General features: G+C 44.7%; 1 protein-coding gene and 2 long non-coding RNA genes across 5 annotated transcripts; 2 read left to right on the forward strand and 1 right to left on the reverse strand.

The window, feature by feature from the left end:
* Window positions 1-18,720: 18,720 nt before the first annotated feature.
* TRIB2 (tribbles pseudokinase 2) lies at window positions 18,721-48,013 on the reverse strand. 2 transcript variants are annotated; one of them, XM_043469332.1, is made up of 3 exons: window positions 46,319-48,013; window positions 41,268-41,560; window positions 18,721-21,223 (listed from the first exon to the last, which is right to left on the reverse strand). In XM_043469332.1, exons 1-3 carry the CDS (start codon window positions 46,586-46,588, stop codon window positions 20,755-20,757), a joined length of 1,032 nt encoding a protein of 343 aa, XP_043325267.1. In that variant the 5' UTR covers window positions 46,589-48,013; the 3' UTR covers window positions 18,721-20,754. The 2 variants fall into 2 exon arrangements, with proteins under 2 accessions (XP_043325267.1, XP_043325266.1); XM_043469331.1 differs by lacking the exon at window positions 18,721-21,223 and adding an exon at window positions 25,243-27,288 and having other exon boundaries at window positions 46,319-47,978.
* A 23-nt stretch (window positions 48,014-48,036) lies between these two features.
* Window positions 48,037-90,870, forward strand: LOC122442058. 2 transcript variants are annotated; one of them, XR_006269534.1, is made up of 6 exons: window positions 48,037-48,253; window positions 62,614-62,740; window positions 81,935-82,035; window positions 82,247-82,823; window positions 89,035-89,345; window positions 90,345-90,870. It is a non-coding gene; the product is annotated as an uncharacterized LOC122442058 (long non-coding RNA). The 2 variants fall into 2 exon arrangements; XR_006269535.1 differs by having other exon boundaries at window positions 89,055-89,345.
* Window positions 90,871-99,983: 9,113 nt separating this feature from the next.
* Window positions 99,984-116,716, forward strand: LOC122442059. The gene is made up of 4 exons (XR_006269536.1): window positions 99,984-100,117; window positions 105,531-105,721; window positions 115,685-115,738; window positions 116,122-116,716. It is a non-coding gene; the product is annotated as an uncharacterized LOC122442059 (long non-coding RNA).
* Window positions 116,717-144,179: the final 27,463 nt, after the last annotated feature.

The raw sequence follows: 144,179 nt of genomic DNA on the forward strand, positions 1-144,179 counted from the left end.
CTTTTCTCCTTCTCCTCCTTTTTCCTGTACAATGTGTTTCTCTTTTCTAATGAAGTTTCCCTCCTGATATTAGCTGTTCGGAGCCCAAGAATACAACACTTGGAATGAGATTCTGTGAATCCATGCTGGGAAATGTGGGCCCCGTGTCAAGAATGAGTGCCTCCAGCTCAGTCTAGACTATAGAGCGAGGCTCCAAGGGGAAGCGGTGGTAGAGATGCTGCCTGACTCATTAAGCTCTTGGGCCGGGACCCAGGCTTGGAGCAGGCAGCCTGCATGTTGTCGGCAGTGATCTCCAGCTGGCGGGACCCTGAGCCGGATGACTTGACCGAGGCCGGCTTCTGTCTCTCTTTTCTTTGAATTTTTTATTTGTGTGGCATCATAGGGAGCTCTGTTTTTCTCAGCGTGGCTCCCCTGGAAGACTTAGACAAAAGAGGGGAAGCCCTATTCTTGCCAGATTCTTCATCTCACCTGCCTAGTCTTTAAGTTCTGAGCACACACCTCCCATCTCCCTGCTAGAAGTCTGGTATCTGCTAGAGTTCACAGAACTCATCCTGGCTTCCTTGTGTGTCTTGGGGAGAAAGTCTGTGCAATTTCTTTTTGACATGAGGGTAGTAGAAGGTCAGGAAGACAGTTCTAATTACCATGTCTGCCACCTTAGGCTAAAGACCAGACTTCCCCGAGGAAATACATAATAATGTTGCATTTAATTGAATCCAAGATGCCATTATGTAAGCCCTTCTAAGAAAGAAAGAAAAAAAATGCTGCGAATTAGACTGACTCGCTGTTGACAATGAACTACATTCTGGATTCAGAGATGTTAAAGTGTTGGGGCGGGGTGGTGGGGCGGGCGGGGAGGGGGTCGGGGAGTGGGGTGTCCTAGAACAAACAAAATGTAGCACCTATCTCAAAAGAGTTTCTGCAAAGATTAATTAAGGTCATGCAACTGAAAGTGTTTTGGAAACTGTTAAGTGCCATAGATATGCTATTCAACCCAGAGGTCAGTCCACTGGCTCAAACTCCCGTGATACCATGTCCTGGCTGTTTAACCACGGACAACTTCTCTTACCCTGGTGGGTCTCAGTTTTCTTCTCTGTAGAATGGACATAGTGATTCCGATTCTGCTTCTCCTGCAAAGGTAACATCCTAAGTATATACAGGGCATGTTTATACTCAATTTTTTTTATTTATCTGAAATTCAGATGTAACTGGGTATCGTATATTTTTATTTGCTAAATCTGGTGACCTTAAGGAAGACAATAGGGATCAACAGATGTCAGATGGAGGGCATTCTGAGTCATAGGAGTAAGACCTGGGAATATTCAGAAGGTCACATTAAAGGTGAATGGATGGTGATCTGAAAATAGAGATTCTGTCAAGTTTCCCATGGGGGCGGTGGGTGGGTCTGAGAGGTAATATATGCGTGATGGGTGAGGGGCTTCTGGGAGACAGCAGAGACAAATAGACACTGAAGGCTGAAAGCTGGGGTGGCAAGAACATACAGACGGTGCTCAGATGGTGTCTTATGAAAAGCCAAGAGCAAGTCACCAAATACATGTCTTTCTTAAAAAAAAAAGCAAAGAAGTGAAGATGACTAAGTGAGTAATAGCCGCAGGAAGAGAACCCAAGTTGCACTGAGTTAAGAACATGTTCCAATGTTTTTCAATAAATGGAGGAAAAGCTGCAAATTATTCATTTGTTATTTTTGTAAGATTTTCAAATCTGTGATTTTTTTTTTTCCTGTTTTGTCTCCAGTTTTTGTATCCACAAAAATATTTCTCCTCCTTCGTAAGTAACTTATTTTTGCAAATGCAGTCTCGAACCACACCAAAATTGCAAATGTAAAGCTTGTTTCTCTCCTCTCAGGTCCCCGCTGGATAGAATCCCAGGTCAGCTCTGGGCTTAATACTACCCCCTTGTTCCAAGGAGAAGGCAGCACTTGTGTGCTGTTTGGTTTTTTGGACTTTAGAAGCTGCTAAATTTGGGTCTTTGATATTTGACCGTGTTTCTGAGCTATTGAAATAGACTTGGGTTGTCGTCAGTAAAAACTGAATGGTATTCATGTTTTCTCAGAACACTCAGACTGGTGAATGAGGTAGACGGGTTATGGTTCCTGGTTTACCAGTGGGGAGACTGAGTCCCAGGCCTGTGAGCAGCAGCCCACACCCTTGCCCTGGGTGGATGAGAGCTGAATGCAGGCGCTGGTCCCCTCCTTCCCCACCAGCTGTCTTGTCACTTTAGTTAAAAACCATATGGGCCTCCATTGCTTCATTGAGGAAACACGATGAATATATACTTTATGCAAGATTATTCATGAGGATCATATGAAATAATATGTATGAAAGGGTATTGTAAACTGGAAAACGGTATATAAATATTAGCAGTTCTTACATACTTAGCTTATTGGCAGAACCAGAAGAATTTCAGTCATCTTAGGTGGAATCTTCTTTCCTATTTTCTAAATAATGTACCCTCATTTAGGGAAGAACCAATTTTCCAATGTTAAGTCTCATTCTCACGATAGAAATCTCCAGCCTTTTCTCCAGGGGCAGGAAAAGCCAACCTTGAATTTGGGATGTCCTCTTACAAGGTGGGGTCAGGGAAACAAGTCTCTTTGGTCACTGATAGAAGCTGGTGTATGTCATACAGGGAAGCAACGAGAAAAAAAGCTTCAGGAAAACTTAGGATCTTTCATTGCTTTCTGTGTATTGTGGAGGAGGATTGTTCATAAAAAGAAAACTGCTAAGAGCAAGAAATTATTCAAAATCTTTCTCAGCAAAATGTAAGTTTTGTTCAGAAAAGCAAGGTTGTTCTGGCAATATGAGAGTTTACTACCAATTAATAGGACCAATTTCCAAAAGCTACAGGTGGAAAACAAAATTGTCACTTAATTTCAAACAGGCATAGTTTTCTAGAATCTGTATTTTTAAAAATATGATCTATATAAGGACATTTAGAGCCAGAAGAAATCTTGGTATTCACATAAACCCATTCTTGTACTTTGCAGATTTTGAAAAGGAAATCTAAGAAGGGATTTTGATGGGGCCATGGAGCAAATACAGACAGAGCCAGAAACAGAACTTAGATTGCCTGCCTCTCAGGATCATTAATTTTCAGGTGTACCAAACTCTTTTTGCCTTTTTGTGGAATTTGCATGCAATCTCCTGCCTGGAAAATAGACTGCTTATTTGCATCACTTGTTCATATGACAATAATGTAGTAACAGTGCACCTAGCATCACCACTGTTGACGTCAAAATTTCCAAAACTGATTTCTTTCTCAATGAAACTGACCTAATTTACATTGGCTCTTATGGTTCCCATCTTCTTACTGAGATCAGAAGGAAATAGTTCCCTCTGAAGAGAAGATGATGACAGCTGGTCCTTTCTGTAGCTGAGAAGCATCATTTTGCCCTGAGCATGTCCTTCTTCCTCAGCCCTCTCTAGCTCTCTTAGCAGCATGATGCCATCATTTGAATGACATCTTCAAAAGATGCTGACTGCTTGTGTTTTCCACAACAGGCTTAAAAAAAGAACCATCAGGATTGTAGAGATTTGGTAGGAGGATTATTTGCTAGCTCGAAAAACAATTTTTTTAATTGTTTAAACTACACGAATGCCTTACAGACAAAAGTGTCTATAACACAAACTAAACCCAGATTTCAGTAGTAGAGGAAAGTTTGTTACCCCTTGGCAACTAGATTCTCATATTAGACAATGAGACCCATGCACCCATTCTTCCTTTTTTTTTTTTTCTTTGCCTAGAGCTCTAGAAACTTAAAGCTAACATTTTATTCTTAATTGTGGATGTCTTCTCCCAGCTAAGGCATCCAGAAATAGTGTTACAATCAGCCCCCTTTTGCCTTTTATCTTGAGTTCAAGGGTTTGAGTTTCATCTTTCTTATATATATACTTTGAGTTGCCTAGAATCATCTTTTTGCAATTAGTCAATATGAAAAAGAAAATATAATTAGCAGGAGAAAGTGATAGGTCAACAAAGAATTGATCTGGATCAACTTACAGAGAAAGGAAGGCTATAATAGACTCCGCTCCCTTTGCCTTGGTCTCTCCACCTGCACATTCTCCTTCTTCCTCTCTGGACTATTCCGCTTTTCTCTCTGATGCTGGCGGAACTGTCAGTCGTAGTTCCAACCCTCTCCTCAGCGTCAGCACCTGAGTATCCATGAACAATCACGAGTACCCTTATGCCCGGGCCCCACTGATTGGTTGAACCTAGACAGATCCAAACATATGCTTCCCAGGGATGGCTTTGTGGATGGATAGAGAGGACATATTTCCTCCCTATAGAGCAAGAGCTTCCAAAGGCCATATTATCTGCTATTTATGGAGGTAGCTTATGACTAATGAAGCCAAACAGAGGGACTTCCCTAGTGGTCCAGTGGTTAAGACTTTGCCTTTCAAGGAAGAGGGAGTGGGTTCAATGACTGGTCAGGGAGCTAAGATCTCACATGCTTTGAGGCCAAAAAAACAGAACATAAACAGCAGAAGCAATAGCAAATTCAACAAAGAGTTTAAGAAAAACTTTTTAAAAGGCCAAGCAGAGATAAGCTGTGTGGAAAGATAAGGAAAGAGAGGAAGAGAGAGCAAACTCTGATGTTCTTACTCAAGTTCTTGGATCTGAACTGATCTGAAGCCAAACAGAGAAGGGCTCGCCCTGCCAATATTTTGAGTTACCCGACCAGCTGAACCTCAAACTTGATGTCCAAAGAGTTCCAATACATTCTATTGTTTCTGTTCTTGAGATAATTTCAATTGAGCTTTTGCACTTACAGCTGAAGATTTTTGAATAAGAGAAGGAGGCAGCATGAATCAACTTAGTGGAAGAATCAAAAGAATCCTGTCTTCAAGTGAAATCTTACCAGAAGCCCCAGTGTAGAAAGAGAGGACGTGGCTTGTAGAGACATCTCTGTAGCTGATGAGGGGATGGGGAAGAGAAGAGATGTGACTTTAGCAGGACCCTCCATGCAGCCTCAAGGAAACCTTGAGCCATCTCTGTGACATCTGAACACACTAAGTAACCAATTGTAAAACTACCTGTGTAGCTTAGACCCCAGAGCTCACAAGATTATAAACTCAGTGACCACAGGGATGGTATTTGTCTTATTCTCCTCCATATGTCTAATACAGTGACTGGGGAATCAGTACACAAATATTTTCTTTGTAGAATATTTTTTTTTTATGTAGAATGAACGATGTAGTTATTTTCTATTTGTGTCTCCTCAACTAACTGCTATAATCCTCTTCTTCTGTACAAATTTCTTCCAGAGCTGCTGAGAGGTTCAATTGGAACACAATATGAAGAGTATCTAACAAGATTCCTTCTTCCACTGATTCCCTCCAAAACTCTCTGAACGTCTGTTGCATTTAGTAGAAGACACACCAGACTTGGAATCAGGAGCCCTGTATTTTAGGTCTATTACGGTACGGTTGCATGCAAGCCCCTCTCCTCTTGGAGCCTTCTGCCAAGTGAGGGGCTGAGTTAGCTGAGCCCTCAGCTCCCATTCAAGTCTCCCATTCCACAGCCGAGTGTGGAGCAGGATATTGATGACTCACTTAGCTGGATAAACAAGCTCTCGCAATGTGCAGTCTGCTAAAGTAATGAGCAATGTGCGGAACTCTTTCTAAACCGAAAAAAATTTTCACACCAGACAGAGTCCAAAACCTCCGAGGGTTAAATGAGGGGAACTATAATACTAAGCAGATGAATCCTCTAAACTAAGATTGCAACACCTCCTGGCGCTCCCATCCGTGTTTCCATAGGGTCTCTCCTGAGTGATTTAGCTGCGGAGCCTGGGGACACCTGAGGTCACCTCCAGCCTGGCCCCACCCCACCCAGCCCAGCACACCCTTTGCACTGAGCCGCAGAAAGGAGCACACAGACTCCCTTCCAAGGCCTCCCAGGGAGTCCATGGGTGGACTCATTCACTGCCAGGTGGTCATCACACTTCCTTTCTCTCTCCTCTAAGCAAATGTTGATCCCCGAGGTTCCTAGGGTTCATAGGAAGAGAATTAAGATAGGGAGACCCAAACTGGCCATCTGATGATAAGAAGAAGCCACACTGCATCTTTTGCATGTACTACCCCTGTGGCGATCACCGTAGAGGTATGAAGTAGGTAATATCAGCCTCCAGTTACAGATGAAGAAACTGTAACGCAGAGTAAGTAACTCACCTGCTATCAGTGCTTCAAAGGGGTGAAACCAGATTCGAGCGCAAAGCTTCTTACTACACTTCTGTGTTTTTAACTCCTATTATGTCTATAGGCACGTGAAATTGTTTTCCTTTAGTAAATGTGAGCAAGTAAGCTTTTTGAAAACCAAGATGAAACTGTTTTCTCCAACTGGTATAGTACCGAGTGTGGAAACTATGAGTCTTGGTGAAAGCAGGTTATTCATGGGGTGAGACCTGGGAGCCAGAAGGAAAAAGGGCCCCATTGCATGAAGTTCTGTTTCACTCTCTGAGCAGATGGTGTGGGATGGGACCTGCTGTAGACACTCCTGAGCTGATTCAACCCAATCAGGGCTGTCCTTCTGGGTTCTTCTGCAACAGGAACCTTGTAAAACTAGAGGTGGAGGCCCGGCTTTCTGCAAATCCAATAGCAAGAGTCATTCATAACCCCATCTGGCAGAAGTTTTAATCCTAGGAAATCAATCAAAGCTCACATCTAAAGGCTTCTTTTTTTTTTTTTTTTTTGGTGAATCTTCTTAGCTGGCCTCAGCCTTGTGGAAATCCCTTCATTGTAAGTTATGCCACCTTGTCAGTGCCCAGTACACGCTCCATGGAACTTTTAGAGGCTTGAAATGGAACTGGGCAAAAATCTGTATCTATGTCTGTGACAAAATTGATCCGAAAAAATATTGCTTACATCACTGTATGCTCTTTATAACATATGAGGGAAAAAATTATCTTCAGAGCTTGATAGCAGGAAAAAGTGTGTTTTTGCTGATTAATGAATAGGCTTCCTGGGTTGGCACTAGTGATAAAGAACCTGCCTGCCAATGCAGGAGAGGTAAGAGATACAGGTTCAGTCCCTGGGTTGGGAAGATCCCCTGGGGAAGGAAATGGCAACCCATTCCAGTATTCTTGTCTGGAGAATTCCATGGACAGAGGAGCCTGGTGGACTATGATCCACGGGGTCACAAACAGTTGGATACAACTGAGCTACTGAGCACACACACATGAATACATATTATTTACCCAGACATGATGCATTTTATAATCAATTGTGTTTAACTTTGGACAGTAGCAGTCAGAAATATACCACAGGATATTTCTACATGTGTAGATATAATTGTTGGTGTTGTTTAGTCGCTAAGTCATGTCTGACTCTTTTGCCATCCCATGGACTGTAGCCTGCCAGGCTCCTCTGTCCCTGGGATTTTCCAGGCAAGAATACTTTAGTGAGTTGTCATTTCCTCCTCCAGGGGATCTTCCTGACCCAGGGATCGAACCTGAGTCTCCTGCACTGGCAGGCGGGTTCTTTACCACTGAGCTCCCAGGGAAGTCAGTATACATAGTATACATGCATGTATATGGGGACTCCCAGGTGGCTGCGCAATAAAGAACATGCCTAGCAATGCAGGAGGCATGGGTTTGACCACTGGGCCAGGAAGATCCCTTGGAGAGGGAAATGACAACCCACTCTAATATTCTTGCCTGGGAGGTCTCATGGACAGAGGAGCCTGATGGGCTATAGTCCATGGGGTCGCAAAGAGTTGGACACGACTGAGCACGCATGCACAGTAGCAGGTTAGTGGCATATGTATGGTGTATACTGATGGGCCTTCTGGTGACTCTGCCTAAAAACTCTCATCTAGCTTTTTTGCCTCACATATTCTCTGTCATTCTACAGGACTCTGATGGGCCATATTCTTTCCCAGTGAGTCCTTCTTCACCTCCCCTGAGGCTGGATTAGCTGGCCTTATAACTCCTCAGTTTACCTCCATCCCAACAGCGCTCACTGGGCATTGCAATGGCCCAGTCTTATCAGCTTCCCTGTCATGCGTTGAGTTCCTTATGGGAGAGAATAATCTGTTCTTCAAGTCTGTGTTTCCTGGACAAAGCAGAATGCAGACAAAGTTATCAGGAATATTTGCTGATTTAACACCTGACTGAATAAATACACAAAGGAAGGAAGGAAGAGAGAAGGAAAAAGAGAGATGGGAAAAGTGAAGATAAAAGGACAGATTAAATTCATGTTTGATCCTAAAGATGATCATGTTAGATTTTTTACTTAGAAAAGTTAAAGTTATTCACTTGTTACTCCTTTATCCTTTTGTTCTTTGGTTTCTACCCTTAAAGCTGTATATAATTACTTCCTCAAGGAAGAAGTAGAGTAGCATAAGTAAATTTATAAATATAATAAGCATATAAATATAAATTTGCAAGTATAAGATCTTTGTGGAAGGACTGAGCTGTAATAATACCGATACAACGGACAACTTTGCAAACCCTGGGACTTTCCACAGCACTGGACTCACATAGATGTGAGTTGTTGGCCCATCTGTGTGGTGGGAGGCAAGCGGGCCACAAGGAAACTGAGTCAATAACCTTCTTGGAGCTGAACCGACTAAACTCTTTCTTACATGAGAGATGTAACTTCTAGGCTCTTCTTCCTGAGAAAGGCATTTGTAAGCCAGTGGGAATGCTGCTGCCTTTAAGAGGTCCCATATTTATATGTAATAAGCTTCCCAGGTGGCTCAGTGGTAAAGAATCTACCTGCCAATGCAGGAGACACCGGAAGCTCAGATTCGATTCTTGGGTCAGCAAGAACTTCTGGAGGAGGAAATGGCAATCCACTCCAGTATTCTTGCCTGGGAAATCCCACGGATAGAGGGGCCTGGCAGGTGACAGTCCCTGGGGTCACACAGTGGGACACAACTGAGTGACTGAACACCAGCCCAACATGTAATAAAGCAGCAGTGCTGCTCAAGAAGCCTTGTGTTCTAGATTTCAATCCCTTCAATGGTACGGTGGCGGTGGTGGTTTAGATGCTAAGCCATGTCCAACTCACGTGAACCCCGGGAACTATACCCTGCCAAGCTCCTCTGTCCATGGGATTCTTCAGGCAAGAATACTGGAGTGGGTTGCCCTTTCCTTCTCCATTCACTGGTGTAAAGAGTTTAAATATTCAGTCAGATCAGGGATGTAGGACTTTGCCTTCTAGCCCAGCAGCCAGCTGGATTCAGTATATCACAAAGCCTCCCATGTAATAAAGAAAATGGTAATTTTTAGAAAGGATGCTTTCTCGAGCTCGCCGGTTATTTCTTGCTGTCCTCTTCCCTTATTATCCTCCCCTCCTGGGCGTAATCATCTCGCCTGTGAGATTCACATTAGACTCCTGTACTCTGAACCTGAGACACGTCTCTCTAGTTTGGCCCCGAGAGCATCTCTGACCTGTCTTCTTTCATTCAACGCACATGTGGTGACTACTGACTGTTCTTGGACCCAGGTGGGCCACTGGGAATAAAGAGACACATTAGAAGGAACCCTACCCTCCCAGAGACCACAGTCCAGAGTGGAGCAGGGCCCCTGGGCAGGGTGGGCGCTCAAGCACTGCTCTCTGAAAGAGGTGACCCCAGGGCTGTGTCTTGAAGGATGATGTCGTGAGAACAGCTAGAATATCTCAGTCCTTCCTTGACCTTCAGTGTCCTTCCTCCCCCATACAAATGGGGAACCAAACTGGATGATTCTTAAGTTTCTTTGCCCACCAAGTAGCAATATGTAAAGATAGAACCTGTACAGTGGGAGGCATATAAAAGAAAAGTGTTCATGTTAATAATTAATAAGGAACTTATATTGTAAGTATGCCTTTAAAGATATTACATTTTCAGAGCTAAGAGGCTTCCCAGTTCTCTGATCATTCCTCACTAAGAAGAAATAAATTCTGACTTCCAAGTGAAGTGCACATCCTCCCTGGAACATTCCACCCAGAGTATGGAGAAACAGAGGACTAGATCCTTAGGCCAGCTTCTCCTCCTCTGGGAAGGAGACAGCAATCTATGGGGCCAGACAGGCTCTGAAGCTCTGGATTCCCTTCCACCCTGGCTGTGGAGGCAGAGGCTTGGGGCTCTAGAGGAATCTGGAAAGGCAGACTGGGAGGACTTCTGCGGTCGGGGGACCTGAAAGAAGTACCTGAGGAGGAGCACCCCCACACACACACCTCAGGAGCACTGTTGATACTCATCTTTTGCTCCCAGCACTCCTGTTCCCAGGATGCCCTGGGAAGCTGACATGGGGGATGAGGTCAGTTCTGGGACGCTGATTAGCATCCTTGTGTAGGAAGGACAGTGGGATGGCACTGTAATTCAGAGGGACAATGGAAAGTTGAGGGTAGTTAACAAACAATTTAAAACTGAGTGTGAAGACCAGAGGGCCTCTTTGGTAGCTTACAAAGAAAGTCCTGTTTTCAGTGGGAAAATAGGAAAGGCTCAAAACTCAGGATGTAATACTTAGTGTAGAGCTTCAGACAATTGAATATATGGCCAAGACAGCTCTGTTAAACCAAAGTCAAGGTCTTGGTTGGGAAAATCTGGATCCCCTTATACATCTTGGTGAATCCCCCCAAAGATTTTGGCTCCCCAGAAATCTGATGCCTCAGAGTCTGAAAGCACTCACTCCTATTAAGAGCTAATACCTCTCCTGTGTGGGAAGACACTGCAAGACAACAGAGTCCACTTTCGGATCCCAAGTCAATAATTTGAGTTAAGTATTTGCATGACCCGTAACCCATATAAGTATATACTACAACGATTTCCTAAACATTTCAAAGATCTTTGATCACATGATAAAATTAACACAGAAATCCAGAAACTCAAAGTGCAGGCTCCATATAGCACCTGATAAGAAAGAAATGGACCTACATTCCAAAACAGCTCCAATAATCAGCCAGAAAGTCTTGGTGGGAATAGGTATTTGCAGTCCTGAATTTTAAAGATTCTTGATCAGGGGATTAGAACACAAAATTACATAAGGAAGACTTTATTGACTTGGGGACACTCTCCTTGGTTAAAGGGTTTACTATCTGTTGTGGGCAGAATAGTGGTCCCCACCCCCAAGATGTCCAAGTCCTAATCCTTAGAATTCGGTGAACTTGTCAGTTCACAAGGCAAAAGGGAATTAAGGTTGCAGATGGAATTAGAATTGCTAATCAGCTGACCTTGAAATATGGTGATTATCCTGGATTATCCAAGTGGGTTCAGTGTAATTATGAAGGTCCTTAAAAGTAGAAGTTGCGGGAGGCAGAAAAAGGTCAGAGAAAGGGATGCGATGATGGGGGCAGAGAGACTTTGTGATCCTGGGGGAGGGGAGCTATCAGCTGAGGCTCTAAAAGCTGGAAAAGGCAATGAAGTGGATTCTCCCAAAGCCTCCAGAAAGTAAAGGAGCACTCCATCACTTTGGTTTTAACCTAGTGAGGCCTGTGTTTGACAGCTAATCCACAGAACTATGAGATAGAGGATACATTTGTATTGTTTTAAACCTCTAAGCTTATGATAATTTCTTACAGCCGATGGAGAACTCTGACACCACTACAAGAAGGATCCTGGGGATGATATCCATATGCCTTTAGGAGATTTCCCAGAAAACTGGAGAAAGCAACTGCCAACACTGAGACAGACTAAATGCCTGAATTAGTGAGGAAACAGCAGAGAAAGGGATTAAAATCGCAGGGAAGACAACATGCTGGAACAGATGTGTTATGTGAGGCCAGGAGACCCACCCGAGGATTATGTTTCGTGGTGGCTTAAAGGTCACCAAGGCCATCAGGAATGTACTGGGGAGAGACAGCACTAAGAAGTTCAGTGCTGGCTCTTGGCAGAGGCCACAGCTAAGGAAGAGGGGTTGCTATGGAGACGGCTTGCAGGTAGCAATGGGATGATGAGGCCCTGAGGCAGTAAAGGTAAACTGTTAACCAAATTGCCAAAATCAAAAGGCCAGAATTACCGTAGAGTACTCAGTGCATTAGGAAGGAAGTTAAGAATGATCAGGAGACTAACCGTAATAAAATGACTAAAATAAAGTGTCATATGCTTTGTCCAGTTTCAGATAAGGTAAGGAAACTGGAAGGAAGTTTTCAGACTCAGGGTTTTTGGCAATTAAGAGAGCTGATTTCTCAGGAGAAAGGACCCTGCGGCAGCAAAACAAGTGTATATTATAGAGGCAAACTTCATTTTTTTGTGCTTTGTGTTATTATGCTTCACAAATATTGCACCTTTTTTATCAACTGAAGCTTTGCAGTGGCCCTGAGCCAAGCGAGTCTGTCAGAGCATTTGCCCCCTTCTTGTCTCTGTGTCTCATTTTGGTAATTCTCACAATATTTCAAACTTTTAAAAATTATTGTTCTATTTCTTGTTGGACTTCCCTGGTGGCTCAGACACTAAGGAATCTGCCTACAATGCAGGAAACCTGGGTTCGATCCCTGAGTTGGGAGGATCCCCTGGAGGAGGACATGGCAACCAACTCCAGTATTCTTGCCTGGAGAATCTCATAGACAGAGGAGCCTGGTGGGCGACAGTCCACGGGGTCGCAAAGAGTCAGACATGACTGAACGACTAAGCACAGCACATATTTGTTGCAGTGATCTGTGATCAGTGATCTTTGATGTTGTTACTATAGCTTGCTGAAGGCTCAGATGATACTTAGCATAGTTTAGCAATAAAGTCTTTTTAAATTAAGGTACCATATATATTTTTTGACATAACACTATTGCATACTTAATAGACTGCAGTAGAGTATAAATATACTTCCCTGGTAGCTCAGATGGTAAAGAACCCACCTGCCAATGCAGGAGACCTGGGTTCGATCCCTGGGTTGGGAATGGCACCCTACTCCAATACTCTTGCCTAGAGAATGCAGAGAGGAGCCTGGCGGGCTACAGCCCGTGAGGTCGCAAAGAGTGGGACATGATACTCTTCATAGTAAATAATGTAAACATAACTGTTACATGCACTGGAAAACCAAAAAATGTGAGTGACTCAATTTATTGTGCCATTTACTTAATTATGGTGATCTGGAACAGAACACATACTATCTCCAAGAAATGTCTATAATGATTCCCCAGGACTTTCCTAAAGGGGCCTGCAGTCACTTACTTGGGTGGCTGTTGCTGAGGAAACAGGAATTCCTGGCCATTTCAAAGACCTTTGAAAACAAGGTAGGATTGATACTGAGACCCAGAAACCCAGAAGATCATGATGGCTCCACATTAGACTGGAGACGTGGGGGTCACATAATGAATGGAGTCCTTGCCCACTTCATGTTGGGTCCACGGGGTCTGCAGGCATACCTGGCCATCATATTCCCATCCCCCAAAGGTATAACTGAGTTTGACATACCAAGCACATATAATAACTCCCACACTGGGTCTCGACGTATGAGATAAGAACCAGCAGGCAGGAATCAAAGGGGTCTTCTGAAACTGGTTTCCCACATATCCCACTCCTGTCTGGAGAATAAAATAACAAACAGTGTCACAATCCTCAGGCAGAGGGGGTAATTAGTGCCACCGAACAGAATCCGATGGTCCCACTCATATTTCCATTTAGTATGGCAGTCTGCTTCCTACAGAACCAGAGGGACCCTGGGGAATGCCTGCAGACCACCACTGCTGCTGCTGCTAAGTCACTTCAGTTGTGTCCGACTCTGTGCAACCCCCGAGACAGCAGCCCACCAGGCTCCCCCGTCCCTGGGATTCTCCAGGCAAGAACACTGGAGTGGGTTGCCATTTCCTTCTCCAATGCATGAAAGTGAAAAGTGAAAGTGAAGTCACTCAGTCATATCTGACTCTTAGCGACCCCATGGACTACAGCCCACCAGGCTCCTCTGTCCATGGGATTTTCCAGGCAAGAGTACTGGAGTGGGGTGCCATTGCCTTCTCCACAGACCACCACAAGCTCAACCAATCATGAGCCTCAATCAAAGATGCTTTACCGGTTGTCACATCTCTGCAAGAGCAGATTCAAATGGCCTTGAATACATACTACATGGCCATTGATTTGATAAATGCAATCTTTTTTATCCAAATCATGAAATACAGAAAAAACAGTTGGTCCTGAGGTGAAATGGACAAGAATACATAATCACAGTTGACCCAGAGTCATATTAAAGCTACTGCCTTCTTTCAGAACATAGTCTGAGGAGAGCAGGGCCATCTGGACCTCCCACAGGGCATCTTGTTCATCCATTACCTAGATAACATTATGATCAGGAAGGATGAGCAAGGGTTGGCTAGCCTTATAAAGGTGCTTGTAATTTTAAAGAGTGGGACATAAACCTTATGAAGATTCAGGGCCCTGTCACGTCACCAAAGCTTTCAAAGATCCAATGGTTAGGAACGTCATCTTCAAAGAAAAATTACCAATGGGTCCATCATTCATCCTGTACTTAGGAGAAGAAAGCATAATGTCTTCTAGGTCTCCATGTAGAGGTAAGGTGTTGACAACTCATCATGGGATGAATTAAGAAGAGCTCTGATGATGTCTTGGAGGATCTTGCAGGCATGGTCTGGGCTAAGGGTGTATGAAATTAAGGCCTTAAGAATATAATCAAGGAGTCTTAGCCTGCTGGTTCAGCCTTCTTTCTTCTTTCTCCCTCAATCTCTACCTGCTTCTCGGCTTCAGCTGAGGTCTCAGAACACAGGTTCCTGGATCAAGAGCTATGAGAGAGCCTCTGAGGAGTCACCTTATTGATAGAGCAGCTGTGCCTTGGGTGGGGAACCCCAGGGGCCACCCTTCACTGCTGCTGACTCACCTAGTTGAATCCTATTTGCCTTCACCCTTAAAGCCACCTTAGAATGTTAATTTTAGTACCTACAAGATGGAGCATTGCTCAGGCCACCTGTCCTTATAAAAGCACGTGTAGACTACTTTACAGCTTACACAGCGAGGAAACTAATGAGAGATTAGTTATCTTCACAATAATCGTTTGTTCCTACTTCACATATGAAAAGACTGAGATTCAACAAGTGACTTGTCATAGATCACGCAGGAGACAAGGGACAGATTTTGTGAACCAAAACCTTCTAATTCCAAACTCTGTTGTTTTTTCATTACATCTGTGCATGCTAAGTCACTTCAGTCCTGTCTGACTCTAGGCAATCCTATGGCCCGTAGAAGTGTTGTAACAACAGATAAAGGCCAGGTAACTCCCAGGTAAATGATTCTCAGACAGCAAAGATCTGCCTGTAATGCAGGAGACCTAGGTTTAATCCCTGGGATTAAAGATCAGGAAGATCCTCTGGAGAAGGGAATGGCTACCCACTCCAGTATTCTTGCCTGGAGAATTCCATGGACGGAGGAGCCTGGTGGGCTATAGTCTATTGGGTCGCAAAGAGTCTGGCAAAACTGAAGCGACTGAGCATACACACACACATACAACTCAACGTTGGCGATGGAGTCCCTTGCTAAGCCCATGGATGATCCCTGTTGGATCTGTTGTTTCCGTGACCTTGAGTCCTTGGGTGTGTATGTCTATATCTGTTAATCCATACCTATACTATCACTACCAGAAACCAAACTTTGAAACAAGTTAGAGACAAAAGGAAGGAGGAAATAGGAACCCACACCACCTATTCAGTCTATTGATAAGCCTTTCAAGATAGGCAGCAGGTTTTACAAATGAATAAAGTGAGCCTCTAAGAGATTAATTGAATGATGCCATCCAGTTAATGTCAAATCTTCTGTTTGAACCTGGTTTCACTGTCTCCAAAGCCACTCCATGCTGTCAGAGGAAACCTTGATAACTTTAAGTTCAGAGACCTGAATATTAAAGCCTGGGAGTTGTGACCAGAGCCCCCCTCTCCTCTCCCACCCACTGGAGAATGTTTCTGGCAGCTCTCAGAGGTAAGGGACTAGAGAAGGGTTGAGAGTATCACTGAGGCTAAATGAAGTTTTCACCTTTCCTGAACTTAATCACAGTTCAACCAGATGTGGACAGAAAACTTACGAGGGAATATCTTTCATTTCTAAAAGAGAAACTTCTAGGGGGAGGGACGAGGGATAAATTAGGAGTTTGGGATTAACAGAAACACACTACTATGTATAGTACTATGCGTAAAATAGGTAGGAACATGGAACAACAAGGAGCTATAGCACAGGGAGCTATTTATTAATTACTTTGTCATAACCTATAATGAGGGGCTTGCCACGTGGCACTAGTGGTAAAGAACCCTGTTACAACACTGGAGAATTACCTGACTTGTAAACATGGAAGTATCTAACAGCAGAGATGATGAGTAACAAAACTTTGGCTTAGACATTTGATATCTTGATATACATATAATTCACAATTATTTCAGAGGATCATCTGAAACCCGTTAAATAATGGTCACTAGGTTAGCCACAGAGGAGAATGGACTGAGTTAGGTGAAAAGGCCACTGCGAAGGACCTACGATCAAAGTGAGAGGAGCTGGGTGAATAATAAGCCCCCTGAAGTTTATAAGGGATGACCCACAGACCCAGCTCATTCATACCTTGGTCCTCCAGTTCAGAGTCCATTACCCACTCTCAGTGTGGGCTCTGGGAATGCCTTTGACTTCTTGGTTGCTTTATCAAAGCTGTGTTGGCCACTCTTCATCAAGAGCTAGACTTGACAGTAATTCTTAAGTGCATCTGGCAGTTGAAATTTCATCCTCCCCCCTCTACGTCTATGTGAGAACTAGACACGTATAAGACTCTGAAAGCTGAAGCTGCCTCGGTTGTGGCAGGGGAGGGGTCTCAGAGGGTCCCTGTCTCCTCTTTTTGATGGCACTTGGTAAACTCTTGACTCCAGGGCCATCCCGGGTTGTAAGAACTCCACACCATCCCCGGTAGTAAGAACTCCACCTCATTACGCCCTTGGCTGCTATTACCACAGTCTCCGGGTCAGCCTGGCTCAGGACTTAGCCTCTGACCTGCCTCACCTCATCTCAGTTAATCCTCACAACACCCTTGGTCCTTATGTACTTAGGAGAAGATTTGCCCGGTCACAGAGCGAGGTTCACTACCTCCCCAGCTCCCACCTTCACTCCCAGTGGCCTGGGCCCTGGCCCTGCCCCAGGACTGGGTTAAGTAGCAAAGGCATGAAGCATCTATCCCCAAAGGCAAGCTCAAATAAAGATTTCTGCTGGCTAAGGCTTGAAAATGTTAAGGAAAAGGAAGCTTGCTGATTCTGGGTCCCTACCACGGTGGACGCTTTCATCTAGAGGCTGGAAGTGTGTGTGCCAACAACTCTCTCCCCCCAGCAACCACGCATGGGAAGGTTTGACAGAACGCAATTCAAACAGGCACTCATTAGGCAGCAGGCCCACTGCTGCTTAATCACAGGCAGTGAAAGAGCAAAGAATTTGGATCAGCCTTTCTGGGTCCTAGCAAAAGCCACTCCTGGTGGGTTCCAGTCCTTACAAAGGTTGTTTTCTAATAATGTGCCCCTTAGAAGGGCTGGAAGGAAATTTAGCAGCATTTAGAGCCCCTCAGCATGGGCTTCCCAGGTGGCGCTAGTGGTAAGGAATCCACCTGCCAATGCAGGAGACACAAGAGATGCCAGTTCGATCCCTGGCTCAGGAAGATCAAATTAAACATCAATGAACCGTTGTTTACTGAACACTCACCATGTGCCAGGTACAGGGCCAGGTGCTGCTGGGGATATGGAGGTGATGTCACTGGATGATAAGCACTTTGTGAATTTAGAAGATGGGTCCAGCCAACTAGAAAGCCTCTTCGGCCATATGCCCTTCCAAATGCCACAAAACCACACTTTTGCAAGGACTTTGATGAACTCCATCCACAGCTTTGGCACTGAGGACTAGATTCTTCTCTTGCACAGTTCCCTCTGCTCAGAGTAGTGCTGTTTCTCTTCCTTCAATACCCAAAGCCATGTCCTTCTGGACTGATTCAGCGGCCACCCCTTCTAGGACACAGACAGCCTTAGGTGGGGGCGCCCAACCTGTGGGCTGCCATGAACCTGTTCACCCACCACTCAATGCTGCCTACTGTCTTTGTCTGTTTCCATGTCTGTTTCCCCAGCCTGCACTGAAATGACAGAGGTGGCACCTACTAAATGCTTCAGGATTGAATTGACCCTCTCTGGGCTGGGGTACATCTCCTAAATCAGGTCTACAGTGCATAGGATTGCTGAGAGAGCCCACCTAGCTCTGATAACCCTAACACACAGATCTTTGACCTAGAGAAAGGCTGCTGGCAGGACATTCACTTCTGGGTGCCTGGTGGTCTCCTCCTTGATGATTTCATCAGGTTTGCAGGGGAAGCTGTTTTTCTTGGGGAATCATGTGGAATCCTGCATTATTTGAGACCGAGGTAAGCCTTACTCCTCCAGTTACTTTTATAGTTGCCCTGAGAACCTCTGGGCTTTAAAATCTTAGAAAGCATAGCCAGCTCGGGGTTCACTGGACTTAGAGTTCACTCCTCAGTCACCTAAAGATGGTTTCACGTCGGGTTATAAACTGTCTGGGCTGATTTCCTCACCTGTAATAGGAACATAATTCACACCTCTGAAGTGTGAATTCAGTGAGATATTCCATCTAAATCAGCCAGCACATGCCCACACCATGTATACTGCTTTGTATACATAGTGATTGTGATTCACTCACGAAGGAGTGTTGACCTAAGAGAATGGGTGAGTTCCTGGCTGGTGGGAGGTTTGAGTTTGAGGCTGGTGGGCCTCAAACCCCAGATGGCAGGAAAAATCATCATTTGCCAGACCCCACGAGTTTAGTTAAATACGCACAATTTTATTGATTGAAGAGATTAGGACAAAAACATTAACCGAATACAGGACAAAGCACCAGAGGCCATAGATTCCCACCATGCATGTCACCAATCTTTCCTCCAACAAGGTACTTAAAAAATAAGGGAGAGGGAAGAAAAACAGGTCCTTCTTAACTCAGCCCCATCTTCAGAATGTAAAAAACCCTCTCTCCTTGTTTATCTCCTGTTATCAAAATAGAATCCAGAGCAAATCCATGGCCTCCTTGTCTCCTGACGATGAATGGTTAAGCCGCCCTCCTGGGAACGTGAGGCCGGGCTCCTGCTAAGTAGAAATAGAGCATCCAAGGTCTGCACATACATGCCACATACTATAATGAAGCACAGATTCAAGTAACATTTACATACTAGAGTCCACGTGTCACCTACCCAAAAACATGACCATTTCACAAAACATATACAGGCAGTAAAATCCGAACAACTGAGGTACTGGAAACACAAGTATTGATGCCAAAAGAGTTCTGTATCATACACCAATATAGAAAAGCCATAACAGATAAAAAAAAAAAAAAAAGAAAAACATTTGCCACTCGAAATCAAATAAAGCTATCTAGAAAAGCCAAATAAAAGGTTATTTCAGGGACAGAAATACTCAAACAAAGAAAAAAATATATATATAAATGTTAACTACAGCATGTAACATGTTACCCAAGTTAACCCGTAATTGAAGTACTGGCTTAATACATCACAATGTGACATTTTCCTTAATAAATAGAAGAGTTCTTGAAAAATACAAAGGTGCGTATGGGGATAGAGAGCTGTTTTTTTTTTGTTTTTTTTTGTTTGTTTGTTTTTTAATATCATCCTAGCTTTCAGCTTATTTTCCTTCCTGCTTGTCTCAACTGAGGGTTTTTGTCCAAACCAGAGGGCCTCCCAAGCTACAATGATCATATTCCATAAAGAAAATGCAATAGCTGCCCTGTATTTCATACATGTGGGACAACCTGCTTCATTTCATGAGTTGCCAATAAAGCAAAGACAAAATGTTTAGTTGAGATCAGAGTGTTACAAGAGCTTCAGACTCCAACAGCATCTGGAATCTCACTCCATCACTAACATCTCAGCAAAAAGGCATGCCTGTGATGCAGCCCTCGTCATTCACCAAAAAAAAAAAATAATAATAATAATAATAATAATAAAAATAAAATTAAAGAGCTGAATTTCTCTTTTCCTTTCATTTTTCTTTCTTTAAGCTATGATAGCAATGATACATCTGGAAGTTTGACTTCTAAGAGCTTCCTGCCACAAATCAATTGACACAGAACAGAATACTGGGTTACAGGACAGGTCTGTTTTTTTCCCACTTCAGGGAGCAAAGCACTGAATGTGTTATTTCCTGACCAGGATATTCAATAGTTTAGTTAGAAGAAATGAGTTGAAGAGTGCAATTAGGAGACACAAACTGGACTTTTATTTTCTTTTAGTTTTAGCACCCAGGTTTCACATCAGTCTGTGTGCACCGAATTTTTTTTTAAATGAACCCCGTGAATTATCAGATAGGTGGCTGGCTTGTTTAAAAAGAAAATAAAAAACAAAAAACCCTTGGCCAATGGTACCTTCCCTGAATCATGACAAGAAGTTAAACGCTAACAGTGCGATGCCAAGATGTGTGTTTGAGGCAGAGTTTTGATTCTATCAAGATTTGCAACTATTTGGAACAAAATGGAAAGGGGGATAGGCGGAAGCAGCCCAGCAGATAGGGGTGGTCTCCCGGGGGGCTCCGTCAGGCGAGAGAAGCTCCAGGGGGGCTCCTGCCCACCCGACAGGACCCTGGAGCCCGCCTCCATCCCACGTCTCTGGCCCCCATGCTACATGTTCAGTCAGCTCCTTGACAGTTTTCCTTCTTTGAACCAAGAAGCCTGTGAGTGTCCGTGTCCCTCTTGCTACCAAGCCAGGCGATACGTGTTCCCTGGAAGAACTCCTCTCCGCTGCCCTCTCTCTCGCTTCTGGTACCTGCTAAGTCCCCGTGGGGTGTGAGCTCAGTTAAAGAAAGGGTCCAAGGTCTCCTCCATGTTGACATCCGGCACCAGCTGATCAGACACTTCCTTAGCACCATATCCTGAATTCGAGACGCTAAAATCTGTAGAAAACCAAGGATGGTCCAGAATCTCCTGGGAGGTCAGCCGTTCCGAGGGCTCCCGCCGCAGGATGCTCCGGATGAGGCACTTGGCCTTGGGCGACAGAGTCTCTGGAATGTTGAACTGGCCACGCCGGATCTTGCTGAAGAGGGAACTGGGCTCAATGTCATGGAAAGGGTACCGCCCGACCAGCATGGTGTAGAGCATCACTCCCAGGCTCCACACGTCAGCTGCTTTGCCCGAGTAGCTGCCATTGGTGTTCAAGATCTCCGGGCTGACGTATGCTGGACAGCCGTGCTTGTCGGAGAGCGAGTCGTCATCTCCCCGCAGAATATAGGCATCTTCCAGGCTTTCCAGCTTGACCCGAGTCCTGCAAGAAAAGGAGCAAAACATGAGCTTGTTAAGGATGCTCTGAGTCCCAGGAATCCCACCATTATGTCGCAGCTTCCATTTGAACCTTTCCAAAGACCCTTATTCATTTATTGGACCAGTCAAACACTATTTACTGGGCACCTTCTAGGTGGCGAGACCCTGTTCCAGGGCTGGAGAGCCAGGAGGCAAAGAATTTGCCTGAAACTTTCAATCCACTGGTGGACTGAAACCATCAGCAGGTAGATAAATCACAAATAGATTATTACCTCCTCAACTTAGTCAGGAAGGAACAAGAGATTAAAAGTCACACAGGGTAATGATGGGAGTCACAAGATTTGAACTCAGATCCACCCAGCTGGGAAACTCACACAATCTCTGTCCATAGCTTCTGGCAAACTTGTGACTAACATGATACAACACAGGAGCCAGGATCTTTCATTCAACAGTTTTGCTTCATTTCAACACTCCTTTACTTAGATGTAGAGGATTTTCCTAACCCATTTTACAGAGAAGAACATGGATGCTCAGAGAATTTAAGTAACTTACCCAAAGCCATCTGGTAGGGAAACAGAGAAAACTTGACCTCACATCTTCCTAAGTCAACCTGGTGCTCTCTCCACACCAAAATGCCTCTCTTAGGACACAGGCAGAGCCAGGAAATGTTCACTAGAAATGCATTCCATCACTGTGGCATTCCAAAGCCAACATTCTCATCTCCTTTCCAAGCCCACTCTCTTCCCAAGATTTCCTGTTGAAGCTCTGTCCTGTCCCACCCATCACACTCCTAGGGTCTGGTCCTGGACCTGGTATGCATGCGACTTGGGTTACCTAGATTCTCCACTTGGGTCACACATATGTGATTCTGCCTCACATGGGTACATGAGTGTGTGTGTGTGAATCTTCTCCCCATCGGTTAAGGATCACTGATGAATGCAGGACCCTCCTGGGTACGATGGGGAAGAACAGAGGTATAGAAATCCCACATTAAACTCTGAGTCTCCAGAGCCTACACTCAGGGCTACACAAAAGGGCTTGGTATCACCATTAAGTACCAAATAAATATATGCTCAGTACCCCCAAGCTCCTAGCTTTGCATTCCTTCCTTAGCCCAGCGACCTCTGAAGAATCCCTGTGCCCCTGCCTGTTGCTCTCTGAGTGCAAAGTTAGGTGTTATTACCTTTCAGTGCCTAAAACCAACACCCTCCTCCATTCTCCTGGCCAGAATGCCACCACTGCAAAGTTCTCGAAGTTCTCAGGCTCCATCAACTCAGTTAATCCCATTCCATCACACAGATGATGCCATGAATGGAACTTGAGGCAGGGAGGAGGGGCTGGAGTTAGGGGTTGGGACCACACGGACCGTGCTAATGAGCACCTAGGAGGTCAGTGGCATTCCTATCAGCTGTTTCTTTCATCTCTAAAGTGCCCACCAAAGCATCGCCCCTGTTGCCCTGAGGTGTCATGAGGCACAAATGAGGAGAGAACAGGAGAATTGGAGAAGCCACAATAAGGCTTCAGTCCTAATCAGAGTTTATGACCAGGTCCATCCACTACTGTTTCTCTTTCTTTCTCCAACTGTAGGTCTTAGCCTTGCAGGACCATCACTGCAGCTCCTCAGAGAGCCACAGAAGGGAGGTGAGGCTCAAATTAATCCAAGGAGAACTGCTGGGAGCTGCGTAGAGCAAAAGGTCAGCTAAAACCCTGCATGGATCCTCAGACGCCATATTTGAAGTCCAGGAGTTTCCAAGACCAAAGGGTGACTGACTTCTTCTCTGTTCTCATTTCCATCAACAAGGAAAACATAGTTGCAGTCACTGGAAAAGGTACTAGACTAGAAGCTAGAGGAGCAGAGTCCAGGCCAGACTACATCTCTTACCTGCTGTGTGTCTGTGAGTGAGTCACTAAACTTCTGTGTTCTCAACCTTAAAGCAGAGTGTTGAACGGGGCAGTCTTTTTTTTTATTATTATTTTAATTTTTTAAATTGTGGTATAATGTATGTAATAAAGAAAACTGAGTGCCAAAGAATTGATGCTTTTGAACTGTGGTGTTGGAGAAGACTCTTGAGAGTCCCTTGGACAGCAAGCAGACCCAACCAGTCCATCCTGGAGGAAATGAGTCCTGAATATTCACTGGGAGGACTGATGCTGAAGCTGAAACTCCAATACTTTGGCCACCTGATTGGAAGAACTGACTAACTAGAAAAGACCCTGATGCTGGGAAAGAGTGAAGGCAGGAGGAGAAGGGGATGACAGAGGATGAAATGGTTGGATGGCATCACTGACTCATCACTAAGTTTGAGCAAGCTCTGGGAGTTGGTGATGGACAGGGAGGCCTGGTGTGCTGCAGTCCATGGGGTTGCAATGGACTGAGTGACTGAATGACTGAACTGAACTGACTGAATATAATATGTAAGATACAATTTACTATTTTAACCATTTTAAGTTTACAGTTCAGTAGCATTAAGTATTGATATATGCACACAGTTGTGTATCCATCTGGACAAGACAGTCTTAAAGTCTCTGCCAGTTTTAACATTCTGGGCTTCTGTGTAGTACATTGCAACACATCTTCTTTATCTGCTTGCCCATATTCTATTTATAACCTGTAGTGTATGTGCCCTTCTCTTCCCCCTTTAGTCGATCTGTAAAAATAGGAAGGGTCTGGATGTGTTGATCTGGAATTGAGTGGATTAAAAGCAAATCTCTTCTTCCTTTTGCTTCCTCTAATCTAAGGTGGCAGGTGGCGCTGACTCACACCAGCCTCACTAGATGGCTGGAGACTGGAGGTGAGCTGGTAAACCCTTGGGGTGGAGAGGACCGGGCACAAACCACAGGCCCAGGGGGGTTCTCACCACAGGTTCCCCTGCCCACCCTCACCAGCAGCTGCTCCTGCCGAGCCCTGGGACCCACCAGGCTCTCCACCTCCAAGTTCACAGCCTGAGTGGCAGAGGAGCTGTGGGGATGATCATCCCAGTGGAGAAAATAATAATAAGCCCTCGCATCTGTATGACAAGGGGTGATGGTCTAGTGGAATGAGACTTAGAATCAGATTTGGGTTTGGAGCTGGGTTTCTCTGCCAAAACCCACCAATGCCATCTCAGCTCATTCAACTGGGTGACCATCTTTGCCAAGGCTTCAGCCGAGTGGCCCCTCTCCCTTCCAGCCCCTGCACTGTTCTTCACATATACCAACCAACCACAATCTTTCCTGGGGCCTCTGCACACACCCCCCATCTCCAGCCCCCTGCCCAGAATGGTCTTCTGCAAAACTCAGTTTTTGCAGGTCTTTGCTCAAATGCACTGTATTAAAGAGACCTTGCCTGACCCTCCTGTTCCAATGGAGCACCCCCACACCACAATGCCACATCCCCTTCATTACCGCCTGTAACTGTAGGTATTTACAGGTATTTCCATGTCTACAGTTTTGCGTGTATACTCTATGTGTTATGATGCCAGTAGTCATTTCAGGGTCATTACCTCATCCCCCACCTCCAGGGGCCCTTGGGCAGGTGGCTGAGGTCACTTTGAGTATTAAAAAACACCACCTGTTCTTCTTGAGGTACCTCCAGCCCCTAGACTTTTTTTTGTACCCAGCACCCAACAGACACTCCGTCCCTCAATCCAAGAATGAAAGAGACCGTCAAGCTGTAGACCCCAGGAGTATCTGTGTGCTGCCTTTAAAGGAACAATGGCCCCTGCTCTGGGTAAAGGAGGAAAACTTTCCTAGGAGTAAGTGGAGGAAAAGTGAAGACTATATGGAGGGTCGGCTTTATAAATTATTGTTACAATATCTCAGGTGCCTTTTCAGTAAGGCTGGGAGGGAGTTGTGGCTTCTTTCAGAAGACAAACTTAACTACCTCAAGCAGTTCATGCTAAGCCAACCCTAAAGCCCTTTTCATTCTCACTCCTTCCCGGGTCACAACCCTAGATTCTGACTTTCTCCTTCACCACATCATCCCCCCACCCCCTCCCACGGGCAGCAGTGACCCCACTTTAATCCTCATCCCTCTTCTAGAACCTTCCTCCACATCAGAGATAAGAGCCATGCCTAAGGTCTCCATCTTGTCAATTAACCCCTTTCCCAGAGTTCACGTCTCTCCTCCCCCGACTCAAAAAGAGGGCTTGGAAGCCATGCAAACACCTTATGAATTTGAGTGCTATTAATATATAAATAAAAAGGCACCCACGTACTGCTGATTCCCGCTGCCCCTAAGCTGATCCACGGGCCACTTCATCCCCCTGCCTTCAGAGGCTGAGCCTCTGGCCGGGAAGGTCTGGAGCTGTGGTCACATCCGGTTCAGTGTGGCCTGTGGTGACGCACCAACAAAGAAGCCAGACCAGGGTCTTAAAGCCAGAGACCGGGGTTCGAATTCTGGCTTAGGCAAAAATACTAAGTACCAAATACCAAACACCGTCTATGCATCGAAGCGTGCGTGGGTATCTACATATATTTTCTCTTCAAAATGTGTAAAGTCAATTGCCAAGGCAAGAATTATTCTTCCTTTGCGTGGACACTGAACCTAATGCTCAGAGAGGGTAGGTCAGCTCCTCCGGTGGGAATGCTAGCTAAAGGCCGAGTGCTCGCCTCTCGCTGGGCTGGGAGCTCGGGTCAGCCGCCATCACCTGAGCACCGGGCGGAGGAAACCACCCGAGGTTGGCTGGGTCAGTGAGGGACCCTCAAGGCGGGCAGCACGCATGCGCCCCAGGGTCAGGAAGCCTGCTGCTTCTGCGCAAGCGTGCAGGAATCCCCCAGGGGTAGGAAGAAGCCTAGGAAAGGATGGGGAGGAAATGCAGCAGTCCAGGCATTCTTCTGACCTTGCCTGCCTCTGGGAACATCCTGAACTTGTTTACATCACTCCCAGGCAAGGGTCGAGGCAAGAAATCTGGATTACGTCTGTAAACAAGGACCTTCCGGGGTGCCCCCAGGTCGCGGGCCCGAGCTGGGCTAGAATTCCAACTCTGGTCCCTACCGATGCACGACACAACTACAGGGCCCTTCGGAAGGTCTCTGGGGCTCGGCTTCCCCACCCCTGGGCATGGGGGCGGGGGGGGGGGGCTCACCCTCTCCTCTCAGGAATGTTGCCAGAAGGCCTGGCCGAGCAACGGCACCTGTCAGAGTGGGAGGAAGTGAATGAAAAACAGTCATTCAGCTTCTGAGGTCCCTTAATCAATCTGGGCTCTAGGAATTTCCAGGCAGAGAAATCGATTTTCATGAAACTCAACAGTAACATCGGGGGCGGTCTGGGTTATTCAAATGAAACTACACACTGGAGATTCAGACAAAATCACACCCATAGTCTCAGTTTTTGTGAAGATTGTAAACGAAACAATGCAAGTACAGTATTTATCAAAGAGCCTAGCACAGTAAATCTACAAAAAAATGGTGGAAACTCTAACTGACCTTCTTATAAGCCCTCCCCCTTCCCCTTCAGCCCCAAAGCCTAGAGGGAAGATAGATGAATAAGCCACAGGCAGAATGAAATGGATGTGAATTCTGTGCCCCATTCCTTCCTGGGCCCTTTGCACTCCCCCCCCCGCCCCCCCTTGCATAGAATGTTCTTCCCACAAATATGTGCCCAGCTCACTCCTGTTCACATTATTCAGTACAAAGGTGATCAGGATGGGCTTCATGGAGGTGGTTAAGACTAGAGACGGCACACGGAGAATACAGATTGCTGAAAGCAACAAGGGAGAATGGTAGAGATCTGTGTGACCAAAGAGCTGCAAATGACAGTGGTTATCTCCTGCAGCTTCTTGGAGGAGAGAGCCCTGAGTCACGGGCCCCAGAGAGGGTTGATCTGGCCGACAAGCTGCCATCTCTGTGTGCATTCGGCAACCTGTCCCTGGCATAGGCAGGAAAAGCCTGCTTTGCCTGCAACCTCTGAATGAACAAGGCTTACAGGGAGGCAGCCTCTGTTGGAGGAGCAGGCCCAGCCCAGCGCCAGGGCTCCAGTCCTCAGATGCTGAGCCAGGTGAGGAAGCCAGAAGCAGCAGGGTGCACGGGGTTCCACGCCCCACCCCCACGGAGCAGCGGCCCCAGCCTTGAAAGCTCTGACCCGATGTCCTACACTCCCCGGAGGCTTGAGTGGCTCTCTCTGGGTCACTAAATCGACCTCGGCTTCAGTTTCTCTTCTATAAAGTGAGAACCAGTCGTGTGTGTGTGTGTGTGTGTGTGTGTGTGTGTGTGTGTGTGTGTCTCTGTGTGCGCTCAGTCGTGTCTCACTGTCTTGTGACCCCATGGACTGCATCCCACCAGGCTCCTCCATTGATGGGAGTGGGTTGCCACTTCCTCCTCCAGGGGATCTTCCCAACCCAGGGATCAAACCTGTGTCTCCTGAAGTGGCAGGTGAGTTCCTTATCACTGAGAAGCCCGAGAACCCATCGTACATGGCCTGCAAAGGGCTCTTCTGGCTTCAAATTTCCTGATTTTATACCTTTCCTTTAACTCTTAAGCTATAGGGACTGCAACTCTTCCTATCTAACATCCTGACATTAATATAATATTTATATACTAGTAACAACAATAGCAACCACGAATTAAACAGCTACAGAACACTGGGATTATTTTTGGTCTACCAGTCTATTTTTCATAACAAAACTAAAAAGCAAATATTATGATATGTGCCAATTTCCTAAAGAGTAAGGAAACCGAGGCACAGAGAATGAAATGTTTTAGATCCAACCAGTCAATCCTAAAGGAAATCAATCCTGAATATTCACTGGAAGGACTGATGCTGAAGCTGAAGCTCCAATACTTTGGCCACCTGATGGGAAGAGCTGACTTACTGGAAAAGACTCTCATGCTGGGAAAGAGTGAAGGCAGGAGGAGAAGGGGACGACACAGGAAGAGATGGCTGGATGGCATCGCCGACTCAATGGACACGAGTTTGAGCAAGCTCCAGGGGATCGTAAAGGACAGGGAAACTGCATGCTGAAGTCCATGGGGTCACAGAGAGTCAGACTGAACAACAAAAGACAAAGCAATTTTTAAAGGGAGACCCTGGGTTTATGGAGACAGATATGGCCCCAGGTTTATTTAGCACTGGATCACATACAAAACCATTACAATACACGATCTAAGTGCCATAGCTCATGAAGTGGATGGTGGTGGCGGGACCTGCCCGTTTACTAGATGAAAAGCTGAGGTACAGACAGCAGATGTGACTTGCCCAAGACCACCTGGCTAGTGAGTGGCTAAGCAGGGGATTTAAACCCAGGTTTTCAACCTCCATGTTCAGTGCTTCATCCAAAATATGAAGAAAAGGCGTACACAAGCCAATCAGGCTTTGCTTTTAAACCCTGAACCCCACCCTGGGCTCCCAACAGGAAGAGATCAGGACAGGGTGGGCCAGGGTGGGGTCAGGCTGGGAGTTCAGCCAGACCAAGTGGGCTTGGCCCGGACGGGAAGTCCGGGGGCCTGAAGTCAGTGGAATCCAGAAGTCACCAAAGGCCATTCTGTGGGGTGGGTCCAAACAGGAGAAGGATCAAGGGCGAAAGGTTAGCTGCAGCCAGGTCTGACCTTGCTCTGGCCGCTACTGCAAAGCTACCCTAGGCTGCCAGTGCAGGTGTCAGGCCAGGGTCCCAGCTGGAATTACTGCTGGGAGGCCAGAGGAATGCCCCACCCACCCACCCACCCCAGCAACATGGGCTGCATTGTGCTAGCCTGGCAGGCACCACGGGGGCTCCACAGGCCACTAAACTGCCCAATAAATCATCACTGCTCAGAGCCTCTGCTTCCTGTGTGTATGGATCTTTCCAGCAGTCACCTCTGAGCGCCACTGATGCCCCAGATCCCATTGACTCAGGGAACAGACCCAGAACTTTAGGTTAAGCTGCTCACAAATTAGCCAGAGAACAGCAGGCAAACAGTAAGGGAGCCGCTCAGGGTGGAGTAAGAGAAGTCGAAGGGGAAGGGGACCCAAGGGAGGTCTGGTAAGTTCCAGAAGGCAGTATATCCTCCAATTGCCTTACAACACCATCCCACACTCTGCACTGGTTATACAGAGAAATGTGCAGTTGGAAAGATATAAAGCCACCTGCTGAGAAACAGCACAGTTGGGAGGAGGAACCCAAGCCGACTCTAGCAGGCAGGTGTTTCCACGGCACCGGCTGCCCAGCCAGGATGCAAAAGCCCTTGAAACCTACATGCAGGTGCATGTCTGTGCCCGACTCATCAGGGCCATGGTGCAAACGGGGAAGCCATTCCACCTCCAAGACCTTCCCGCAGCCCCAGCCCCACCCTGCAGGAGGACCCCACACCCAGGCAGCCTGCCTGCTATTGCCATAAGAACAGCCAGGAACTCCAAGGGAGGTGGTGCAGCTGGGACTCCTCATCAAAACTCCATCCACCTCTCACTGCTCTGCGCTGAGACCTGGATCCCCGAGGTTCCCTCGACCCCAAGTCAATCAACTGAGCTTCTCAGGAAAGCTTCCCAGGAGGTCATCTCACTCCATGCTGGACCGCACTGCCCCGTTTGCTCACCCAGCCCAGATCCTTCCAGGGAGAGCCAGGCACCCCTAGGTGCTGCTCCTGCCTTTTTTGCCCAGGATGATTCAGGGCCCAGAACATTCCTCTCCATGCCTCATTGGTGGGGAGGGGGCAAGGCTCAGGCCAGTCCCTCCAACCCCTCCACCCCCACCCCCAGCAGCGCTGTGAACCTGTCCCAGCTGGTTCACACACTGGGCCACCCGAGTCGGGGGTTTCACTTGTGGCTTCCCCACATGGTCTAGGCAGAGACTGAACAAATTCGGGGAGTCGAAAGTCTGAGTTCTGCTCTTGGTTGTGTCACTTACACCTTATAGAACTTTGGGGAAGGGCCTTTCCTTCCTGATTTCTTTATCTGTAAAGGTAAGAGGGCTGGATTTAAATCCCCTCTTAGCCCTCCCTCTCAATCCCACAGCCTGGGTTGTGATTCAGCTTCAGCATCCTGAAGTCCATGTCCGTCCCTAGTCTGTCCTTCACACGCACGTGTAGAATCACAACCTGACCTGTCCCTGCCCTGTCTAGAGAAAACCTTAAAAAGCTCCTGCTGAGTTTCAGATCAAGTTCAAGGTCCCAGGCTGTCTGTGTGAGCTTATATCCACCTCTTTGCGAACCCATGAACTGTAGCCCACCAGGCTCCTCCGTCCATGGAATTCTCCAGCAAAAATACTAGAGTGGGTTGTCATTTCCTTCTCCAGGGGATCTTCCTGACCCAGCAATCGAACCCAAGTCTCCTGCATTGGCAGGCGGATTCTCCACCACTGTGCCACCTGGAAAGCCCTCGAGGTCCCAGATATGAGGCCAAGGCCCTAGCCTCTCTTCACCTTCATTTCCGGCCCCACCTCACAATACCCTCCCAGGGCAGTCCCTCCTTACTCATTGCTGGCACTTTCAGGGCCCTTCCCCTTCCCACCTGCATCTCTCAGAACTACTCTGTGAGAAGCCCAGCTCCTCCCTGACATAGTCCTTCTCTACAGCCCACTCCATTGTTGGAATATCCTCTTCCTGCTCCCAGATATCTCTCTAATGCACACCCTTCCTCTCTGATTCGGTGTTAAAAATAACCACTGCACTGTGCCTTGCATCAGGTGAGGACTCTCTGATATTGACTCTTACATCCCCAATACTGAGCACTGCAAGTAGCACCACGACAGGTGCTTAATAAACGTTTGCAAGATAGTGTGATCCCCATGTGTCCAACGGCCCCAGCTCCAACATGTTATCTAGAGCGCAGGGCATCTAGGCATGACTCTGCTTAACAACTGCAATGTCTAGAATCAAGAGAAATTTCAGAGAGACTGGATTCTGTCCACGGTTTAGAGAAATTCCCAAGAGGACTGGCTAAGGGATGTTTGAAATGTGTTTCCATCCACTGTCTTCTACCATCAGTGTATTTATTTTTTTTTTGGGGGGGGGGGTTCTTACAATATTTATGACTGCAGGATATATGGGGCTAGTCATATCCCCACGGAGTCAACTGTCACACATTCACTAAGTATGTATAATGCTAAGTCCTGGGCTAGGTATGAGGGACGAAAAGATAAATGGACCTCAGCTTTGAGTCCTGCAGAAGAACCTAAACCCACTCCATAAAGTGGAAGAGCAGGATATACAAGGACTGCCTGTGAGGTTTGCTTAATTGATGGCAGAGTCTACCTCTGCCAGGACTGCTCTGAGAAAACCGAGGACTGAGCTTCACTTAGACTCCAGTCAGCCAAGTCCTTGTGGGTTCACTTGTTGCCTAACTGCATAAGAAAATTCCTTCTGTGGGTCCAGCACAAGGGTGGCACTTTACCTGGCATTCAGTTTCTGTAGCTAACGTGGCATTTGAGAACTTAAGCTTGGGAGCCAGGTCTCCTGGGTACCACCTCCAGATATGCACTCATTGGCTGTACAACCCCAGGCCACAATTTCCTCATCTGTACAATGGGGATAAACATAGCGGGACCTCAAATCAAATAGCTTGACTTAAATCAAATAACTTGATTTAAATACAGTAATTCTACCCCTCTAGGTCATCACAGGGGACCAGAATGGGCTTCCTGTGATATACAGCAACTTCCTGTTAGTTATCTATTTTATAAGGATAGTGCCTATATATCAATGTTACTATCTTAATTTGTTCTACCCTCTCCTTCCCCCAGAGGGAGGGAGGCTCTGCAAGGAGTGGGTATATATATATATACATATATATATATAAATTATGACTCATTTGAGTTGATGTATGGTAGACACCACCACGGCATTGTAAAGCAGTTATCTTCCAATAAAAAAAGTAAATAAATAATTATAGTAGTCAATTCGGATAAAATTCATTCATTTAAGTGTTTTGGTTAGAACAGGGCCTGGGACATGGTGGATCCTAGATATTACTTCACTAAAATGTAAGTCCTGTGAGAGCAGGGCTTCTGTTTCATCAAGTATTTCAGTATCTCCAGCACCTAGACTAGTGCCAGGCACATATAATACTCTGCACTCCATAAATATTTGTTGAACAAATAAACAAATCTCCAGGTTGTTGGAATGAGGCTAAAAGCTATAGAGGATTATGGAGAGCAGTAATGACAGGTATCTTAAGTCCCTGAAGTATATCTGTGCTGGATACTCTAAGTTCATTATCCCCAACCCATGTCAGAGAAGGCAGGCCAAGGGCAAAAGGCCAAAAGGAGGAATCAAAAAATCTCACCACTGTGCTCTCCGCTCCACTTGCCCGTGGTTCCCAGTCTAGCCCATCAACTAATTTATTAAGCCCCAGTAGTAAATACCCCAGCCAGAAACCCTGCTGAAGAATACCTACTATTTAGTCTCTCTAAGCACAGAACCTTGACGAAGCCTTCCCCTCTAAATCGTGACCTGAAGCCCTTCATAAATAAAAAGACACCCACCACAGACATAAATAATGGTGTCTTAAGTAAATGTCACTTTTGCATAAATCATTAAATCAAAATAGGAATGATGGGTTTATCTGTTACTTGACGTGGACCCTTGAAAACAGTTCTCTTTAAAAGGTGTCTACGATGATGAAAGAAAAACTGTTAGTCGCTAAGTCCTGTCCAACTCTTTGTGACCATGGACTGTAGCCACGGTCCAGTCCATGGTAGCTTGCCAGGCTCCTCCATCCATGGGATTCTGCAGGCAAGAATACTGGGGTGGATAGCCATTCCCTTCTCCAGGAGATCTTCCTGACCCAGGGATGGAACCGGGTCTCCTACAATGCAGGCATATTCTTTACCATCTTAGCTACCAGGGAAGCCCGTCTACAATGATACAACATTATAATTCAACTGTACTTCAGTAAAAATAAAGTTTTTAAAAAAGGTATCTACAAGGGAGATTCATGAGTCTCGGTCTTTTTGGGCTCCCATCTGGGCAATGACTGACATGATCATTAAATGAATACATTCCCTGCCTCTCTCGCTCTGACGTGAGAATCCAATCTGAGCTGCTCCCGGTCCATAAAAGGAATTCTCATTCACTCAATGCCCACCAGGCTCCGGGAACAGTGCACAAGAGACAGCCTCCGACCTCAATGAGCTCCCAGGCCAGGAGGAGATGAGGACAGTCTGGAGATGCTCACAGATAGTAAGAGGAGAGCAGGAAACACGTTGTAACAGATCCAAGCATGAGCACTCCTGACACGTCCTGAGAAGAGTGGAGGGGGAGGAGCTTTCCCAAAGGATGGACAGTGCCTGATTACATCCAAGGGGTCAATATGAACACGAGAACTCCAGGAGCTCCGTCATCTTCAAAGCAGAAAGGCAATTTTCCTAAAATTCAACAAACCTACAACTCAATGGATGCGTGGGAGTGCAAGCTCAGTCGTGTCCAACTCTTTTGCAACCCCATGGACTGTATCCCTCCAGGCTCCTCTATCCGTGGAATTCTCCAGGCAAGAATACTGGAGTGGGCTGCCATTTCCTCCTCCAGGGGATCTTCCTGACCCAGGGATCAAACCTGAGTCTCCTGCATTGCATGCGGATTCATCCCATGAGTCATCAGGGAAGCCCACAACTTAATAAACATTGCTATTAATGAAAGAAAGCAGAGTCTGGTCTCCAAGACTCCAATGCCTTGCCCTCTGTACTTTATTAGATATGGGAGCATCTCTGGAGGCAAGAAAAACCTTAAAGATCTAAACAGAAAACTAATACACATACTAACATCTGCCTCGGGAAGGGAGCACTGACCTCGTCTGGTGTGGCAGGGAAGAGGAGGCCTTCCCCCTGCAGGGAGGTGCAAGTCCCCCTGTGCCGCTGAAGAGGGCTTTTGTTCCAGGGAAACACCGCCACGCGCCGCCCCCCCTCCCCCCATGGGTTCTTAAACAGGGTCCCAGTTCCCCTCTGGCAGAAGCAGGCACTGATCGGCTTCCGCAAAGCAGAGGAAATGAGACCTGTGACGTCAAGAGATAAAGATCTTCGAATCAAAGAAGAAACATGTTCAGAAGCCGTCTTCTCGTTCACATGGGGGTATTTCTGGGCAAAGAAACGTCAACACCGAATTGTGGTTGGGGGCAGGGAGCTGGGGTTGGGTGGCAAGGAGCCCTGTCCCAAGGGACAGGCAAGATTCAGCTGGCAAATGGGGACTGTTGTAGGCACCGTGTTTCCCCACCTCCCTAAGTGTTTCAGGGGGCCCCCTTGCAGCCACAGCTTGCAGCAGCTTAAAGTGCTCTTCAAGTTCTAGGTCAGCAGACTGGCCCGCTGTCACCCAGAGGCCCAGACATGAATCAAGTCCAGGAGAGGTTAAGAACAGCTGATGGCCGACTGTGCGCCAAGCAACAGGTTCACTTTCGTTAATTCATTTAATTTCCTGAGCAAAGCCTTCCCATTATGATGAACCAATGGGGCAGAAGAGGTTAGGTAACTTGTCAACTTTAAGCTGATGAAGAAGTGCAAGAGAAACAGACTGGAATCCGGAGAGGGATGGACTCCAGGGGAGCAACCAGCCTTGTCCCTTAGAGGCTGGGATTGAAATCCGGGGCCCTCAAGGAGCAGACCTGACCAGGAGACCCGTTTAATCCCAGAGCAGGGCAAGAGGGGCTGGAGAACACGGGTGCAGCCTCTGGGAGTTCAGACACTGCCCTTTCTCAGATTAGAGGCCTCAATCCTACTCAGATTTTACTGCATCACATTTACTACATTTTACTACACACAGACCATCTCAGATTTTACTACAGGAACTGGGGATGCAAAGGGTGTGTCCAGAGAGAGTTCAGTTAGGGTAGGGCTTTAACTTCCTCAAAACACAAACAGTGTGGCTGAGGCTCAGCCGTAAAGAAACATCCCAGCCCAGAGGAGAGGCAGCAACACAGGGGTGGGAGCACCGTGGCCGGTCCAGGCATGGAGGGGTGGAATCCGCCCTTCTCTCCCAGCCCACCAGTGCTCTTGTCCACCTTCCCTTTCCTACTGCTTGTGAACCGCCTAGCCCTTCTGCACAGCAGTTTCCATACCATGTGGACTTGACCTGTCAGTTGCCCTCCTAATATGCATCCAGTGATTATAATTAAACAAAGGAGAGGGGAGGATGTGGCTTAAATCTAACCTTTCTATCCCAAGGGCTCAACCTTCAAGGACAAGGTTGCTACATTCTCCATTCTCTGAGAACTGCTCTCCCATTAAGTGAGTGAAAGTCGCTCAGTCGTGTCCAACTCTTTGCGACCCCCTGGACAATACAGTCCATGTAATCCTCCAGGCCAGAACACTGGTGTGGGTAGCCATTCTCTTCTCCGGGGGAATCTTCCCAACCCAGGGGATCGAACCCAGGTCTCCTGCATTGCAGGCAGATTCTTTACCAGCTGAGCCACCAAGGAAACCCAAGAACACTGGAGTGGGTAGCCTATCCCTTCTCTATCGGATCTTCCCAAGCCAAGAATTGAACTGGGGTCTCCTGTATTGCAGGCGGATTCTTTACCAACTAACCTACCAGAGAAGCTCTCCCATAAGGGTATCACTTTATCAATGACTCTAAGTAGTTGGTGTGCTCAATCATGTCTGACTTTTTGTGACCCCATGGACTGTAGCCCTCCAGGCTCCTCTGTCCATGGAATCTTCCAGGCAAGAATACTGGAGCAGGCTGCCATTTCCTTCTCCAGGGGATCTTCCCAACCCAGGGATTGAACCGACATCTCTTACATCTCCTGCATTGGTAGGCAGGTTCTTTACCACTAGCGCCACCTGGGAAGCCCCATGGATGTCTCTAGGACCAGCTACTGGCTGTGAGCGCCTGCCCTGCCTGTGAGTCACAACATCATCTAACTCTCAAAACCACCCTCTAGGGATGCAACTATTATTTCTGCTTTGAGGAAAATGCAGCACAGAAGTATGAAATGACTTAGGTAGTTAACAAGTGGTAGAGTCAGAATTTGAATCTAGTTCAAATAAACAGAATAAATAGGACTTCCCTGGTGGTACAGTGTATAAAAACCTGCCTGCCAACACCGAGGACATGGGTTCGATCCCTGGTTTGGGAATATCCCACATGCCGAGGAGCAACCAAGTTCAGCACCCCAACTACCGAACCTGCATGCTCGAGTTACTGTAGCCGTGAGCCTAGAGGCCATGCTCTGCAACAAGAGAAGCCACTGCAGTGAGAAGCCTGTGCACTGCAAAAACAAACAGACAAAAGAGCAGCCCAGCAGCAACAAAGACCCAGGGCAGCCAATAAGTAAATAAAGTAACAGTAAACAAACAAAACAGGAGCAGAAGAATCTGAGGTGCTGCAGATTCAACACAGAGGCAGAAGGCACCCTAGCATTAAATCTTCATAGAATACCGGGTGTCATCTGCGTATAATGTGTGCCAAGCCACTTGTAGGAAGCTGGGCTTATGGGTGATGACATTTCTCTTAAGCACGTTTCCATGGATGGCCACGGGCTTCAGAGTTACAGATGGTCTAGAATGGAAAATCTGTGCATAAGAAGTCAACCCAGAGTCAGGTCTCTCTCTGAACCACCTGTTGTTCAGTCACTAAGTCGTTTCCGATTCTTTGCGACCCCATGGACTGCAGCACTCGGCTGCAGACCCTAACCCTGTCCTTCACTCTCTCCTGGAGTTTGCTCAAACTTGTGTTCATTGAGTCAGTGATGCCATTCAACCTCTCATCCTCTGTCATCCCCCTCTTCTCCTTCCCTCAATCTTTCCCAGCATCAGGGTCTTTTCCAATGAATCGGCTCTTTGCATCAGTCAATTTTACTATGTAATGCTTTCCCCTTTGATCACTTTCAAGATCATCAAAGAACAAGAAGCACATCCTTGAGAGAGAGAGAGACTGATGCAGACGAGAGCAAAAGAGATGTCTGGTGGCTTGAAGCTTAATAAAGCAGTGCTTCCTAAGGTCTTTTCTATGCAACCCCCAGCCCGGGCCTCATAGAACCAATGCCTTAATAATCAGAAAACAGACCCAGATTCCACTGTTTCAACTTTTCAAAAGTCTTCCAAATCCAACTCATCGTTTCTCATGCTTCCACGTTGTTATGAGAGGAGGAAGTTTTCATCCTATCGAAATACCTATTCATTAGGTCCTATTGACTGGGACCAAAAGTGAAGGCTGCAAGCAGCAAGGCCCAGAAGAGATCCCAGAGCCCCTGGGTCCTGTCCCTCTTGGAAATACAGGAGTGGTCGCCATACAGCCACCGTGCAGGCCAACGAAGAGACTCTACCATGAAACTCAGTGGCCCCTGGGAACTAGAATATCCTGAGTGACAAAACCAGCCTTACAGTCCAAAATGGAGAGGATAAAGCCCAAACAAGATGAAAGAAGGCTGCTAAGCATTATTCATCTTTTACCAAAAGTTGATGGTTGGGTGATAATGAGAAAGGTCCTATTGCCTACTGATGAAAACGTATAGGATGTCCTTGAAAAGGAAAGAAACCTTCTCAGAGCAAATCCACTGGGGCCTCCCCGGGGTTTGGGGCAGAGAAAGAGCTCTGGAAGGAAATGATAGGATTTCTAGGCTGCCTCCATCATCACACTGACTGTGTGACCTTGAGCAAGGTCACTTATTGCTGTGTGGTCCATTGTCTTGCCTATGGCCTGGGGCAAGGGGTCCCCCTTCCCCTATAGCCCCTTGGGGGCCAGGGCTGCTCTGACTCAGGTTCTCAGATATGGTGACAACAAACGATGGCCAGCTTCCTACCTGCCACTTACACTGTCTTTTTCAGAAGGCAAATGCTCTTCAAAGTTAAAAAGGATTGAGCTTTTTTTAAAATTAATTTTTGTTGGAGTAGATTTGCTTTACAATGTTGTGTTCATTTCTGCGATACAGCAAAGTGAATCAGCTATACACATACCCATATCCCCTTTGGATTTCCTTTCCATTCAGAGTTCCATGTGCTATACAATGGTTCACATCAGTTATCTATTTTATACATAGTACCAACAGTGTATATACATATCAATCCCAATGGCTCAATTCACACCCCCGACCCCACCTCAGGACTGAACGTTGACACCACCTTTGAGCGTGACACCACCTGCTTCTGTGGTGTCCTAGCTTCACATTCACACCAGATACTTCTCTCTAGTTCTTTCTAGAAAGGGTCACGCTCTTCTGCATAAGCCAAACGTAACTCCAGACCAAGCATCCGAGCCCTGCAGGGCTCATGTTACAAGTTTCTTATGTGTGACCATTTCTTCCTCGGCCCCTGTGACATCAAGGACTCTGGCTTTTTATCTTACACATTGCCCCATAAAGGACAAGCAGTCCTGGGGGAGAAGTTCGCACCATCAAACGTGAGGTCAGTGGAAGTGAAAGTCGCTGAGTCGTGTCCGACTCATTGCAACCCCATGGACTATACAGTCCATGGAATTCTCCAGGCCAGAAGACTGAAGTGGGTCCTTTCCCTTCTCCAGGGGATCTTCCCAAGAGACTCAGCCCATATTTGCTTCCAGAATAGCTGTGGGCTCTTGGACAAGCACCCTCACCTCTGGGGCTCTGCTTGCTGATGGCAAAATGAACAGGTTGAAGCATGGAATCTCTAACGCTGACTTCTGCTCCTAAAACCTGTGACCCAGGAACATCTGTCTACTCGGACCCATTTGAACCATCTATATCTACGACGGCTGTGCTAGGACCTGACGGGCTACCACCCCACATCCTCGCCAATATGCCTGCAATTCCTCTCTAAAGAGACACAATCAAAGATGATGCTTAAAAATGCAGATTCCCATGAGAGAGGGCATTGATTGTCCTGACTCCCTGTGGTGGCCAAATGAATTTCTTAAGAGTTGACTTAACAGAGAATGGGTCTTCTGCTCTTTTGTGTCTGTAACTTTGAGACTTCTCCAGCTACACTTCGGAGCCCTCATCTATCCAATGACACGCTAATACTCACCTCTCCAACTTGCAGAGAGAATTAAGTGTTGAAAGATAACCTTACAGAGTCTCTTCCGTGTGTATGTGTTCAGTCGCTCAGTGGTATCCAACTCTTTGTGACCCAATGGATGTAGCCTGCCAGGTTCCTTTGTCCATGGGATTTCCCAGGCACGAATACTGGAGTGGGTTGCCATTTCCTCCTCCAGGGGATCTTCTTGACCCACGGATCAAACCTGTGTCTCCCATGTCTCCTGCATTGCAGGTGGATTCTTTACCACTGAGCCACCATGGAAGGTTCTTAAATAGGTCACTAAATAATACCTCTTCTTTTTTTAGTTAGTTATTAGATCTTCAAGGAAGACAGAACACTGGAGGGCAAAAAGGATATCTCTGTCAGTATCTTGTTGGAGTCAGGTGTATATCTTTCAGTCAGGTGTATATGAGAATATTCAAAATGGCACACACTTGAGTGTCTGAGCTCAAGAAGACCTTAGAGCCAGTGCAACAAAGTCAGGACAAGAAAAGGATGAGGAACTTGAGGCCAAGGGGAAGGGACCAATATAAGGTCACAGAGAGGAGTAAGGGCAAAAACAGGATGAGGACCTGGGTCTCCAGGATCCAAGGACAGATGGAGGTAAGCAGAAAGAGAAAGATAACCATCACTCCCACACTCTAGATCTTCAAATAGTGCCCCCACCTTCTTTAGCTTGTTAATGAAGGTAAAAGCCATCCACTGTCAGAGACCAGGATATTAACTACCACAGAGGCCCATGGTACTCCTTTATGGGTAAAAATATGGAACAATAACCAACTTCCGTGGGTCTGGGAAATTCAGTGGCCCTCTGCACTTTGTCTACTCTGCTGGATTATAAATGCTCATGAAATTATTCCATTTGGACTAAGTAACCACAGGCCCTTTGAATTTTGCCAATCCCCAAATGTTTCCCAGACGTTTACTGCCAGGTTAGCTCAGACCACAAAGATGGAAAAACCAAAGCACACATCACTAGATCTCTCTCATTTGGATGCCGTCTGGCTTCCATAGGCAATCACCTAAAACCATCACAGGCCACTGGGATAGATCGGCTAACTAACTGGAATATGGAAAGGTTTGACAGCAAATCTGTACCAGACACATAAAAGGTACTCACAGAATGTTTGCTGAGCGAGTGAATGAATGATGCACACTAGCCTTGTATTCAGATGATCCTGAATAGGACTGTGACAATGGAACCTTCACTTCACTAAACACTTTGCTAATAGGAGACAGGAAAGCCCAAGGCAGTCACAAGAATTCTATGACATCACGTATGTAGAGCCCCTGCAGTAATTCTTGGAATAGTCAGCAATGAATATACATCAGTTGCTTCCACTCCTCCAAAAAAGCACATTACTAAAAAGGAAAAAAAAAAGGAACTTGAAAGAGTTTTTACAATCAAAGTCAGCTGGAGCAGAAAGCAGGGCCCCAGTGGGGGTCTGCTAAATATGATGTAATGAGTTAATGGAAGGACCATGAATGAAGCCCAGATGCCCAGCCTCCTGTCCAGCTGTCTCTTAAAACAACCAAGACTTTCACATAGCCAGGCACGTGCCCAGGCAGGCTCCTCACCTGGAATGCCGGTCCTTCCTACATCGCCTACAACACATTCACCTTGGCTCCAAATTCACCTCTCCTATAAAAACTTTCCTGACTCTTCAAGTCCTCGTTAGAACTGACACCCCAGCTCCCAGTTCCCATCTGACCCAGCACATACCTGTGTGTGGGCTAGTAACACTTCCTTTACTAGGTCATTGACTAGCTAATGCATCTTGATATTCACAGTCCTGAGACTTGTGATTCAAACTTAGGAACAGACTTAGGGAGTATCTCTTAAATGAATGAATGATAAACGACTGATGCCAGGCATGGAGACTACCGAAGGCAGAATTTTCAAAAGTTTCCCTTATTCATGCTGAAAATGCCACAGAGGCTGGCAGCCACCATCAGAGTTCATGACGCCAAAACAAAATTAATTACGGGATCACAGAATATCCTGGCACTTGTGAGCCTCTGATAATCATCTCTTAGAGGAGCAGCAAACCACTTCTCAGGGGCACTTAAAACACTGCAATATTTCTCCCTTTGTCCTTCCACAGTCCCTCCTCCTCACCTGGACAACAGGCAGCCCAAGAATGTCCATTCCAACCTCTCCGGCAAGCTGCTCTGAGCAGCCTGGCATAGCACACGGGCCTGGACAGGAAGGAGACTCACCTTTCTTCGTCCTTAAAGATGAATTTCCGCAGCTTGAGGTCCCGGAGCACCAGCCCCCCGTCGTGGCAGTGGGCCACGGCCGAGGCGATCTGGTAGAAGAGCCTGGCCGCCTCCTCCTCCCTCAGCTTCTTGCAGGTGCGGACGAAGGAATGCATGTCCCCATAGCTCCGCTCAAAGAACACATAGGCTTTGGTCTCCCCCAGGATAATTTCGGTGATTTGGTTGATGTTGCTGTGGGCAGACAGGCAAAAACAGGGGGCCAGGGACTCCTGGTAGCAGCTGATATCAAACACCTAGGGCAGGATGAACAATACCAAGAGTCAGAGGTGCCTCCTATACAACCAGATCACAGAATGTGGATGCCTCCCATAGACACGGGTTGAGCTTGGACCCCCGATCACACTGGCCCTGCCTCCCAGCTGCGCAGCACTGAATAAGTCGCTTGACCTCTCTGAGCCTCCAAATCCTCATGTGCAAAAGGGCAAGTGATTGACTCACAGTGTTGGGAGGATTATATGAAAAAATGAAGGTCAGAATGCTTAGCAAGATGTAACGCAATACCCAAATGGTAAGTTTAATTATGTTTTTCTCTCTATCCTAATCGCCTCTGTTTATAGAAAAATTATGGCAAAATTTGAGACATCCCAAGCTGCACAGATAACACCTTATTTACCTTCAAAGAAAAAAAAGCACCCATACACCAACACTACACAGCTCTAACAACCATATACAACATATGTTTTGCTACATAATTGGATTGTATAGCAGTATATAACATAATAGCAATTAATAGATTAAATGTGTAGACTGAAGGTTACGTAATTCAGTACCTTCATCTCACAGATGTGGAAATCGAGGCTCGGATAACAAGTCAAATCAAGCCCCCAGCGGCAGAGCTAAGAAAGGACACAGTCCTTCTGATTAAGAAAGCAGCCACGCTCCTTTCTCTCTTCCCTCCACACACATCTAGCTCAATGAATCAGTTATGCAATGATTTTCTATGAATCAAAATGAGCCTGTGAAATGCCACCTCATTGTGGGGTTATTTCGAAAGCAAATCCACCCGCAATACCTTTTGGGAGCAAATCTAATAGGAATTAACACTGCAGAGATTTTCTCAGGTTAAAAAAAAAAAAAAAAAACGGTTTCATTCATTTCAAGACCTCCACTAAATCAGGGATACAAATCTCTGGGTTTGGAATGTGGCTTTCCTATCTGCCCCGGGAATGTGGCTATGATGAGTCTATTCCGTGTCTGCAAGAGTGAGGGGCGGGCATGGGTGTTTCTTGCTGGGGAGCATGGAGAGCCAACATTGCTCCAACAATACGCTGAATGTTAACAGTTCACTACCATTTAGCTTCTTCAGTCTCTTTTGCATTAGTTAGAACACACTCTCCTTGATCATCATTTTGCGGTGTGTGTGGGGGAATGAAAAACGCTGGCCTAGAAACCATCTAATTTGAGAATCTAATCCTGGCTTGGCCACCGATAATCTGGAGGAGGTGGATAAAGCATTCAGGATCACTCAGCCGCCCTCCTTTTCATAAACTGAAGACGCTGATTGGAAACACTGTTGACCTTTATGGGTCCGGACCCTACCTGAGAATCTGATGAAAGCTCTGGCCCCTCTTAGCTGACAATGCCCATTCTCAAAAGCACGTACAATAATAACAGATTTGTCTTAAGGGGACTTACAGGCTTTCCATAACCCAGCCAGGGACATAGGCTGCTATTTAAGAATCCCTGAGTGAAGCCTCTCTTCATTTCAAAAAACAAAACCCCCAAATCTGTGAGTCAAACGGCCCTGTAAAAACCTCGGGAGTGCTGGTGCGAACGCGGGTGAGGAAGCAAAGTAACGTTGTGAATGAACCATAATGAGGCATCTCAGGAAAGCGGCACAGCTGCTGCCACTATAACCTAGAATTTAAGAATGAATACTTCCGTGTCCCCAGAGACCACAAATCACACCCTGATACTGTCAAATGATGACCTGCCAGCAATGACCTCAGAGGTCCATTCAATTAGGCATCTGAAATGCTTGAGTCAACTTTAACACCCAGGCTGCAGAAACCCAGGAAAGCCTCAGAAATTTCCCAGAGTAATAAAGGCTTTGCAATGACTAATGTAAACACTGCGTTATAGAAGGAGGACGCTGGCATCTGAGGCACCAGGCTGCAGGCTCTGTGGCCAGTGCTCATGGGGTCATGATTATTTATAACGTATTTCCTGCTTTGAGTTGCAATTTAAAAAAATAAAAGGTGATTTTTTTTTTTTTTTTGCTCAGTACCCTTAGTCTATTATCCTGTCCCACTGTAAAACCAAATCAACATTAAAAGTCAAACATATTCATGGCACCTTCAAAATGTAGCCATACCCTTTGTAGAAGAGACCAAATTCCAAGATGGTGGACACAGTATGCAAAATAAAGCAAGTACTTATGTTTTCCCAAATGGGTAGGAACCGAACTTTTATTACTAGCTGTAACAGGTATTTATGAGTTTGGATTGGTATTTAAACCATCACCTTCAAGTGCAAAATCAAGCCACAAGCCTCAGTGCCAGCCTCTTTTAAATGTTTAATTTAGGTCCTTAGTTATATAATGTGACAGATCAGATAAGGCAGTGAGATTAGACCATCATTCATAGTATTTGTAAAAAAAAAAAAAAGTGCCCATTTTGCCAAGATAGTAATTATGTCAATCTACACAGTAACTACAAGCATTTCCATGAAAACGATAAGCTAAGGACACCCTAAAGTCCCCTTCCTTCATCTGCCTAGCTTAACACAGACACAGGAAGACAATAAACAGGCATGATTATTTTGGTTAAATGATACTCCAGTCTCTCTCTCACAAAATAATGTCCTATAGAATTCTATAGGGTTTCTGTGAGTGGCATCTTTGCACTGGATCTGTTGTTACAAAGACTTTTTTCTTGGGTCAACACAGAGCCAGGAGACAGGAACTCTATATTCTAAGAAGTCAAAAGGAACTGGATTCAATGTGTAGATTTCACTGAGCCTGCAGTAAGCCAAGAGTCCACAGTGTATCTATGAGGGTAGTTCATAGAAGCAGCCTTATAAAAAGCACTTGGAGCTTTCAAGGATATATACAACTATACAACTACGCTTGCATAAGAAGTCACCCACATCACCTCTGGTGAAAAGGCAGGCAAACAGAGCTGCTGTGTCTTAAAGGGATGACCTCTGTCAAGCAGAACAATGATACTGCACTTAAATCCACTTGCAGCGGCACAGTAATTGGTAAGGGGCTGATTCAATCTTTGCAATAACTAAACAAGCAGATTAAGTACAGTTTCAGGCCAGAGAGCAAGTCTACGAATGACACTGTAAGGTCAGCCTAAAGTGAAATATGTCTTGAAAAAAATCTGAAGGGAGAAAGAAACAGAGTCACCTCTGCCTTTAAACAAAGAAATAACAGGGCAAGATGTTCCTGCAGAATTTGGCGGCAGACTCCTTTTACTTAAAAGCATCTCCAGCCTTTGAAAAATATGAAAATGCTCTACTGAAGTTGAGCAAAAGGAGTGAAAACACACTGCTGGGTGATTGTGCATATTTCATATGAAAGTGGCAGCTCTGTGGAATTCATTCATTTCAGAGGATGACTACCCTATTGTACAAGGTTGCAGGTCTTCTGAGAATTCAACCCAGCTCTGAATAGCCTACTGAATTTTGGTTAACTGGGAAAGCTGCTCTGAGTCTCAATAACTTGGAGAAGGTGCAAAATACCAAATGTTCAGTCCAAGCAGAGAGCAGTATTTAAAGAGTCTCTGATTTCCCCCTGAGGTCGCAACTAAACAACTGCACAACAGACTGGAGACCCTCCACAAAACCCATTTTTCACAATGAAATACTCCAGTCCCCTGTGAAAGAAAGCAAGTTCACAAAGCAGCCTATGGTTGATGGTAAAAGTGTGATGCATTATTTGTAGCACAGTTATGCAGAGTGCCCATTTCAAAGGGAGGGGGGTGTCCCCACTCCTAACTATCTCCTTAACCCCTTCCCAAACAAAACCAACACCGAGCTAAGCTAAAATTCAATGACAATGAATTCTTCATCTATGTTCCATTCCCGGGTAGCCTGCTCTACCGTCTTCATTTTTTGTTGTTGTTGTTGCAACTATTCCCCTGCTCATCTCCTTGTCTTGGAGCGCTGTGAACGCACACAAAGACAGAGACACAAACCAGTTCAGGGTCAAAGACGAAAAGGAAACTGAAGTACCCATCTCTGTATTAGCACTGTGGATCCCCAAGGCTCCAAATGCTGGCCTCTAAACCCTACAGGCGAATGTGTGTTGGGGGGGTTGGGGAGTGTTTAGTGGGGGCAAATGGGGGGGGGGGGTTCAGGCATGGAAAGCTGGAGATGAGAAGAAGAGAAAAAGACCCAAAGGATTCACAATTTCCAACACCCAGAGGTGCGCTGGTGGCTTTGATTTCCGCCCCCAACCTTCCTTTCAAGGCTCCAGGCAGAAGGAGGCTCTTTGTAAACTCCTTCCCCGCGCTGGGCCCCTGGGCTCAGCCAGAGGGGACACCTTTGTGCGTCTCTTTTAAAGGGCACCTACGGAACAAAGGTTCCACACCTGCACGCTGCCGAGAACAATGGCTGCGAAAGGAACCGAGGCATCAGCGCCTAGAAATTAGCAGGGGGATTCCCTCCTCGGTGTTGGAAGGGGAGGGGGCTGGACCCAAGGAGAAATCCCCGGACCGCGGGACTCAGCGTAACGCAGAGGGGCTCCATGAGCCGAAAGGACCACGCGTGGCCGTGGCCCCCGCTCAGTCCCGCCGCCTTCCCCGCGGCGGGCTCTCCCCAGAACGCCCCCGCCGCAGCCCGCCCCATTGTCTGCAACGCTCTAAAAACTTCGCGACTAGTCGAACGGTAACAAATAAATTCAGAACCCCATTTAACAAGCCCACGGATAATTAATCCGGCGAATCGCCCTCACCCGGAACGCAGGGCTCGGCAACCTCCCGCCCCCTCCCAAAGGCATCTTTTCAAAAGACAAAACAGCCAAAAGCAAACCCCGGGCTCTTTACCTTGCACACCAGCTCCTCTCCACTGTGCAGATGCACGGCCCGAAAAACGTGGTCTCCCTCCAGGGGTTCCAACAATAAGTATTTCCCAATGCAAGAAACGCAATGCGACAAGTTCGGAGTCTCAGGCGGGCTCGGGGAGCCGAGGTTCGGGCTGAAACTCTGGCTGGGTTCGGCGGACCTTATAGACGACAACTCCTCGAAATCCTGGGTTTTGTTCCGCGATCTCCCATATCTTGCTATTGTGATGGGGGTAGACCTGTGTATGTTCATGAGTGTGGGGATCGCACTCGACAAACAAAAAAAAACCGCTGGAGAGATGAGTCGCTGGCGAGTGCGGCTGCAGGCGCCTCGGAGCCACGGATGTTAAAAGCGATCGAGAGGGGAGGGACGGGAAGGGGGCTACGTGGAAAAAGAGTTAGAAGCCCCCCAAAACGGGCGCCGCCGGGCACCTCGTCTGCTCCGAGCCCGACTCCCGGGGGGTCCTCGGTCGGCAGCAACTCGGGTCCTTTTGTTACTTCCAAAGCCGCCAGCGATTTGCAGGATCTTCGCACTTTTAGTTTCTCTCTCTCGCTCGCTCCTTTTCCAACGTGGATATGGACTTGTAACCGGATTGCTAAGGTGGGGAGCTGCAGCCCTGGGGCTCCCGAAGCAGTCCCCACGCAGGCTCCCGAAGCAGACCGGGCGGAGGAGCCTCGCTGTAGTTTGTGCAGTCTTCGGGAAGCGCACACGGCCGCCGCTTGGTCTCGGCGCGTTAGAAACCAAACAAAAAGAAAAAGGAAAGAAGCCCGGGTACCGGCTCGCGCCGCACCGCAGACTGAATCCGCGCTGCACCCCCTTTTTTGGTGGAAAGGGTGGGGGGCGTGGAAGGCGGGGGGCGGGGGGGTGCCGGAGAGGGTCCGGAGAGGGTAATTACCTACGTTTTAACTGTAGATGGCGTCTGAGGCTTTTCCAAGATCGCTAGAGCTCTCCAAAATTTAAACAAACAGACAAAAAGAAAAAAAAAAAAAATAGCAAGGGAGCATTTAACTTAGAGCGGTCAGCGCTGCCAACAAAAGATTGCAAAAGCCGGGCACGGAGTTGCGGGCCGGGCGCAGGTACCGCGACAAAGCCCAGGGCTTGGCCCGCCGGGCGGAGGTCAGCACCGGCTCATGCCGTCGCCGCTCCCTCGCGCTCTGGATCGGCCTCCGGAGAAAGCGAGAAGTGCGCGCAGGGAGGACGAGGGTAGATCAATGGTCTCCGGTGTCCCCGGCACGAGCTTCCGGGGGTCCTCCCGGCGCAGGAAAGGGATGCACCCCCAGCCCAGTCAACCCACGCCGTCTCCTCTCTCCCTCTTTTCACTGGATCTCGCCTTGGAATAATTTGCCACCGCTCCGTCACCCCCTACCCTCAACCCAAACTGCCTGGCGGGGTTGTTTTGGAGAAAATTGACGCTTCTCTTCTTTGATTTTTGTTCTTCCCCCAACCCGGAGGTAAGAGAAATGTGTATTGGAAATGGAAGGGGACGGCCGACGGTGCCCGAGGCCAATCCCCGAGCTCAGCACGCCCGCATCTCTCGGCGAGGCGGTATTAATAGTTACTTACGTGGCCGGGGATCTCTGCGCGAGCGGGGCTGTATGTGTGCGCGCGCGCGCCTCGCTCGCGCTCGGTCTCCCCATTCAATGTCACCGATACATTTCCACTGAGCCTCCGCCCCCCTCCCCCCCACCACCACCCGGCGGCCCCGGCGACTGGCTGAGCGCAGCGTCGGCCCCGCCCCGGCCCCGCCCGGGGCCCCCCCTTATTGAGCCGGAGGCCCATCAATCAGCCTCGCCGCTGCCAGTCCTCGGGCGGCTCCCCGCGCCCGCAGGCGGCTGCCACTGCCATTGCAGCTCCCGGCTCCGGACGCGGACGGTTGCCTCTCCCTCTGCCCCCCCAGGATGGCCCAGCCCGGGTGAGGTAAACAAAGTGCTTTATCCAACCGGGGCGCGGAGCCGAGGAGGTAGCGCAACCGACCAGGGAGGGACGGTCCCGGCGCCGCCACCGGCTGATTGCGCGCCCTGCTGCAGGCGGCGGGGCGACTCGTGCCCCGCCGCCAAGTCCCCAAGAAGCTCCATCAGTGACGAGTGGACTTCCTAACTCGTTCGTATTCCCGGGAGCTCCTCCCCAGCAAGCTGGGCATCCTCTGAGCGTACGGACACCGCTGCTCACATAACTCTTCTTGGAAAATGTGCTTGCCATCCGGGGTGCCGCACCGAGTTTCAAAAATCAGTTTCATTATCTTTTTCCAACACTCTCCTCCCCATATAAAAAGAAACGGAATGCTTGCTTTTAGTTGGTGTCCCCCTCCACTCCCACCTCCCATCAAGGCTTTTAGTATTTTTCTGCCTGCCTAATACCAGCTCAAAGACATCTTTTTACTCAGACCGCAGGTAATCACTAATTCTTCCTCTCCCAAGACGTGCCCAGAGGGCTTTGGCCCAGGGAAACAATGCTTGCGCACACCTTCTGCGAAGCTTGGGGCCCCTTCAGTCCGAGTCCCTTTCTCTTGTTCTCTTTGTACTCCCTCCCCCAACACACACGTGGACCACCGAGCACTTGGCACTGGGAATCAGGTGAGGGCTGCGGGTTCAGTCCAGTTATTCCCAATTTCCGCAAGAGGTGCCAGTCCTCTGATTTAGGCTAGAACTTGGACAGAGGCCTGGACTGCCAGGCCTTAACCTAATGTATCCTGGTAAACCAAGCAATCTGATTGGGGACCAAAAAAAAAAAAACCCAAGGGGCTGAGAAAGGGGAGTTTAGAATACTCTTAGAGCCCTCTGAACTTTTATATCCATATATGCATATTTTCAGGCTTCCCAGTGGGCACTAGTGGTAAAGAACCTGCCTGCCATTGCAGGTTAGACTTAAGAGGCTTGGGTTCCATCCCTGGGCTGGGGAGATCCCCTGGAGGAGGACATGGCAACCCACTCCAGTATTCTTGCCTGGACAATCCCATGGACAGAGAAGTCTGGTGGGTTGCAGTCCATAGGGTCGCACAGAGTTGGACAGAACTGAACATGCACATGCACATTTTCTAGTCTGGGAGGAAAAGCAGACTATATCATGTGTCACCCATGGTAGGACACTTTTTTAAAAATTGTCCGGTCTTAGTTGTGGCACCATGTGGGATCTCAGTCCTCCCCACCCACCCAACGAGGGATCAATTCCCCCCACCCATCCCCTGCATTGGAAGGTGGATTCTTAACCACTGGACCACCAGCGAAGTCCTTGGAAGGACACTTTTGAGTCAAAAAAAGAAAGCTCTGTACAATTATGCCCACTGGAGCATATTTGCAATTTATGATTATGCACAAACTCCAGAAATAAGGCCTTCCTGGGAGGCTGGCAGAAGAGAATACAGACTGTATGACAGTCCACCACAGGGCCACTGGGTTTGAAAAAAGGGTCAAGAAAGTGCTCCCCTGTCTCCTGACTCCCTCTTGCCGAATGTCTCCTGGCAGACATTCCTAGCAGTCAGTCCCTGACCCTAGGGCGACTCGTGCGCTCCCCCAGGCCATCACCAAGAGTGGTGAGCAGGATCCATTCATGCATTTCCCCCCAACGAGTCTCCTCTGCTGCTGCTCATCTTGGGAACAGACCTCTGTTCCTCTGCTGAGGGGTCGGAAAGAAAGGCACCAGCCTCCATAGTCAGTGGCCACCAACAGTGCTTTATAACTAGGAGTTTAGGAGACCCTGTTCCAGCCCTGTCTGGGCCTCTGATTTCCAATGGAAATTGAGTCAAGACATTTTTTTTCCTCCTCCCTGGCTACCCCTTTTTTCAGCTGTAAAATGAGAAGCCTAATACCCGTCCAGCTCAGCTCACGTGACTGCTTTAGAATTATATTTTTCAATTCCAGGAAATCTATGGTGGTTTACTATAAGCCCGGCCTAGGATGGGTGTTAAGGATCCAAATATAAGTAAGATTTGGTCTCTGCCACCCAGGAGCTTGGAGTCCAGCTTCAGAGAAACACTTGGAAATACATCATTTCATTGTATAACGGTGTGGCAATTAGATATCAATGCATCCACTTTTCCTGGGCTTCGGAGTTTTCCAGAAAAAGTGATTTTTTTCACCTTGAATTTATCCAAAGCAAATATTTAATTGAAACCTGCTATGTACCAGATACTGAGTTTCGAGTTTTAAAGAATTTATTTCCTATCCTCATGGATCTTGAAAAAGTTCTATGAGTCATACAATAAGATAAATAAGAGATTGTCATTGGCATTTCTGGCGGAGAGAAAGAATGTACAGAAGCAAAGGAGTGGGATGTTCTGAAATTTCTAGTAACTCTCCATGGCTCTGGTACTGGTAGTTTAGGAGCAGCAGCCAGGCATGTGGCAAACAAAGTGAACTGGGAGTAGAATGAGAAGGGACAGACAGACCAGCCAAAGCGGAAGAGATGTGGAGTGAAAGCTGCCATTAAGTGGGGAAGTGACTTGATTGATTGGGGTTCCAGAAAGATCATACTGGAGGTCATATGAAATAAATATCAGTGGGCTTCCAAGGAAAGAGAAAGCCCTGTCACCTGGAGAGACTGAGAAAATGGTCAAACATATTGGTACAAAACAGATGCTGTGAGCTTCCCTGGTAGCTCAGCTGATAAAGAATTCGCCTGCTATTCAGCAGACCCTTGTTGGATTCCTGGGTCTGGAAGATGAACTAGAGAGGGGAGAGGCCACCCACTCCAGTGTTCCTGCCTGGAGAATCCCGTGGACAGAGGAGCCTAGCAAGCTACAGTCCATGGGGTCACAGAGAGTCAGACATGACTGAGTGACTTCAGCACTGCACATCAATGGATACTGTGCATGATTGATGGTACATTCATGACTTGTGATGAAATTATATGGTGGCCACAGTCCGGCCCATTCTTAAAGGCCAAATTCATGATCTTCAGAAACTACTGTAGTGCAGGATAAATTACATAGTTTATACCTAGTGCCTTAAACCTTTTTATCCGAATTCACAGTAATTCTTCTTAGATTGAAAAAAAAAAAAAAAAAACCATGTAATAGGAAGATCTTTGTGGGAATCTTCATTCATTCACTTTTTAGCTATATGACCTTAGATGAATTTGAAATACTTTAATTATAAAATGGGCTTCCCCGGTGGCTCAGTGGTGAAGAATCCACCTGCAGTTCAGGAGATGGAAATTTGATCCCTGGGTGGGGAAGATCTCTTGGAGAAGGAAATGGCAACCCACTCCAGTATTCTTGTCCATGGGAAACCCCATGGACAGAGAAACCTGGCAGGCTGCGGTCCTTGGGGTTGCAAAGAGTCACATCTTAGCGACTGAACAGCAGCACATAAAGCAGCTAGCATAATGTCTTGCGTATAATATAAATATCACTATTGTCATTATTTGAATATGTCCACAGAAAGCAATTCAACAGGCACGGATAATGATAATAATAATAGACAAAATGCCTAAAATATCAATAAAATGTATAGGAGTTGTTAAAATAACAGTTGTAGGTATGGTTAAATACAAATTATGTAGCTATGATAAAAGATGATATGGCAATTAAACTAGGGATTATATTATTACAGAGGAATAGTAACCAGTCCCTGGGCTTCCCATGTGGCTCAGTAGTAAAGAATCTGCCTGCCAGTGCAGGAGATACAAGTTCAATCCCTGGGTCAGGAAGATCCCCTAGAGGAGTAAATGGCAACCCACTCCAGTATTCTTCTTGCCTGGCAGGCTACAGTCCAAGGGGTTGCAAAGAGCTGGACATGACTGAGCATAGCACACATTAACCAGCCCACTCTGTAGAACAGTCAGATCCAGCTACCATAGGTTGCTAATCTACTGTGCATGTTTTCCAGAATGTCCTGTCTCTTGAAATGCGTGTAACTGCTCCTTAATTCACTTCATTTCTCATTAGTTCATTCATCTAGTAAATGTACAGTAGGTACCTGCTAAGTGTAAAACCCTAAGCTAAGTGATGTGTTTGTTGATCAGATAACACTCTTGAGACTACTGTGTCATTTGAAGGCTTATGTATACCATGGGTAATGATAGTCTTCTTTCTTAACTCTCACATCAAGCCATACCTAGGCTCAAAAATCTGTGACAAGCTTCCAGGACAAATTGTAGACATGGCTACCATATGCAGAAGTGCACAAATGCAGAACATTCCATTCCCCTCTGAGGTCTTTGTGAGTGTCACCCTTGGAGTTGTGCAAAACATGATCTTCTTGGCCATACCTGTAAACCTGGGCATAGATACAGGGAGTTGGAATTTAAGAAATTCCCAGCAGCTTCGTCTCCCACTCCTCTCGGTTACATGCCCACCAGCCGCTCACACCACTCTGTGGACTCTGCCTCTATGTCTATGACTTGACACAGGTGTCTATGAGGACCTGCTTGATGACTAGGATCTCTGTATTTCCCTGAAGTTACTCCTTTCCAAGGTGTTCCTTCTAGCTTGTTCATATCATGTTCCCTACTTCCCTTATCTGGTTTTATGGCTGCCTCAGGTTTTACACATGGTATGTTAAGGTGGCGTGCATGTGGTTGGCCAAGAATGAGGAGGTTTGTGGTGTAAAGACATGAATTGCAATCTAGATATTCCTGATGACAGTATCTGCAGATCACCTAGCATCAGAGTCAGTATCAGTCGTCAGGAAGGTAAATGCCCCTAATTACTCCTCCAAGTTAACTCTAGAAAGAGATTCCATCATTCCTTTGTGCAAGGAGGAAGTGAGAGATCCAGGGGAGAGGGTAAATAGCTTCACTGCTGCAGTCCTCAGAGATGCATTTGGCCAAGTTCACTGTGACCCTGGGGTTTGGATATAGTCAGGATGGAGAGATGCTTTTCCAGTGGTATGAAGCCTGTGGCTTGCTTCCAAGCTTCATGTCATAAATTGCCCCATTACTTTGAGAGTCTTCTCTTTTACTAACTTTAATAATAATTATACTTCAATTATGCCTTCTGAGCACTAGCCCAGCCACTTTCTTTCTCTCTGCTTCTTATATAATCCATCAAAATAGATATTATTACCCCCACTTTTCAGATGAAGGAACCACGACCAGGACCCAGAGAAACTCATTAACATTTCCCATGGTGGCCCATTACTCAATGGCTGTGCTGCTCACGTGTGTGTGTGTGTGTGTGTACGTGTGTGTGTGAGGGAAGAAGGGGGCAGGGGAATGAATAAGGTTCATGCACATCACGTTGCCTGTCATCAGGCTATTTTAGATGTCCAAACCTTTGGCTTGAATGGCTCACTTGTGATCCTTCCATAATAGTGATTCTTTTCTCAATTTGTCCTAAACAGTTTGTCTTTGAAAAAATGGTTGTTTATGTGCAAGGTGATTCCTAGCAGTACCTACTAAAAAGTGACTTTGTATTTGTTTGTTTTACCATGGCAAGGTAAAGGGTCTGTTTTTCTCTTTGGATAAATGGTCTACTAGCAGGAGTCCAGTGTATAAATACAAAAGAAATTGGCGTGTTGGAACAATCTTTTCTTCCCCCATGCCCTGGTTTTGTTGTTTTTCTTCCCGTCCAAGGAAATAGTTGTTGAGTGCTTACAAGTGAAATGAATATAGGAGAATGTTGTTGCTGTTATTGCTTTTAAATTAAATTAGAGGAGGATGGGAAACCTAGTATATGGGAATTTTGTGAATATTGCAAATTGTCTGCCATCCTGTTATATATTGCAGAGCAGCTAATAAAACAAAGTGAAAACTGGTAAAATAATCCAGCTAGTCCAGCAAGTGCTACAAATTTACATTTATCTACAGAGCTAGGTTACTGTAAAAATAGATTCAGTTTGAAGGGTGTTCTGGTAAGTCAGTGTGTTTCCATACCTGGCACACAGACAAATGTTGAGGGAGACGATTTCCCACCCTCTGCCACCCCCCGCACCCCATTCCGTTTCTGAATTTTAGGCCTTTGAATGACACTTCAATCCCCTACCATTCGTGGAGTGGAGGTAACTGATACCCTCCTTACAAAGGGAATAGGCTGAACTGAATGATCATCTACATCCCTCTTCAGCTTTTAAAAGCCCACCTTCAGTTTGGGAAAAACAGGCTGGTCACCAGCAGACCAGGGTCTGAACAAGGACACATTGAGCTTTTATCCCATTTGGGCCCCAACTTGGCCAGTTAGTCACATGACCTTGGACAGCCCTGACTGCTCAGATTAAGGTCTATTAAGAATTAATATGTGCCATAGCCTCACCAATTTGCAAAGCATTCTTACGTATTTTGTGCCATTTAATCCTCACGATAGCTCCATAAAGGAGGTTTCATTACACACCTCAGAGGAAGAAACTGAATCTCAAGGAAATTAGCTCATGAGCACAAACCCAGTACTGTTTATTTGTCTGTGTCCGTCAGGTCTTTTAGTTGTGGCACACAATATCTTCGTTGCAGGATTGTTCACTGTGGTGCAGAGTCTCTAGTTGTGGCATGTGCGGTCAGAAGTTGAGGCATGCAGGCTTAGTTGCTCCACAGCATGTGGGATCTTAGTTCCCAGACCAGGGATCGAACCCGTGTCCTCTACATTGCAAAGCAGGTGTTCTTCACCACTGGTCCATCAGTGAAATTCCAGAAACCCAGTACTTCTGATATTTTACCACAACTCTCCTTTCTGCCACCACCTTCTCCTCTGCCTTGTCCTTGCATCCTTTCCTTTCCTCTCGCCTCTGTTTCCTTCTGGGTCCAAATATTGTTTTAAATTTCAAACAATTTGAGGGTCCTTACCTAGAATTTTGTTTGATGGTTTCATTGAATAGTTGCAAACCAGGAAAGTGCATTTAAAGGCAGTACCTATATGATAGTGGTTTCCACCTTGTGAGCCTTGGATCCTCAGGTGGGCTTGGAGCAGAGGGTGTGCAGTGTGGAAACTCAGTGCTATGTGGACAACCTGTTCAGTGAGCTATAGATGGAATGAATGATATGTCCCATCCATATCTGTGTAATTCACATTCAAATATATAAGAGTGCTTTGAGTGTTAAAACTGTGAACAAATAACTGATTTCATAGTATATTTCCCATATATCTAATTTGTATCCCTTGGGAGAACATGAAATTTTATATCATTTACATTTTGTCCCAGAACTCAGAAAGATTGAGACTTGTTCTTCACTGGATAGGTAACTCCTAGCCATGACCCAACACTTTAGAAAATGGGTTCATCTGTACGTGTTGACCTGAGGGATGGTGTATGATCCTGGGTGGGGTGTAAACTGGAGGAGGGTTGAAGAAATTCAGTCCCTTGTTCTAAATATGGGGTAAGCATCAAGTCTCAGGCTTCATTATCTTCATTTGCATAATAAAAGAATCTGCTAGCAAATATGACTTTAGAGTATTTTGCTACAGGGAAGTAAGCCGCTTTCTAAACCTCACAGTTGTTCAGTGACAACAGCCCTTGGCCCATGACAGACTCTGGAACTGCATCTAGAAAAGAGTGAGATACAAAAGTCAACCAATCATCATCCAAGAGATCAGGAAAGTGTATATAGTGCATTCTTTCTGAAGTTCAGTAGTTCTGTGACCTTTAGTCAATTCTGGAATATCCCTAAACTTCACTTTCTGCTTCCTTAAAATGGCACCATCATAGTACAAATCTTGTAGGGTGTGATGAGAACTGTGGACAGGTGAATGAAGCTCTGTGTAGGGCCTGGAGGTAGTGAGGACTAGCCCTGACCACAGTACAGTTAGCCCTCCATATCCACAGGTTCCACATGCATGGATTCAATCACCTGTGGATCAAAAATAATTGAGAAAAAAATACAGAAAGTTCCAATATGCAAAATTTGAATTTGCCTGCATCATCAACTATTTCCATAGCATTTGCATTGTATTAGGTATTTAAAGTAATCTAAAGATGATTTAAAGTATACTGGAAGATGTTCATAGGTTATATGCAAATTAAAAAAAGAACTATATATATATAGTCTGTGGATTTTGGTATCTGAGGGGCAGTTGGGGAGGTGTCTTGGAACCAATCCCCTATGGATACAGAGGACAACTGGGAGACAAGGTCACTGTCAGACAGTGGGGGAATGTGATTGCTGAGCTAAATGCTAGGACTTCATGCCACTGACCAGATGTTGCCCTAGCCTTAAGATAAAAGATCCTCATTAGCCAGAAATCACATGGTGTAATAGGAAGAGCGCTAGATCAGGAGCTGAGTTAGTTATGTTATCTTCTTCTTTTATATACTTGTATTAGCTAACCATTGCTGCATAACAAATTGCCCCCCAAAGCTTCCAAGGTCGCTCCTTTAGGTATTGATAGGATTCAAGTCCTTGAATGCTGTTGGGCTGAGGGTCTCATTTCCTCCCTGGACGTTGACTGGAAACCACCCTCTAATCTGAATCACATGAGCTTCTCTAAAGGGCAGCTGACAGCATGGCATCTTGCTTGATTAGAACAAACACTGGAGAAGACCCAGAGAGAGGACAAGCCAGACAAACGTCCAAGTCTTTTGTAGCCTAATCCTGGAAGTGACATCATCTTGCCATAGTCTCCTTGTTAAGAGCAAGTCGCCAAGGCCATCCCACAGAACAAGAGAGGATTCCACCAGGTGTGAAGACCAGGAATTATTAGGAGCCTTTTTAGAAGCTGTCTGCCTTTCTGTTCTCTAGGGTAGGATGCCAGATTCTTGGGGTAAAGATGATTCTGTTTAGCAGGAAGGGGTGGAAGCTAGCAGCTGCTGGCCTACACTGAGAAAATATGTACAACTTTTGGTGTTCTTCAAGAATTCTTCCCTCTGGCATGGTGGCTCCAGGGCTGGACAATGGCAATCTCAGCTTCTCTGCCCCCTGCCATCTTGATCTACCCTGAGATGCCCAGGCATTCCCCTGGAATCTAGGGATGGGCAGAGAATGCTTCCATTTGGAGACTTGGAGGCCCTGGAGATATAGCCCCATGTTTTAATTTCTCTCTATAACCACAGTTACTATGCTAAAGCCTTTGACTGTGTGGATTAAAACAAACGGTGGAAAATTCTTAAAGAGATGGGAATACCAGACCACCTGACCTGCCTCCTGAGAAATTTGCATGCAGGTCAAGAAGCATCAGTTAGAACTGGACATGGAACAACAGACTGGTTCCAAATCTGGAAAGGAGTACATCAAGGCTGTATGTTGTCACCCTGCTTATTTAATTTATATGCAGAGTATATCACGAGAAATGCCAGGCTGGATAAAGCACAAGCTGAAATCAAGATTGCTGGGAGAAATATCAATAACCTCAGACATGCAGATGATACCTCTCTTACAGCAGAAAGTGAAGAAGAACTAAAGAGCCTCTTGATGAAACTGAAAAAGGAGAGTGGAAAAAATTGGCTTAAAACTCAACATTCAGAAAACTAAGATTGTGGCATCCAGTCTCATCACTTCATGGCAAATAGATGGGGAAACAATGGAAACAGTGAGAGATTTTATTTTCTTGGGCTCCAAAATCACTGCAGATGGTAACTGCAGCCATGAATTTAAAATACACTTCCTCCTTGGAAGAAAAGCTATGATCAACCTCTACAGCATATTAAAAAGCAGAGATATTACTTTGGTCCATCCAGTCAAAGCTATGGTTTTTCCATTAGTCATGTACGGATGTGAGAGTTAGACTATAAAGAAAGGTAAGCCCTGAAGAATTGATGCTTTTGAACTATGGTGTTGGAGAAGACACTTGAGAGTCCCTTGGACTGCAAGGAGATCCAACCAATCCATCCTAAAGGAAATCAGTCCTGAATATTCATTGGAAGGACTGATGCTGAAGCTGAAACTCCAATACTTTGGCCACCTGATGCAAAGAACTGACTCATTGGAAAAGACCCTAATGCTGGGAAAGATTGAAGGCAGGAGAAGGGGACAACAGAGGATGAGATGGTTGGATGACGTCACCAACTCGATGGACACGGGTTTGAGTAAGCTCCTTGAGTTGGTGATGGACAGGGAGGCCTGGCGTGCTGCAGTCCATGGGGTTGCAAAGAGTCACACAGGACTGAGTGACTGAACTGAACTGAACTATAACCACAGTGCTAGGACAGTGATGGGTGCACGGTGGGTGTTACCACTGTTTTCTGGATTAGTCTCTTAGAAGCCTGGTGTAATGGACCTTTGGAGTCAGGCAGGGGAGACCTGAGAGTGTCCCACATCTGCCTGGACTTCTGTGCCCACCCTTGACCCTCAGTCTGTGTTTGAATGGAAGAGGCTACATCTTGTCATCCAGTCTTCAAATGCTTCTTGGATGTTTCTAAATGATTCCTTTTTAAGTCCACATTTCACAACTAGAATTATCCCATTGTGTTCTGCAAAATCTCCTTAATTGAATATTCTCTTTGTCAACCCAATAAACTGCTAGTTTTGCAATAAGATTCCCCTGGCACCTTTCCTGGAAGGTTCAGTGTGAGAAAGTCACTCACATAACTAGAAATGTAGTAAAAAATAATTGCCTGTCAGTTAGCTAAGTTCTGTTGATGGATCACTTTCCATGTTTCTAGCACCATACTAGGTCCAGAGCAGAGCATAGTTGATCATATAGGAACTCATAGTATAAATGACAGATGTCTCTCATACACAGCCTTCTTTCCTCATCTGAGGTTGCTTTTCTTTTCCTAGCTCATGTTTACTTGGGCCATAAATCACCAAGATTGTATTACACACATGAAGTGACCTCAGTGAGGGGTAAATGTACCAAACTAAAGATAGACACAGGGTCTTGTAGAGGGGACTTCCCTGGTAGCTCAGACAGTAAAGAATCTGCCTGTAATGCAGGAGACCCAGGTTCAATCCTTGGGTTGGGAAGATTCCCCTGGAGAAGGGAATGGCAACCCACTCCAGTATTCTTGCCTGGAGAATTCCACGGACAGAGGAACCTGGCGGTCTACAGTCCATGAGGTCACAAAGTGTTGGACACGACTGAGATACTAATACTACTACTGCTACAGAGTCTTGACACTCCTCCCAATAGGAGGTGGGTTCCAGTACCCTGCCGATGAATATAAACTTGTGTGAAATTGTTTGGATCAATAAAGAATTGTGGACATGATGCAGACTCAGTTTTAGGTTTTGCCTTTGAGAAGACTGGAAGCTTCTTTTCTTAGTCTCTTGGAGGTCTGAGCTGCCGTACAATAAATCCAATCAACTACCCTCCTGGAGAAAACCCACAGAGAGGCTTGCACGATGACATGGAAATGGAGAGGGGCTCAGTGTAGCCAAACCTTAACAAAGCTCCAGGCGGGAGAGTGAAAGCCATCTTGATCCCTCCAGACCAGACCAGTAGCCAACAGAATACCACTGAATGAGCACAGTTATGCCAGCTGCCCAAATTACTGCCACACAAAATCATAATGTAATAATGTGGTGGTTGTTTTCCACCATTAAGTATCAGGTCAATTTTTTGCTCAGTAACATAATAGAAAACTGGAACGAGGTAGTATAGTCATCTTTCTGGGTCAGCTAGGCACCACCTCTAGGAAGTCTTTCCCAGAGGAGTAAAATAATTCTTACTGTCAGACTATACACAGGTTGAATGACTCCCAAGCCCTCCTTCTTCTGATCCATCTGGCTAAGGGAATATCCTCTTTCCTGATGAGCTTGGAAACATGGGATGATGATTGTACAATGAATTCAGATTAATCTGCCATAATTATATGAGGTGAGCATGACCTTTCTCGATAGATCTGGAGCTCTCCAAGGGGTAGGGCCACACCTTCTCCTTTCTCCTCTGTTCTGTTCTTGTCACAGCGCTGGATGCCTGATGAGAAAATGCAATTCCATTCAGAAAACAATGGGTTAGGATGGTTCCTTTCCTTTAATTCTAAGATCAGCACTTTACTGCAAACTACTTCCCTTGAAGATGAGCCCAGGTATCACCATGGATGTGAGGGAAGGCACCACCACTTGAGGGCTCTCCCAGAAATTACTCTCTTGATTTTCAAAAACCACCAGTGCTTGTGGGCTTCCCAGGTGGCACAGTGGTAAAGAGCCCACCTGCCAATGGAGGAGACTCGGGAAACATGGGTTCAATCCCTGGGTCAGGAAGATACCCTGGAAGAGTAAATGGCAACCCACTCCAGTATTCTAGCCTGGACAATCCCATAGACAGGGACATCCATGGGGGTCTCAAAGAGTTGGACAGGACTGAGTGACTGAGCACCCACACACCAGTGCTTGTAGTAAAATTATAACAAATATTTCTTCATAGTTATCAATTGAGCTTTATTTCCAGCAATTCTGTGTGATGCATTCTATTCTCCAGTAATTACGACTCAGGCTCTTGACTATCTGGAATCCCTTTCTCATCTCCATAAATCTTGGCAAGATTCATCTTGGGCACCAGCTTTTTCAGGAATTCTCAGATTGAGCTGACTCTCCACTGTGCAAAGCTCTATCTTAGCTGAGCTATATTTCATTAAAATAATCCCTGCATATTCATGTTTTCAACTGGTTAGTTCATTGAAATAATGGATTGTATCTGACTCCTTTGCTGCTGTTTCTGATTACATTTTTTAATTGAAGTATAGTTGATTTACAATATTGTGTTAGTTTCAGATGTACAGCAAAGTGATTCAGTTTTTTATTTATAGTCTTTTCTGGTTCTTTCTCCTTATAAGTTATTACAAAATATTGAATATTGTTCTTTGTGCTATACAATGGGTCCCTGTTGGTTATCTATTTTAGCACCTAGAAGGCTCCAACAGTGCTTGCATATTATAAATGGCTGAGGTAGCCTTTGCCTACTGTTTTCCAGTTTATCAAAAAGGTTTGTCAAAGGTTCTTTATTATCCCTGTGTAACTATGTCTCAGAAAGAAAAGTGATTTTCAGACTCACAGACATAGAGAATTGCTGGGGGGAAAGTTGGGGGGAAGGGATGGTTAGGGAATTTGGCATGGATATGTACACACTGCTGTATTTAAAATGGATAACCAACAAAGACCTACTGTGTAGCATATGGAACTCGGCTAAATGTTATGTGGCAGCCTGGATGGCAGGGGCCTCTGGGGGAGAATGGATAATGTATATGTATGGCCGAGTCCCTTCTCTGTTCACCGGAAACTGTCATAACATTGTTAATCGGTTCTACCCGGATGTCTCAGCCTGTAAAGAATCTGCCAGCAATACAGGACACAACCAGGAGACGTGGGTTCAATCTCTGGTTCAGGAAGATCCCATGGAGGAAGAAATGGCAACCCACTCCAGTATTATTTCCTGAAAAATCTCATGGACAGAGAAGCCTGACAGGCTATATAGTCCATAACGGTAGCACTGAGCGACTAAGCAAAAGCAATAAAAAATAAACTTTAAAAAAAGAAAGTGACTTTCTTAAGATCACCTAACCACAAAATAAAAAATTTAAAAAAAGAAAGTGACTTTCTTCAGATCACCTAACCACATCACAAGCCGTCCCACCCCTGCCCCCCGCCCCTCCCCCCACCCACCCCCCTCCACACACAGAGGTTTGCTAAGATTCCTCCCCAAATCCTGAGACTGTGACTTCTCCCCGATGGTAGGGAAAGGCTCCAGCCTAAACCTCCCCATGGATACACATCCTTTGTTTTCTGCGTCTGGGAAATGCCCCAGGATTCCCTGCTGTGTTACCCCAGGAGACTGTTGCTCAATCCCAGCAGCTGCTCTGAAGGAAAAGAAAAAGCAGACATGCTGAATGTATCATACACACAACACAATATGGAATTGAAGATCACTAATGAGCAGGAACGCTTTGATGGTACAGTCTCCCTCCAGTGAGGCCTAGTTCTTCATTTCCAGTGGGTGTTGCAGGAAGTCCTCTTGTAAAAAAAAAAAAAAAAAGAAGAAAACATATATATTACTAATGCCGTGGCTATATGAAACAATATTTGGCCAAGATGGCTAAGATATGATTCATTCTTTGTTCATCGAGTTGCTAAGTATTATTCAGAGAGTGGAGTCACCATATGGTAGAACTGAGTTTCTTTGGGAAGCTGGGTGAAATATGGTGTTGGCTATAGAATGTGGAAATGTGCGTGTCTCTGGTGGTTAGAGTCTGGATCAAGCTGCAGACGGCTAATTCCATTAACTCCACTACACACGGCAATTGGAAAAGGCATAGCCCAGCACAGGTCACTCTATGAGGCTGGATTCTCTCTGAAACTGATGAAGAGTGGGCAAGCCACATAGCTAGACCCAGATGCGATCTTGAAAGAAAAATGTGTGTGGGCAAGTGCAGTACCGGCTGGGAAAGTCTAAGTGGCTGAAACCTATGACTCAGAAATCTTAAATTGCCTTGAAATTAATGAAGCTCTGTGGAGATGACTCAGTTCATTCATGTCCTTAGCTTGCAGGATTCAACATTGGCAGAAGGGAACACAGTCCAAAACTTGGAAGATCAGACCCTACAGAGGAAACAAGGCCAGGAGGTGGTCTGGGGTGCGTTGTCACAGGAGCCAGGACTGGATAGGCAGGTGAGCTGGTTTTATTCTTCCTGTGGGCAAGCTCATTCAAGTGCCATGCTGTCTGGACCTGATTTCTGTCCCTGTGAAACGGAAAGGAGAGATTAGATGATTCCTAAAATGTGGTCAGCTTTGATATTCTGATTAGCTAGGGTCCCAGTAAGAAACAGCATTTACCCCAGATGTTTCAAATGAGGAAATGTTAACATAGGGACTCTTTACAGTTGTCTGTGCCAGGTTAAGAGAATAAATAAGAAAGAATAAGGTACCCAGAGACCCCTAAAGGCAGGAAGCCATTGTCACTCCCACGGCCAAAAGGATGCAAAGGAAAAACAGTATTACTGGAGTCTGTTAAGAGTTGGAACCCTGGAGGAACCCACCCAGGGGTCTGGGGGAGGTCACCCCATGGAAGCCATAGTCCCCAGGGGACACAGTCCCTCCCACACACACAGTGGTGACTCAGAGGGAACAGAAAAGAAATAACTTATGCTGTGTCTTCTCCCCTCCCCGCTGCAGTTTCCCACTGGTGAGTCTTATTGGCCAAACCCAACTGGGTGCCATCAGGCAAAGGAATTCAGATACAACAGGCCACAGGGGTTGGAACAGCGCAAAGAAGGCTGAAGAATGCAGCTGGAGTGGGTGAAAACAGAAATATCAGCACATATTCTATGACTTTATACATGTGATTATGCTCTCACATTAGGGAAAAGGGCAGAACACACATTTTTAATTTTTATTTTTTCCTGGAGTGATTAAAGAATGATTCTCAAGTCACAGAATTCCTGAGGGCAGGGACCAGGTTTTGTTGATTTTTTTTTTTTTAACCTATCAGAATCTATCACATCTGGCACATAGTAGAAAATCATGAAATACTTGATGAATTAAAGGCTGATCACAGATCCACATTTATAAACATCTATAAATGTCCAGGGCATGCTCTGTTAATATCTGTTGAATGAGTAATGAATGTGTAGGTTCAAAACAAATTACGTAATCTTTTGGATAAAAGGTTCTGCAGAGCTCAGGCAAACCCTTGGTATTTTTTGTTCTCATAGTTGTTTTGAGTATGATTGATGGTTATCATTGCACAAGCTGTGTAAATATCCTGAACTAGGAAGATGGACCCCACAATGTGAGACGCCGTGATATAAAAAGTGAATGAGGAAGTGCATGTGTGCACTCAGTTGCTCAGTTGTGTCCAACTCTGTGACCCATGAATTGTAGCTGACCAGGCTCCTCTGTCTGTGGAACTATGGAACCTGCATCTCCCGAGGCTCCTGCATTGGCAGGCGAATTCTTTACCACTGAGCCATCTGGGAAGAGGGGGCTTTAAGGATATCTCTCCTGCTTTCCTCAGTGCTGAGATTCCCAGCAGGAGTGCTTGCAAAAGAAGAATGTCTAGCATATTTAAATACGTGCGGAATCACCTCCTGACAGGTGGATGTTCTTACAGAGGGATGCTCTTTAACGAGCCATGGATGGACACCCAGCTCTACCATCTCTCAGCTCTCTGACTTGAGACAAAACTTGACCCGGTGAGCCTCAGTTCCGGTCTAATGCTGCTTCATAGGGTCAGTGTGAGAAATGAATGAGATGCTGTGTGTCATGTTCCTGGTAAAGAGCCCAGCACGTAATCGATGTTCACTTGCTCTCAGCGCCATCTTTCTAGTGGAGGCATTGATTTCCTCCAAGTTGACATAGGTGGAAGACCAGTGATGAGAAAAGATGCTTTCTGCATTGCTATCTATATCCCCTTTAACAGAAAGTCACTTCTTTTATTATGAGACCAATCCTGTGCCTAAGAGAAGCATAAGACATAGTATAAGTTACAGAACACATCTAAATGATTATCCCTTACTGTTCATATTTGGGAACTGATGTACACATGTGTCTTATTGGGATATAGAGGGTCTCATGGGTACGTGTTGGCAATTCTCTTTAGAATTCACCTAACACACTTCTTCTATGATGGTCAAATCCAATTCCCTCTAAAGAGACTGAAATGCCAGATGCTTTTTTTTCTCAAGCCTTAATTGTAGCTAAGCAGGGTCATGTGATACGTCATGCCTAATGGAATGAAGGGTATTTTTTGTTAGAACGTTTTCTTTGGTTCCCAGTTGCTGAAACTGCATAATAGCTGTGAAATGGATGTCTTTTGTCACATATAGCAAGCCCCCTTCACATACCTGGTTATGATAATGAGGTGACTTTTGGAAAGCCTCTAAGGATGGGGACTGGTGCCAGGGGAACCAACCTTGACTAGAGGATTGGGAATTTCAGCCACATCCTCTGATCCCCAGGGAAAGGAGAGGGGCTGGAGATTGAGTTCAGTCATCACTGGCCAGTGACTTCATCGATTATGTCTATGTAATGAAGCTACCTAATAAAACCCCAAAAGGACATTTCAGAGAGCTTCCAGGTTAAACCGGAAAGCAGTCTTGTATTTGGAGAATGATGTACCCTGGGGTTTCGTGAGGACAGAAACTCCTGTGCTCAGGACTGTTCTGGTCCCCACCCTATGTGTGTCTTCTCCCAGCTGTTTATTAGTAGCTTTTAGTATCATTTGCTATAAAATGGTAATCTAGTAAGTTGAAGCTCTAATATTTTGGCCACCTGATGCAAACAGCTGACTCATTGGAAAAGACCCTGATGCTCAGAAAGATTGAGCAAAGCAAAAGGAGAAGAGGGTGGCAGAGGATGAGATGGTTGGATAGCATCACTGACTCAGTGGACATGAACTTGGGCAAACTCCAGGAGATAGTGAGGGACAGAGAGGCTTGGTGGGCTGCAGTCCGTGGGGTTGCAAAGAGTCAGACATGACTTAGAGACTGAACAACAACAAATCTAGTGAGTAGACTGGTTTCCTGAATTCTGTGAGCCACACTAACAAGTTAATCAATCCTTGAGAGGGGCTTGTGGGAACCTCTAATTTCTAGAGTATTGATCAGAAGCACAGATAACAACGTGGCCTTGTAATTGGTGTCTGAAGTGTGTGTGTGTGTGTGTGTGTGTATGTGGTAGGAGGAGTGCAATCTCTTGGAATGGATCCCTTGACACTACCTTCAGGAGCTCCAGGTAAAAAATGTCAGGTTTTAATACTGGTGTCACAGAATTGCTTGATGTGTGGATTTTTCCATGCATGCAGTGTCAGAAGTGAGTAGTGTGGTGGAGTAGTGTGAGAATGGAGGAAACACACCAGGAATGTTGTTTTTATACAAGACAATTAGAGAGACGTTGCCCAGAGGCCTGGTGTGTAACTGACCTGTGAAACAACCCAAATTTCTGTCTTAAGAATTTGCATCCTTAGAGATTCGTTTACTATGTATGCCTTGTTTTGTCCTATATTCTGTTACATGCCTCCAAAAGCGTTCTAACAGAGAAGTTCTCTTTAGATTTGTTCTGGGAGAATAATTGGATCCCTCTGTCTCTATCTGTTTTCTCCAACGGCTAATTAAAAGTCGAGAGGTCAGAACTCACAGACATTTTTGATTCCTCCATCCTCTTACTTATTGATCCATTCAATCAATCATTCATTACTTATTCAATCAATTCAGTATGTACTTATTCAATCTGTCCCTATTCTTTTCTTCCAGTGGTTGACTTCTGTTGGCCTTCAGAACCCTGCTCTGGCATCATGATTTTCAGAAAATCTTCCTGGGATGCCTACATCCAGCCAAATGCTCTTCCTCTGTGCAGCCAGTCATCCTTGGCATCCTTAGCAGCCAGTCATTATATCATTTTTAGCATCTATCACATTGGAGTGAAGTAATCTGTTTGTGTACCTGTACAACTAGAATATACTTCTCCTAACCGGAGGAGCTAATCAATAGTCTTCCTTCCTCTCTTCCTTCCGTCCTTTTTCCCTCCTCCCTTCCTTTCTTCCTTCTTTTCTTTCTTCTTTCCCATTCTCTTCCTTCCCCATCTTCTCCATCTCCTCTTTCTCCTTTACCTCTTTTTTTTTTTTTTTTTTTCTTCTATGTGCTTTACAATACAGTAAAGTTCTTGGCCATAGTGACTATTCAAAACTCTGAAAATAAAACTGGGTACTGCGGGAACATGGAAGAATAACAGAGTTGGTAAATAAAGGCAGAGACTATGCTGATTGACTGCAATCCTAGTGTGTGGCCCAGTGAAAGTGCTCAGTAAATGTTTGGTGAGTGAAAAAATTAGACTCAAAGAGAATCAGTTTTATCAAAATGACAAAACTGACATAAGACTCATTTTGGATATGAGTCAATGCTTGCCACGTATAGCATTAGGTAATAGTGATATTTCATAAATATGTATTAAATAAATGACATATACACTTAATGTGCCCAGAATTTAAAATTTAAAATTCTGTATGTTGTGAAATATGACTCTATTCTCTTGGCTAATGTTTTTGCCTCATTTGGGGAATAATTTATTCTTTCTCTGATGATTTGAATTATTAGCTTCATCATATGCTAAGTACTCATAGATAAGATGGGTTGTTTTCTGTAATCTTTATTTTATTACTTTGCACCTTACAATACTGCCTCACTGTTTTAATCAGTGGGTGTGAATGTGTGATGTGAGTGTCTCACTGTTGTCTTCCTTTTATTCTCAATGTTTTGTTGTTTTTTTTTTTAATAATTCTTAGACTTCTAGGGATCCAAATAAACTTTGGGCTCAAATGTAAAAGCTCCATAAATGTCTCAAAATGACTCCTTAAGGTTGAGATAGTATTGAATTTAGACATTATGAGATGCAATATGGCAGAGGGAATAAAAGCATGGTTTTGGAACTAGTTGCCCAGAACAAAAAGAATAACTTCACAACTTTCTAACCTGCAGTCTATGACAAGTCAGTGAATCAGTTTCTTCATTGGTAAAATAAGAATAATAATACTCTTTACAGGTTTGACAGTTAGACAAAATTGAAAAAAAAATATTAAATATTTAGCCTGGTTTCTGGCACATGGAATATATTAACAGAGGTTAATTAGATATTTAATTTTCCAGCGTTGTTCTAAAACTTCCCATTGCCCTATCCATAGCCAAGGATGGAAGATGACACTCTGTCCCAAGGGAACCCATTCATAGGAAGGGTTGAGTTATCTACGTTTTCTGTTTTTATGAAGCCCTATAACTACTTACCCAATGGTGGTAGAGCTATAGCTATGCAGTTGTGTATGGGGAGCTAGGGGCTGCCTGCCATGGGAGGTCCTGGAGGAAATCAATTGAACCAAACAGGAGATGAAGAAAAGCAGAAATAAGAAATTCAATGTGGCCCTTGGAGGGAAGAGAGGACAGCCTTAGTTTCCATCTCTGTTCCTATGAAGTCTGGCAGGATGATATTACCTGTATGTCTAGGCTGAAAAGATGATCCTTACAATAAATTTTCCTTTCGATTGATCAAGTTTGCACAATTTCATTTTCCTTTGAACTTGAACAGCCTTGGGCAGAAAAGGAATCTAACATTTATACTGTTTTTCCAATTAGATTGTACTTAGGATAAAATGAAGCCGCAGAAAACTTAAAAAAGGGAAATATGGCTCTTTTTCAATGTTTTCTACATAAATCTCAGGAGATTTGTGACATTGCTCTATCCTCCTCACAGGTGACTTTCTAAATTCAAGGAAATGACACATGGAGCAGGGTCATCTAAAATGAAAAGGGTCACAGCCAGGTACAGATGGTAATTGCACTGCTTACATGTATCAAAGCTGTATGTGGAAGGTCATGTCCTGAGAATTGCATGAATCATTGCTACCAGATATGTTATCTTCAAATTGCCCCCATTTTAGCTGCACAATTCCTGGGAGTATCTATGACCTTTGGCATATATATATATAAACTAAAAAATAGATACTACTTCTCAAAGACCCCTATGTGACAACTCATGTATTGTCACGTTAAATTGACCACAGCATTCTCCTCTGAGTGATTTTTAAAAGGTATTAACCCTGAAGCATTAACAGTTACACCTCCAATAATGATAGAAATGGCTAATAGAAGGATGTAGCAGAGAAGCACACTCTTGTACCACACATGATTCACAGTTTATAGAAAACGCTTTGTAATATGTTTGTTGGCTATGATGCATCAGATTCACTTTGAACAATGAGAAAATGGTGGTCTTTGCACCAGAAGCTAATCATAACTTTCTCAAAAACTCTTTGTGACCATTTCACTCTGAAATTCTATGCTGTAGAAAGTCCCTGAAACTTGTCACTTTTGCCCTACAATGCAATATAATCAAGAACAGACACAACACAGCATTGTCACTTGAGATATGACTTCAACACTTTCCACTTAGTTGGTAGCTGGCACATAGGTAATGATGTGGCCTTGAAGTAAGTTTTCTAAAAACTTTTCTTGGCTTGTGACACAAAAGAACATCTTGTTTTTAATGCATATTGTTGGCATTTCTCACTACTAAATAGAAGTTCTTCTAAGTTGGTGTGAGACATGATGTTTAAGGACATTTAAAAGAATGTAAGTTGTGACCTCATGAGAACATCAAAACACTGCATTGTCAGATTGCCATTAAAAATATTTAACAAGAACCTTCTTGACCCAAACCTTGGAGTCTTAAGAGTTGCACTTAAAGGCAAGCTTCAAGGGGTGAGGCAAAATGTCAAAAAAAAAAAAAAAAAAAAAAAACCTGAGCGAGAGAGAAAGAAATTAGAAGCTGTCAAGGACAGATTTCTGCTTCCTCCTCTGGGGGCATCAGTCATTTGGGGTTACTGGGCCCAGGATGCTGGACACTCAAGGGGAGAAGGAGGGGATAAAGAGAAGGAGGGAGAGAGGAAGAAAGGAAGAAAAAGAAAGAAAGAAAAGGAAAAATCTAAGACAGTGTTAAAAAGATGACACTCTGAAAAACAGATGTAAACCATACCACTTCCAGGTAAACCAAAACATAAGATCACCCTGTGAAGAGAAAAGATAAGTCAGTTAATGTCACAAAATTACCACCTAACAAACTACTCTCAAGCTCCGTAGCCTACAGCAACAACTCTTTGTTCTCATTGTCTGTGGTCAGCTGATGGTCTGATGGGCATCCACACGCTTATAAGAATTATCTAGGATCAGCTCACTGTGGCTTCTGTGATCCGTGTTTCTCCTGTCTTTGCCCTGGGACAGGCCGAGTCAGTTAACATCTCATTGGCCAAAGCAAGGCACATGGCCAGTGTTAGGTGGACGGGTGGATATATGGTCTGCTCTTGAAAGGAGAAAGGAGAAAGTTTGCATGTTTTAATAACAACCTAGTCTCTCCAGGGATCTTCAATTAAAAGTTTTCACTTTTCATTTTGTGGATATTTCTTACACACCATCTTTTCACGGTACACTTTACAATATATGTGATGATGTATTTCTCATTCAATCATCACAATTATATAAGGTGGATATATTATTATTTCTAATTTAAAAGTAAGAAACCTGAGACTGATGTCCAAGGTCAGGAGCGGCGGACGTGAGGAGCTACCCCACGTCCAAGGTAAGGAGAAGCGGCTGCATTTTGCTGGAGCAGCTGTGAAGAGATACTCCACGTCCAAGGTAAGAGAAACCCAAGTAAGAAGGTAGGCGCTGAGAGAGGGCATCAGAGGGCAGACAGACTGAAACCACAGTCACAGACAACTAGCCAATCTGATCACATGGACCACAGCCTTGTCTAACTCAATGAAACAAAACCATGCCATGTGGGGCCACCCAAGACAGACGGGTCATGGTGGAGAGGTCTGACAGAATGTGGTCCACTGGAGAAGGGAATGGCAAACCTCTTCAGTATTCTTGCCTTGAGAACCCCATGAACAATATGAAAAGGCGAAAAGATAGGACACAGAAAGATGAACTCCCCAGGTTGGTAGGTGCCCAATATGCTACTGGAGATCAGTGGAGAAATAACTCCAGAAAGAATGAAGTGATGGAGCCAAAGCAAAAACAACACCCAGTTGTAGATGTGACTGGTGATAGAACCAGGGTTTGATGCTATAAAGAGCAATATTGCATAAGAACCTGGAATATTAGGTCCATGAATCAAGGCAAATTGGAAGTGGTCAAACAGGAGATGGCAAGAGTGAATGTCGATATTCTAGGAATCAGCAAACTAAGATGGACTGGAATGGGGGCATTTAACTCAGATGACCATTATATCTACTACTGTGGGCAGGAATCCCTTAGAAGAAATGGAGTAGCCATCATAGTCAGCAAAAGAATCCGAAATGCAGTACTTGAATGCAATCTCAAAAATGACAGAATGATCTCTGTTCGTTTCCAAGGCAAACCATTCAATAAACAGTAATCCAAGTCTATGCCCTGACCAGTAAAGCTGAAGAAGCTGAAGTTCAACAGTTCTATGAAGAACTACAAGACCTTTTAAAACTAACATCCCAAAATGATGTCCTTTTCATTATACCAGACTGGAATGCAAAAGTAGGAAGTCAAGAAACACCTGGAGTAACAGGTAAATTTGGCCTTGGAGTACAGAATGAAGCAGGGCAAAGGCTAATAGAGTTTTGCCAAGAGAACCCACTGGTCATAGTAAACACCCTCTTCCAACAACAAAAGAGAAGACTCTACACATGGACCTCACCAGATGTTCAACACCAAAATCAGACTGATTATGTTACTTGCAGTAAAAGTTGGAGAAGCTCTATAGAGTCAGCAAAAACAAAACCAGGAGCTGACTGTGGCTGAGATCATGAACTCTTTATTGCCAAATTCAGACTTAAATTGAAGAAAGAGGGGAAAAACACTAGGCCATTCAGGTATGACCTAAATCAAATCCCTTATGACTATACAGTGGAAGTGAGAAATAGATTTAAGGGACTAGATCTGATAGACAGAGTGCCTGATGAACTATGGACAGAGGTTTGTGACATTGTACAGGAGACAGGGATCAAGACCATCCCCAAGGAAAAGGAATGCAAAAAAGCAAAATGGCTGTCTGAGGAGACCTTACAAATAGCGGTGAAAAGAAGAGAAGCAGAAAGCAAAGGAGAAAAGGAAAGATATACACATTTGAATGCAGAGTTCCAAAGAGTAGCAAGGAGAGATAAGAAAGCCTTCCTCAGCAATCAATGCAAAGAAATAGAGGAAAACAATAGAATGGGAAAGACTAGAGACCTCTTCAAGAAAATTAGAGATACCAAGGGAACATTTCATGCAAAGATGGAAACAATAAAGGACAGAAATGGTATAGACCTAACAGAAGCAGAAGATATTAAGAAGAGGTGGCAAGAATACACAGAAGAACTGTACAAAAGAGATCTTCATGACCCAGATAATCATGATGGTGTGATCACTCACCTAGAGCCAGACATCCTGGAATGTGAAGTCAAGAGGGCCTTAGGAAGCATCACTATGAACAAAGCTAGTGGAGGTGATGGAATTCCAGTTGAGCTATTTCAAATCCTGAAAGATGATGCTGTGAAAGCGCTGCACTCAATATGCCAGCACATTTGGAAAACTCAGCAGTGGCCACAGGACTGGAAAAGGTCAGTTTTCATTCTAATCCCAAAGAAAGGCAATGCCAAAGAATGCTCAAACTACCACACAATTGCACTCATCTCACACGCTAGTAAAGTAATGCTCAAAATTCTCCAAGCCAGGCCTTAGCAATATGTGAACTATAAACTTCCAGACATTCTTGTTGGTTTTAGAAAAGGCAGAGGAACCAGAGATCAAATTGCCAACATCCACTGGATCATTGGAAAAGCAAGAGAGTTCCAGAAAAACATCTGTTTCTGCTTTATTGACTATGCCAAAGCCTTTGACTGTGTGGATCACAATAAACTGTGGAAAATTCTGAAAGAGATGGGAGTATCAGACCACCTGACCTGCCTCTTGAGAAACCTGTATGCTGGTCAGGAAGCAACAGTTAGATCTGGACATGGAACAACAGACTGGTTCCAAATAGGAAAAGGAGTACCTCAAGGTTGTATATTGTCATTCTGCTTACTTAACTTATATGCAGAGTACATCATGAGAAATGTTGGGCTGGATGAAACACAAGTTGGAATCAAGATTGCTGGGAGAAATATCAGTCACCTCAGATATGCAGATGACACCACCCTTATGGCAGAAAGGGAATAAGATCTAAAGAGCCTCTTGATGAAAGTAAAAGAAGAGAGTGAAAATGTTGGCTTAAAGCTCAACATTCAGAAAACTAAAATCGTGCCATCTGGTCCTGTCACTTCATGCAAATAGATGGGGAAATAGTGGAAACAGTGGCTGACTTTATTTTGGGGGGCTCCAAAATCACTGCAGATGGTGATTGCAGCCATGAAATTAAAAGACGCTTACTCCTTGGAAGGAGAGTTATGATCAACCTAGATAGCATATTCAAAAGCAGAGACATTACTTTGACAACAAAGGTCTGTCTAATCAAGGCTATGGTTTTTCCAGTGGTCATGTATGGATGTGAGAATTGGACTATAAGGAAAGCTGAGTGCCAAAGAGTTGATGCTTTTGAACTGTGGTGTTGGAGAAGACTCTTGAGAGTCCCTTGGACTGCAAGGAGATCCAACCAGTCCATCCTAAAGGAGATCGGTTCTGGGTTTTCATTGGAAGGACTAATGTTGAAGCTGAAACTCCAATAATTTGGCCACCTGATGCAAAGAGCTGACTCATTTGAAAAGACCCTGATTCTGGGAAAGTTTGAGGGCAGGAGGAGAAGGGGCTAGCAGAGGATGAGATGGTTGGATGCCTCACTGACTCAATGGACATGAATTTGGGTAAACTCTGGGGGTTGGTGATGGACAGGGAGGCCTGGCGTGCTACAGTTCATGGGGTTGCAAAGAGTCGGACACGACTGAGTGACTAAACTGAACTGAACTGAACCTGAGGCTTCAGGGACTTAACCCTTTAGCTCATGGATTGCAGGGACAAAATTCCTCAGATCCAAGATACCTCACAGCTTTCTTTCTTAACTTCTTCACTAAAAATGCTCTACCTAATTATTTGGCACAAACAAATTATTTTCCTGATTGTTGCTAGAGGTCTCCCTAGCAGCTTGGAACTCATAATCATTCTCATCTGAGCAGAATATAATCACTGATATAACTTTGAGCTCCTGTCATTTCATTCTGCTAAAAAAAAAAAAATCACAGCGTGAATCTGAAATATTAGGATGGCTTTGGGGCTAAAGAAAATAAGATGTCTGGAAAAAAAGGTGCCATGTGTACAGGATTCAAGCGGCATCTGTGCATGCTCATTATAGCCCGTTGCCCTGTATCTGTTCAATTTGTTCATCAGGTAATTCAAATGACTCATAGGGTAGGAACTGTGTTGTGTCTACAGTCTTCTGTTTGCTTCCAGCTTAGGCCTAACAAAGTGGTTTGTTCTCTTACTTTATATCATTCAAGGAGACAGTATTTGTCCTTTCATCCAACTGAATAAATAACTTTCCAAGATAAATTTTCTTTCCATCAAGAGTGCATGTGTGCTAAGTCACTTCTGTCACGTCCCACTCTTAGCAACCCTGTGGACTGTAGCTCACCAGACTCCTCTGTCCATGGGATTCTCCAGGCAAGAATACTGGAGTGAGTTGCCATGCTCTCCTCCAGGGGATCTTCCTGACCCAAGGATCAACCTGTATCTCCTGCATTGCAGGTGTATTCTTTTACCCACTGAAATGCTCATTGAGAGTGGCATGTGTATTATAATCCATGCCAAGTCTCCCCACCTTATGCCTCTGAGATCAATAGTGTTAGTTAAGTAGCAGGCTTAAAGGAGGGAGGGGGTTTAGGAAAGGAATATGGACAGGAATGATAGTGAAATCAATGACTGATGGACAGAGGAGGACCAGAGGGGAGCAATTCAGGATAAGCTGGAGTGTACATTGTATGAAGTATAGATTTTAGAGCCTGATGGGATTTTCTGGAGTTGCTCCAAACTTTTCTCTTTTATGGTGGAGTAAATGAAAGGCAGTATGAATTAGCAGTGATTCCAAGTAAGTTAATGACAAAGGTAAAAACTTAACCAGGACTCCAAGCCCTATGCAATGGTTAAGTCTGTGTGACTACTTGATTAGATTTTGGTGCCAGTTGTTTGATCAAACACTAGTCTAGATGTTGCTGTGAAGATATTTTGAAGATGTGATTAGCATCTCTAATCAGTGGACTTGAAGAAGATCACCTTTGATAGTGTGGGTGGGCCTCATCTAATCAGGTGAAGACCTGGGGAGCAAAAACTGAAGTTTCTTGGAGGAGTAGAAATTCTGCCTCAAAGCTGCAGCATAGAAATCCTGCTTGAGTGTCCAGGCTTCTGGGCTGTGCTGGAAATTTTAGACTTGCCAGCCCGACAGTTACATGAACCAATTCCTTAAAATAAATCTATTTATATATCTGTTTATCCATCTATCATTTGTCTGTTGACAGACACATACATACAGAGAGTCAGACAGATACACACACGCTATTGGTTCTCTTTCTGTCAAGAATCCTGACTGATTCAGAGTTTGGAATCAAGAGTAAGGTGCCCTGTAAAAGATACCTAAAACTGTGGTCATGGCTTTGGAATGAATAATGGGTAGAAGCTTGAAGACTTTTGAGATTCATGCTAGAAAAAGCCTGCGTTGCCTTAGAGACTATTTGTAGAAATAAGGTTGTTAAAGACGATTCTTGTGAGGACTCAGATTTGCACACAGAGAGAATGCCACGTGGCGACAGGGACAGAGGAGACTGTGATGCTGCTGTAAGCCAAGGGATTCCTGGGGCTACTAGCTGCAAGAAGCAAGGGAAGGCCCTCCCTGAAAGGATCTTTGGAAAGAGCACAGCTCACCTTTCTTGCACTTCTAGCCTCTTGAACCGAATCATGAAAGAATAGACTTCTGCAGTCTTCAGGCACCCAGGTTATGGTACTTTGTTACGAAGCCCTAGGAAATTTATGCACCTGGGATTCTGCTATGGTTCTGAAACAGTGCTAGACTCTAGGACTTCAGAGAATAAGACATGGATCTGTCTCTCATAAAACATAGTTTCTACTAATTACAGTATTTATAAGTAGCATGGCTGTGGGCTGGTCTAGCATGACTGGAATAATGGGGAAGGGGTGGGGAGACCAGATAAAACATGTATGGCAAGCCTGCTGCCATCTTGAATGTCACATACCAGTACCTTTCTCTAATCTTATAAGTAGGTAGTTCTAACATTACGTGCTAGAAATTAGAAGTGCCAGATCTGTATGGACTGGGAAGTGTGTGGGGATGTATCCAGGAGGATGTATTGTCTTAATCTGATCTTGAAAAATAGATGGGATTTAGATAGAGAAGAGACATGAACACATTCTAGAAGAGCTAATTCTACGGGCAAAGAGAAAGAGGCTAGGATGAATGAGCCACTGTCATTATGCTTCCACTATAATATTTCCCCTGTGGCTCAGCAGTAAAGAATCTGCCTGCAATGCAGGAGATGCTAGAGATGTGGGCTTGATTCCTGGGTTGAGAGATCCCATGGAGGAGGAAACAGCAACCTGCTCCAATATTCTTGCATGGAAAATCCCATGGGCAAAGAAGTTCATAGGGTCACAAAGGGTAGGGCACGGCTGAGTCCATACAGCACACACAGGCCTTCTACCATGTATCGGAAACTTCTAAGTTTTGTCCTACTTTCAAACATCCTAGCAAGGTGGATATTGTTTTTCCTGTTTCAAATATGAGAACATGGAGATTCAAAGCCTTGCCCAAACAGGCATGGTAGGAAAGAAATAGATTTCCAGAGCTTCTCTGGCCCAGAGCTGGTGAGATACCCAAAGCGTGGTGAGGAAGACAGTCTGGCAGAACCAAAGGTTCACGACTACAAGGATTGAGAAAACTCTCTCTCTTTTCCTTACACATGCACTGTTTTTGTCTTTGGTATGTTAAGTTAGCATGGGAGGTTATCTGAAGATAGTAAGAAGAATAAAATCAAACTCTAAGCTGTCTGCACGACATTTTAATAGTTTGGTGACTCTGTCTGAAATATATATAGCTATCACTGCAGCAAATTGGACATTTTACCCATTTATATTGATCCATTGTTCTGGCACCAGGGGGATCCTATTGGGCCCAATCTGATGTGTGATTTTTCTCCATAATGGAATCATTGATTCTCTGGTAGGAAGCTGAGTTGTGCGTCCCAGCTTTATGTTTTTTTGTTTTTGTTTTTGAAATGAATTTGTCCTGTGGTGTTGGAGAAGACTCTTGAGAGTCCCTTGGACTGCAAGGAGATCCAATCAGTCCATCCTAAAGGAGATCAGTCCTGGGTGTTCATTGGAAGGACTGATGTTGAGGCTGAAACTCCAATACTTTGGCCACCTGATGTGAAGAGCTGACTGATTTGAAAAGACCCTGATGCTGGGAAAGATTGAGGGCCAGAGGAGAAGGGCGCAACAGAGGATAAGATGGTTGGATGGCATCACTGACTCAATGGACATGGGTTTGGGTGGACTCCGGGAGTTGGTGATGGACAGGGAGGCCTGACTGGCGTGCTGTAGTTCATGGGGTCGCAAAGAGTCAGACATGACTGAGCAACTGAACTGAACTGAACTGCCCTGTGTTAACCACTATTATAATAGAATCACAATTCAAATTGATACTTTTGAATTTGTGGTGTTGGAGAAGACTCTCAAGAGTCCCTTGGACAGCAAGGAGATCAAACCAGTCAATCCTAAAGGAAATCAACCTTTAGTATTCGCTGGAAGGACTGACTGGTGCTGAAGCTGAAGCTCCAATGCTTTGGCCGCCACTCGCTGGGAAAAAAAACAAAACCTGATGATGGGAAGGACTGAGAGCAGAAGGAGAAGGAGGTGGCAGAGGATGAGATGGTTGGGTGGCATCACTGACTCAGTGGAGATGTGCTGTGTGCTGTGCTTAGTCACTCAGTTGTGTCCAGCTCTTTCCAATCCCATGGACTGCAGACCGCCAGGCTCCTCTGGCCACAGAATTCTCTAGGCAAGAATACTGGAGTGTTTTGCCATGCCCCCCTCCAAGGGATCTTCCCAACCCAGGGATCGAACCGAGGTCTCCCACATTGCAGGTGGATTTTTTACTGACTGAGCCACCAGGAAAGCCCCAATGGACATGCATTTGAGCAAGCTGAGGGAGATGGTGAAGGACAGGGCAACCTGGCATGCTGCAGTCCATGGAGTGACAAAGAGTTGGACATGACTTAGCAACTGAACAAGAACAATAGCTACTGTGTAACCATAAGAGTTTTCCAATCAGTGATTCACTCAAGACCTCCCTTTGTAACTAGAAGCTGATGGAGTGAGGGCCATAGTTCAGAGTTTGTAATCCCAGTATCTCGATGACTGGGATGCCAGATTCTCCTGCTCATCACAAGGGGAAAGAATGTCATGCTAAGAGCCTGGAGACTGGAAACATGTAACTGACACTCCTTAGCTTGGCTCGATGGCATGAGTTGCACTGAAGGCTACACGGGGCAGGGCTCATTTGGTCATTGGGGCAACCCTCTGAAGTGCGTACAAGGATCTACACTGCATGGAGGGGAAAGTACATCTTGGGTCAGGGCTTTCTGAATCCAAAGGCCATTCTCTCAACCACATTGCTACACCATCCTTTCGATAGTAGTAGTTTGATTTTTAAAAAACGGATTATTGAATAAAGTATGTTATCTTTATAAAGGATATACTCTTTGACACACATTCACTCCTGACTTTTGGGTGAGTTTTTTCTGGTCTTTAGTTTTTTTATTCCCATCTTTAAATTGCAAATGTTAATTTGCATGCTCAGATTCTAAGTCATGTCTGACCCTTCGTGATCCTATCCTCTAGGCTCCTCTGTCCATGGGATCTCCCAGGCAAGAATACTGGAGTGAGTTGCCATTTCCTTCTCCAGGGTCTCCACCTGATCCTGGGATCAAGCCCACATCACCTGCATTGGTAGGTGGATTCTTTACCACTGAGCCACCAGGGAAACCCCAAATGTTAGATTCAGTTCAGTTCAGTTCAGTCTCTCAGTCATGTCCGACTCTTTGCGACCCCATGAATCGCAGCACGCCAGGCCTCCCTGTCCATCACAAACTCCCGGAGTTTACTCAAACATGTTAGATTAGGAAACCTCAAAATTCCCTTCCATGGCTGCCTACCTGTGATTCCAGGATTCATTTATGTGTCTGGTTATCTAATTTATTTCAAAGTTCCCAATTAATACTCATCTCAGAGACTTCTTAGAGAATACAGAATGTGATCATGTTACGGCTAATCTCCATTGAGTTTAATCATTCCACTTAATTGATTTGCTCATTTTTAATCCTCCTTCCTAAGGATTTGAGAGTTTAAAAATTAGAAGCAAAACATAACAGAGTAAGGCAAAACAAGTAGATTGAGATCAAGGTAAAGTCAGTAAGTGATCAAGACACGAAAATGTTTAACTCCTTTGCAAAGGGCCGAGTTGTAGGTGGGAGGTTGTTCCATCTGGTTGTGAGCTTCATAGTGATCAGTCTTTCCAAGAGACAAAAGAAGGAGCCACCCAATTTCATAGACAAGGTATCAGCTCGGCTTTGACTGGAGCTAGGCAGTGATCCTGGGCTTAATGCCACCTCTTGGTCTAACGACAGCTTCAGAGAGAGACACATCTCCCCATTGGACAGAGGCCTTGTTGGACTGGCACAAACTAGACAAGACTCAGAGTTCAGTGGAGTTTGGGCAGCCTGCGAAACCATGAGGCAGAGTCTGGTGGATATGGGTGGTCTTGGGGCTGTTGGAGGCACAGGTGGGAGGCAGGCTGGGTGAGGGCAGTGGGTGGAGTGGTTGCTGCTGAAGCTGAGAAGGCCAATTTGAAACTGAGTTGTTGATCCACACAAGGTGATGAAGAACTGGAGCCAAGAGAGGACGAGATCTGGAAAGAAAGCAGAAAAGAAGAAGCAGGAGTGAAATGGACAGACGAGAACTGGCCTAAACAATTCCGAAGGCAGGATGTGCGTGACAGTAGTGTCTTTTAATGCTGTCACCCCCTGGACTTGAGGGAGGGGACCAGGCTGGGGGTATTTTAGGAGCTGGGCTCCTATCAGTCCAAGAGTCTCTCGGGGGCCTCAGGCAAGGAGGCCCTGCCCAGGAACTGCCTTGAAGCCAGTTCTCCTGTGCCTGCATGTGCATGCGTGCCAAGTCACTTCAGTTGTGTCCAATTCTGCGACTGCATGGACTCTAGTCCACCAAGCTCCTCCATCCATGGAATTCTCCAGGCAAGAATATTGGAGTGGGTTGCCATGCCTTCTTCCAGGGGATCTTCTTGACCCAGGGATCGACCCCTCTTCTCTTATGTCGCCTGCACTGACTGGCTGGTTCTTTACCTCTAGCGCTACCTGGGAAACCCAGTTCTCCTTCTTTGTGATTCCCAATTCATTGCCCCTCACCTCTTCCAAATGACTTCACTAGAAGTCTTGGTGATGGGCCAAGACTCAAGGTGGACACTGAACCTCCCTGAGCGCTCTGGGGTTGAACAAACCGGAAGGAAACAGCCTTTTGTGGGCAGGATATGGCTGATCTGGGAGAGGAGCCTGTGCTCACAGATAGGAACACCACCACCCGTCCCTTTGTGTGGCCAGAGGCATGTTTGCTAATTGCGCTGACCTTTCCTGGTAAAGCCACCAGGCTTCCCTGGTGGCTCAGATGGTTAAGAGTCTGCCTGCAGTGTGGGAGAGCCAGGTTCAATCCCTGGATCAGGAAGATTCCCTGGAGAAGGAAACGGCAACCCACTCCAGTATTCTTGTTTGGAAAATCCCATGGAAGAAGGAGCCTGGTCAGCTATAGTTCATGGGGTCGGAAAGAGTTGGACACAACTGAGTGAATTCTCTTTCTTTCTTTTCCTTGTAAATGGCGGAATTCTGGGATTTGGCTTGGAGGAGGGGGTGGCTGGGGTCATGGGGTCAATCACACTGCAGTGAAAGGAAGCTGGTCACCCTCTCTGCCCCAGCACATCTGTACTCATCCTCCTTTGCCCAAGTTTAAAAACCAACACCCTTCCCCTGCCCACCACCCCCCAATCCCCCCACCCCGCAACATCTGTCCTTCCATTGCAGACCTTGGAGAAGAGTAGCTCATTTAAAATTGAGACAGGATTGGCAGGAGCCCTCATGGGAAGGACCACTAGAGCCGTGTGAACTTTCTTACCCTTTTATTCATACCATGTGCCGTTTGAAACATGTTGTAAACTGTGAAGCACTCGTAAATATCAATGAATGTGATTTACTCATTCTTTAACAAATATTTGCTGGGTATCTAATGTGTACCAGATGCTGGGCTAAATGCTGGCGACAAAGACTTGAATGAGACAGTCTGCATCCTCAGGACTACAGACCATTGTGGTGGGTGAGAATATAAATATATCGTCAAGAACAAGGGCTGTCAAAGCAAACCCAGAATGCCAACAGGAGCCCCTAGGACCCAGGCCACCTGGGAGTGGGGTGTGGATGGAGAGTTTTAAGTGGGGAGGGTTCAGGAAAGGAGATTCCTGAGCTAAGTGTTGATAAAGTGGTCCAAGTGGGTCCACAGGGCAGGACACAGTCCAGGCAGAAGGAACAAATAGGAACAGAAGCCCTGAGGCAGGACAAAGGCTGCCGCAGGAGAGAGCAGTCTCCACATGTCAGCACGTGCACAACAGGAGAAGGAAAAGGATTAGCTTCTTTGCTAGTGAGGATGGCAAAGGCCATGACAAAGCTCATAATGCGTTTTAACTTTTAAAAACAGGTGATGTTGGGACTCCCCTGGCAGTTCACTGGTTAAGACTCTGCACTTCCAATGCAAAGGGTGCAAGTTTGATTCCTGGTCAGGGAACTAAGTGGCTTCCCTGTGGTTCAGCGGTAAAGAATCTGCCTGCCAATGCAGAAGCCACAGGTTCGATGCCTGGGTCAGGAAGATCCCCTGGAGGAGGACATGGCAAGCCATTCCAGTTCGATCCCTGGGTTGGGAAGATTCCCCTGGAGGAGGGCGTGGCAAATCACTCCAGTATTCTTGCCTAGAGAATCCCGTGGACAGAGGAGCCTATTGGGCTACAGTCTATAGGGTCTCAAGACTTGGACACAACTGAAACAACTTAGCACGCACGGGGAACTAAGATCTCACATGCCAAGAGATGCAGCAAAAAAAAATAAAATAAGCTACAAGGGCATATTGTACAGCACAAGAAATATAGTCAATATTAAAAAAACAAAGAGATAGGGAGACACTCAGTTATTTTCAACAGGGAGAGGGTTTGTTTGTTTGACTCTTGATTGCTTTATTATTGTTGTTGTTGTTCTTTCAGAAAAGACAGTCCATCCACACCAGAAGGTTCTCATTCTGAAGAGATACGAGAGTGACCTGTGGGATTTTTTTTGAAGCGCAGCTGGCTGGGAACTGCTGGAGGTCTGATGGGTCTTACCCTAGTGTGTGGAGCTTAGTGATTTCTGATCTGTAAAGGCAAGGAAGCTCCTGGAGTGGCACCAAGTGTGGGTGACAGGGAGCCTGGATGAGCAGTGGGCAGTGAGGCTGCTTCCCTGATGGTTCAAGTGCACACGCTGATGAGTGTGTACCACGGGGCCGGAGCATTGCAGAGTTATATTTATCTGTTACCTAGGACTCAGTCCCCTCATCTCCCGCCCACTGGGACACCCATTGAATGGCATGCAGTGGATACCGGGGAAGGAGGCTGTGGACCTGCTCTGAGGGCCTGGGATAAGGCAGAATCCTCACTCCCCTGCACATGAAGATCATTCCAAGAACATTTAAAATAAGTGTGATTTTCTGAGCCCGACCCTAGATCAGTTAAATCAGGATCTCTTCTGGGAAGTCTGTCGTCCTAACTGAAGTGCAAGTCAGGAGAGCAGAATGTGTCAAAGGAAAAGGAGGTGGTGTGTCCTGAGTGTTCAGGGGAAGGGGCTCAGGACAGGGGCTGGAGAAGGGTGTGGATGGAGACCATGGCAACCAACAGGTTACCTGTAGACAGCAATAAGGATTTTCATTCCAGAAAGACTCACACTGACTGCAGCGTTGTCCGGCTCTGCCTCCTTTGCTGTGCTGTCGTTCCAGTGGAACGTCTCTATTCTTAGTTTCAGCGCAGGTAAACTACCACAAACTGGGTGTTCAAGCAACTGAATTTCATCAGCATCTCATAGCTCTGGAGGCTGGAAGTCCAAGATCATGGCATCAGCAGGGTTGGTTCTTTCTGTACCCCTGAGGGAGACTGTTCCATGCTCCCACCTAGCTTTGCCAGCATCTTTAGCATCTTTGGCTTATAGAAGTATCACCCCAGACTGCCTTCTTCTTCTTGTCCATGCCTGTGTCCAAATTTCCTCTCTTTATAATGACACTATTTATACTGTGTTAACTTAACTTCTCAGATGGTAAAGAATCTGCCTGCAATGCGGGAAACTTGGATTTGATCCCTGGGTCAGGAAGATTCCCTGGAGGAGGAAATGGCAATCCACTCCAGTATTCTTGCCTGGAGAATTCCATGGACAGGGGAGACTGGAGGGCTACAGTCTACAGGATCACAAAGAGTTGGACATGACCGTATGACTAACACACACAGGGCCCACTTTAGTGACTTCATTTTAAGTTGATTAACTCTGTAAAGACCCTCCAAATAAGGTCACATTCTGGAGTTAGGCCTCCAACATATGAGTGGAGCGGGGCGGATTTATAATTTGATCTTTAACAGTTTGGAATAAAAATGTATTATTATTGTTATTATTTCTACCCATTTTGGGGTATTAGGTGCCTGATTCTGTGTTAACATTGTGTTATTAATCCTCCCCAAGCACTGTGCAATTAGATGACATTGACCTTATTTTAGAAATGAAGAGGCCGAGCTGCCATGAAGTATAACTGGCCTGGCGTCGCAGGAAGCAACTGACCTACATCTGGCTGAGTGTTATCCATTGTGTTGTGTGTGCGTGCTTTGTCCGACTCTTTGCGACCCCATGGACTGTATCCCCCCAGGTTCCTCTGCCCATGGGATTTCCAAGGCAAGCATACTGAAGCGGGTTGCCATTTCTTTCTCCAGGGGATCTTCCAGACCCAGAGACTGAACCTGTGTCTCCTGCATTGGCAGGCGGATTCTTCACTGCCGAGCCATCTGGGAAGCCCCGTGTTATCCATTACATTCCCAGTAAGGATGAGACAACCCTGGCCGACCTCATAAAGCCCTTTCAGGTTTCTGAGACCGATCTTTTTCTGTCAGGAAGAAAAGAGGCCTGTTAGGCTTTGCTGTTCTAAAGAAAACGCAAGTCTGCAGGACTCCCGGGAAAGGTATGCGCGTATTGAATTTGTAACAGGATCCTGGAGTCCCGGCTGTCTTTCTTTATTCATGGGCTTCAGAGCTGGAGGTACAGCACGGGATGGAGGACAGGAGGTTGTGTAATTCTCTCAGGAAGAAAGCCAAAACGAAAAGGAAGAATGCAAGCAAGCGGCGTCGGCACACAGGCAGTTTCACAGGAAAGAGATGAATGTTCCACTGTGTCCTGAAATGGTCACGGGGCGCGGGCTGGAGGAGCTGCCGCCTTTTGCAGTTTTGCTGGAGGCATGATCTCGACTTCGTAGATGATCTGCTGCTCTGGTCAGCTCCCTTCAGCTGTGTTCAAGGAACAGGGACTGAGCAGCTACTGAGGATACACGCTCACATCCAGAGACAGTCCATACTCTGCAGAAACTCAGAGTCTGCAGGTAGCTACAGACCCATGAGGAGATCATCTTGGAATTATGTGCAGAAGGAAGCAGAGGAGCTGCAGGAAAGCAGGGGTCAGGGTGTGTGTGTGTGTTGAGGGGGAAGTGTTGGGGGTGGGAGAGGACTCAAAGAAGGCTTCCTGGAGGAGGCAATGGCTGAATCTTTAGAAGAGAATACACAGTAACGGGGTGAAGTGAGGAAAGCAACAGCTCAAGCAAAGACACATATGCACACAAAGAGACATACAGAACAAGCAAAGACAGTTTGCATGGGAACCAGCAGGCAGGGGTGTTTAATTCAGGCTAAATATGCCTCTTCTGGGGAGGTGACAACTGCCAAGCTTCTCATCAAGGGTTAAGACAGCACATCTGAGCTTCTTCCACTAAAATCTCCTGGGGCCTGGACTCTCATACCTGATCTCCCACCAATGGGCTTCCCTGGTGGCTCAGATGGTAAAGAATCCTCCTGCAATGCAGGAGACCTGGGTTTGATCCCTGGGTTGGGAAGATCTCCTGGAGGAGGGCATGGCAAACCTCTCCAGTATTCTTTTTTTTTCCCCCCACATTAATTCTTTTTTTTTTTTTTTCCATTTATTTTTATTAGTTGGAGGCTAATTACTTTACAATATTGTAGTGGTTTTTGTCATGCATTGACATGAATCAGCCATGGATTTACATGTATTCCCCATCCCGATCCCCTCTCCCACCTCCCTCTCTACCCGATCCCTCTGGGTCTTCCCAGTGCACCAGGCCCAAGCACTTGTCTCATGTATCCAGCCTGGGCTGGTGATCTGTTTCACCCTAGATAATATACATGTTTCGATGCTGTTCTCTCGAAACATCCCACCCTTGCCTTCTCCCACAGAGTCCAAAAGTCTGTTCTGTACATCTGTGTCTCTTTTTCTGTTTTGCATATAGGGTTATCGTTACCATCTTTCTAAATTCCATATATATGTGTTAGTATACTGTATTGGTCTTTATCTTTCTGGCTGGCTTCACTCTGTATGATGGGCTCCAGTTTCATCCATCTCATTAGAACTGATTCAAATGAATTCTTTTTAATGGCTGAGTAATATCCATGGTGTATATGTACCACAGCTTCCTTATCCATTCATCTGCTGATGGGCATCTAGGTTGCTTCCATATCCTGGCTATTATAAACAGTGCTGCGATGAACATTGGGGTGCACGTGTCTCTTTCAGATCTGGTTTCCTCGGTGTATATGCCCAGAAGTGGAATTGCTAGGTCATATGGCAGTTCTAATTCCAGTTTTTTAAGAAATCTCCACACTGTTCTCCATAGCGGCTGTACTAGTTTGTTGCCTGGAGAATTCCATGGACAAGGAATATACAAGGAATATAGCCTGGTGGGCTACACAGTCCATGGGGTCTCAAAGAGTCGGACACAACTGAGCCGCTAAGCACCCCCCCACCGACATTACAATTTTGTTTTGGCACAACAGGCTTAGAGTTGCCAAATATATACTCAGCTGAATCTGAAAAATCAAAGCACTTTAAGGGAAGGATTAATTATTAAGAGCATATCTATTCAAGCTTAGCACTTAGAAACCTGACACAGATTGGTTCTGAAGAGAGCAGTGAAGAGATTCTGGAGGTAATGATTAGATTCTTGTGCCATGACATCTTGCAAAGTGTAAGCAGAGCCAGGTAATAAAAAGAGAGGTGCACCTACCCCCTGCTAACTATTAACATTCTTCCACTAGCTTCTTTTGAGATGACCCAAAGATTAGCCAAATATCAGGGAACATATCCTGCTGCTGTGAAGTTTTGTGTTCCGTGTCTTCCCGCTGGTTAAATGATGCTTAGTTTGTAAAAGTAGCCAAGGGCAGAAATTCAGAAAAAGAATCTGTTGTTAGTACAAACAAAATATACTCCCCTCCACGGTATTATGCTAACAGAGGTGTCAGATAAAACCATTGCATAGCCCAGATACATTTTACCTTAGAACAAAAGCCTGTTTGCTTTGTAATGTTAATCCTAATGTGGTTTTGAGAAGCAAATTAAATATTGATGAATCTTTTAGAAAATTTGTGGATGATAATGTGTCTTAATTCATTGTGAAAACTTTTAAAGGCACTGATGATCATTCTTTCAAAATTGCTTTTCTCACTGTAAACAGTTTGACTTCTATATTCAAAGGGAATTTTTTCAGGTAGCATTATCAATCTGCAGTGGAACTCATCCTTAAGGCAGATACTTCAAAACTGGAGTCCTGTCTTCTATGGTTTTGAAATGGTACACTGGAGATTGCATGGTTGTCTGTTGTTTGAAAGGATGCCTGTCTGTCATTCAAGAGAAACAAAAGTCACTTTTGGTGTTTAAAGCAGGAGGAATTTAATCTAGGGTATTAGCTACATTGGAGATGGAAGATTGGAGAAGCCAAATAAGTAATAAATAGAACAAAGCAACCTAGAGATTAACACAAGAAGGAAAGTCAGTGTCATCTGAGACTGGATGGCAGTGGGGTGAGGTGAGTTTGCCCAAGGCCAGGAGTGAGGTCACCAGCTGGGCTGGAAAGGCTGCTGGGTTGGTGAAGACAGAGATGGAAAACACCCCAGCCATTCCCATCCCCTGGCGTTCCTATCCCTCCTCCAAGATACACGTCAGCTGACTTAGAGCCCAAAGCCAGCTGAGAAAATAGTCTGGAACTGCCGCATCAGCCCCAGCGCAACGCAGGCTCTAGCAGAAGGAAGGCCAGGGGTCTGCACAGCTTATCAGCTTTTCACCAACTTTACTCATCTGCAAGAGAGAAGGGGTGAGGAACCTCTTTGATGAAGACAGGTGCAAGGAATAAGGGGAAAAGAGAGTTTCAGATGAAGAAACAGAGAAATGAGCCGGAATCAGGGTCCTGATCTTCCTCCCCATCTGTTCTTCTACTCTCTGGTCTGATGTATTTTCCTAGTTTTATTATTATTTTCTTCTGACTCTTCATATCTTACTCCATGCTTTAAAAAATTACCCCTGGGGGAAGAGTGGATGCATGTATGTGTATGGCTGAGTCCCTTTGCTGTCCACCTGAAACTATCACAACATCATTAATTAACTAATTAATTAAATTAACTAATTAAAATAATTAATTAACTATTAACAGTAGTGTTAATCAATGATTAGTTAGAATCTGAAGAGTGCTTCTGCCATTAACTACACCTATTTATGTCATTTGTGACATTGGGGAAGGTCTTGCTTTGTCTGAATTCCGGTTTTGTTTTGTTTTCTTTGCCTCATCCGAAAAATAGAAGTTTCTTAATATTTACTCTGCATAGTTTTTATGTGATTAACATATGCAATCTATCAAGCCTTTGCCTGGAGCATTATAGTTTTGATTATGAATTTAGTGCATCATTCTTGCCTCGGTCACTGCCATAACCTTTAAATGGTCTCCCCACATCTTACCTCCCAAGGTCTATTCTCAGCCGAGCAGCCCAGGTGACCCTTTTGAAATGTATTCTCCACGTCACACCTTGTCTTTGAGCCTCTCATCGACCCCGATACTGTCTTCCCTTGATGTTTACATGGTTCACCTCTCATCTCCTTCAAGACTTGGCTCAGTGTCACCCAGCTCTTGAGGCCTCCTCTATCTAAAATTGCACCTTGCCTTCATGCCTTGCCAGCATCCCGGCATTTCTGGTCCCCCTTCACCTGTTTAGCCTTCTCTTTTCCCCATAGCACTCAGCACCTGCTCACACACTTGCTCACTCTCTCATTTTAGACCTGATTCCCTGACGCACACTTCAGCTGGGAGATACCAGGGTCTTTGTTCTGCTCTTATCACACGGGTGGCGAAACTCCACCCCGGGGTTTCGGAGTCCTCGTCATTTCCATGAATGGGGGTCCAGATAAGCTCTACCTTGTCTTCAGAATTTAACTTCTATCCTCTTAGCCTGTGCACACACTTTTAGAAGCCATTCTCTGCAAGAGGCGTACACCCGTATTTCCCCTCGCTTCTCTGTCCTGTGAATCAGGCTGGAGGCAGCAGATTAATGACATGAGAGACTAACTCACAAATGCATGAAAGCAAAGTGAAAAGGCTTCCTAAGAGCATCGCTAGAGGGCCAGACTCTCAAGGGGCATCCAGCCTCTCATCCCTTCATTCAGGGTTCTGTAGTTCCTCACGTGTACACTTCAAGATGGGGTGGGGAGAGACATATAGGATGCCGGGAGGACCAGAGTCCCAGTTAATCTTGCACCTCTCTACAGAATAATGTCACAGGTCCTCAGCCACAGGTGCAAGTCCAGCCGTCCATTTATCTGCCCACTCAACGACCTATCCATTCCTTTCTTCAGCCTATTATCCTTGAGGGAGTAGATGCCTCTGTAAGATATCTCTTCATTTATTACAGTTCTTCCCAAATCATTGGGTGTGCATGTTTCAGTCACTCAGTCATGTCCAACTCTTTGTGACCCTATGGACTGTAGCCCACCAGGCTCCTCTGTCCATGGGATTCTCCAGGCAAGAATACTGGTGTGGGTTGCCATTTCCTTCTCCAGGGGATCTTCCCGACCCAGGGATCAAACCCATGTCTCATGTGTCTCCCGCATTGACAGGCAGATTCTTTACTACTGAGCCACCGAGGAAGCCCCCAAATCATTAGGGTTTTGTTATTGTTATTTCTTGTTTCCCTCCCCCAGCCCTTGCTCATGCTATTTGCTTTCCTCCCCCACCCATGTCTTTGCCCATCAGAACCCTCATCATCCTTTTAGGTGCTTGTGGCCGATCCTAGCTGCATCCACTAATAACAGGGGACCCCGCTCCATTCTCCAGCCGCCCTTCCACTTGATGAGTCATGTGACTAATTCTGGATGGTGGATGAGCAAGACGTGTGTCCCTTCCAGACCGAGGTGTCCACTAGACACATTCTGCTCTCCATCTGCCATCCGACTCAGTCCAGAAGATGGCAGAGTCTCAAGTTGGACACAGTCCAGGCCCCTCTCAAGGGGCCTGGAGGACAGCCACTCCGAGAAGGGCTGCAGAGAGGAGTACATGACCACATGGTAAGAAACTTCGACTGCAGAAGCTACTCTCGATTTTGTGACTGTTTGCAAACAGGTCGGTTGCTCAACAAAGACATATCGATCATGATCGATCTGATGATGAGCAGTGAAAAAGTGAAAGTGTTAGTTGCTCAGTGGTGTCTGACTGTTTGCGACTCCATAGACTATAGCCCATCAGGCTCCTCTGTCCATGGAATTCTCTAGGCAAGAATACTGGAGTGGGTTGTCATTTCCTTCTCCAGGGGATCTTCCCGATCCAGGGATCAGACCCAGGTCTTCCGCATTGCAGGTAGATTCTTTACCATCTAAGTCACCGGGGAAGCCCCTAATGTGATGATGAAATGCATCCTCATATGCAACTCCATGTAGGGAACATATCACCGGACATATTCAAAATGTAGAAAGTTCTGGGAGAGGTTGGACAGAGAAAAATGAGAGCATGGAGTGTGTACATTGGGTGTGGGGACATCAGAGAGGTGGAATCCAGCTTGATGATCTAAAAGAATCCCCAAGTTGGTAAAATCTGATCTAAGATCTGAAGGATAAGAGCACTGGAGGGAGAGAAGGCTTTCAGGAGAAGGGTGCTCAAGGTGCCCAGGCTGAGCTGGAGGAAAGCCAGTGGCGTTATCTATATAGATAGTGAGTTTAATCCATGATAGGCATTAATACATGTTTGCTAAATGAATGACCAAATGAATGATCATTATTAACTGATTATAGGAAAAGATTGGAGGAAGTAGAAGCAAAAAGAGGAATAAAAATTTGAGCATGAAAACATGCCTTTCCAGAAAGGAAAATACCTGCATCTATTTAAAAAACAGAGAAAGAGGTATATGAGGTGTTTCCCTATTGAGAAATCTCCCTCAACCTCAAACCTGTTGCAATTAAAGGGAGGAATGTGACGGGCTTTCTCAATCTATCTGTTGTAATGTGAAGCTTTGTAAGGGATTATTCTGTATTGTGTTGGGAAGATTCCTCTAAGCCTGACTCTCTCCACAGGCCCTGGGAAGCCATGCAGGACCCATCAGGCAAAGGAGAGGAAATTCTGCTTTTCATTCTACAGGATGGAAAACAAACATTGATTAGTGGATCTTTATGGCAAATGTGGACAGAGTGTTTGGGAGAAGATGCAGATATCTATTTGTAGTCTCCTGTACTAACACAGTAGAGTCATGCTGTGTGCTCTTCACCAGTTGATGAACAAATAATTTATGTTTTATAATCTAAACTGTCAGAGTTTCCTTTATGTAATGACTATAGACTATACACAGCTACCTTTGTGGAACCTAAAAACATCATTGCTTCAGGCAAGATGTAATTTGCAATAAATAATTTAGCAACAGACCTCTCTTCATTCTATTTACAGTAAGTTAAGATTCATCTCCATGGCTGATGTGAAGCACCCATGAGTGGATGGCAAAACCCAAATATATCTCCCGTGTAACCCGATTCATGCTGAAAGGGCTCCAAGAATTCCAAAGATATTGCAGAGCTTGGAATTCTTTCTGCCCTCCAAGTCAACATATGTACTTTTCTCCCACCTGGTTGGTTTTGCTCCAAATAACAATGTCTGGTGCATAACTCTATTTATTTGTATCTTGGAAGGCATTTTTCACCTCCTAAAATGCTTTGGATAGAAACTGTGGTGCTGCGATCCCTGCTTGCTTGTTCCTTTTTTGTGCCATGAGAGCTCTCACTGCAGTATCCATTGCAATCACGCCATGGCCGAGCAGATTCTTTGACAGACGTGGAAACCAAGGCTCAGAGAGCTTGGGGCTTCCTCAGAGTGGCCAATGGGTGCTTTCTTTCACTCAGAATGTTTTAGTGAGCACCTTCTGCAGGCAAGGTGTTGTAGTTACAAAGGGCCCTGGGTTTCAATGTTGAAAAAGATAGAGATGGTCCCTGACTTCATCCAACTTATATTTTAGTGGAGACAGATACTTACCAATTATGCAACTGATGTCTGCCTCAGGGCTGTGGCGGTGCCAGTGGGCATGGACTGAGCAGGAAGCAGGGCATCTGATCTGCCCTGGAGGCCTGAGGGTGCTTCTCTGAAGAGGCAGCGTGAGCAGTGAGAATTAACTGGTTCCTAGACAGAAGGGGGAAATCATTGTCCGAAGAGGGTGGATGGGGAGAAAGGCCCTGGGGCAGAACTTGGTTTTTAAATTTTCTTTCTTTCTTTGTTTTTGCCTGTGCTGGCTTTTTGTTTCTGCTTTCTCTAGTTGCAGAGAACGGGGGCTACTCTCCAGAGGCGGTGCTCCGGCTTCTCATTGCGGCGGCCTCTTTGGTTGCAGACACAGGCTCTAGGGTGCTCGTCTTCAGCAGTTGTGGCTCGTGGGCTCTAGGGCACAGGCTCAGTAGTTGTGGAATGTAGGCTTAGTTGCTCCACAGAATGTGGGATCTTCCCGGATCAGGGATTGAACTAATGTCTCTGGCCTTGGCAGGAAGATCCTTTACCACTGAGCCCACCAGGGAAGCCCCAGAACTTGTTTTAACACAGAAGGATCTTCATCAGGTGGCAGAGGTCTTTAAATTCACACCTTTGATGTCAACTAACTAGGCTCCCTCACTGTTCAAATGAAGAGATCCTGTAACGTTTGGCCTGGCTGTGGGCTGAGAAGACCATCTCTACCTCCCTGAAGATCTGAACCTCAGCTCAGCTTGTAGGCTGCTTGGGGACACGAGAGACAAGTGAAAACAACTTATGCCCGGGATGTATGAATTAACTGCCAAGGAAAGCAACGTTTGTTTCCTGGAATGAGATGGAGGCAATCAGGTAGTAATTATAATAGTGTCATAACATTGAATGGGATAAAAATATTAACATCATAATGTTACCCAATGAGTAACAGTAGCTCATGTCTTGTTTGTTTTTGGCCAAGGCATTCAGCATGCGAAATCTTAGTTCCCTGACCAAGGACTGAACCTGGGCCACCTGCATTGGGAGCACAGAGTCTTAACCACTGGACCACCAGGGAGGTCCCCCCATTAGCTCTTGTTTTGACTGCACTTTCACATGTTAATATAATGACTGTCAGCCTCTCAACAACCATGTGAACGTGTACCATCCTTCTCATCTTCCAGGTGAGGTTACCGAAGTTTAGAAGATGAGGTTACTTGCACATGTGACTTGGTTAAAGAGCTTGAATGCAAGCTCTTTGCTCTGTTGCTTTTCTTCTGTTCTTCCATGACCTCTGGATTCCCCACACTGCAGCCCTGTGACCTCAAGTGAATTGCTTAACCTCTCTGCACCTCAGCGCTCTGATTTGTTAAATGGGGAGATAATAATACTAACTGATATCTCAGTTGGTAAAGAATCTGCCTGCAATGCAGGAGACCCGGGTGTGATTCCCTGGGTTGGGAAGATCCCCTGGAGAAGGGAAAGGCTACGCACTCCAGTATTCTGGCCTGGAGAATTCCATGGACTGTATAGTCCATGGGGTCACAAAGAGTTGGTCACGACTGAATGACTTTCACTTTCACTTTTCACCATGACCTCTGGATTTCCCCACACTGCAGCTCTGTGACCTCGAGTGAGTTGCTTAACCTCTCCGCACCTCAGTGCTCTGACTTGTAAAATGGAAAAATAATAATACTGATGGAGCTAAAGTGATGATTAAATGAGTTAATACATGTCATATGGGGACTTCCCTGGTAACCCAGTAGCTAAGACTCTACATTCCCAATGAAGTGGATCTGGGTTCGATCCCTGGTCATGGAACTAGACCCCACAGGCCACAACTAAAAGATCCCTCATGCCTCAATGAAGATGAAAGATCTCAAGTGCTGCAACTAAGATCCGGCACAGCCAAATAGATAAAAATAAGTATTAAAAAATAGCAAAGCAGAACAAAATATGTCATATGCTTGAGACAGAGCCTAGCCCATAGTAAAAGGGGTGAAGTGTTAGCCACATTATTGATTCTCTTTGATATTATTACTAGTTTAATATTTGAATTTTATATTAATGATATTTGATCCTTCCATTGGTTTAGTCTGAAACTAATAAAGAGTAGATAAGATCATCAAAAAGAATATTCTTTGTTATTTTTGATAAATGGAATCTATATTAAAATTGGTTTAATGGACCTTGAACTTCAAAGGAGTCATTAGCCTTAGGCTAAAATGATCACTCCCTTTTCTAACAAACCTGTCAGCTACAACAAAAGTCATGAATGCTTGACATTCATTCATTCATTTTCAGTATAACGTGCCCTGAGTACCTGAAATATATCAGACCTTGTTCTGGGTACAGTAATGGGCAAAGTGAGCAAAATCCCTGCCTCTGTAAGGCTTGCATTCTAGTCAGGGGATAAAGAAAGAAAGAAATGAAAGACGACAACACATGCTACGTTCCATCCCTGGTGGCTCAGAAAGTAGAGTCTGCCTGCCATGCGGGAGACCTGGGCTCGATGCCTGGGTCGGTAAGATCCCCTGGAGAAGGGAGTGGCTACCCACTCCAGTATCCTTGCCTGGAGAATTCCATGGACAGAGGAGCCTGGTGAGCTAGAAGTCGCAAGGAGTGGAACGTGACTGAGCAACTAACACTCTCGTTTTCACTTTTCCATGATGACAAGGGCTTTAGAGAAAGGCAGGAGGAAAGGGGGTGGGGAGTGCAGGGTGAGGGGGTTTAAATTCAGCGATCAGTGACCACCTTGCTAGGAAGATGACATTTGTGCTAGGACTTTCAGGGGATGAGGGAGCCACCCCCACAGTCTTCTGGGTTAACAGCATCCCAAGCAGACTGTTTCCTATGTGCCCTCTAATTCCTTACCTTCACACTTGATTAATTCACTAATCATTCTCATTCATTTATTAAGTATTTTTTGATGATTTGTTTTGTTCTAAACCCTATTCTGGGCGGTGTGACTTCAGTGAATGATGCCCTCATGCTGGCAATTACTGTGTGTTTCACAGTGTAACCAGGGAGACAGAAAGACCATCCACAATAACCATACTGGGTGATAAGGGCTGTTGGGGAATTATGGTAGCAAAGGGAGATATGCCTAAATACGAGAGGTAAGAGAGACAGGATCAGAGTCTCAGGCCTAGGGAAGAGTCACAGAGCAGGTGAGAGTTGAAAGAGCCTTCATACAAAAAAGTGAGACTCTATTAGGAAGGCCAAAGAGGAAGGGCATTCAGGCAGAGGACTGTGCAGTAAGTTACAAGCACAGCGGTATCCTTTGGGTGCTGGAGCAAAGGTTGGGAGGAGGCAGGCTGGTGAGGCCAGGAGGTTCCCACACTGGGATGGAGTGTGACCTCTTTCCTGGATCCAGCAGGGGTCAAAGAAGGATTTGCAAAATGGGGCGTTTTCCTATTGGTTTGTGAGAATGACTCTTTCCACGGCTGTGTGTGGGAAGGATCGGCTTTCTAACGAAACCCAATCAGAGTTCTGGAGATGGACCGGCCACCAACGTGAAGGATTAGGAAGGCTGTCAGGCAGAGGGATTTAAAAGCTGGTGCTGAGTCCTAGATGTTGTAAAAAGGGCAATTTGACAGCCCTTGATAATGATGTGGCTTAGAGCATGGGGAAGGAGGCCAGGAAGCTTCACAGGCTCCTGACATGGGTGACCTATGCGGCGATGATGATCAAGAGAGGGCTGCTAAGAGTTATGGGTTCAAGTTCAGACATGCTGACTTTGAAGGTCTCCAAGAACATTGTTTCAGCAAGCAACATCTACTGGGCACAGCCTGTGCCCATCAAAAGCAGGTGACCTGATAGGTCTTGATCCAGGGTTTCAGGACTTTCAGAGACTGAGGTTTCTTGTCTTGTCTCCTGTGTTTGGGAGATGTTGTCAGTGTAACAGTTTGGAAAGCACTAGCCACAGGCCAGATGCTGCTGGATGAGCTGGGTAGTGACTTTCACACTGTCATCCTTAACTGCCTTCCAAAGGGTAGGTGCCATTTTAATTATTTATATTATTTCTTTTGTGTGTGTTTTGCTATTTCTATTTTATAGAGAAGGAGGGAACCAAGACTCAGAGAGGTGAATCAACCTGCCCAGTCACCTAACTACAGAATCAGGACTTGAATCCAGATGAAGTAACAGGACCTGCATTCCTAGTTACCACTCTGCCCACTTAGGGTCGCATCATTGCTTTATGTTGTTGGTATGCAGTTATGGATGTACGTATCCATCTGTTTTTTTTTTTTTTTTTTTGATAACTTCACTTAAAAGAAGGGGATAGGGAAGAAACTTCAATTAAGTAAAAATGGACTTCTGTGGAGAAAATATTGACTGTACAAAGAGAGCCTTATGTGTATAACTGAATCAATTGACCTGAAACTAATACAACATTGTAAGTTAACTGCGTGTGCTAAGTTGCTTCAGTTGTGTCCGACTCTTTAGGACCCTATGGACTGTACCCTGCTAAGCTCCTCTGTCCATGGGATTCTCCAAGCAAGAATAGGCATTTCAATCAAAAAAGAAATTAGAGTAAAAAAAAAGAAGGAGGTTGAAGAAACATGAATCTTACATAAAGTGGATTCAATAATAAGCTTTTTGGTACAAAAAATCATACTATCTTTGAGGTTCCCCCAAATATATATTTAATAATCAGCCATCATTTACTGAGTCTCTGCTGGCACTAGAGGTGTTCTGAGAATGGAAAGTAAACAAGATAAAGGCTACTCACGCCCTCAAAGAGCTCACCAAAGAGAAAACCAAAAATGAGGCTACTGTATTGCCCCAAGGTGAGGCTCTTTCTACCAAATTTTAGAAACCGAAACCTCAAAAGCAACTTGTCTCAACTGTGCTTAGTAACCTAAGACCCCAATGCCCTTTGATTGAAAGTCACCCTCAGAATTGTGTGAGCCTATGGCATGAGGAGAGTAGGAATAAAAAGAAACTATATGGAAAAGGTGATATTCAGATTGGTGGCTAGCACTTCTGGATTTTTTGACTGTGCTGGGTCTTTGCTGCTGGGAGTAGGTTCCGGAGAGCAGGGGCTACTTTTCATCAGGGTGTGAGGTCTTCTCATTGTGTGGTGACTTCTCTTGTTGTGGAGCACAGATTCTAGGCACATGGGCTTCAGTAATTGCAGCTGCAGGCTCAGTAGTTGTGACATACAGGCTTAGTTGCTCTACCGCATGTGGAATCTTCCCAGCAGGGATCGATCGAACCCATGTCCTCTGCACTGGCAGGAGGATTCTTGACCACTGAAACACCAGGGAAGTCCAAGATTGGTGGCTAGCCCTTTAATTAACTTTTTTATGGTCCGAAGCAAGGGCATCGCTGTAGGATTATGTTCACTTCCATTCCATAGATGAAGATGGTAAGTGAGGTTCACAGAGACAAAGCAACTTGTTGCTTGGTAGCATAACTGGGATTCAGATGCAGATATCCACCTGCAAGCTCCACAGAAAACTGTGTTCTATTCTATCACATAAGCCAGGAAGGGAAGCAGCGAGAGAGTGGTGAGGGGTGATGCACCGTTCAGGGACAGCCTGGTTACAGCAGATGAAATGCATCATCTGATTTTTTTGGTTAACACTTTCCTACCCAAATGCATACCAGGAAAAGTCCCGTCAGTGGTTATGTTTCAGACAACAGGGTGATTCCCTCCAACCTTATTCCTTCCCATGTGTCCACTGAATTAATCCAGCAATGGAGTGTTATTCCCAATTGGTAAGAACTCTCTGCATACCGTCCACATGCCTGGCAAAGTGAGAATTCCGTGAGCTAGTTAAGAAATGCAGCCCAGCGCCCCCTGAAACAGGATTTGTTGTTGTTTAGATGTTAAGTCCTGTCTGGCTCTTTGTGACCCCATGGACTGTAGCCCTCCAGGCTCCTCTGTCCATGGAATTCTCCAGGCAAGAGTACTGGAGTGAGTTGCCATTTCCTTCTCCAGGGCATCTTCCCAATCCAGGGATCGAACCACACATCTCCTTCATTGGCAGGTAGATTCTTTACCCCCGAGTCAGCAGGGAAGCCCCGATAAAGGATTGCAGCTGGTTAGAATCGTGCAGTGTGCCCTTACAAAGTCATTAAACCAATTCTAAGACCCTGGAGGTCAAGATTGACATGGTATTTGCATTTATATTCTTGACACCTAGGGAGGAAGCTAGAATTTAGTACACATTCAGGGACTACTCCTTGAATAAACATATAGTGAATGAAAACATAGCCTGTTAATGTTACATCTAATACTATTTTCTACTAGTACATTAAAATGCTAAAATATGTGGTCTGATTAGAGTATAGAGCACTTAAGCATAAGACACATAATAGTTCTTTGATTAGAATCTTTGTGGAGTGGCTCTCAGGAAATGGGATATTGGAGTTGAATTCTGACAGATTATGCAGTCTATTCTCCTGGTACCCTACTCCAGTTGGGGTGGATTTCTGTGTGCTTGCCTGCCTCACTGGACTATCATTTCCTGGGAGGGCAGGAATCAATTATGACTTAACATTTTTGTTTCCAGTAGCACCTTCCGGCACCTTCCAGAACTGCACTAGGAGTCAGCACATTATACTAGAAAGAGCTGCCATTGGAATCCCACTCTCATTGGTCTTTGAGCAATTTCTGAAAAACACTTGAAGCCTCAGTTTCTCATCTAAAATAAGAGATCATTGCTATCACCTTCTAGATGTTATTTGTTTATAAGAATTAAATATTGGTAGTGATGTACAGTGTCTAGTATAGATGCTAAAAATTCCAGCATATGGTGAATGACAATAACTCCTCTCCTTCAATTTCCTTGGTAAAGAGGAGATGCTGGAAGAGATAAAACCAAAGTCAAAGTGCGCCAATGCTGGTGACAGTACTGTCTAACACTTGGAAATGAATTGTCCGAGGAGACACATGTGCTGACAAAGCAAGAGATTTTATTGGGAAAGGGCACCCGGGTGGAGAACAGTAGGATGAGGGAACCCAGGAGAACTGCTCTGCTGTGTGGCTCGCTGTCTTGGGTTTTATGGTGATGGGATTAGTTTCCGGGTGGTCTTTGGCCAATCATTCTAATTCAGAGTCTTTCCTGGTGGCGCACGCATTGCTCAGCCAAGATGGATGCTAGCGAGAGGGATTCTGGGAAGTGGACGGACACGCAGTGTCTCCTTTTGACCTTTCCCGAACTCTTCCGGTTGGTGGTGGCTTATTAGTTCTGTATTCCTTACAAGGATCTCCTGTCATAAAGCAACTCATGCGAATGGTTACTAAAGGGCCTGGCCAGGGTGGGCGGTTTCAGTCAGTGTGCCTCCCCTAACAGAAGGGCCTCGTCCTCTAAGAAAACCCACAGAAGAGAAGACAAAAGGGTCTTACGCTCATAGAAAGGAAAGGTGTGGGCTGAGGACCAGGACTCTATCTGGTTTCTGCAGAAGGAGAGAGGGTAAGACCAAGGTAGGATATGGAATCCTTTGCCAGAGAAATCCTGATTCCCAAAGCAGGTGGTGCCTTCATTCTGTTCCCCATTTGGAACACCAGCTCTTACTTACAACTCTATCAAACCTCACCTCTTCTGGCCTTGAGCAAGCTTGCAAACACCCCCCAGATCCAACTATTCCCAGGGTGGGATTTAGTATTCCTTTGGCCTCATTGATCTTTGCTTGCTTTACCCATTTAGTGTCGAATGCCAGGACCAGTCCAGGTCCCACCCTAGATGCAGGGGATCAAGAGCACTGAGGATGGGCTAGAGCAAGGGGAAGTGGAGACTTTTAGAGGCGTTATGCATGGTGAAGGCTATCATGACCTCATCTGAAATTAAAACAAAAACCAAAAATGAAGCTGTAAAATATTAATGAATTCGAGTGGGTTGATGGGATGAATATTTTATAAAAACCACCAAAAGTCAGATTGTTTTTAGAAAAATTTCCTTGTGTGCAATTAGCCTGATTAGTGCTTAGCCTGCCTGTTGGGACATTTAATCCCAAATGCACAGCTAGGACTGAGGTCCACTGAGTAATCTTTGACTGTCAAAGGAGTCTTTTCCAGGACAATTGGGTCTAAAGCCCAAGGAAGAAAGCTGGTCAGACATTAAACCTGAAGGAGAGAAGGCAGCAGGGTGGCAGCAAGACAAACCAGTCTAACCTGAAAGCCAGTGAGGAATGGGACTATTTCCTGCCACTTCAGTAAACAGACATCAGTGACTGCAGCCCTCCATGAGGGAGTGGTGAGTCCAGAGGAACTCCGGATGTGAAAACAGGATACTGGCCTCAGAGAGCTGAGATGAATATCAAAGGAATGATTTCAGTGAGCTCAGACTCTCCATACACAGGCTTCCCTTGTGGCTCAGACGGTAAAGAATCTAGCTGCAATGCAGGTGACCTAGGTTTGATCCCTGGGTCAGGAAGATCCCCTGGGGTGGCCACCCACTCCAGTATTCTTGCCTGGAGAATTCCATGGACAGAGGAGCCTGGCAGGTTACACAGTCCATGGGGTTGCAAACAGTTGGACATGACTGGGCAACTAACACTTTCACTTTTTCACACACACAAAGAAGTGCAAAATTCCTTAACTTGGGATATCTGGTTTTCTTTAATTTACAAAAAATCTACCTGCCCTGTGTTGCAAAACCTCTGTATAACCTGGCTCTTCCTCTCGCCTCCTCAGAGCAGTTCTCTTGGGGTCACTTGAGATGCTGTCTCCGGGGCTCAAAGTCCTAAAAATTCCCACTGAATAAAACATAACTCTCAACTTTTAGGTTGTGAATACTTTTTAAATTGACACAAGCAAAGAGAAAACGGCAGAGAGAGCTGCAAATTTCCACCTGCCAAAGACTTAATGAATTACATTTCCATTACATTTCCAGATGGGACTAAGTGCAAATTGTAGCAGGTAAGTAGGATGTCCAGGTAATTTATCATTCAATCCATTTTTGAGAGGGAAAGGAGTCACTATTTGCAATTATATTGAGAAAAAGTATAGGCAGAGGTTAGAAAGTATGTCTGCTTATTTAAACAGAGAGCAATAGACCTAAAGCTCTTACTATGGGTTCCTTGGATAAGGAAAATAAAAACATACCTTTGTATTTGGGTGTACTGACTTATGGTACACCCTTGATGCAGCATTGTAAAAATTCAACAAGTAAAATACAAATTCCTTGGATTAGTATTCAAGGTCTTCTACCCTCAGGCTTAGCTTATCTCTTCCCATACCCTGGCCCAAGCAAAACTAAACTTTTTTATCATTGCCCTCCAAACTCTACTTTTTCTCACTTTAAAATTCTATCCAACCCTCAAGGTCCCAGTCAAGGTTAATATCCTGCACCCCTGCTCCCACTTCAGGCAGATGGCTTTTAGAAGTTTCTCTCTTCACTATCATTTAGGTTTATATTTTATTTTCCCTCTAACATTTTTTTTGCTCATAGTTATCCTTTCTAACATAGTTTGTGCATTAAAATTGTATTCTGGGGCAGGATTTGAATTTAGCTTTGGAGTAACGTAACTTTATACTTCTTCTCTCATGCTGCATGGTACCGTTTCTGCAGGGTCCTCAGGACTCAACCTTGAAACCCGGATGAATCCAGTGGGGCTCCTGGGTATGGAAGCCCTTTCAACAGCTGTTAATTAGGGAAGGGAGGGGATGCAGAGACTATGGGGGAGCAGCCAAGAAACAAATGTGCAGCCTTGGGAGAGAGTCCTGGTTCTACCTCAAGGGATACATGTTACAATACCTTTGCACTCTTCACAGTACTAAAATCCTCTACAAATGGAAGATGTTAGCATTCATCATTTCAGAGGAGACTATCTAAGGTCAGATTAAAGGAACCAGAGAAGCTCATCAAAAGACTGAGACCTAGATTTCCCTGGTGGTCCAGAGGTTGAGAGTCTGCCTGCCAATGCAGGGGACATGGATTCAATCCCTGGTCAGGGAAGATTCCATATGCGACTAAGCCTCAGAGCACCATGACTATTGAGCCCGAGTTCTAGGGCCCATGAGGCACAACTACTGAGCCTGTGTGCTGCAACTACTGACGCTCTATGCCCTAGAGCCCATGCTCTGCATCAAGAGAAGTCACCATAGTGAAAACCCTGCCCACCACAACCAGAGGGGAACCCCTGCTCCCCACAGTCAGAGAAAGTCTGTGCACAGCAATGAAGACTCAGTCTCTGGTTTCAAAGAGACCAGATTAAAGGACTGTAGCAGTTTTGAGGGTCACTGTGCCCCTCTGTGATCTGCTTTGCCTGGCAAAGCAATAAAGTTATTCTTTTGTACTTCACCCCAAACTCTGTGTACAAGATTCAATTCAGCACTGGTGCCCAGAGGCCAAGCTTTCAACACCAACCCCGGTATCTCTTCCTTGCCTTTCTCCCCAACTACTCTGCCCCAAACTTGGGAAAATTTTCTGTCGTCCTTTGCAGACCTTTTACTTTCTTTATCACCAAGGACATTTATTTATTGATCTGTCTTAGACATAGCTCAGAGCTCCTCAAAGGTGCGAAGACTAAATCTTAAACTTTGCCAACTCCACCCCCTACTCTGTCCAGGAAAGGGCCCCCATCCAGTAAACTTGCTCAAGAATTTAGTTCTTCGTATCATTACATCCCAATTTATATATAGAAGGGTTTCCCTGGTGACTCAGATGGTAAAGAATCTGTCTGCAGGGCAGGAGACCTGGGCTGATCTCTGGGTGGGGAAGATCCCCTGGAGAAGGGATGGCAACCCTCTTCAGTATTCTTACCTGGAGAATCCCATGGACAGAGGAGCCTTGCAAGTTACAGTCCATGAGGTCGCAAAGAATCAGACAGGACGGATGGACTAACACTTTCACTTTACTTACAGAAAATGATGAAAGGAGGAGCCAAGTCCTCAATTTCCACTCAGAGAACTAATTGTAAGGGAGTTTGTGTGGAGAGGAGGGGAGAGGGGAGGGAGTTGGAAGGACAGTAGCTCCTTTGCTAAATTTGGAAATAAATTCCCCAGCACTCTGTAGATGAATGATTTTTGGTAATAATGAAAGTTCTCCACTTTTAGATTGGATAATATATAGTTACCGACAAAGAGAGGTTAGAAGTGTTAATTAAAACCACATCTAGATAGTCAATCAGATAGCTATTATGTAAGCTTAATTATTTAACTTTTTTTAGTTATCTCCTGCTGACTCATGTTCTCCAGCTGCTTTTCAAATCACAAACTCTTCTCGCCTGTCAAACTTTTCAATGCCTAGAGACACTTCTGTTTCGTCTGCCCTTTCTTGTCAGACTCTTTGTGGTTTCCTCTGTCTTCCAATTAAGCACTAACACTGATTCTTAGATAATTCATTCAAATCCACAGGAACTCAGTCGACAAGGAAGGAATTTTAATGACAAAGGAATTCAGCGCTCATTTTCTTCTTTCGTCTCTGAACATTAGGATTTACCGGGTTTTCTTGGGAACTATAGGTGACTTCATTCAGTGCTGGAGAGTTGGTCCCTGAACACATGGGCTTGAAGGGAAGACAAAGATGAACATTTTATAATAGTTAAAAATTCAGAGAATACAGTTCAGTTCAGTCGTTCAGTCAGGTCCGACTCTTTGCGACCCCATGAACTGCAACCCTCCAGGTCTCCCTGTCTATCACCAACTCCCAGAGTTTACTCAAACTCATGTCCATCAAGTTGGTGATGCCATCCAACCATCTCATCCTCTGTCATCCCCTTCTCCTCCTGCCTTCCATCTTTCCCAGCATCAGGGTCTTTTCAACTGAGTCAGTTCTTTGCATCAGGTGGCCAAAGTATTGGAGTTTCAATTTCAGCATCAGTCCTTGCAATGAATATTCAGGGTTGATTGCCTTTAGGATTGACGAGTTGGATCTCCTTGCAGTCCAAGGGACTCTCAAGAATCTTCTCCAACACCACAGTTCAAAAGCATCAATTCTTTGGCATTCAGCTTTCTTTATAGTCCAACTCTCACATCCATACATGACTGCTATATACGACTGCTGGAAAAACCATAGCTTTGACTGGATGGACGTTTGTTGGCAAAATAATGTCTCTGCTTTTTACTATGCTGTCTAGGTTGGTCACCGCTTTTCTTCCAAGGAGTAAGTGTCTTTTAATTTCATGGGTGCAGTCACCACCTGTAGTGATTTTGGAGCCCAAGAAAATAAAGTCTCTCACTGTTTTCATTATTTCCCCATCTATTTGCCATGAAATGATGGGACCAGGTGCCATGATCTTAGTTTTTTGAAAGTTGAGTTTTAAGCCAGCTTTTTCACTCTTCTCTTTCACTTTCATCAAGAGGCTCTTTAGTTCTTCTTCAATTTCTGCCATAAGGGTGGTGTTATCTGCATATCTGAGGTTATTGATATTTCTCCTGGCAATCTTGATTCCAGCTTGTGTTTCATCCAGCCCAACATTTCACATGATGTGCTCTGCATAGAAGTTAAATAAGCAGGATGACTATATAAAGCCTTGATGTGCTCCTTTCCCTATTTGGGACCAGTCTTTTGTTCCATGTCAAGTTCTAACTGCTCCTTCTTGACCTGTGTACAGATTCCTCAGGAGACAGGTCAGGTGGTCTGGTATTCCCATCTCTTTCAGAATTTTTCACTGTTTGTTGTGATCCACACAGTCAAAGGCTTTGGCGTAGTCAATAAAACAGAAGTGGATGTTTTTCTGGAACTCTCATGCTTTTCCAATGATCCAAGGGATGTTGGCAATTCGATCCGATGAATGTTGGCAATTCCATCAGATGCTGGCAATCCTTCAGCACCACAATTCGAAGTGTCTCTGTGACACAATTGATGAGCATATTTGGCTGTTAACCCAAGGATGTTCCTTAACGTTTCCCCCGTCATGGATCACAGGCTTGTCTTGTCATAGTGATGAGGCTTGCATAACTTAACAAAGCTATGAGCCAAGCCCTACAGGGCCACCCAAGACGGATGGGTCATAGTGGAGAGAACTGACAAAACATGGTCCCCTGGAGGAGGGAATGGCAAACCACTCCAGTAGTCTTGCTGCAAGAACCCCACGAACAGAAGGAAGCTATTTTCATTTAAACAGTTCAAAACAGAGTTGGCTTGGGACAAATGAAGAGTGTTATTCATCCATGTGTTACTGGCTATTGGCTGTGATTGCTTGAGTAGGAATTATTTAGAGAAATCCAAGTGATAATAGCTATGACTTTGGCTATGAATTGAGAATTCTTACTGGGGGCATTTCTGAGTAAGACCAGAAAAAGCTATTTAGCTAAAACCAAAAGTAAGACTACTTCAACTTACTACTATTTAGTTTTTTTCAACAATTTGCATTCTTTTATAAAGACAGATTCTGGTTTAACACTTTTTAAGATCATTGAATGGGTAGAGATAATTTTTTTTAGTCTCTTATATCTGGGCACTGTTTGTACTTAATATGAACATGAGTCCTTATATAACCTTTGAGGTAAATATTTTCTTTCACACATTATAGATGAAGAATTTGAGGTCCAGTGATAGTTGATAACTGTTTCAGAGTGAAAAACCTTGGTGAGTACCTTACTAAGCTGGTGCTCAAACTCAGATCTGAGCTTTCGCCAAAATTATCTGATGTCAGTGTTCCTTCCACTGAACAGACTGCCTGTCTTAGAGTTTATCTCAAACTCTGAAATTCAGTGCAGATGGTTCTTCCCCAAGAGAAGCATCTCAAATGTGTACTTGGGTCACTTCTGTGCTACTTAACACAAGCATTAACAAATCATCCATCTATTCACTATCCACAGAGTGTCTGCAGATTCCAGGCTCTGTGCCAGGTCCTAGAGATTAATCAGAAATGATTTCTATTTTTCAAGGAGCTCAATCCCTTAAGCTAGATTATATCAAGTTTTACTCATTTATTCATTCATTCATCTGCTTCCTGCCTATGAACGTCCAATTGCTTCAACACTATTTATTTATTGAAAAGTCTACCCTCTTTCATTGACTTCCTTTTATACCTTTGTCAAAAATCAGTCAATTCACTTTGTGTGAGTCTATTTCTGGGTTCTCTGTTCTGTTTCATTGATCTCTGTCATGAATTCTATGCTGCCTTGATTGTTATCGCTATATAGTAAACCTGACAATTGAGAAAAGTGATTCCTCCACTTTACTGGTCTTGTTCAAGATTGCTTTAACTATCTCGGGGCTTATTCTTTTACATGTAAATTTTAGAGTAAGTTTGTCTATATCTACAAAAACTTTGCTGGAATTTTGATAGGAATTATATTAAACTTCTAGATCAGTTTTTGGAAAGTTGATGTTTTTACTAAGTTGACTCTTCCAAACATTCAGCTTTTCTTTGATATGCAGTTGGAGGTAGAAGGAGACTGGCTAAAGAGGTCTGCTGGAGTCAGCTATGCTTTCCTGAGGACACTCTGGACACCCCCAGTCCACGAGGAAAGACGCTGGTGTAAGGTGGGCTCAAGCTGCCCATCAGGAATTGAACCACATGAGGGCCACTAACAAGGCTTCCCAGACAAGTTCTCCCTGAAGTAGGAAAGGTAGGTGCCAATTCACAAAGTTGCACATGCATTCAGAGAAAGAATCTGCTAGGTAGTGTCCAGTCGGATGGTGGAGGCCAAGAAGTGTGGGCTTTTGGAGGCAATGAGGAGACACTGGGGCTGTTATGCAGGGAGGGACCCAAGGAAGCTACATTTCACACTGCACTGTGGAGAAGGGAGAAGAGGCGATCAGCAACAGGTCTGGAGGCTGGATCATGAGCCAGGGGGTGTGCTGAGTCCAGGGAAGAGATGAAAGGAGCCAGATACAAGGCAGGGGGAGGAGGGCCCGGTTGCAAAAGAATGAGGCCCCTTTTTTTAATATACGTGTTTGTAAGTGAATAAAGGAGAGAGTTGATCTATTGCAGGTTGAAGAGATTGTCTGGGGTTTCTTACAAGGTGGGAAGGAGGATTCGAGAGGAATCCATTCAAATGCAGGTATTAGAGAAGTTTGGGTCTTCCCAGGTGGCAGTGGTAAAGAATCTGCCTGCCAATACAGGAGCCATAGGAGATGCAGGTTTGATCCCTGGGTAGTGAAAATCCCCTGGAGAAGGCAATGGCAACCCGCTCCAGTGTTCTTGCCTAAGAATTCCCATAGACGGAAGAGCCTGGCAGGCTACAGTCTATGAGGTCGCAGAGTCTGAGTGCTAAGTCTGTTGCTCACCAGGCTTCTCTGTCCATGGGATTCTCCAGGCAAGAATACTGGAGTGGGTAGCCATTCCCTTCACCAAAGGATCTTCCTGACTCAGGGATTGAACCATTATCTCCTGCATTTCAGGCAGATTCTTTACCATCTGAACCACCAGGAGAGCCCATTTAGTAAGAGAGGTAGATACTTAATGACAGGATGGGGATCCAGAGTTAAGAGCCCAGGTTTATTTCAGACAAAAAGAGTGTCATCTCTTATTTTGAGATATAGAGGATGCATAAACAATGAAAGATAATCCAGAGGAACTTTGAGGCTTGGAAAAGTAGGCATCAAATGGGATTAAGAGTCCAAGACAATATTCTACTTTGTCCATTCTTCCAACAGCAGAATCAGCTTCTTCAAAAGTTCTCCAGAATATTCCAGTCCTGGTATACTCCATTCAGAGGAAGGGGGGGGAAAAATCACAAGAGAAATGACTCCCAGTAAACAAGGATGATTCGTTTTTCTTTTTTTTATGAATTAGCTTACAGTTTGTGACATTAAGAAAATCAATGCCATTTCTCATGTTTACACATCATTTGCTTAGCTGAATAATTCTCCTTCAGGGAGTTAATTTCTTTGTGATGGGTTTAATGGGAGACATCATTAATACAGAAAAACCTCTTTTTACCTGTCTGATCTCCTCCAATTTATAAATTCATCCAGTATTGAAGCCAGAATTCAAGTTTCACTGCCTCTTTTAACAGATGAAGAAAACATAAACCTAGATAGAAGGTTTACCAAAGAAATCAGTGGGGCCAGAGTCTGAGTTTCCTGGTTACTACTGTGATTCTCTTTTATGAGTCTTTGAGTCAGTAGAATGGCCTGTAATGACTCCAATTTAAAGTAGTCCTGCCCAGATAGAATTATTGATTCCTTTTAGTGAGTAGGTCCTGGAAGTTTTGGGGTCTGGATCAAAAAATTGAACTAATGGAATTGCTGATGGTAGATATCAAGGTTCAAAATAAGAGAAATGGGGTAGCAATGTTAAATCAGGTGTAGGGGAAAAGGAGGTGAAGAAGATAGAGGATGGCATAGAATGGAGTAAACAAACAGGTATGGGACTTCATATGGTTTCTGTATACTGTCATCCTCTTTTCTTTTTTTTTTTAATTAAATTTTTTATTTTGTATTGGAGTATATAGACAGCCAAAGGACTCAACCATACATATTGATGTATCCATTCTCCCCCAAACTCGCTCTCATCCAGGCTTCCACAAACATTGAGCAAAGTTTCCTGTGTTATACAGTAGGTTCTAGTTGATTATTATTATTATTGTTTTAAATCAACATGGTAGACCATGCATGCAAGTCCACATGCTGCTGCTGCTTAGTCGCTTCAGTCGTGTCTGACTCTGCGACCCTTCAGACTGTAACCCACCAGGCTCCTCTGTCCATGGAATTCTCCAGGCAAGAATGCTGGAGTGGCTTGCCATGCCCTCCTCCAGAGGATCTTTCCCACCCAGGGATCGAGCCTTGGTCTCCTGCATTGTAGGTAGATTCTTTACCCCTGAGCCAGCAGGGAAGCCCATGAATCCACATATGTGCTTACAATTTGCCAATTTTGTTAAAAATAGATGGAAACAGAAAGCTTAACTCTACAATGCATTAAAGACTTCACTCCGAAGACCTGATACCCTGTTATTGGCTTCATTTCGGCAGATTTGAATCAGTTACGAGCACTCTGAGAAAATGGGACTGGACCTAACTGCCACACATTCACCAGGTGACCTTAGGTATTTCCTCTTTCTTCTCTCGACAGAGGAAATGAAAGTATTAAACAGGTCTCTGGGGACAAATTCATCTCTGGAATGCTGTCATTATTTTTGGACCGGATAGATGGTCAGGCTAGGTGTAACTGGTCAATTTCATTTCCTCTTTCACCTCAGTCCCCAAATATTTCAGCCTCCCTTTGGGGTGAGTTCCAGGTGTCACAAAAAGATTCCCTCTTCTCTCGTTCTGATATTCTTCTGGGAGATGCAGCAGCCAGCATTCATTCCTTCTCTAGATGCTCACTCACTCAATCAGTCACTAAGTCACATCTGACTCTTTGTGACCCCACGGGCTGTAGCCCACCAGGCTCCTTTGTCCATGGGATTTTCCAGGCAAGAATACTGGAGGGTTGCTATTTCTTTCTCTGGGGGATCTTCCTAGCCCAGGGATCAAACCTGCATCTCCTGCAGTGGCAGGTGGATTCTTTACCACTGAGTCACCAGGGAAGCCCTCTCTCTAGCTGCTACCAAGACATATCTTACTTCCCCATGCTGATAAAATTCTCAGCGCCAGCTTCCTGAGCTGGGATGAGAAGCAGGCATGGCAAACATCACACAGAAGTAGTGACTTGTGCCCTCTCTTGCCTCTGTCCAATTTGCACAAGATGCCCTTGTCTTGACATCACACTATAGTGAGTGACCTCTGAGGTCTCACCATGAAGGGGACAATTGCACAAGTGGAGCAGTTATGCTGAAGGAAACAAAAACATATGGAGATGAGCCTACAGCCTAGAAGAGAGATGAACTAGTGAGCACAGCAGAGGATTCCACACCTTCCACCGTGGACCCAGCATCACAGCACAGCACAAACATAGGAAACTTTCCAGCTTATGCAAATTCAGTTTTCTGTCATACTTCACTGCCTTCTTTCAAGAATACAAATAACGGTGATTTTGAGCTTCCGCCACACTTATTTAATTTATATTATGAAATTTAATAATTTAAAACTGTCCAGGTCCTTATACAAGATGCATTTCATACCACTTAATGTAACTGAAGAAAACTTTAAAAAAGAGATTTGGTTAAACATCGTCCTCACAATGGGAAACCTGGAAATGAATCCTGGCCTGGCGCTATTGACAGAGAGACTCTGGTCAAGTGGCTTTCTCTCTCTGGACTTTCACTCTCAAATTAAGGAATTGATTTTTATCTTTTATTTGTTCATTAAAATTCTATGAAGTGTCACCCAAGGGCTGGGAAAGTGAAATGAAGTTATTGCCTTCAAAGACAAATAGTGATTGTCACTTATTAAATAATAGACATTGAGTGCAAGCTTCTGTGTCTCTTCTCAATTCATGCAATCAAGACATGGATGGTGTTATGATGTTGCTAGGGCCATGTCATCAGCAGACACTAAATAGCATGGAAAGAAAAGTTCTGTCTCCTGGAGGGCCTGGTCTAATCTCTACCAGCATTGTGACCTTGGACACCCTGACCATGGACACTCTACGTGTATGGCAGTATTTCGTTAGTTGCAAAGCAATAGCCAATGTCAGGGATGATCTGTACAGGAAGAACTTGCTTATAGTAGAGAACAAATTGGCATCTAGAAAACTAATCTCTCCTTGATTGCTCAGGTTCAAAATGGACCTAGATTCTGTATCTAGTTAAATATTTTGTTGAATAATATTTTTAAAGTTTTGTTTGGACTTTGAATGAGTCAGTGACTTTGGACGAGGTAGTCACAGAAACAAACTACAACTTGGTGCAAAATCTGGGCTCCAGGCGTATGCAAGAAATGTCCCTTAAAGTAGTTCTTTGGAATCTCATTGGAAGACCAAGTAGACATAACGGCTTCCGGTTGCTACATTTTCTGGTGAAGAAAATGGCATCCAGAAGAAAGTTAATGATTATCTCTGAATCACATAGGAATTTGCCACATCTGGCAACTCCCAGGTCTTCTGGTTCCCAGTTCAGTGTCTGTTCAATTATTCTACATTTTCATATTGCATAGCTTTTTCTTTTGTTACTCTGGAGTAGATCTAGAGTGGCCTATTTTTCTTTAAAAGTGGAAAGTGATTTTCTGCCTAGATAATTCAATTAATGTTGAACCTACAAGCAGCTGCCATTTATGGAGCAATTGACAGGAAGATGGAATTCTGCAGGTATTGTCAGACTTAATCCTCACAACTGTAAGATTAGAAACTGAGGTGCAGTGAAACTCAGTCCTTTGGGTGAGCTCAGAGTGGCAGAGCCTGGAGTCCCTCTGGTACTGGACTGCCCACCCCTGTGGTGTGCCAGCCTCTCTTACACTAGAAAAGTAACTAGCTGAACAGACCCATTCAGGTTTCTAAGCACTATTCTCCCTGAGGGCAATAAATGAGTGTCCACAGCCTGCCTTTTCAATCTGAGTCCCAGGCCATCTCATTCGGGAAAAGGCCTCAGAAAATATTCTGAACTTTTTCCTCCCATGCATCTTCTATTCTGAGTCATCTGTATATGCAGTATGATTAGACTATTCATCAAATTCTTAATAAAAAAGTTTTCTGAAAGGGTGCACACCGTGAATTATGGAATACTTACTTTCACTAGCCTCATTTAAAAACATGGAGTGCCATGATTAAACACCTCTGCCATGAGCATTTGGGCTTTTCAGAAGAGCAGTCCATTGAGATTTACTGAAGTGTTTGGAGAAAGTTCTAATAACATGGTAGACTGTGGAATCTGCAACTCAGTGAACTGAGCTGATGGAAAAAACTTTCAGAGGTCTGTGGGTTCTGAAGCTGGGGATGAATTTCACACCTGATGAGTCTTCTCCATTTCGATATGCCTTATTTTCCCTTTAGGGTCCCATGAGTGTCAGGGAGGTAACTGGAGACAGGAGAAGAAGGCCACTTTAGACTAAAAATCCATCTTTCTGGAACCTTCTTGGTCTGAGTAGGGATCATTGCTCCAGACTGAGGCAGCAACAGGTTGCTTGGGTCCGCATTGGTCACCAAGACTGTGGATGAGTGCGTGTGAACCTGAGTGCGTGGTCTGCAGGAGCTTGAAGAGTAGGTTATTCAGAAAAAAGGTACCAGGGTTGGGCGGTACCTGGAAACCTAGTTACAGGAGATGCTGTTGAAGAGCAAGATGGTGCGCCTCCAGGGTTCAAGTTCAGGAATCTGAAAGAGGAGACAATCTGCTAAATCACAGGAGATAAAATGAGGACTGAAAAGCGTGAAAGATGCAAGAAGACCACAGAAGGTAAGCATCAGCATCCAGCTTGGTCCCCACAATTGGATCCAATAAATATTTGTTCAGTGAATAAACGGATAAACATAAATGGAAGAGGCTTTGGTGTGGAGAGATCGGATTTTGAGTCAAATAGACTGAGCTTTGATCTGCCATTTCTTAGCTGTGGATACTTGGTTGAATTACTTTCATCTCTTTCAGCGGATTACTATTTTTTAAAATGAGGACAATGGAACTTGCTTCCCGTTACTGTTATGTGGATTCAGATTAGACAAAAAAAAAACACTTTTTGAGCCCTGGTTAAAAGGGCTAAAGTGGAATATTATGATCAAAATTAGAGCAGATGTGGTCTGTGTAAGAGCTGTGTAGTCAGGGCTACTTCACAAGTATCAAATGGCTGAAACCCCCTCCACCAACGGCACCACGACATAACCTATGTGTGTGATGAGGACTCTGTGTCATTCAGAAATGTGATAATATGGTATTTTTTTTAAGCAAAAAGTAAGACATGTGGAATTCACCAGGGGAGTGCTATGCAAAAGCTGGATTTAAATTTTTAAAAATATGCTTCATTTATTCTTCTATTCATGCTTTAGCCCTAAACAAGATAAAAATCAGTTTTTAGGAACTTTTCTTCAATGTAATGTCTCCTTCCTGAGATGAGGAATAATACCTTAATTCTTCAACTGTTTAATTGGTGTTCACTGTGCTTTTATGAGACCAATCACTGCTCCATTTGAATAAACAATTTCTGCCTCCTGAGTATGAAGTTAGAGAAATATAGTGTTAATCCTCACTTGACAGCAATTACAAGACCATTTCATTTTTCCCATCACCAGCATGTTCAAGGTTAACATGCCAGCCAGGATTCTCGATGACTCTACCTCCCAGACCCTAAGTCTTTGACCCTAAACCTCAGAGATTATCACAGTTTCCTGATTCTCCTTGATGACTCTGGGAAGAGCTTCCTGACTGCCAAACTTCCTTCTTTTTTGTTGTGTTTACTGAATGGTCTGCTCACTTCTATTACAGCACAAACAAAATAATAGTGGTTCTCTTTTACTAGTGCCTAGGATGTAGCAGACACCGCCTCACAGGCTCTACATATTATAGTGACTTGTGAAATTCTTTCAATGACCTTGACCGAAGATATTATTATTTTCATTTTACATATCTAAAGCTTCCAGGGCTTAGAAAGTGTGCTAACAATCCCTCCGTTGAAAGGCAGAGCCTGAATTTGAATGGAGGTTTGTCTGGATCCAGAGTTGCTTTCCTCCACGTTTACATGGCATTGCTTCCCTTTCCACTACAGAAATGTGAACATTTTTCAGGGCAGATACGGAGTGTAACGAGTGTTTTAAAAGACTGGAAATGAATTCACTCAGAACTCCAGAGGCTAGAGTGTAAGATCAGGGAGCCGGCAGGACCTTAGGCTGTGGGAATGCTTGAGGGGACACAGTTCTTGTTGCAGGTGACCCAGGCAGTCCTTGCCTTGTGCTATATCACTCCAATCTCTGCCATCAAGGTTATATCCCATCCTCCTGATCTTCTGTCTTTCAGAATATATGTAGCTACATTTAGGGCCCACCCACATAATGCAGGATGAGGTACAATGATCCTTTCTTCAAATAAGGCAGCGTTTGTAGGCCAGGGGTTCAGGATAGGGACATATCATTTTGGGGACCACCATGAAGTCAACTTAAGTTGATAGCAGCTTCACCTGAATCACCTGTAAGTATCTTCAAAAGATGCATCTCTTCACTCAGGTTAAGAAGACATGGAGTCCAGGAATCTGAATTTAGCATGTTCTCCCTGAATGAATCTCATAATTTGGGAAACCCTGCCTCGATCTTAGACCAGTACATCATTACTTTAAGAAATCTCCAGAATAGTCTTTCTGGAACACAAATCAATAGCATTTCCCTTCTCAGGTTCACTCTTCCACTGTTCCATATCCCTCTTAACCTCCCTCTGGACACTCCATATGCAGAGGGTGCTGTGGCCAAGCAGGACCCCTGAGAGGTGCAACACCTTCTCTTATGTCAAATTCACAACATCTGCCCTGCCCTCTATTCAGAATCATCCCTCCCCACCTTTAGTTTTGTTTACTCCTCTATGTGTATTAGCATCTATTTCAGGTGAGTCCTCCCTGATCACAGGCAAAGTTTGGTGGGCTTGCTGTTTACTCTTACCAGCTCTGGGTTCACGCCCCATCACAGAAATTAGCATGCTGGACTGGGATTTCACAGTTATCTCTCTCTTTCTCCTGTTAGATTGTGAGCTCATTGAGGGCCAGAACCTTGTCTTACTCCCCTTTCTTCCTCCAGTACTTCGCAGAGCATGTGTGACATCAAACAGGGGTTCAGAATATGTTTACCACAAAATGAAGAGTGCATGATTGCTCCTTATATCAAATTCCCCTCTCTCTCAAAGTCTTTACCAAATTTTCTTATTATGTTCATTCCAACAAAAATTTTGTTTAAAGAGAAAAAGCCCAGAGTTTCAGATTGCATTGCATTAAAAACAAAAGTCGTGGTGTTATTCCACCCCCCAGCCCCCCATTGGTGGCCTCATATCCCTTTCATTTGGAAGGGATTATTTACAAAACACATTTACACGTTCATCTCACATACCAGTCAAATGAAGTAGGCAGGATGGTTATTAGCATCTTCATTTCACAGATGAGAACATTGACCCAGTTAGATCAATTGACTTACCCAGGGTCACCCAAGCATTCAGTGGTGAAACCCACATCATCTGACTCAAAGCCAGCAGAATTTGTACTAGCCAAGTCTGGAACTTAAGATGCCTGGCAAAAAGTATCCTAGGAAAATGTTACTGGAATCGGGCTGTTCTGCGGTGGGTATAGAATATGCAGTAGCGGAGATCCTTCTGGATGATGCAAAGGGAAGGACTGATGGTGGGACTGGGAGCAAAGACTTCCAGACCCAGCTACCCAGGGGGCAAAGCAAAGTGCTTCTGTCAGGGTGCAGTGTCCACTCTGCTGGGTAGAGCTCTAGTCAGAGCTCAAGTTAACTCTGGCTAAAGATAAACGTCTTTAAATCTCAAAATGTAAGTCTGGAGTTAAAGAAAGAAGGGACAAGGGCATAGGGCTGGTCTGTCCTGAGGTCAGTTTCCCCTCTAGCTAGATGTGGACAAAGCAAGAAGAACCACGCCCATGTGTCTGACCTTTGCAGGCACAGTGACCCTCCCACTCATAGATATGACTCAATGCGTGACCAATTAGATTAGTGCTACTCCTTGGGGGAAGAGACAGGGGGGTGGTTTGCAGAGCTTCCTCAAGTCACATTGGGTCCCAGTGACCAGTCTGGTGGTTCCTTCAGTTGGAGAAGTCAGGACGATGCGGGTAACACGGCAGGTTCTCCTTCACAACTGTGCATTCGGAAATGATGGAACAGGTCAGGAGACTGAGAAGCAGGGGTTTGATTTCATGCTGCCTGGGGCCTCGAAACAAGCAGTATCTCAGTTTGTAGACCTGTAGTCTGGAAAAACAGGCCATGCTCAGCCAGGAGATGCTGAAGATGACCCATTGTTAACGGAATGATGATATTGGAACTTTCACTTATGTTGATCTTGTACCCCCTCCTTTTTGACGTTTTTACTCTTTTTTTGTGTCAGTTCAATAACGAACAGGACATTTTGAGTGCAGTGGTTGGGAGTATATAATTTGTAAACAAATATATGTATTAAAGAGGTATAAATAAGATCATTTATATATTTCTAGCCTAGAGATACAAATCCAGTCAATGGAGTATTCTAAACCAGGCTGGAATACTCTAACCCAGTGACTCTCAAACACCTTTCTATGAAAATGCTTTGATTTGGCTCCATGAGAATGAATGTTCAAAATACAAAATTTCAGGTGCCACTTCTGGAAAGTCCTTAAGTTCAGAGTGGAGTCCAGCAATCTTTATTTCCTGCCATCACCCTGGATGGTTCCAGTGAACAGCCAGGCCTGCTTCTTTCTGGGTGTTAGTTCCCCTGCTGCACAACAGCGAAATTGGCACAAAAGACTGTAAAGCCACTTCTCTCCTTGACAGTTGGTTTGTGATTCTTTCAATTTATTTGATATGGAGGAAAGGGCATGGCAGCCGGAATTGGAAAGTCTGATGCTAATTTCTGCATTTTCATTAATCCACCTTCTGACATTGCCTGCGGGCATCTCAGTTTCCTTATCTATAAAATAGAAAGAGTAGTTAACATTTACTCAGTGCTTACTAAAGCTGGGCGTTCTAACCATTGAATGTCTAGTAACTCATCTAATACATCAACTTTATGAGGGTACTTATGTTTATTATCACTGTTTTGTAGATGAGGACATTGGGGCAGAAAAGATGAAGTAGTTCGCCTAAGGACACACAGCAGGTAAGTGTTATGACCAGATTATAAACCCTGTCAATGATCCCTAGAGCCCGCACTCTTAAAACACAGAGTATTAGCAACATGTAATAAATGAGCCTTTGGAAAATGCCACACCAAGGGCTAGAATCCAATGGTTCAAGAATTCGTGTTTCCAAACTAAAGGGAAGCAGGGAAGTACTATAGTCCTTTGAGATTTGCTGAGTCAGATTCATCTAGTGGCCTGAGTGCAGTGTTGTGGGTAGGATTCAGAGCTGGACATCAGGGATCTGGGATCGGGCCCCGCCCTGTCAAGGAGCCAATCGCTCTCTGCGTCAGATTCCCCATCTGTATGACATGCTAAGGTGACTTCTGGCACTAAGGATTTATTCTGTGTCTGTTGCCTGCAGGGAGAATGTTGAAAAATGTGTGTGATTTTTGATGGGAACAGTGACAATGCCAGTCACAGCTGAGGGTGCTTTGCTGGAAGGATCTGAAATGACTGCATATACCCACAACGGAGGCCAAGACAGCCCACGTCTGAAGCCTTGCCCATTCTGATTCTTTGCATCGTCAGCTCCCAACACTGTCAGTTTCCATGGAGCCATGGGGACGAGAGGACTTGAGGCAAGTTCAGCTAGCGGAGCTCTGGGTCTGTCAGGAGATGGAAGGAGCCTGACAGGTGTCGGCCAGGTAGCCCCAGAGCCTGCAGTCCTGGGTGCAGCTCCCAGTGGCTTGACAGTGATCTTGCTTTGAAGTCCTCCCTCTATTTAACAAAACCCTCTCCACATATTGTTTTGAAAATGCCAAAGGGAACTTGAAACCTGTATGAGGGGTGAGGGAGAATTACAAAAGTAACATCGTGACTTTGAAGACAGAGATGCTCTGAACAGGGCCTTTAATTTGCTCAGCAAGCTTGGACAGGTTCTTTTTTCTATTCTGGACTCTTCACTCTTATGACTTAATGTGTGCTAAGTTGCTTCAGTCGTGTCCGACTCTTTGTGACCCCATGGACTGTAGCCAACCAGGCTCCTCTGTTCATGGGATTCTCCAGGCAAGAATACTGGAGTGGGTTGCCATGCCTTTCTCTAGGTATGAGTTCGTAGCATCTTTTAAATAAATGAAGAAACAACCAACCACTCCCCCTGCGTCATCTCACATACCTGTCAGGCAGGTGTTAGGATGCATGTTACTAAGGACCAAAGGAATCTCCTGGAGATTAATGACTTAGCCCAGGTCACCCAGCGTGTAGGCAGAGAGCTGGAGCCAAGTCCAGCTCTCCCCAGATTGTCTCTGGGGCCTCGTCGACCGCCTTCTGGCTGCCTCCCTGGAGCTGGATAACTCCATTAGGCTGTAACCGTGCAAGCCCATCCTCCTTCTTAGGGTTTGAGGGAGCTGATGTGTCATTTGACACAAAGAGCTCTTTCATCAGCTGCCCCCACTGAGGACCACCCAGGACAAAGTCAGCTTTAGCCACAGCTGGACAAATTTAGGTCAGATCTGCGGAAGAATTTCCTGGCACGGCAGTTAGACAATGGGACACGTTCCTGAGCAAAGTTGTAATTTTCATCTTCGGAGGATGAGAAAATCAGAGCCAGTTTCCTCTGTGTCAAAGAGGCTGAGGCTTTAACTTTTCAGCCTCTTCAGGTCTCTATACCACGTGGATTCTTGAACCCCAGGAGACAAAAATCTTGCTGCAAGAAGAAAAGAGATCTCCTGGAGCAGCAAACAGAAGTGGTCAATCTTTGAGGATTTATCCAACCCTCATAGAGTATCTAACCTGATCGAGGCACCCGGGTTAGAGCAACAAATGAGATGGAGTCTTCCTCCAGACACAGATTTGATTCTCATGATGGGAGACAAACCCCCAAGTGAATAAGGTGATATCGCATATGGATGAGACCAGGAAATTAAAGCAGGAGAAGAGGATGACAGAGGACAAGATGGTTAGATGGCATCACCAACTCAATGAACGTGAGTTTGAGCAAGCTCCAGGAGATGGTGAAGGATGGGGAAGCGTGGTGTGCTGCAGTCCATGGGGTCGCAAAGAGTCGGACATGACTGAGCGACTGAACAACAACTTGGAAGGAGAAACTTGGCATTGCCTTAGCAGATTGATCCAGGTCCACATGCTCCACTTCTGAGGAACTATCTTTGGAATTGTGTCCTGCAGGATAAGAAGTAGCAACCAGGTGGATGTACAGAGAAAGAACATTCTCAGCAGAAGGAGCAATAAAAATTCAGAAGTTCGAAGCCAAGCAGACCTGGTACAATGTATTCCACTTACTAGCTGACTGCCTTGAGAGCTTGAATTTCTTCATCTGTAAAATGAGGACAGTATTAGCACCTATCCAGTGTTTTGCTGAGAAGATTAAAAGGGGGAAAAAATAAAAGATGCTGAAAAATAAAATAAGACATAGCCCCCACCCTTCGGGAGCTCACAGTATAGATAATGAGGATATGTGAGCAAATCAATTTAGAAAAAACATTTATGAAATATATGATCAATAGTAACCAACATCTGGAGAAGGAAATGGCAACACACTCCAGTATTCTTGCCTGGAGAATTCCATGGACAGAGGAGCCTGGTGGACTATAGTCCGCTGGGTTGCAGAGTCAGACACGACTGAGAGACTAATGCACACACACAATAATCAACATCATCAAAGTCCAAAGTGCTGGTCCCTTCAAACATACAGACCTACTATTGTTATAATCTATTGTCCAAATCATAAGCCCTTAAGGAGAGTGAACCAGTCTCTGCTGGAAAAACCTTCTTCCCTCTGGAGTCAGTGTATATATATATATTAATAGCATACCCCAGTGTCCCCTCCCCTGGAGAAGCAATTGGCAACCCACTCCAGTATTCTTGCCTGGAGAATTCCACGGACAGAGGAGCCTGGCAGGCTACAGTCCATGGGGCCACTAAGAGTTGGACATGACTAAGCAACTATCACTCACTCACTCCAGTGTCCCCTACACCCAGGAATTTTTAAGATATCTATCAGCAAGAGTAAACTAAGAGAAGAAAAGAAGTATCAACTACGAGCTCTGATGTTTTCTGTCATAAATAATAAACACGAACATCTTTGTCTTGGGGACTTTGCCTGGGGGACTAGGTGCCTATGGATGAGAGCAACTATCTAGTGTTTCATTTTAAAGAATGCTTCTCACCTTTCCAGACAATTAAAGGCTACAGCTCCAGCTGACTGTAGCTTACTTCTGGGGGCTCCATTTTTTTCACTACTCAAAGCAGTGCTTATTTCACCTTTGGATATAAATGATACAGTTTCATTTGATGGCAATGTCCAATGTCTTTATAAGAGCTTGCTTGCTGTCATTGCCAGGAGGGTTATATACCAGGGAGGACTGTGAAATCAATTGAAGAAAGATCTCCTTGGGAAAGTAGTACTGCTGTAGAAGGTGGTGAAATTGACTGTTCTATAATAAGGAGCAGAGCTCAGGCAGCATTTGGATGGAGACCTTTTAGCCACAACCTGCTGATATGTCTCTGAAATTGGCATCGGTGCTTTGTCCTGCTCACGCTGCGTGTCCGTGTATTGCATGAAGGCGTGGGACTGCTTCCACGGTGGGCCACATAAAGTGCCCTAACTGTACATCACTCGTGACCTTGACGGCAGCCCTTAAAGGGACACTTTGGATCATTCCTTTGTTGTTGTTTACTTGCTAAGTCATATCTGACTCTTTGTGACCCCATGAACTGTAGTCCACCAGGCTCCTCTGTCCATGGGATTTCCCAGGCAAGAATCCTGGAGTGGGTTGCTGTTTCCTTCTCCGGGGGATCTTCCTGACCCAGGGATCGAACCCGTGTCTCCTGCATTGGCAGGTGGATTCTATACTGCTGAGCCACCAGGGAAGCATCCCCTGGCTCATTCCTACTGAGCAGTAAATAAATGGAGTCGGGGAGGCTAACTGGACCATAATCACGGGGCTGGTAAGGGGTGGAAAGAATTCCTAGCCTCTGTTCTTTGCTCCCCCTGATGCCACATATCCCAAAGTGTTTTGAATAAAGTGTAAGGTTCAATTTAAATGCACATAAAGACGGTGATCATTTAATAGGTACTATGATTGCCCTGATATTTGGTCATTACAAAGATAACTTAATCCTTTTCTGAGAATGGAAATCCTTTTTGACGTGCTTAACCGTAATTGCCTCTTTACAGGAAAGTTTTCTGTGCGTTTATACATATTATACACTCTGCCTGACATGACCTTTTCCTTCTACCCCTGCCTTCTGGTAAATCCCTATATCCTTTTAAAAAATTTCCAGGTATAGGTAATCACTCCAACCTCTGCTCCCAAAGAGCCTGAGCCTCCCATGACCCTGAATTGTGTAAATCTCCCTCACCATCTACTTAGCATTTCAGTTCCATCTCAACAGCCAGTCTGTTTGGGGGGCAGGACTGGGAATGGTTCATCTTTGTCTCTGCAATTGCCAAGCATAGGGTCTGCACACAGTAGGCACTCAGCGTATGCATTACTGCTTGTCCTTCGGTGCCTGCTGAAGCAGAAAGGGATGGCAGAGAGAGAGAGAGGTAGTGCCATGTGCATGCCCCCTTCACCCGTGTGGATTCAGATAACTTGTTGTTTAGTCACTAAGTCGTGTCTGACTGTGACCTCACGGATTGCAGCAAACCAGGCTTCCCTGTCCTTCACCATCTCCCGGAGTTTGCTCAGATTCATGTCCATTGAGTTGGTGATGCCATCCAAACATCTCATCCTCAGTTACCCACTTCTCCTGCCCTCAATCTTTTCCTGCATCGGGGTCTTTTCCAATGAGTCAGTTCTTTGCATGAGGTGGCCCGAAGTATTAGAACTTCAGCTTCAGCATCATTCCATTTCTGTACTTTCCTGTTGTAAATACCTGGAGAATGTATAGACATTAACTGTTAAACTATAAAGCATTGGCCCCAGCTTGGTACATAGTTTACAGAGTTCACTGTGTGAAGACATGCCACAGAGCACTTGATCCCAGAGAATCATTTGTTGTGGGTTCTGTCTTTGAGTACTTGCCAGTTAATTGGCGATTGGCTCAAAGGAAGAGAAGATTGGAGAATGGTGAGAACTTGTCATCATGGACTTGGGACAGAGAAACAGAGAAAAGGAAGGGCCGGAGAGGCCAACTCACAGGGGCAGGAAGCTGAGGACAGGCTTCTGCAAGACCAGGAGATTCAGAAGGGCGCCTGTGTATGGCCAGGTGCTTTATTCCATCTTTATTTTCTTGACAACAATAAGCCATTTGGCTTTTGTGATTTACATATGTATTCTTTTTTCTTTTAACAAGGAAAATACAATGTCAGTCTGAGACTGTCATCAAAACTTTAAGAAAGAAGTGACTTCCAATTGTTCTGGGTTTTGTTTGGGAGGCCCTGAGATGTGGCATGACTTTGTGGATTGTTGTGATGTTGGGTTTATCTCTACTCAGCTGCCATCAGGACAGGAAGTGGGAGGTCCCCTGAGGGCTCTGCCCGAGCTTTAGATATAATCTCATCAGTGCTAGTGTTGAAAGGTCCCCTTAGAGATTAACTTCATTTCATAGGTGAGGGAGGCTTCCCAGGTGGTGCAGTGATAAAGAATCTGCCTGCAATGCAGGCGGTGGGTTCAATCCCTCGGTCAGAGAAGATCCCCTGGAGGAGGAAATGGTAACCCACTCCAGTATTCTTGCCTGGAAAATCCCTTGGACAGAGAAGCCTGGCAGGCTATAGTTCATGGGGCTGCCAAGAGTCAGACGCAACTGAGCATGCAGGCAGGCACATAGACATAGGTGTGGAAACAGCTCTGGAGAAATAACTGGCCTGAAGTACTTCAGTGAAAATTTTTGGATCCAGTCTCAGCATTTCCTATTGAGGAAACTGAGGCCCAAGGAAAATGGATACAGCTTCCAGGTAGGTCTTGGTTAACACAATGCTATTTGCTTTGTCATCTAAATTATTAAATATCATTGGAATTTAGTGCGCTGGAGTAAGAATTCCCCATGTCAGTTTCTGAGCTATTGGGTTCAGGTGTATCTCTAAAATGTCATTCAAAAGTTTTTCTATGAATTCAAGACTAATCCACTCACAAATATAAAAAGCAGCCATAGTAAGAGCTTTTATGGGTACAATGTGCCGTGTGCTATTTGTGCTATGTGTGATATTCTGGGGCGGGAAGAGGGAGGTGCTTCTGGATAATTTTCTTGAAACTTTGATACATTCATACTTTTTCCTCAGGGTAAATATAATCAATCAACTCACCCTGAAAAAAATACACACAGTTTAAAATGCTCATGGATTATGGGGTTAGACAATTCTAGATATATGGACTGCAGTAGAACCACTTCCAGAAAAGTCTTATTCCCGGGGCTCTGTTGTCTCATATGTAATGACCACTTACTGAATGGGAGCCATGGGGTTAGATACTGAGCGATTTGGAGAAAGAGAACAGGAATGGATGGACTTTCCAGGTGGCTCAGTGGTAAAGTATCTGCCTGCCAAGCAGGAGATGCAGGTTCAATCCCTGAGTCGGGAAGATCCCCTGGAGGAGGGCAAGGCATGGCAACCCACTCTGGTATTCTCGGACAGAGGAGCCTGGGGGGCTATAGTCCATGGAGTCACAGAGAGTCGAATGTGACCTAGCAACTATATAACAACAACAGCCAGGAGTGGATACTGCTCAGAGTACTAGAGAGAAGAGACCATCAGGGGATTGAGACCCACAATGCAATAATAATACAGCAATAAGTGATGCAAAAACATCAATCTTTTCAGGTTAATTTATAGACTTACAATTCATATTGAAATTCTAGAGTTTTTAAAAGACAAAGTGTTTCTGAATTTCATCTTAAAAAATTAACAAATAAGAGCAGGAGAGAAATTGGAAAGCAAGTGCAAAATGTAGGACTTTATCATATGCAATAATGCATTATACAGCTACAAAATTAAAGAGTAGCTGCACAAAATTGGCTATAAAAGGTAGGGCACAAAAAAGTGTAGCAGTCAAATGGCTCCTACTGCATAGAAGACTCTAGTATGTAATCAAGGATATATAATAAACCCGGAAAAGGGATATGTTATTCAATAAGATAGGCTTAGAAATGTGGCTAAGAATTTTTCTCTAATTACAATGAATTCTTACTACATGCCATATACTAAAATACATTCCTGTTGAATAGTTAGGCCAATGCACATTTATAATTTAATTGTTGCTGGGCTGGGAAAGAGGAGCCTGGAGGGCTACAGTCCATGGAGTCCAAAGAGTCTGACAACTGAGCAACCAAACACAGCACAGGACTGGGAAAGAGCTTCTTCTATCATCCTTGTTTCATCTTTGCTTCTCTCCGAGTTCACCTTCCTGAAGGCTCAGAGAATCCCAGAACTATCCTCTGAAAAGGAATAGCCTGACTTGGGGTGAAATGAAACAAGGCTTCACTCCTTACACCCATATTCGCAAATAGATGGCATGAGCAGTTCCCAGCTGGACATTTTTGTTTTTTAGAAGTTATTCATCACAATTAGCACAGACAGGAAGTACCTCTCCCCCCACTGCTCCCCATGTGACTTCCCCCACTTTCAACTACACCTTTCTTCACTTGTATACATATAAAGAACAAAAGAATTTATGAACAAAACCAAACACGGACACAACAAGTGACTTCTATCCTCACAGCTCCCCTCCTCCAGCTGGCTGTTGCTATGGGCAACCATTGCCAACAGGTACCCTAGGTTTGGGGCCACGTGGCGAGGCTGGCTGCTTGTCACATCATGGCTCCAACAACAGTATGTAGGCTAAAGAGGGGCACTCACTGTATGTGTTCTGTGATTAGTCCTTCTCAGTGTGATCTCCTTGTTGGCCTCAGATCAAAAGAGGATGGCTTTCTTCAGAGAGAGAGGTAATACTAGCTGAATTCTTAATAAAGTAGAAATTTCATTTCCAGAACTCCCTAAGAGTGCCATCCATGACTGAGGTGAGGAGGTACCAAACCTAGGATGTCCTGGGCAATGGGCTGAGCAATTTATTGTCTATAGTCATGCCGTCATTTCCTCGGGCAAGTTTTGCAAAGTCAGCATCCTTATCCTTGCTCTAGAGGGGGCAAGTTGCTTACCTAAGAGCCCACAGCAGGGCTGGGACTCAAGGTCTTTTTCTTTTCCGACTCAGAGCTTACTCTTCAGCCAGAGCTCTGTTCTGCTGCCTTCAGGGTACAGCTGCAGGGCAGGCTACAGCTGCCTCTGGCTGAAGGGATGCTAGGGCGTTAGCCAGAGGAAGTGCATCCCATTGGTGTCTGTAGCTGCTGGGCTCTGCCTTTGCTACTCACGTGCAGGATGAATCAGGCTCGTTACTAGACCTCTCTGGCCCTCCAAAGGGGCTGGTTCTTATGAACCTGGCTCTATGGATCTATATAATTCTGCACTGCCCGCCCTCTTCTCACCACTTCCCTGGGTGCTTGGTCCTCTGACCCGCCTGCACCTCCCACCCCTCACGGCTCATCCAGGGCAGCAATTGAACACTTGCGCCGATGTTTCCACTTTCCATTCGTGTAATCATGAGACAGGAGAACAGCAGCCTGCCCTTTTACAACCTACTCATCAGTAAAAAACAAACAAACAAAGCCAGGAAGACTCATATCTCCCAAAGTTGAGCCCAGCTTAAAATAAAATGAGGATAAAATGAGATCATACATGTGAATATAAGGAGGTGAATGTAAGAACTCAACCCTCGTTGTGTTCTCCACTTTTCTGGGTTCCTTCAAAGTTAAGCCCTATGTTAGGCATGTAACATTACTGTATATGTTCATAATGTCCTGTTGAATCAGTAAATGAATAGATGATGTCCATGTGAAACAAAGCCCATTGGCAAACTTAGCTCCCCTTAAGCAGAGCTGGGCGCTCTGGAGCCTGACTCAACAATGTAAATTAGGTCAGCTTTTGTTTTTGTTATTTACAAATGAATTCAATTGTCCTCACAGTTGATTGTTCTGATTGGTGCCTGCTGAATGGGAAATCAAGTCAGTTAGACACAAAACCTAAGTATTCTGCCCTTCTCAGAATGAGCCACAGATGGAAAAATGATCAAAAACATCCAATGATTGATTGAATGACTTCAACAGAGGAAAGAAGGAGCCTGCATATATCTGGGTGGGGGACTTCACATCTCAAAATCTCAGTCTCTTTGTCTGTGAAAGAAGGATGGACTGCAAAAATAATATAATAATAACAATACTAAAATAAGTTATCATTTGATGAATGACTGCAAGGTCCTGGACTTAGAGAATATCATGCTTCAAAATTTTTCTTTTCCTTCTTTTTTTCTCCTTTTCCTTCTAGAAAGTTATTTTTATATGTCAAATTGGCCCAGATACTTGGTCACATGTTATTCTGGATGTTTCTGTGAAGGGTTCTTTTTTTTGGATGAGTAACATTTAATTGGAGTAAAGCAGATTGCTCTCTCTCCATAATTAGGTGGGCCTCAACCAATCAGTTGACGGCTTGAATAGACCAAAGGTCTGATCCCACTGAACAAGAAAAAAATCCTGCCAACAAATGGCCTTTGAAATTGAATTCCAGCTCTTCCAAATCTCCAGCCTACTGTCCCAATCCATTAGATTTTGGACTTGCCAAGTCTCCACAGTAGCATAAGCCATTTCCTTAAAGTAAATCTCTCTCTCTCTCTGCTTTTGGTCCATTTCTCTGGTGAACTCTGACTAATATCCTTTTCTTTATTCTTTATTTTCCTACCCATCTCCTTCCTCCCAAACAGGTGAGAAAATTGGTTCATGGAAATGATGTAAATTGAGAAAGTTCCAATGGTTTGTGAGTAGCCATATGGGGACTGAACTTCAGGTCTGCATGTGTGCTAAGTCATTTCAGTCATCTCTGACTCTTTGCGACCCTCTGGACTGCAGCCCGACAGACTCCTCTGTCCATGGGACTCTCCAAGCAAAAATACTGGAGTGGGTTGCCATGCCCTCCTCCAGGGGATCTTCCTGATCCAGGGACTGAGCCCAGGTCTCCTGCACTGCAGGTGGATTCTTGACTGTCTGAGGCACAGGGAAGCCCGGATTTCAGGTCTATCTCCCTTCCAAGCCTCTACATTTGGCACAACTCCAGTGAGTGAGTTGTGATGTGCTACACAAACAAATGGGCCCTCTTTCAGTGGGTCCTGTGCGCTGAGCACATCTGGCTGTGGTTCTCATCTCTCATCAAAGCTGCACCTGCAGGAGCCTCCATGAAGCCATCAAAATCTCCCACAGATCTCAGAAACCACACAGAGCCTGACAGCAAGTATTTATGCAGCTCCTCTGTTGCACTTTGCAAACAAAACAGACATTTTACTAGTATTCATGTATCATTTCATGGACAAAAGTGCATCCTATGAGTGGATTGAGTCCATATAAAGTGCAGCCAAAGCTTCCTGCCTCTTTAAGCTCTCATCTCTCTCTTTCCTCTCCATCCCCACCCCATTGCCTGAGCTCATCTTTCCATCGGCTCTTCAAGAGCATTCTCTTCCTCTGCTCCTTGCCAGCAGTGTGTTGCCTACAAACCATTTTCCACAACATAGACAGGATGCTGTGTTTAAACTGAAAATCTGACTATGCTATTTTCTTCTCCCCGCAGGTGAAAACCTCCCAATTATATGATTTTTCATAGGGCTAAGGACAAGCTTCTTAGTAACCTAAAATCCCCATTTTCTGCTTTCTGCCTTCATATCATTTCTCACTGACCCCCCATCTTACCTCATGCTCAAGCCATTATAGGTGGCAGGCATTTTCCCTGTGGTAGGTTGTACTACTGTTTAAAATATTTAGTGCCACTCCTTATTGGACTTCCCTGGTGGCTCAGACGGTAAAGCGTCTGCCTACAATGTGGGAGAACCGGGTTCAATCCCTGGGTCGGGAAGATCTCCTGGAGATGGAAATGGCCACCCACTCCAGTATTCTTGCCTGGAAAATCCCATGGATAGAGAAGCCTGGTAGGCTACAGTCCAGGGGCTTGCAAAAATCAGACCCAGCTGAGCAACTTCACTTCCTTTCTTTCTTTCTATGCAGGGCATTAAACAAAGCCAGCCCTTGCCCAAGTGATTTGCTTTGGCCAGTGAAATGAAACAGGAAGTGCCAAGTGACACTTCGAACCTGTCAAGATGTCCTACCACAGGCCCTCTATGTCTTCTGATTCACGTGTTCCAGGCAGGGGTGACTTCTTTAGCCTGGATTCCAGAATAAAAGTGTTGTGTGGAATCAACCCCAAATCAACCTGTGATCATTATGTGAAGGGGTTTATTGTGCACTGCTAAAATTTTAGGGTTGCTGGTGATTATCACATAACAGTCTGTGCTGACTAAACTCTCTCTCATTCTGAATTAGGTGACCCTTCTTTTACGACTTACTGTGCCATGCACCCTATTTTTATTACAGTGCTTATCACATTAAATGGCATTGGATTTTACATACTTGTCTTCCCTGTTAGTTCAACAAACCCTCCAGGGCAAGAGATTGTGTGCTTGTTTACTGGTTTATCTCCAGTGCCCAGAACACAGTGTCATTTGGAACATGTCTAAATGTTTTGAATCAATCTCTTGACCCACAAATCTTACTTAATACTGATCAATTGAATTAATAGCCATTGAAGAGATAGATTATTATCAATAACTAAGATCAGAAAGACATGTTGAGTATGCAGTTAAGATTGGAAAGGTAGGCATTATAGAAATGAACAGAGGTTGGCATTTTCCAGTAGTAATTATAGTGTATAATACTGAGGGAAGAATTCTGTACATGATATATCAGAGTCAATATGAGACCTTTGGCATTCAGAAGACTTTTCCACTGAACTCCTCAACCACGTGGATTCCTTTTTCTTTATGGTTGCCAAGAAGAAAAGTCACATTCACAACATCCTTGCATTTAAAGGAGGATGAGATTTGATTGTAAGTAAAATATATCATAAAAAGGTATCAACTCTCCTTCAGTCAGGGCTTCATAATAACCCCCTCGAACCTTGTCATTCTGCCTTAGCTGTGTCACTCTCTGATATCTGCTGCTAATCCTGTTCTCTTTTGTACAACTACCTGTTTTAATGTTATCCTGATGCTGGCAGTTTATGTTGCCCATATTGGTAGACAACAGGACACATAAAATGTGTAAGGAGCATCCACAGGAAAGCACACTTTTTGAAACTCAAACTCAACTTAAAATGCAAGAATGGAAAACTGATTCATGAATTCATGTATTGATTTGAAAATGAATATTGAGGGGTGTTGGGTGCTGACCAGCTGACCCCATCCCTGTCTCTGGATTCTTTCCATTCTAAGAACTGGCCATTGAGAAGATACCCTGAATTTTATTTTATTTTTTTTTAACTTGAGTTTTGCCATCTGCTTTCCCATAACAGAAGCCAGTCAGAGACAGGTGTATTTTTGAAATTAAGCTCACAAACCTTATTTCACTGGGGTCAAGTCTGCTCAACTGATTCACTCAAGGTCAACAGTGCATTTATCACCAAAGCCAGGACTAAGACCAGAGTATCTTGGGTTCTAAGTTTTATTTTCCTCCTTTTCCCCTTCATTTAAAACTAATTTTTGAAGGATTTGTTGAAAAGAGTTTCAAGGAGAGTCAAGGAGCTTCTATAAACCTTTTTAGTAGTGGTTGAAATGATTTCTTACTGCCGACTAAAACAGAACGCACAATGTGAGAGCTGCGAGTTAAGTTTCATTTGGGGCAATATGAAGACTGTGGCCAGGGAGACAGCACCTCAGATAGTTCTGAGAAACTCTTCCAAAGAAGGAGGTGGGGAAGGACAGTGTATATGCAATTGTAGAGAAGGGGGAGTACACGAAATAAAGCACATTTTTTAGAAAGTTTCTACTGGTCTCGTGAGCTTTCAGCTAGTCACAAGAAACAGTCGTCACCATGAAGGATTCTAGTGCTCTTCTACATATGAGGAGATGCAAGAATTGGGCTCATAAAGTCATTTCCTGAGATATCTAACTGTCTGAAGACCTGTCCTGACAATTTTCCTGGAGCACAGAGTGCCTCATTTCTGCTCTCCATCTTGCACTCCTTCAGGGGGTGTTGGAGGTCAGCAGCTACAGCATCACATGACTCAGTCCTTGTAGAGGTGGAGGGCAAGTGCCCACGGCCAGTGCCAGTTTGTGGCTGACAATACTAACCTCTAAGTTTATTTATTTGGATTTTAATACATGGTATACATACACATCACCAAGAGGTATGGCTCCAGAGCAGTGAGAATCAGACTTGGGCTCATGTCTTGGCTCTCTCTGCATCATTGCATGTTCTCAGATAAGTCGCTTAACAAATCAGAGCCTCAGTTTCCATACCGGCTAAGTGTGTAAAAGCTACCTACCCATTGCGGGGATGAGAAAGCGCCTCTGACACTGACAAGAGACACACAGATGCAAGCTGTTAATATGTCGGATGCGTTTATATCCACTGGTGGTTCAGATCATTACCATCGCTCTGTTCAACTAGGTCAAGTGTAAGCTTAGAATTTCCTGAGTACATTATTTTATTGTTAGGCAAACTGTTAGTATGTGAGATTTGAAAACATATATTTTTTTCTTTCCTCATTTGTTACAGCATGTGATTTCTCAGTAAAAACATTTCCTTTGTGACTCATAAAATCACTGTGATTTCTTAATGAGGATATATATTCAAGTCTACCCAAGGCCCCTATTTCCTACCACTTAGGGGCTGCAGAATCCAGTTATAATCACTGAGGCTGCCATCATAATTGCCCACTCAAGCTTCTGATGGGCAGCTCAAAGCCTCTGAAAAATAAAAGAAGACAAAAAGAAGTTTTTGTGAGTTTTAAGTTTATATTTATAAAGGCTTTTCCTTCCAATTGACATCATGACAAATTTCAACATAGGCCAGAAAAATATATGGATTTTCAGCCAAAGGTCTAATGCTTTTGCGGAGAAGGAAATGGCAGCCCACTCCAGTATTCTTGCCTGGAGAATCCTGTGGACAGAGGAGCCTGGTGGGCTGCTGTCTATGGGGTTGCACAGAGTCGGACAAGACTGAAGTGACTTAGCAGCAGCAGCTAATGCTTTTGACACTTTTGAACTGTGGTGTTGGAGAAGACTCTTGAGAATCCAAGGGGCTCTTCAAGGAGATCAAACTAGTCAGTCCTAAAGAAAATCAACCCTGAATATTCATTGGAAGAACTGATGCTGAAGCTGAAGCTCCAATACTTTGGCCACTTGATAAGCCAACTCATTGGAAAAGTTTCTGATGCTGAGAAAAACTGAAGGCAGTAGGAAAAGGGGACAATAGAGGTTCAAATGGTTGGATGACATCACCAACTCAATGGACATGACTTTGAGCAAGCTCTGGGAGATAGTGATGGACAGGAAAACCTGATCTGCTGCCGCCCATGTGGTCGCAAAGAGTCAGACAAGACTGAGCAACTGAACAACAGCAAGCCAAAGGTCAATTGTGATTGACTGATTGGTTCATTCATTCATTTCTTCATTCAGCACACATGCGCCAGATTCTGGGATGTAAAGATGAATTGGAATGCTTCTGCACTCAAAGTGCTCACAGGCTAGTAGGAGGAGGAGATGCACAAGCAAGTAGGTGCAAAGGTGATTCTCTCCTGGAATTCTGTACAAAGACTTGAATAAAATTCTCTCGAGGGGAGGGGAGAAGCAAATAGGTCAAGAAGGCTCCTTAGAAGGATTTGCAAGCCAAATAGATGTTTGTGAGACAGGTATACCAGGACAGAAGCGGGAGTTAGATGGTCCCCCAGAAAGTAGGACACGTACGATCATGCCCATGAGTATACAGAATAATTGAGGGGATAAGAAACAGACCCTAATGTCTGAGGGGGTGTAAGTTCGTAAGGCGTAGTTTATTGACTACGCCAAAGCCTTCGATTTGTGGCTTTGTGTGGATTGTGTGGATCACAATAAACTGTGGAAAATTCTGAAAGAGATGGGAATACCAGACCACCTGACCTGCCTCTTGAGAAACCTGTATGCAGGTCAGGAAGCAACAGTCAGACCTGGACATGGAACAACAGACTGGTTCCAAATAGGAAAAGGAGTACTTCAAGGCTGTATATTGTTACCCTGCTTATTTAACTTATATGCAGAGTACATCATGAGAAATGCTGGGCTGGAGGAAGCACAAACTGGAATTAAGATTTCTGGGAGAAATATCAATAACCTCAGATATGCAGATGACACAACCCTTATGGCAGAAAGTGAAGAGGAACTAAAAAGCCTCTTGATGAAAGTGAAAGAGGAGAGTGAAAAAGTTGGCTTAAAGCTCAACATTCAGAAAACTAAGATCATGGCATCTGGTCCCATCACCTCATGGGAAATAGATGGGGAGACAGTGGAAACAGTGTCAGACTTTATTTTTTGGGGCTCCAAAATCACTGAAGATGGTGATTGCAGCCATGAAATTAAAAGACACTTACTCCTTGGAAGGAAAGGTATGACCAACCTAGATAGCATATTGAAAAGCGGAGACATTACTTTGCCAACAAAGGTCCATCTCGTCAAGGCTGTGGTTTTTCCAGTGGTCATGTATGGATGTGAGAGTTGGACTGTGAAGAAAGCTGAGCCCCAAAAAATTGATGCTTTTGAACTATGGTGTTGGAGAAGACTCTTGAGAGTCCCTTGGACTGCAAGGAGATCCAACCAGTCCATCCTGAAGGAGATAAGTCCTGGGTGTTCATTGGAAGGACTGATGTTGAAGCTGAAACTCCAATACTTTGGCCACCTCATGCAAAGAGTTGACTCATTGGAAAAGACCCTGATGCTTGGAGGGATTGGGGGCAGGAGGAGAAGGGAACGCCAGAGGATGAGATGGCTGGATGGCATCACCGACTCGATGGGCATGAGTTTGAGTAAACTCCAGGAGTTGGTGATGGACAGGGAGGCTTGGCGTGCTGCGATTCATGGGGTCGCAAAGAGTCGGACACGACTGAGCGACTGAACTGAACAGAAGTTCGTAAGGAATGGAAGGGGAGATGAGGATGGACAAGAAGAAAAGCTGGAGAGGCAGATAAAGGCCTTCTGGGTAAGTGAAGTGAGGAATCTGAACCCAGAAGGGAGAGTAAGTTGCTTAGGAAGTAAAGTCATGGGACATGTCCCAGGGGAAAGCAGTCCTGGACAACTCCATAGATGTCCAATTTGACCTACTAATAGCATAATGGTACTCAGCTGAGAAAGGAAATCCAAGAAGAGACTTTTTGATTTCTATTTTCTTTTGATTCCAAGAAATAAAATCAGTTTCTTTTTCATTTATTGGTATGCAAAGACTTTTCTTGGCTGGTAGCTCAAAAGACCATAAAAGAACACTTGACCTTATATAAATTCATTAACGAAAAAAAATTGTTGACAGCAGCAGGAAGAAGCATGGGTAAATAGGGGAGAGAAAAAAAAAAAAAAAAGGACAAACGTAATCTGTGGAGTTGGATAGACCCAGTTTCAAATCTTAGATGGACCACAGATGAAAATCTGACATGGAGGACAGTTATCTAATGTCTCTCAGTTGTGAGAGCACACCCGGGTTAATGCTATGATAACTCAATATGTTAATGGATACCAATGCGGGAAGTGTTCGAGAAAGTTTGTGTGTTTTTCCCGCCCTCCCACTCTCCCTTATTTCTGCCGCCCTCCCACTCTCAAGATTCCCAAGCTGAAGCTGAAGGAACCTAACTTCCTCCTGCATCTGAGAGCTCCCTCTCCCATCCTCCCAGTCTTCCATCAGCAATCCCTGGGGGACAATTAGCATTCACCACCTTCTACAAGATGGGGTTTCCTCCTCCCAGACCTTCCCCAGCTATGTTCTCCCAGGCCATCTGCATGCTCACTCTCTCTCCAGTTCTCTAATACATTTAAACTCTATTTCCTCTGACTTTTTTTTTTTTCCCTTCACCTTATTACACTCTCATGTTTCCTCCAATTTAGAAAACACAAATCAAAACAAACCAGCATTTCTAACAGAGGCTTCTGCCTCTGGGCTAGGTTTTTCTCTCTGGCCATTCTGTCTGGAGCAACACAGTCTTCTTACACATCCTCTGAGGGTCATTTCACACGCATCCCTAAACTGCAGTGGATGCTTCGCTGTGCTGAAGATAGATTGGTGTACACCTGCCACTTTTCCAGCTCAGACCTTGAAGAAGCAGCATCTGGAGTCTTTTTGCCCTGGAGATAGTAAGGAAAGCCATGATACAAAAGGCCAGAAGATAAATCTGAACGAGCCAGAAGGGGAGGAAGCTGGAGACGCCTTCCACTCTAGGCTAAGAAGCCAGGGGAGAATGGACCCAGAAGGACAAAATGGCGACAACTTGGCTCCTAAACTTACATGGGAAGTTGGCTAGGATAGTTAACATTTCTGCAGTTGAGATGTTTCCTGTAGTATGTACCGACCCCAGAAAAGGTGAGGACCTGTACACTTGAAATAGATGGGGAATTAATCCTCAGTGTATTCACTTAGGTTGTCGAATAAAAGATGGTGGCTTAAGAGGAAGGAATGAAGATGAGACTTGCAGAAAATCATCTCAGCGTGACTCCTCTGGGGGACACGAAGCACAGGAGAAAGGCCCTTCAAGTTTGATTCTAGCCACTCTGTGACCCTCACCCATTTTATATCTGAGTAACTTTAGACTCAGAGAAGTTAAGGAACTTTCCCCAGGTCACCCAGCTAGTAAGTGGCAGAGACTGGTGTCTCACCCTCTTTGTCTCTAGAAGACATTTCTCCCCAGCCACACATCCTCCTTAAAAGCTGGGACCTGTTCACACACACACAATCCATGGATTAAATCAGCGCCTCTCTTTCTTAGCACCTAAATCATTTCTCCTGATTCTATGAACCATGTTCTTTGTACCATGCCTGAATTCCCAGGATAAAATTATAAGGAAACATGTCTTTTCAACATGATTATAATAACCTTACCTTGTTCTCCCACCCCCACCCCTCCCGCCCCCAGTCTGCCACCCCCAAAGGGCTTAGCAAAGTTGCTTGCACACAGTAGGGCTTTAAAACTGCAGACCCACTTTGTTTTCTTCTTCTTTCATTTTGACTGCAGGAACCCATTCACGCTGTGGAGTTTGAGGTCTGAGGATGGGCGGTCCCGTATGTAATCAGAGGCTGGGCTGACAGACCTGTGTCTGCTGCCTCCACAGGGCTCCTGAGCCCCATCGTCAAAGCCTTTCCCCAACCTCCCCGGGGAGTGAGTTCCTGCCAGTCAGCTCATTTACATCGTAATAAGAGTCTGTCTTTTTATCTTGAAAAAAAAAAAAAAAGAGTGTCTTTGACAGTCATTCTTCCCTGATGAGATGTCTGATAGGCTCCCTTTCCTAGACAAAAAGTTGCTGTATCACAGTGTTTTACAGATAAGAAGAAAACTGTCAAGATCTAAATAAAGGTGGTGCTCAGACAGTAAAGAATTTGCCTGCAATGGGGGAGTTCCGGGTTCAATTCCTGGGTCAGGAAGATCCCCTGGAGAAGGGAATGGAAACCCACTCCAGTATTCTTGCCTGGAGAATTCCATGGACAGAGGAGCCTGCGGGCTACAGTCCATGGGGTCGCAAAGAGTCGGATACGACTGAGCAACTAACATTAGTTCTTAGCTCTGCCTCTAGTTCAGACACTCCCCTGGAGAGTCAGTCCCGCAGAGTGGTATCTCTGGAAAAGAGAAACAGAGGGGGCTGCAGCCCTCATGGAGGAAGAGAGAACACACCCACAAGGGCCAGATAAGGAGGGGCCTTGCCTGGGGTAGACCTGCTCCTTAAGACAGAGAAACACAACGAAAAGAGACTTCTTCAGTCTCAGACTTGGGTTCAAATCCCGATTCAACTTATTCACTTTGGACACGTCTAAATTTTTCAGGTTTCCCAGGTGGAGCAGTGGTATGAGAGTCAGCCAAGGATGCCATGGTTAGAAAGATGCTCTCCCTACTCTCTGAGAGTTTATAGGTGAAGGGAGTTTAAAAGATCTGAACTTAAAATCTTGACCCTTTCTTTGTAGAGTATGTTAAATAATGGATTTCCCAGGTTGCCCTGGTGGTAAAGAATCCACCTTCCAGAGCGGGAGACATAGGAGACTTGGTTCAGTCACTGGGTTGGGAAGATTCCCTGGAGGAGGTCATAGCAACCCACTCCAGTATTCTTGCCTGGAGAAGCCCATGGGCAGAGAAGCCTTGAGGACTACGGTCCATAGACGTGACTTAGCATGCACGCACTGGGGAGGGTTGGGCGGGGGGGTTGGACCTAGTGGATGCAAGCTATGATATATAGGATGGATAAACAACTAAGCTCTACTGTACAGCACAGGGAGTGATACTCAATAGCCTGTGATAAACCATGATAGCAAAGAATATAAAAAAGGAGGGGTGTATGTGTATAACCGAGCCACTTTGCTGTATGGTAGAAATTAACATATCAATTATACTTCAATTTTTCAAAAAAAATCTGTTTTTATAAATGGGAAAAGAAACAATCACTTATGAAGAGCTGACTGTGCCAGGCACAGATAGCTATCTTCCCTAAATACCACCTCATCTCATCTTTGAAAGCATATTTGTTAGAGATCATTTCCCCTCCTTCTAGATCATTTATTTTTTTAACTACCTTCTACCTCCCTTCTTTTTTCTCCAAGTAGCCTAGAATTTCACACTCAATATATTTCTATGTTTAATGAACAGGATACGTGGAACCTGAATTTTTTGAGCCCTTCCTAGGGGTCAAGTGCTGTGCCACGCATTTTATGTCCTTGAAAGTGGTGAAAAGCTCAAAGTTGCTCAGTAGTGTCTGACTCTTTGTGACCCCATGGACTATACAGTCCTTGGAATTCTCCAGGCCAGAATACTGGAGTGGGTAGCCTTTCCCTTCTCCAGGGTTTCTTCCCAACCCAGGGATCAAACCCAGGACTTCCGCATCACAGGCAGATTCTTTACCAGCTGAGCCACAAGGGAAGCCCTTAGCTTATTCTTAAACCCCAAACTGTTTTATTCTTCTAAGAACACAACATGAGATTGACCCTCTTAACCTGTTTTTAAGTGCACAACACATTGCTGTTGACCGTAGGCTTGAAGCTGTACAGTAGACCTCCAGAGCTTATTCATTTTGCTGAACTGAAACTTCATGCATGTAGATCAGCAACAGTAACCACACTTTGCCACCCCCCCAGCCTCTGACAACCACCATTGCATTCTTTGACTGCATGTATTTGGCTATTTTAGACTATTGATAAATGTGGAATGATGCCAAATTTGCCTCTCTGTGCAGGTGTACATGCTCAGTTGTTCAGTCGCATCTGACTCTTTGCGACCCTGTGGACTGTAGCCCATCAGGCTTCTGTGTCCCTGGGATTCTCCAGGCAAGAGTACTGGAGTGGGTCGCCATTTCTTCCTTCAGGAGATCTCCCCGACCCAGGGATTGAATCTGCATCTCCTGAGTTTCCTGCATTGCAGGCAGATTCTTTGCAGCTGAGCCACCAGCGAAGCCCATTTGTCTTCCTACGACTGACTTATTTCACTTAGTATAATGTCCTCAAGATTCATCCCTGTTGTTGCAAATGGTAGAATTTCCTTCCTTTTAATGGCTGAATCATATTCCACTGTGTGGAATAAACCACATTTTCTTTATCCATTCATCCTTTCTTGGATGCTTAAGTTGTTTCCACATCTTGGTTCTTGTGAATAGCGTTGCAGTGAACATAGGAGTGCTAACATCTCTCCAAGACCAATTTCTACATCAGACCTTGAGGCAAATATAATTCCCATTGGCAGAGGACAAATGCCAGAAACTAGAGTTTCTGTCTCCAAACTAGAGTTACCCAACCAGCAATGGCCAGGTCAGGTTCACACTCAAGTCTGGCTACCTCTGCAGACTTAGCCCTTTACACGAGATCAAGTTCTTCCCTTTTATTTTCTTATTGTCCCTTCCAGAACATATATAGTCTTTAATAATGTTTCATCATTCTTGATTAAAGTTACAATTTTATAAATCACATCAGTCAATCTTTATTAAAATCTTCTGAAAAATTCCAGTTTGTGATACTGAATCAGTATTGAAATTTCCAGCAGTTTTTTTTTCTTTAATTATGCTAATTGCTATTTCTAAGCATAATTAGCATTTTGAATTATTTAGTGTAATTACGTCAAACAACATGTTTAATTTGTCATGTCAAGTACAATAATTAGTAATAATTCTTGAAAGGATGTCATTACAAGTTTGAGGTATTTATAAGGTATAATTATGTCAAATGTGATAATACTCAAGAGTAATACTGAAACTTATAAAGAAATGTTGCTGCAACTATTTGGAAAGTTTAATATTGTGGTCATTTTATATATTTTTGTGCTTCAACAAAAATCAAATCTGTCTTGAATTAATGATCTGTTTATCAGTTAAGGAAATAAAATTAGATCCTGGATTATAGCAGAACTCATATGCAATCCACCAAGTGCCTTCTCTGCACCCCTCTCCCCCTTTTTTATTTCCAGATGAATAGTAATAATTTTGCATATAAATAGTTATACTTAAAAATGATTCTGGGAAAATAAGGACAATCCAGAAATGAATTTTCTCCAAATATGGAAATTTCAGGCTCAAATAAGAGGTAAGTTAAGTTAAATGACCCAACCGGTTCATGGCTATGTGGCTTGCCAAATTACTGACAGATTTAATTTTCAATAACCTTACTATAAGATGAGGATAATGCATATTATTGTGGAGAGGACATGAGATGATGTTAAATTGCTTTGTGGTTATAGTTGGTCAACAAATTCATGCATTTTCGTCATTATCTGGATATTCCAGACTCAATCTAGAATAGTAGCAGGAAAATAAAAAAATTACAAGTAATTCAAATTCTGTTATCAGAGAGGTGAGCTGGGTGGTTCTGTACAAGTCATTTTACCTCTCTGGGTTTTTGTTTCCCCATCTAAAAAATGAGGAAAATAATATAAATTTCAGTAAGGGGAGATCAAGAGTATGGTTGGGTTAAGCCAGTGTTGATTGAAATGAGTTAATAAATGAATACGTTTTGGAATGGTATCCAAAATAAGAGCTAGTGAATAGTAATAAAAAATATTCAGGATTTGAACTCAATCAGAAATGATTAAGCTAGTCATTCATTTATTAATTCTACCATAATTTATTGATCATTGGCTAAGTACCAGGCCCTTGACTAGGCTCTTGGGGTGTATAAGTGAGCTAATTTAACACAGATATATTTTTCTTGTGCTCTAGTTCAGTATTTCTCAAGATGCGATTGAAAATGCATCCAAATCAGGTGGGAATGTTATAAATGAATATCCATATCATGCATGTTATAAATAGGTCACACCTCTGACTTGCTAAATTAGATTCTCCGGGTATGGACCTTAATTTTGCTTTGTTTTTTCACAGATATTTGATTCTTGCAGTGCTTAAAGTTTGAGCATTAGTAGAGTCTGTTTGGACCAAGTTACAAGCCAAGTGTGTGAACTTGGAATAGTTACTCAACATCTCTGAACCTCAACTTCCTCATCTGTTAAATGGGACCAGTACTGCACATCACAGAACTTAATGATGATAATTATAAATCATCTATTTAAGGTGCCTACTAGGTGCTCAGTTAATGTTCAATGATTATTTCAAAAGAAATTATTTTACAGGTACCCATGCTCCCAGAAAGGGCATGAATGTGTACATGCGATTTTCTTAAATGAAGTCATATTTTAACTATAGCAACAAATGTCTCCATTTAAAATGAACAGCAAGAGTTCCCTCGTGGCCTAGTGGTTAGGATTTTGGGCTTTCACTGCCATGGCCCAGGTTCAATTCAAGCTGTGCGGTGCAGCCAAAAAGGGAAAAAATGACATCTTACGTCTGTCAGATTTGTCAGCTTAAACCTCATGTGACATAGTTTCAACTGGACAACAATTTGTCACGTACCCACTCAAATCTAAGTGTACAGAGACATGGGGTGGGGTTCTTGACTTCCAACAGCTCATAATCACACTGAGGATACAGAACTGGAGGTAGTCATGATGCAACCAGAGAAACAAACCAGGCCGGCTGTTACAGGAAACGGCTTATGCAGGATTGGAAGGCAGGGAGTGGAGGGCAATAGAGAAATTGGGGACAGCAGTGAAAAGCTCCCACCGCTCAGCAGGAAGGACAAAGGAAGGAGGTGGAGTGACCAGAGCCAAGGGGCTGGGGTCCCCTGGAGCAAGCTGAAACCACAAGCTTCCCTGGGGAGCTGGAGACAGGGCAGACAGAGCCAGCAGCTGCCAGCCCCTTCCAGGTAAAGGGGCAGAAGGGAAGTTCTGGCTTTGCCCTTTCTCTCCCTTTCTCATTGCTTGTCCTTCCCGCACATTGAGAGAATCCAAGCTGAAGCATCTGCACGAGGACCTGGGAAATGCAGGCTGAATGAGATCAGCTCTCCCACCACAGAGAGCAGGGCAAGGGGACGGCGCGATCCAACTGAAGGCAAATGGCAGGACTGACACATGAGGGAGATTTAATGCAAGAGGCTGCTCTAAGTGATAGGACCGAGTTGTGCAGGGAGAGAGGACAGTGATGTCCTGTAGGAGTCCGGCCGGCTGCCCAGGCAGAGCCTTGAAGGGGGACAGAAATGTGATGAGATCACCATGGTTTGGCATCTTCCCCGAAGATTTTCCAGTTGAATGTCTGTGTTTGGCCAAAATGCTCAGACTCAGGGGTTCTCAACCTGCCTGTCAAAGCTTCAGGCAATGGAAGTGAAAAACCAGACTTTGTTACTGATGTACAAGAAGGAGTATCTTTCCTGGGATCCTTGTGTCTAACATGTGTCTAGTCTTTTAGTGACAGATACTTGGGAAGCTAATTTATAACTAGAAGCGATTTCATGAGTCTAGAACCAGGATAAGGAGGAAATCGAAGAATCTTAAAATTGAGTGTAATTCAGCAACGTCTCTTCTATAGAATCACTGTATTTCATCTGACTTCCACCAAGAACCACCAAGGAGCAGGAGGAGGAGGAGGAGGAGGAAGAAGACAAGAATGCTGTCATCACGTGGTGATCCATCGCTTCCATACCACTTAAAATTTGTATTTTACACTCATTGCAAGAGCTGTTTTATAGTGTTTTAGACACAGAAATGAAAACGATATGAAAAGCCAAGTCCAAGTTCATGAATGCAGTCAGTGACAACTACAATGTATTACTGCCAGTAATTCTAACACTCTCTTACTTCAGGTACATCTGATTTTAGAATTGATAAATGCTTTAAAATATGCATATTAGACCTGATGGAAAAGGGAAACTTCAAGAGATGGGAACAGCTTTTTCAGATTCCCGTCAGCTAAGGAGAATTTGTGTTACACTAACTTCACCTTGTTCTTGGAGTCTCTCTGAGTCTGACCTCCAGGAAGATCCTTCTCTGTTCTGCCTGTACAGAAGGGAATAATACAAACAGTTCAGTTTCTTTTGGTAAAGTCACACTTGCTCTGTATGATCAGGCTGGGCATCTCTAACTCCCCTTGACCTTCTCTTTACAGAACTAAGTTTGGCTGCAACTAGAGGTGACTGGTATCACTCTTTACATTTTAAATCTTCTTTATTTCAGCCTTCTTTATTGTGATCAGGAATTTCCGGATGCTTTGCTGTCAACTGCACGAAGTCAGATCTATTCAATATTTTTAACTTGTAAGTATCTTAGAGCCAAATATAGTTTCTTCCCCTGCATTTTCTTATTTTGACCCTCATGATAAAGCTGTAAGGAGAACAGACACCTAATGTGTTGTTATTTTTTTAGGCAGACGAGGAAACAGAGCATCCCGCTATTTCTTCTGCCAGCTGCCTTAACTGCATGACTCTACAACCTGAGTAGAAAGCTGTCTCTAAACACAAACCAATTACTTTGTCTTATGGGCAACCAAAAAAGGTGATCTGTAACATTGCTGGGTTGGAAAAGAAAACTACTGGGCTGTGTTGGAGTAAGAATATGTTGGTTTCTGCCATGGCACCTTTTTAAGTGATTTTCAAGGGCAGCTGGACTATATTTCATTTTCCACTTATATTAACTTTATAACCCCAGCTTTTATTATATGTCACCAGAGAGACACAGACGAGGCCTCCTGCAGTGGATATATTATCTTAGACTCACTTGGTGAGCGCTTAAAACCTCCCAGGCACCACGCCAAGCCCTTCACAGGCATTAACTCCAATCCTTTCAGCAATCCTTTGCACTAGATGTTATTACTCCCACTTGACAAGGAAATGCAGAAAAAGCCACCATCCTGCCAAGCATTGTTCAACCAGGAAAGGGCAGAACTGGAATACAAGCTGGGTCTGACCTGGTTGCATGATCCATGCCTTTTTTTTTTTAATCTCCTTCACATTGATTCCTAGAAGGAGCTAGACTAACGGGCTGCAGTTTGCCTCATGACTCGATCTGGAATTCATTTCTTAGGCCTCCTAAGAAGACTTCTCTTTGTAGTATGAGAGCTTGGAACTCCTATGTAAAATTCTACATTTCATCAGGGCAGACAAGAAGCGCGGGATCACACGATGGGTCAGCAGAGGTAGGAACAAAGCAGACAGAAGGTTCTTGTCCAGCATACAGTCCTTTGTGGGTCTTCTGCTGAATCTTCTATAATTTCCTGAGAACAAGGGTGATGGAGGATACAGAGTGAGTAGTCATCTATGCTATAAAAACTCTTGAGAGTCCCTTGGACTGCAAGGAGATCCAACCAATCCATCCTAAAGGAAATCAGTCCTGAACATTCTTTGGAAGGACTGATGCTGAAGCTGAAACTCCAATACCCTGGCCACCTGATGGGAAGAACTGACTCATTGGAAAAGACCTTGATTCTGGGAAAGATTGAAGGCAGGAGAAGAAGGGAATGACAGAGGATGAGATGTATGGATGGCATCATCGACTTGACAGACATGAGTTTGAGCAAGCTCTAGGAGTTTGTGATGGACAGGGAAGCCTGGTGTGCTGCAGTCCATGGGGTCATTAAGAGTTGGTCATAACTGAGTGACTGAACTGATATGACCATTGCTTTGTGAGTAGCATATATATATAAGTGCTGGCAAACTTGTGCAAATGGCAAATCTATTACTTCCTTTGCACTGCTTGTTGAAAATATTAACTTTTAGATTACCCTGCTTTGTCTGTGACTACATCTAAAGACCAGACTTTGAACCAAAACCTGCTCTGACTTCAAAGGAGAGATTTGCTTGTGGATTTCATTTATGTGAGAGACTGTTCATCTTCTGCACTCTGGAAGGTACAGTGGATATGTCAGGCTGATAGGTGCACACATGTGCAAGGGGAGACCAGAGGCTCTAATGCAAACACATGGGAGTGTCATGGGGTCACAAAATTAAAGCCACAGTTAGTGATAATTTAGTCAAACTCCCTATTTTCTGGAGAAAAAAAAATTAATGGCCCTGAGCTAGCAGCTTGCACAAGCCTAGCTCTAGGAAATATTTAACTGGCATCCGCTTTAGCTATAAATTCATCCTCATTCTAACCCTACTGGATTTCTGCTTGGCAATCGTAGAAATTTCCCTTTTGCATTATTTGCTTTTTTCACTTGGGTTGCTGCATGGAATGCCCACATTTTTCTGGCCACACCCATACTTGGTGGACTGACAAACACCTCTTCATATGCTCAATCACTTCTGCTCTGACCTCTGCGGGGCAAGGCTGGCTGTCCTTTCCCCAGGCTCCCTCTGTCATTGATTACCTGTGCTCTGCACACTTGTAGATCATTTGCGAAGCATCATTTCCCATTGACCGCTTTGGTTTCACACTGAGTTGCTCATTCTTCCTTGGCTCACTCCGGTGCCTACCACAGTTTTTGGGACATTGATGCTCTTTAGTACATATTTGCTGAAAAAGTGTTTTTCACATACTTCATTGATATATTTCCTGCTTTGTTCAGATACCATTTAAAGCAGATTAAAAGGAAGGAGGAGATTCAAGGGAAGAGAGAGAAGGAAACAGCAAAATGGAAGGAGAGTCAGGAAGCAGAATTGAGGAGTCACGAAAGATGAAGACAAGGACCCAGTGTCCTGGGGTCAGCCTCGGGTCACTGCTCCACAAGGCTGTTGCTGCCTGTCCTGTTTGGAGGGCTGTGCGAGGACATAGAAGAGGAATTAGTACCAGGACTGGGTTTTTCTTCTGCCATGGGGTGGGGTTGATCTGGTGAGGATTCCAGGCCTCCCAGCCTTTCACGAACTAAATGTCCCATCTCACTGTCTGTCACACCTCGAAGCCCTTCTGCACATTCTACGGGGACCACAGAATTGCGTAACTTTTCCATCTGCTTTTCTCTCTGTTGACTTTCTGGTTGGGTTTATGGGAGCCTTTCTGTTTTTGCAGCTTCCCGCCCTCCCTGTCTTCCTTCAGGCGAGTTCCTCCCGCGTTTTTCTGGAAGCCAACAGGGCCCAGGAATACACATCAAGCCACTAGAAAGAGCTGCAATTTCCTCCCACTGTAAGACAGTTCTGAAGGACCCTGTTAGCTCTGCAGAGGCTTCTTGCCCTGCCGAGTTCTGTTCAGTGAAGCTGTTTTTCCTTCAGGCTGTCTAGCCGTTATGCCAACCAGAACTAGCACAACTGTTTAACATTCATATCCTGTGGCTTATTTTGGACAATTTAATCAATATTTCATCAGAAAATTGTTTTTTTCGAGTCTGCTAGAAACGTGATTTTTCAAAGGTGATTTCATTTTTTAAAGTAGAATTGTTCTTAGAAACCATACTCATTGTTTTTATTACAAAAAAATTAAACATCGTTAAGGGCTTCCCTTGTGGCTCAGACAGTAAATTGCCTGCAATGCAGGAGACCGGGATGTGATCCCTGGGTTGGGAGGAGGGCATGGCAACCCACTCCAATATTCTTGGGGGGGGAGAATCCCCATGGACAGAGAGGAGCCTAGGGGGCTACAGTCCATGGGATCCCAAAGAGTCGGACAGGACTAAGTAACTAAGCACACACAGTTAAAACAGGGAATTTGTTGTCATATGTATATATATATATATACATATATAACTTGTGAAATGATCACCACAATCAATGAAAATACCTATCACCTTGAAATTCCCTCTGCCCCTTTGTAATCTCTGCTTCCTGATGCTTTGCCCTTCCCCCCACCCACACCAGTGTGCTTCCTCTCACTGTATATGAATTCACATTTCCTAGGATTTTATCTAAATGCAATCATACAGTATGTTCTGTGTAGTCGGCCTTCTTTCACTCAGCATAATTATTTTCAGATTCATTCATAGTACAGCAATATCGTGGTCCTTCTTATTCCGTTGTTTGGGTATACTGTGGTTTGTTTATTCATTCACCTGCTATTGGCCTTTGGGTTATTTCCAGGTCTGCTCTATTATAATTAAAACCACTGTGAGCATGTTTGAACAAATCTCTTTATGGGCACATGTTTTATTTTCTCTTGACTAGATAAATTAGGGGTAGAATGGGTCATCTGGTAGATCCCTGGTTAGCTTT

Source organism: Cervus canadensis, chromosome 5 (genome assembly GCF_019320065.1).
Source record: "Cervus canadensis isolate Bull #8, Minnesota chromosome 5, ASM1932006v1, whole genome shotgun sequence".
NCBI lineage: Eukaryota > Metazoa > Chordata > Mammalia > Artiodactyla > Cervidae > Cervus > Cervus canadensis.

What these genes read in the sequence shown, in the direction of transcription:
- TRIB2 (XM_043469331.1), bottom strand. Translation starts at nt 46,588, where the DNA reads ATGAACATACACAGGTCTACCCCCATCACAATAGCAAGATATGGGAGA. An exon ending in GAGAGGAGCTGGTGTGCAAG is followed by an intron (nt 41,561 to 46,318) that starts GTAAAGAGCCCG and finishes ATCCTGCCCTAG; the next exon opens with GTGTTTGATATCAGCTGCTA. An exon ending in ATCTTTAAGGACGAAGAAAG is followed by an intron (nt 27,289 to 41,267) that starts GTGAGTCTCCTT and finishes CGGGGAGTGTAG; the next exon opens with GACATCGGGTCAGAGCTTTC.